This window comes from Corvus cornix, chromosome 3 (assembly GCF_000738735.6).
Source record: "Corvus cornix cornix isolate S_Up_H32 chromosome 3, ASM73873v5, whole genome shotgun sequence".
In the NCBI taxonomy this organism is placed as follows: domain Eukaryota; kingdom Metazoa; phylum Chordata; class Aves; order Passeriformes; family Corvidae; genus Corvus; species Corvus cornix.
In genome coordinates, this window is record NC_047056.1 from 52330098 (window position 1) to 52474276 (window position 144179).

At 42.3% G+C, this 144179-nt stretch overlaps 1 protein-coding gene across 5 annotated transcripts; it reads right to left on the bottom strand.

Moving 5' to 3' along the window:
- Positions 1 to 3216: 3216 nt before the first annotated feature.
- Positions 3217 to 109339, bottom strand: HIVEP2 (HIVEP zinc finger 2). Of its 5 annotated transcripts, none has more exons than XM_010399990.3 (10): positions 109234 to 109339; positions 79822 to 79883; positions 55932 to 56029; positions 29643 to 29687; positions 22752 to 28374; positions 21844 to 21998; positions 16586 to 16761; positions 13881 to 13982; positions 12427 to 13337; positions 4941 to 5759 (listed from the first exon to the last, which is right to left on the bottom strand). In XM_010399990.3, the coding sequence occupies exons 5-10, from the start codon at positions 28161 to 28163 to the stop codon at positions 4941 to 4943; spliced, it is 7575 nt and encodes a 2524-aa protein (XP_010398292.1). In that variant the 5' UTR covers positions 28164 to 28374; positions 29643 to 29687; positions 55932 to 56029; positions 79822 to 79883; positions 109234 to 109339. The 5 variants fall into 5 exon arrangements, with proteins under 5 accessions (XP_010398284.1, XP_010398292.1, XP_010398302.1 ...); XM_010400000.3 differs by lacking the exon at positions 109234 to 109339 and adding an exon at positions 89078 to 89226; XM_010399982.3 differs by lacking the exon at positions 79822 to 79883 and having other exon boundaries at positions 3217 to 5759.
- Positions 109340 to 144179: the final 34840 nt, after the last annotated feature.

Sequence of the window (144179 nt, forward strand, 5' to 3'; positions counted from 1 at the left end):
AATGAAAACTGTCTCCCACATTCCTGGTGCTATCAGTGGTTCCAAAGCCAGTTAAAAGCGGGCATATTAAAGATAGTTGCAAACACACGTGACAGATGTAGCATATGTAAAGACCCCAAGAATAATTGCAGAACAAGTCAAACCATCCAGCATTTTCCTCTTTAATTGACCTTACAGTAAGCATATGTTCTGGGTCTGTGTTTAGTGTGCGTAATCTGCATTTGAGAAAAGGGCACAGTAACATTGTCACTGTAATAAACTCAGTTAGTACACAGACTGCTGATTTTTTCATGTAGGCTTTTTAACTGAAAAAAAAAAAAACCACCAAAATAGTCACTAGACTAAAATATATGATGTGCTGTGCAGGTTTTGCATTGAATATCCTGGATTTACTTTAAGGACATTTTTTAGAGAATATTGATTGAGATTTTCAGGGGTGGCTAAATTGCTTAAAAGGATAACTCCCATTGACTTGTTCCACTGGACAATGAAATAAATCAATAAGGCTTGTTCTCCCTAAGCTATTTAGGGCAAAACCCAATAAAGGATTCATGCAATGTAACACCTAACTTTTGGTATTTGTTCCTCACTCTGAAGCCCAGAATTTTAAGTCTTGGCCTGACTCCATTGGACATAGGAGAGTCAGCCACCTCAGAAAGCAGCTGGATGCTAAGTAAGAAGCATGTTTGGAAACTGTGCTCTCCAAGCTGTCTAGAAGACTTCAGGCAAGGAGCTGCTTGAACTCAGTCCTTGTCCTTCTAAGTGTCTGTCACACCACTCTACTCACCAGCCTCCCAGGCAGCTCTGTTCCTGCTGAGCAGGACACATCCAAACAGCTCTTCCTCTTGGGGACAACAGGCTACTGTATTGATGACCCAATGTATCTTGAATATTTTGTTTCACAGTGACAGAACTTCAGCGGGAAAGAAGAAACTTCTACTTCTCATGGGGCACTTTAGGGCGCTCTCCTAGGAGACTGGAGATGTTGATCTAGCCAGTTTAAACATAGATTTGGTTTTGGGGGTTTTTTTAGATACCCAGAAATGGGGACAAAATCATTAAACTAATCTGTAAGAGGTGACAGCACTCGCCAAAAGTATAATTCAAGAGGGAAGCATATTTCATCATATGTCGGGTATTTTCAAAGACCCACTCAGTAGGGCAGGTCCCTTGGAGGATCTAGGGCAAGAAATACATACTTTCTGCTCTCCAGGTCAGTGTGGGAGTGGACGAGGCATGAAGCAGTTCCAAGAAGAGAAGTTCAACTCATGCCCAAAAGCAGGAAACAGCTTCAAACAAGGCGGGGCACCTTGTAAACTGAGGTGCCACTAGGGTTAAATGGGAGTTGACTGCAGCATTCCTGAATTGAAATTTTTGTACTTAAGTCCCTTGACTCCGTTTGGGTCTGTTATAACTAATGATGCCCTTTATTGGTGCTAATTATTATCTGCTGCTGGCAGTGTGTCCTGTAGTGGGGAAGTCCACATAGAAGTATTTAACCTGCAGTGGAGTTACTACCCTGAATCAGAATCTAAAGCTTCGTGAGAGGATTGTGCAGGCAGTTACATGAGACTGATACACCCTCTGTCTTGCTGACGCGAGTAAGTCCTGAAGTGACTCTGGTGACAGTATTCTGAGAGAAGGAAATAAAGAGAGCTTGCCAGAGCATCTGTATTTCCCTTGTACTTTACAGAAAAGACATATGGATCTTCATAGAAAATTATAACCTCCTTGAACAATATAATAGGCAATTATATTCCTGACATAGAATTTTTTTAGCACATTGCATATAAGGATCCTTGTTCGGTTCTGCAGTTTTCTGGATCACCCTGTTAAATCTCTTCTTTTCATCCCTTTTAAAAACACAGAACGTTTACATCAGGGAGCTCAGGGTTACACTTTTTGGTCCTAACAGACCTCCGTGCATCCATTGCCCTGAGTATTGTGGAGGAGCCCCCTCCCGTCACCCTCAGAGGGGCTGTCTCACACAGGCAACTCCGGTCTTGCCCGGAGACCAACATTCCCGGCAGGGAGCCATGCAGCTGCATTCCCGCAGCACGGAGGCTGAGCCCGTGGGCTCATCACAGCGGGGCACAAACAGCCCCACACAGTCATCTCCGCAGGCAGCTTGGAGGGCGCTGCACTGGGAAGAGTAGGCAGAGCACTCATGGAATTATTTGCCCCCCAGTCCCAGTTGCTGTGCTTGCTATGTTGATTCTGAAAATTGCTCATGCCTGGGAAAATTTTGTCAGACACGTTTGCCATTCCTCCCCCACACCCTTTCCAAAGCATGAAAAGTCACCATTGATGCCTAGGCTTTGTATAAGGATATGGTCTTTTTCAAAGCACTGTATACACATTAGCTCATTAAGAAAACACAATTAAGACTGTAAGCACCTGAAACCTCTTCAGCATTGCTCCATTGTAACCCAAAAATATCACATGCAATTTCAGTGATACTTGCTCACCGATTATAAAAAAAACATGCCCCAAGGCTGAGAAGGTGGATGGCAAATTGCAGCTGCAAATTAATTAAAATAATCAAACAAGCCAGAGGTAACTCCCACAGTAAGAGGTTGCTTACAAAGGCAATGTTAATAGAGCATTTACCATCAGGGGTTGCCTGGTTCCCTTTTAATGAAATATCTATGATTACCTGATTAGCTGATCATTGTGCACAGCATTTTGTTCTCAATACAGCCATGAAGCCCAGGAGGAGAGAGGCTTTTATCAGATGGAGCTTGTTTATTTAAAATGTATAATTGAGTCCTCCTTTTTTTTATGGAAGCATGATCCAACAGGCTGCTCATCTCCTACTACATATACTGCTTCTCCTCTCTCCAGTCTGAGATGAGCCAGTTTTCTGGCACATGCTTATCTTGGCAAGGTTATCACAATGATCTGGAATAAAGTCAGAACATTGCAATGGGTATGAGAAGCTAACCTTTAATGTTTAGAAGTGGTCATGGTTCATTATGGCATTACACTAGTTATATGCCATCATGCTAGAAGTACGACAATATGCCACCTGTGGCTCTCTCCCCACACAGTATTACTGGAGAAATAAACTGGTTTAGTTTGATAATATGTGAGAAAGCCAAAATATGGTCCACATTTTTCACTACCACTCACATTTTTAAGGGTGCTTCTTGTGCAGGATGCTGAACACCAATAAACTTGGAAAACTCGAAGAACATATGAAAACTAGACACCTCATGCATGTAACTGTATATTTATTTCTTTTTAAAGAACACTCCTTAGATGTATTTTCAATATACAAACTTGTTTTCACAGATTTATAATCCACTAAATAGCACAAAATATAATCCAGGTCGTTGGTTTCTTTCATCTGTGCGTATGCATGCGTGTGTTTGAGTGTGTGTGTGTGTGCGTGCGTGCGTGCACGCATGCTGCTGGTGGTAGTGGTAACCCACCACACGTGTTCAAACACAAGCCCGGGCTCCTCCTCCCTTCCCTCTGGAGCAAACCTTGCCCAGATGGAGACCCTACACTGGAAGACTGTGACTTTCTTGCCCGTGAAACCCATTTCAGAAGAGGCTGGGGTGGTGGTGCTCTCTGCCTCACCGGCAGGGCCACACACCTCTGTCCACAGGACAGGACAGAACAGGACAGAACGGGAGCCTCCCCCGAAGCTGACACAGGTATTGCAGTAGGGAGTGGCCAGCTGTGGAGTTCAAGTGCAAGGAAACACCTTTTTCTCCTCTTCAAACCCCTCTCTGACACATCAGAGCACTTCTTCATGCCTCTTGCTCTGCCCTCAGGAGCAGGGGACTGCCAGGCTCGGCAGGGCGCCGTGTGTGCAGCCAGCAGGCCAGCTCCTCGCCCAGCCCCATGCGGCCATAGGGGCCTTGCCACCCTGCTGCTGGAGGCCAGGGAGCGGGTCAGGACGCTGCTCGGCTCTGCCTCCCGGCAGTCAGCAGTGCCCCAGTCCCGCTCCGGGAAGCACCAGCATAGCAAATCTTGCCGGTCCCGGTGAGCTACACAGATGGCACCAGGGATGCACGTATTTACATGGGGTGGAATGTTTTCCCATAGCTTTTTAAGGAGTGTATAGATCAACATGTTCACATAAGACCAAATACTTTTAATATATTTATAACTGTTTTATAAAGCTTTGAAAAAACTCACAATAGCACATTGTTTTACTTTAATGCTTTACGGTACTATCAGTTTAAAATCACAATCAGCACTTAAGTTATAGTCAATCCGGCAAACAAGAGACAAAAAAAAATTACAAGAGTTAAGAACTGACTGATACATCTTTTATCTTTTTTTTTAACTAATGCATAAGTGCAGAATAAGATAAGATACTCTAGTTTAAATATCTTGTTTTACAATATACATTTTGTTCTAATTACGCAACAGTAAATCCCATGCTTCACATAGAAAAGCAATCCACAACATTAAGAAAAAAATTTACAATTTATGAAACAAAGTAAATAAATATTAGTATTACAGAATCAGAGCTGTACATAAAAGCTGTTCAGTTTTAATCATATAAAAATATGTTTTAGTGCAACCTCACATATATTGATGCTGTTCTGTTTTACATCATTTAGATCCAAGTGTCCAAAAAAGGAAAGAAATTACATTTATTACAAAGCAGATACACAAATTCTAAAATATGTACAAATTACTGCTAAAAAAATGCTTATAAGAATATAAGCAAAGTAAAGAAAAGGCACAAACATCTGTACAATTTAAAAGTACCAGACCCAATAAGAATTTCAAATTTAGTTTTGGTCAGGCTCATGATGACTTGTTACTTTATCTAATTCTTTTGATATAACAAAAGTATATATAATAGCAAACTACTGTAACTTAGAACAGGCATGCTGTAAAGTTGAATACTTTTTCTATCTCTAGAAAAAAAAAAAAGTGGGGTAAATGTATGGGTTAAAGTCTCCATGCATCTCAGATCAATGTGGCTTGCTCTTCTCAGATGACGGATCTTTCCTTTCCTGTGTGCTTGATGGGGGGTCGCTCCTGCTGTGAAAGCCCAGCTGCTGGACACCCACAAAGCTCTTGCTGTAAAAGGTGGGATGGGCTAGCGCAGTCTGTGATGTACCAAAACTGTCCTGTTCACCACCGTGCAAGTCCGGATGGGTGGCTGAGGCACAGGGCTGGCCCGGCTCAGATCCACTAAAGTGTTTAATGCTAAAATGTGCACTTTCTAAGGGTTTCTGGTGAGGCTCAGAAGGCCTCTGCAGCTGCTCCGCCCCGTGCAGAACGGCTTCTTCTGTGGCGATTCGCAGAGAGGCTATGGCTTTTGTACAAGTCTGTATGTTCTCCTCCTGCTCCCTCTCAGTAGCCACGACACTGTCCTCGGATGTGCTCTGCGCCAGCAACAGCAGCGGCGAGGAGGGGGCGCTGGGGGGAGCAGCGGGGTGCAAGCTGTGCGGAGAGGTACGTTTCTCATGGTGCTTAGAAATACTATACGATTCTTTTGTAAGGGTTTCCGCAGTTCCTCTTTGCTTCTCCTCAGAGAGCTCCCTCTGTAGGGCCAGAGTGGACGGAGAATGTAAACCTGAAAGGGCCACGGGGACTGAATGGACCATCTGGATACCCCCAATAGGCATCATGGGGATAGGTGCTCGGATCTGTTGCTGGGAGTGTAGTGGAAGATGACTGAAGACGTAGTCGCTCGGACCTTCGGGGAACAGACTAGACCTGCGGTGCTCCATGCCTCCTTTTTCTCCATATATGTTGAAGTAAGGTGCCTGAGACAACCCCCTTCTCTGTAAGCAAAAGCAAAAAAGAGATGTCAGTGCTGCTACTAGCAGAATTCTTGTCTGGCTGCCAAACCACCTATCTGCTTTCCTGTCTAACTCAACCTCCCATTCACGAAGCACCTTTCATCCAGATGGATCCCAAAGCATTTGGAAAACTCCACTAATTGCATATCCAAACAACCGAGGAGGTTCTGCTTAGCTCAGCCCTAGAGGGCTCATGCCTCTGAGGGGAAAGGCAGTGGCTAGTTAAGAGAGTTCAGCAACACAACGCAGCAATTTAGGTCAGGAAGTGGATGATATTATATTCAACTGAAACTTTGAACAGAATTTGGGGTAGATAGATTTTCATTCCTCAGGAGAAATTTACCCTCTCTTTTGGAAAACTATGCTGGTATTTGGACTTTGTTGCAGAGAAATACACATCTGAACATCCCCTGCTCACCACCACTGCTTGGCATAACAGGGAATATCTGACAGCATGTATGTATTTTCTGCCTTCTGAAAAATCTGCTCTTGAGCCCCAGAGAAGACACTTGCTCCCTGGGAGCTTTACCCAATCCTTGGTGAAAGCAGATGGGTATTTCCATGCAAGTTTAAGTGTCTCTCTGCAATAAAGACACAAATTTTTCTAGTCATTGAGACAATGGAGCACCCCTCTGGCTTATCTGCAGTGTAAACAATAAATAATAACAAAAGCACAGGCATCAGCTGTGAGCAAAAGTGATGATTCTGTCCCAGGGAGACTCGCCCACTCATAACGGGATGGAGAAGAATGGGGGATTTTGTGACGGCTAATAAAAGCCAATCTCGCAATATTGACATTTTCATTGCCTTCCCATTAGTTCTCGCCTTGGAAGAATGAATAGCTCCATCTCCACTCAGTATTAAATATGCCCTGGGCTTTTGGGTTCCTTTTTCTTTCATTCTTAAGTTTTAAAATTTGTTTGCTATCTGATGATTAAGTATCATTTACTGCTGACCAGAGGAGTAGTGATGACACAAGTACAGGATGACATTTTTATAATTATGTGTGGGATTTGGCCACACAACTCTCAGGGACTCTCATATGAAATTAAATGAATGAAAATGCTCATGTCTGCTCTGTAAATTGACCAAACACAGATCAATTGCCCCAGAGCTGTGGTGCTACCGCAGCCTTGGCGTGGCAGCCCGAGGACTGTGCTGCTAAATGCCAATGCATTGAAGTGGCAGCACTTCACTGCTGGGAAATCCTAGCTCTCAAGGCATTAAGCAACCTCTTGATCCCATCCCAGGGAGCTGGTTTAGGGGGCAATTAAAGATTCAGTTTCTGTGCTACCCAAGGGCTCAATCTCACTGTGCTCAGATGTTTTGTCCTGTTTAATATAAATCAATGTCGAGACACGAAAGGGTGACCCATAATCATCAGACTCGAACTTCAGAGATATTATTCAGAGACTAATCTATGTTGGGAATTTTCCTATTCAGAAAGTGAGACGCTTGAGTCTCATAAAAGAGAAACTGTCATAAGAAAGCACAGTGACAGCACATTATATTGCTGAATAGGGAAAACTTTACAAAATAAACTGCAATTGACAAGCCACAAGACAGTTCACCTACCCTGTCAGTCCTCCCTGTTGCTAACCTCACCTCTGCACAGCTGCTTGCCCCCTATTTTTTTTTCCATCTTTGGTCTGTCAACCAGTTTCTCAATCATATTGTGCTTTTGAATGTTTCCTACACCATGACATTTATCACTATTACATCTGATGTGAACTTGGGCTAAGAGAAATGGAGCAAAAAAAGAGTAGAACTCATCAAAGAACAAACCTAGTCACACACATATCTCTAACTGAGAAAGACACTGGCTTCATGTTTTACCCTGCCAGAGTTTCATAAGGGAATAGAGCAAGAGTCTGTCCTTGTCGGATAGAGGTGTCTAACATGACAGAAACTGCCATGTGCTTTAAGATTAGCAGCATCATCCAATATATGTCTCGTAGTCCCAATTTTAACATAGACAGTGACAGTGTGTGCATGTCACTGGATACCTTTCAAGCCTGGCTGGGCACATACTGGATTATTTTTCTCTAGCTCTGGTAGGTAAGTTTAGAAACAGATAATATAAATGGTTACAGTCACTAGTAACTGTTTCTTCCTCTTACCCTGCTTTTATTTCCTTTACCAATATCTAGCATTTTCATACCTACGAGCACACACACATATACATATTCATGGCAAAAGACTTTTTTCAACAAGCATCCTGAAAATCCAAAGACTTTATTCAGTTGACAGGGCAAGTATTAGATCACAGAGCACAGTGCAGGAAGTTACGGTATCTTTTTGCAGTGCAGTCAGAATGTGTTGCTGCCAGTGCCGCGAGATGAGCTCCTCTCTTTGTCAGGTGATGGGAATCCAGTTTGTTTCCCATTAATTCTCATTTGTTACAGTTTAGCATATTTCCCTTCAACTCCAGGTGACATATAATTTCCCGAGCAACAGTATTCTGTAGCAGCTTTTCACTAAATGCTTTGACCTGGTCACAAAGCTAGACTGCCACATCACACCCCTGAGCAAAGCTATATCCAGCTTCACAAGTCCCCCAGAATGCCTCAGGGATGAGATAGGGTTTACCCTGTATCTGGTACATCACCCAAATCAGGCTGTGGGAGATTAAGAGGAAGATCACATTTCAAAGCCAAGCACCCTTCACAGACATCCTCTGGGCAGCCTCAGACCACAGCTTGCAAAAAGATGTTGGGTGGAAAACAGTCTCTTTGATTACCATGTCACAACGTACTTCAGGTTTTTTAAAGTTAAAAACCAGACAACACTGAACTCTATAGTGAAATTCGGTAACAGAGCATATTACCAATGTGCTTTCTGAAAGGCATGATGTGTAGAAAAGTGACTATAACTCCATGTGGCCTTAGGTTTCAGGATCAACTCAATTTGCAGCCCTACAGAGAATGCACCACAGCAGCCCACATACACCAGTGAACCTATTTACAGTTTACCTGGAGTTCAGAAGTTTCTGGCTCTCTGTACAAGAAAGCATTTCACTCAAGATGATAAAGTTGTGAGTGTTTGGGAAGGGATTTAATATCTGTGTCTGGGATGATCAAAGGACCTTAAGTCCTATCAACTTTCAAGCAGTCGCAGAAGTGCCTAATTCCCTTCAGCCCTTCTGAATGTATCAAGACAGGCTTCAGACTTCAAAATGAATGAGATGAGAAACAAAATGGCAACACAAGCAAAATCCACTACTGCCTAGAAGCTAAAATAGTAGTGAGAGACGAGTCTGTACCACTCACAGCAAGATACCTTCTCAATTTCATTGTGTCTATCCTGGGACTGGAAGAAGAGACAAAGGTTCTGGTCTGCACTAGGAAGCAGCAGGGTGTACTAAGGGTTGGGACAAACAGGAACGGAGTGAAACTGTTTGTGCTGGATCCCATATTCACAATGCAAGTGTTGTGGGATTGGCAGGGAAGGTTGCTTCAGATTAGCCCTATGTTGTCTCTCTGGAGTCACTTGAATGGCCACTCACAGTTCAAGTGTATCCGGTGCCCTCCCGGTGCACATTTTTTCAGTTTAATTCCATCTGACAACAATCTAGGTCACTTACTCCAAGACTGATCTGAAAATGTGAGTCAAAGCACAAAAAATGTGACAACAGAGACATATGCCTGATCCAAACTAAAATGCTAAGAGAGATTCACTCAGGGTGAACAAATGAAGCCTTCCTATTCCTTCTCTTCCTCTCAGGACTGGCAGAAGGTGACTGGGAAGAAGAATCTGGGCCCTTTGATAATGGCATCAGCCTCCTCAGAAAGGAAAGAAACCTCTGGCATTGACAGAAGAGAAGATGCCAAATGAATTTAGAGAGCAGAAGGTATCTGGCTTTAATTTTAAAGACACCAATTTAACTTGTCAAAGCCAAGGGGGACCCAGCACACACTAGAGACTTAGGCTACTTTGGAGAGTGTATTCTGTTGCAAGAGTGTATCCTGTTGTTAACAGCCAAAGGAAAAAAAAGTGTGTATTTTTCTGTATTTTTATACAATCTAAAAAAATAGTTACTTTCACCATGCTCTTTTCCACTTCCTAAAGAAATAATTTCAATTGCTTTCTATATGGTGCTTTCAATGCCAGAGCTCTTTACAGGCCCTTTGCACAAGACGACCAAAGTGCATGGACATTCAACAGGAAGCAACAATGAAGGGCAAGTAGACCAGCACTGGCCAAAGAAACTAGAGCAAATACATCAATTTCAGTTAAGAAGAAAGACAACTGGCCTCTTCTGCGAACTGCAGGCACTAGAAGCACAAAACTGCCCTTATTCCTGCGAGGACTGGGAAGCCAATGCAGCTGTTAAAGTATTTTAAGGATTGTAAGCTGACATGGGCATCACCAATGCAGCTGCTAATGATGTTCTGGTTTGCTGGATTTCACTAGTCTAAAAGTGAAAAACAACCTTTATTTCTTTTTCTCCTCTGACAGCTTTAATTTATAGCAAGCTCAGGTGTTATTTGTCTTCCCATCCGCTGAGTATAATCACTTGTGTTTCACTTAAACTCCTCTACTGTTTGGCTAAAGTACATCTTCCAGAAAGGTATCAAGAGAGGAAGAATCCATCTTTCCTTCCTTGCAGTCACTTGTTGTGATGGGCAATCATCCTCACTTGTCATTTTTTCATTTAAGTTTGCCTGGGCTCTGCTTCCAGTGATGCCTCCTGTACTCAGGTTGTAGCGAGTCTACTGAGGTCTGGCCTTCTCTCTCAAAACACTCAGCATGCCACCAAGTTACTGATGCTTTCTGTAAGACAACTGATATTTTACATTGTGTTTTTCACTGCCACATGCCTGACTCTACCTCAGAAATAAGGTAAGCTTTAGAACTCCATCTGGCGTGGTGGACTTTTCAAAAGAAGGAGCTAGCAGTGCTAAGATAGTCCTTACAATGTGCTAAATGCCTTACTGGAAGGTCTGTGTAACAAACAAGGAAAATACTACAGCAAGAACTGTCAGATGGCCAAGGATGACTGTTAACATATGCTTTTGGTAGCATCATTATATATCCAAAATCTTTACTACAGGATGCCAGTGTGTCTCGTGGGACACGAGGGACCAGGGCACCCTGCACAATGTCAGCTGTAGAATCCCATATGATCCCATTCATTTGATACTAAGACATCATGACTGGTTAAACTGGTGACTCTTCACCCACTTGTGATTCCTCACTTAGTCAGTAAAACCGCTGGTGGGATTTGTATCCTCTCTCAGCTGTGCAGTGATCATTCCTGTGAGAGTGCAGCAGAGTTTCAGCATGCCCTTTCTCAGGGACCATCTAATCAGCCACCCCTCTCTTCTGCTCTTCTCAACAACTTACCAGGCCATGGGGCCATGTCTGAGACGTGGGAGAAGTACCTGTGCTGCCCTTTCCTATAATTATGGCCACTCACGTTGCAGCTTTCCCTTATACCCCTGAAATGCTGGGAAATCACTTTTGGATCTGCCAGGATGGCAGCATCTCAGCTCTTTTTGGTCCACTCCTGCTCCAGCCATCTTTGCCCAGGTGCATCCCTCACTTCATTCCTGGGAGCAGATAACACATCAGCCTGACTCTACAGAGAAAATCACACCAGAGCTCAGAAATGCTGACTGTATGAGCTCAGGGTTCAATTCTTCTCCTCCACAGAGGAACACCACAAAGAAGAGGCCAGCCAGGAGAAGAGCAGGGAGCAAGGAACTCTGAGGTAATCTGAGACTGCCACCCAGGTTGAACACACACACAGGCAGGCAGGGAGAGAGGGCAGCTACAACATCAACATGGCAAGGGAAGCATTGTAGATAAATAACTGAATTCACACATGGCAAGGCCATTCCTTACCTCTGAAGACATAATCTAGTTGTGGAGGGAGTGCTTTGTGAATGCTAGGGCTGGTCAAAAGTGCCAATCTGGCAGTTTCTGAGAGCTGATTTACCAAAAGGGAAGAGCACAGACAGCAGCTGTGCAAGTTTTGCATATTTCCACACAGACAGCTGCATCCCTGCCGGAACAGCCAGTTGTAACAGCACTTTCTGAGGGGCAGACAGCTGCCTGCTCCTCTCACACAATAATGTCCTTTAAATTCCATCCACAGATCCTGATTTCAATGTGCACTCTGCTTTTCCAAGAGGTTCTATTATCTTAGCATTTTTATTCCATTAAACAATACTCAGTGATGGGCACCATACCTCAGGTACAGGCCTTTAAGCCTTAAGCTTGGCTTGATCCCATTTGACAGTCTGGGAATTAGGAGATTTTTTACACTGCAGAAGCAAGCCTCACATACCATGTAAGCTCCCTCAACCATTTAAAAAATTATATATATATAATACATATAAAATAAATGCAATGAATATGGAGGCAGAAAATGCAAACCAGCCTAATTTCATTGAAATTAATGGGACTACTCAGGGTTGTACCAAGTGAAGATTTGCCCTTTAGGCTGACTCTAGTGCATCTAACTGAATCAGCATCCTGACTTGGTCCCTGTCTATTCCAAATTTCTTGCATTTGATCCAGGACTTCCCTCTAAGGCTCAAAGTTTATGCTGCCTTCCACAAAGCTGCAAAGATTTTTGAAATGCACAGATTTAATAAGAGTACTGGTATTGACAAAAGGAATGAAAATATTCTTTCATACTTACTGAGTGTCCCACTGGAATAGATTCAGACTGTAAATATTGACCCATGGACAATGCTGGATTATGGTACAAGCCCCTCCGGGGAGATGCCGCTCTAACGGAGGCCATGTATCTCCTCTCTCGCCTGGGAGACAAATCTCTTCGAACAGACACATCTTTCCCTGGTGACATTGGTCTCCTTGGCGATAGGTGACGTCTTGGTGACACGTCCCGTCTTGGTGATAACTCTCTCCTCAGCACAGCCTCCTTCCGTGGGGAAAGGTGCCTCATGGGTGAAATATCTCGGCGGGGTGACAGATGCCTTCTGGGTGACAAATCCCCTTTTGGCATTAAATACCTCTTTGGTGAGTTATCTCTGTAGGGTGAAGAATCGTAGCCAGGTGACGATTGTCGACTGGAAGGTGAGAGGTCCCTCGGAGAAGAACTGGGATCTAACGAAAGCGTGCAATCCTCATCCATGCAGCTGGGTATGTCCAATCTGTCTTTATCAGGCTCTGAATCTGTACTCTTACTCTGGAAAAACCTCTGGTATTCTGTCATTTGTGTGTCTTCACAGGAGTCACTTGGTGTTACCAGCTGAGTAACCTGAATGCTAGGTAAGGTGACCAAGTAACTGATGAGGGAAGTGTGTCCCACTGAAAGGGAGCCCTCGGGGGAAGCCCCCTGTGACGCCGAAGCCGAGTTCACTGAAAGGGAGGAGAATCGAGGGGGCTGCGGGCTGGTGCTTCTTGATCTGGTTTTTGGTGTCGAGTCTCCCTGAGTATCATCAAAATCATCCTCATCTTCATCATCATCATCATTGTCATCGCCATCCTCGCCATCCGATTCCTCCGCATCAGAAAACTGGTGCTCTGCTGACAGCCCTGCCAGGTTGCTGCTCTTCTCTGCCTCCTGCTGCATGTCCTCCATGTTTTCTGCAACAGCCACAGCAAGTCCAAATGGTGAGCACATACCCCGCCTCTCACGCCACATCCATTCCCCACCCAGCACACTCATTGCTGTCACTGGACGCTCTTCATCCGGGATGGCTGCATAAAGCCATTCCTCACTGATAAAACCATATTTTTTTCAAAATAATTCTTTAAAACTCTATACTTGAAAGGAAGTAGGAAAGCAAATTCATCCTATGCTACCTTCACTAAATGTTGCCATCTCTCACATCTTAAGTGGAAAGATTGGGAACCTCATACGAGACAGATGACAACAGGCCATACTTTTATTTCTAGCTCCTCTTCATGTAAAAAAATATTACTCAGACAACTGGATAGGATTTTTTTTTTTTAGTTCCTGTTTATTAAAAAGTTAACTCCCAATTAAAAAATGCCCCAAATACTCTTACTATATTTTCCCATGCCCATCACTGTGCTAAAGTGCAATGAGTCATTTGCAGACTCCATACTTTCCATACTTTAGTTGGAATGAGGCCATTATGACTGAATTAAATCATTTTGACATACCTGCTTCTTCAGTTTCAGCATCATCTACAGATGTCATTGATACTCCAAGCTCCAAGCATTTTTTCATGTGTGCTTTAGACTTCATATGTTTTGTCAGATTTCCTATGGATCAGAGATTAATGTAATTAACGCACAACAACAAAGATCACTGTTCAAGTAAGGTTTTGGTGTATCTTAACTCCATTATGCGGCAGATGATGAGTTTCAGCTTTAAAAAACACCACAACAGACACGGCTGACTCATCTAGACCATTGCCCTCAGAGCCTGTTTTAATGAGAGCGGGTTTTTATATCTTAAGAAAATAAAAAATTCAAATAAACTGAGGGCCTGAGAGGTACACAGGCATCTCTCCAATTTTCCACATGGCATTTAGGCACCCCTAAAAAACTCACTTTTGGATGTGATCTATTCCTGGACTCACTGTCCGTGATACATACAGACTGCCTAGACATCGAAGTAAGTCCACTTCAGAGCAGCCATCCAGGGCTCATGCTCCTATTTACATTGTGGCACCTTCAAGATAAGGGCTCTCCCATTTACTTCACACATAATTTTCAAATGCTCCATGTATTTGAAACACTTTGAAGCAAAAGTACCCCACAAAAAACAGACAGTTATGGGAGACTTCTCTATGCAAGTTTACCATCTAGCTGCAGTCTCTGAACTGAGAGGAGCTGTATTTACAGCACCCGCCTGGGATGTGGGAAATCCAGGTTCAGCTCCCAGATTTAGAGTACAGATCTAAGCCAGATACAGCAGAGATTTGAAAGCAAATCTCCTGTTCCCCTGAGGGAGCAATCTGACACTAGACTATTGACTTTCTGGAGTGCCTGTCTTGGTCTGTTTCTTCATAGATAAAAAAACTGGGTTGAGATTGGCCCCAAGAGACATTTCATGACAAAGAAACTTGAGCACAAAGCACAAGCTGGAGAATATCGCTCTAATCCATTTGCCACTTCAGTCTCATTTACAACACCCAAAAGGGAAAGCATGGCACAAGCAAACCCAACCCATGACCAAGACATGGTGTGTCTTAGCTCAAGGAAAGCCCTCTAGAAATGCATTTATGCTGCTTCCAGGACCCCAACCAGCATCTCCAGATGGTGTTGTGGCACATGCCATCTTGGGGCAGGAACACTGCACCCCTCTTCTGGATAGTGCAGGTGTGCTTAGAAACTCACAAGCCAGGCTCTTCTTCTCTGACTTTCAGTTCCAGCCAGTTCAAATAATTCCCTTCTCAGTAGGAGTTTCTTGTGCCTGTGCACTGCATGAAAAGGCTAACTTGGCCATTGATGCTTCCAGATGGCTAAGTACTCAGAAAAACTGAAAACCTAAGTACCTCTGAAAGTACTACTACTGCTCTCAGCAAAATACCAACAATAGTTATGAGGCTGACAACTGCTTATGATCAGTAATACACCAGTTAAACACTTCTTGTACTTCAAAGGCTAACTTAGTTTCTTCTTACTGATGCCCTTCTTGTACAATAGCAAACCACGTCCTTCATGTTTCTTCTCCTCTGTCAGAAATGCCAGCCTCAGCAAGCAATTTCACTTTTTTTTTTCCATGCCACCTCTTCCTCCTGGAATGTCCTCTCTGAACACAGCTGTAAAACCACAATACTGTCAAGTACTTCAAGTCCCTCCTCAAGACCCATTCCTACAGTAATGTCAAATGTAAGCAATGATACGAGAACAGCTCACCAGATGGTCTACTGGGACTACAAACAAGCAACTCCTTGTCTTTGTCTCTATATGCCCATGAAAGTTCTCATCTTAAATTAGGTTGATGGGTCTACTACCATCCATCAGCTATTCCCATCTTTGGCACAGGAAGAAGTGCTGGAGTCATGGAAACTATTACAATCCTCAATCCTCAAAACAGCCATGAAGCTGCACTGGGATCTTGGGAGAAAATTTCTTCAGCTTCCTTTCTCCCCATTTGAGTTAAGTTCACTGCACTGGGACCAGAATCCATTTCTTTTGTCTGCCAAAGGGAAGCTACGAAACTGAGAATGTAAGGCTCATTTGGGCTGTGCTACAAAGGAATGCTACCAAGGAGAGGATTTTTTTCTTTCGAGGAGATAGTTGCATCACAAATCTGAATTCCACAGAATATAATTATCTGTGGCCTCAGGGTGACAGATGGAAGCTTTTTTCTGTGCTGATAAATACATGTGAACAGAAGCTATCAGATCTCTATTCATAATTAATGCCACAGTGGATGGAGTGGCCCATCTTGGAGACATACATTATTTATAAACTTGAAACTGACCCACTATAGAGCCTGTGAAGGCATGTATTCCTCAGCAGCTGATGTTCTGCTTCTACATTATGTCATAAGAAGTGTAGTCTCCTGGTAGCATTTAAGTGTTGCTGCAATTAAAATTTGCACCACGTAACAATGTTAGCAGAGTATTATTTTTCAGGGTATTTCTTATGCTACTATATCTTCTCTGCAGACAGAAGGACCAGCCAAAAGCCTATAGGTCTTAATGAAGCTATCCAAGGAGTCTGAGCGTCTTACAAAATCCCTGGATCAAACAGAAGAGAACAAACTCTCTTATACAGTCCTGTATACATAAAAACACAACAATTTTATTCTGAAGAAAATTGGCAATGTCCTTGATTGCAATGGGCAATTGGATCCCAGAGGGCAAAACAGCTCCAGAAGTGGTAAGAGCTCAGCAAAAATGGTCAAGTACCTTTAGTTTTGAAGGCAAAATTGCACAACTTGCATACGTAAGGCCGGACATCAGTGTGAGTGCGGATATGTTTTTTGAGCATGCTTGGCTTTTTGCAGCGAATGCCACATTCTTCACAAATGTACTTTCCTCGGCCACGACCTCTGACATAGACATAATCCTCATTTGATTTATACCTGTTGGAAGAGAGCAAGTATTTAAGTCATACAGACTCTAGGTCTCGTACATGTACAAACATCACTTCTATGCATCTGATCCTCATCATCAAAGCAAACTCACAGAAGTCCAAAGGAACTACTGAATTCTCACTCTGGAACTCATAAAGTATTTGGCTTTCAGTGAATGTACTGGTCCCAGTGTATTTAAACAATATGAGACCAACAGGTTGCAGCATGAGAACAGTATAAACACCTTGTCAGGAAACCAATGAAAAACCATTCCTGTAGACACAACTCCAAATATAAGCCTGCAGGTTGGATTTATTTCAGCTCACTGTAGTCTCGTACAGCACAGACATTTACCAACCAGCATTGTTTTGCAGCACGGTTCATTTAACTATTTTAGTGCATTTATCCCTTGGGATCAGATAAATCACATCCTGGAAATGCCTGTTTCTTCCCATTAAGTATAAAGGGAACGCAGATGACGAGCAAGGATGTATGCATTTACATCACAGACGCCTGACATTCCCAAAGATAAATCGTTCCCTAAAGAGACACTGAGTTGAGTTCACTCAGGTATGTGATGCTTTAGAAATAAAAGGGTAAACGTCACACGTGGATACTTTGAAGAAAGCTATTATGGGAATTTTTCTTAGCACAGACATAAGCTTTCCATGCTATTTTTGCTGATCACATAGTGTGTGGTTAGAAAATAAGTAAGATATGAAAATCTATGTAAAGCTGTACATTGCCTTTATTATTGTGCTAAATTGTTAATACTGAAATCTAAAAGAGTCCAGGGAATCTACTCAGGCTGTTCTGAGGTTTGAAGACTGCTGGGCATTCCTTTGGGGAAGAATTCCATCATCATTCATCCAAAGTAAAATCCAGGAAGTGCAAGAACTGAGAAATAATATTTTTTCTGCCCTCTGTCCTCCATTGCCCTCTTCCTGAGCAGAACAAAGTATTTTCAGTCACTCTGTGGATGCACAGCCCACAAAATATCGTTGCTACTGACATTCAGTACTTCAAATAAAAAAGGGACTGTGTGAAAGATTCTGTTAATATGATGATAACTCTACAAGAAAAAAGTGGCAATTTTTGGGTTACAGAGCTGAAACATTTTTCAAGTGTGCTTTTCTTAGATGAACACTTTCGCATATGTTTAGCTATATCACGGGCAATACAAATACTGAAGTTAATACCTTAGAAAAACATAAAACAGTGTCCTGTTCTCAAGTCCATCTTCTTATCTATTAAACACATCAGCTCATCTTTCAAATGTGGATGCCTACATTCAGGTTTTTTCATCTAATTTTCAGCAAAGTTGTCCTTCTCCTATTTCTTTTATTGTCCCTGGCAGCATGGGCAAAACTGCCATAGTCTAATGTAATTTAATATTTACTGATCTCTCTAGCAGGTTTTCTGTACAACATTTCTGGGATCTTGCTTGTCTGGCTGCCCCATTTCCCAGGTTCTCCTTCATACACATGCCAATGACTGCTAGTCATTTCTCTATCCACTGCTTCATCAACTAACTCCAGGCTTTCTCCCACAGACAAAAAAAAAAAATGCCCATTATTATTTGAAATACTGCCATTTTATCTTCTCTTCATCTCTCTTTACAGTCTGATTTTGCTGGGATGGAGTCTACCATATCACCCCTGATTGATACTGGTAAGATAAATGCTGTGCTATTACATGTGCTTTTCTGTTGCTCCATCTCTGCTCTTCTTCTGCTTGACCTCATTCCACTGGCTTCTGTCACCTGTCAGATCCCATTGGACACAAAGACAATGATAATACATGTGTCTCTTCATCATTCATATAGATGGTTTTTGGCCACAACTGACCTTGACTCTTTAAGTATGCTTCATCATAACAATGACTGTAAGAGAAATGACACACACAAACTTGACATTTAAAGACGGGCTGGTGCAACAACTAAAAGACCAGAAGTCTGAGTCTATCGAGATTACCTTTAAGACCCCAGGAATATTAGATCTTACTGCTAACTTGTGCCTCTCTCAAAGCTTTGAGTAATTTCCCCCTTCCTACTATGTAACGTGCACATAAGGACTTCAGTCACTGCCTCTCTGAGTTTGACTTGGATAGGACTCTTGAGTTAAAAGGCATCAACAAGTCTCAGAGTCCTGCAATTTCTACCCACAATGTTATTTTATTTGGGTTTTTCAATTTGAGTCTATTACTGATAGATATAAAAGAACGAACATAGCAAACTGTGAATTCTTGCTGTCGGCTGACAGTGTCATTAAGCTAGGTGTCAGACAGGCAGGCATGCTTGTCCTGTCCCTCCTTTCTTTGCACACCATTAGTAACTAGCTGTACTGCAGCAAGTACTGAGCTTTAAATGACTGCTTTTCTTTGAGGAATACTGCTTCACATCCCATCAGTCACATCTGCAGTCACAGATGATGGAAAGCAGATTTTGTGACTTGGATAATTTCACTTGAATCAAGCCACTTGCCAGTGGTAATAATGCAGTGGTAAGTTTCTTCCTTCCAAACTCCCTCTGCTATGATGCTTACAAAATGCTCTTGATGGGCTTTATGCAGCAAGGTGGTGATGTGCTCTGACATCTGGTTATACTGGCTGATGGTTGGACTTGATGATCTTAGAGCTCTTTTCCAACCATAACAACTCTATGATTCTATGATCTACTTTTTGCCTCAATTCTGATTCTGTTCCTTCAGCTTCTCACTCATCCCCAGCCTCAGCTGGTTTTTGCCCAGCTGCCATACAAATGCCCCACCCCACTGGCACAAGGCAACTCCAGAGCTGCAGTTCCCTGCCAGGTGGACAGGTGTTCCCACAAACCAGAAGCGGACAACCACAGATCTTTCTCAGCTAATTACCTTCTTCACAGCTGTGAAACAAAAGCAATCACAAAGCCTAAGGAAACCCGTTCCCCATGACAACCGAAAACCAAATATCCTGCTGAAACAAGATATGACCATCCACGCTTGTCTGTCCAGGGGAGAAAATGTGACACGAAGACAACAGACATTAGCTATATCGTTCATTGCACTATGTGCTGAGAGGAGATGAAGATGTGCTTGAAGAAAGAACAACAAAATAGCTCAATAAACAGCCAAGAACAAGCAAGCACAGAAACCCACCCATGTCAAAAACTAGCTTTCAGAATTCATAAACAACAACTCGAAGAGAAGGACAAATTCAATAATGAGGACAGAAAGCAATGCAAGACATGACAATAATATCTACAGTATTACATTGATTTAATAAATAGGCAAGTGAATGTCTAGAATGGAAAGAACGAATCTATTCTTCCACAAATAATTCTTGTAAAATGCAAAATAAAGTTACGATGCATGAGTAAAGAGTGAACCTACTAACACTGCATCATCTCATTTGCTGTAGTTTTGCAGGTAACATGTTTCTAATGAGGAAGCCCCAGTCTATTGCACAGACTTTGTTCTCCCCACTCCAGAAATTAATGTGCACATCAAGGTTTCTTATATTTTGTTTCACTCAAAGGGTATCTAAACATAGCCAAATATTACTAGGAGACATTTCTAGGTGAAGTGTGAATTATATGATTTTACTCAAATAGTTTCATAAACCTTACTGGTGTACAGGAAAACTTAAGGAAGTGCAAGTAACACACAAAATTTCCTAAAGAAAGTACTAGATAGTAGAGGCTTTTTATAGAGTGATCTGCTGCAGCTCACACTCATCTGAATCCTCCTTTAAGTTGCTTTTCTTAACACACTTTTACTTTTCTGACCTCTCATCATGAAGCTTACATCAAGGTAGACTGTCTTCAGCTGGGTCATCCAAATTCAGAAACGCTACATAGTGGAAAGCAGGAAAATTTTATACTTCAAAGTGGGTGTGAGTTGAAGCAACAGCTCTTTAAATTTCTTGTAAACTTAGGCTCACTGCTGAATTTGGGTCACTCTTGTAAAGCCAGCCTACTGGCTCAGGTACTAGGACAAGGTACAACTACAGAGAACAGACGGGACAAGGGTGTCTGGGCCAGCACACCTATAAAAATCTCCAGAATAACTTTTTCAGTCTTTCAGGCAAGATGTAGGCTATACTCCTTCAGTGTTGCATACTACAGAGAAATGGTAATGGTAACTTCATGGAGACTATTCAATCTCAGACAAAAACATGAAGTCAGTGAAGGACAACTGTAATTTTAAAGGGAACAAACCGACAGGAGAAGGAAATGGATGTATGAATTTCTCACACCTCCCTCCTGACCTATTTAGTTACCCCAATAAAACAGTGCTGTGAGACCATCTGAATTTGGTAAGACTGAAAAACACATCTTGTTTAGCCACCTGACTATGCAGTACCAAAAACTGGCAAACTAATTGCATTGTGTCAGAATTCTGTAAAAGAAACAAAACAGTATCTTCCATTTTAGAGTGAACAGCAGAGACAAACAAGTGTCTATTTAATTTTCTTTTCTTAACAAATTTCGTAAGCCTCAAAACAATGTTAATTGGCTTTCCCCTCTTTGTTATTTGTTTCTGTTATCACTTGAGTGATAGATTGCCACAGTAAAATTAAACATTATTTTATCAACCATACATGACAGATCTATGGATTAGGCTTAGATGCCATAGATTTCACTGGCATCTTATGTTTTATCTCCAAAATCCAACCTCGGTAAATAATACAATATTACAAGAATAAGACTAAGCATGCCTGGTCAATCCGTTTAACTGAGTGGAAGTACACAGTGCCTAAAAATGGAAAGACATCCTCATGGAAGTCACTAAATACAAAGAAATGGTACAGAAAATATCAAAATGGTAACAGTTCATCCATTTCCCTATGACTTAAAGAATTAAAGTAACAATTTTGAGTGAGTGCTCTCACACAGAATGGAAACAATTGTCTTAATAGCAAAGTAGAGCCCAAAGTGAGTATACAGGTACACTGCAGTGCATTTTAAGACTGACACAAAAAAGAAGAGACTTGGGAGCTACAAGACATGGCAGGAATACAGGAGACTGTTCACATCCTAATTCATTCATACTCATTTTCAAATGTCTTTAAAATGACAGGCTGAGCTTGAAATTTCCAGTTATATTTTCTTACCCTCCTTCAAAGATTTTAATTCGTATCGGCTCAGTTTGTTTGGATGTAATGTCTTTATCTCCATGAATGTCTCCTTTTACTCTTTCTTTTATAATATTCCCCACTACTTTCTTTTCAAGCTTGCTGCCAAACAAGAAGAATGGCTCGTGTTTCATCTGTAGAACAAAGTCAAGGAAGGGTGTTACTGCTGGAGCACATAATAAACACACACTTCATTTCAAATACTTTTAACATACCAGGTCAAAACCAAACTCTCATTTTGGTGCAACTCTATACGGTGAATTAATCTGTCCCATTTAATTTGACAGAGAATAAGAGAGGAGGCAACACGGACAAATTTTTACGAGAGTCTTGACAGAAAAGACAATACTTATCTTTCCTCAGAAAAAAAAAAATCATGGAAAATAGATATGGAAAGCCTCATAAGGTAATTTATTGCCATTACAGAATTTTCCCTGGCACCATTAGCAAATGCTTAATCTGCGAGGAAGAGTCAGTATGTAAAAGACATTAAATGGATCTGAAGATCCTTACTCAATTTTAGCTTAATCTTTTCTTACAAATGCATGTGGATGTTTGTGTCTGACACTGTTTAAATCAGGAAAAACCAAGGGCAAAATAAAAGGAGATAATGTATCAGGCTCTGGCACACATGAAAGGAGGGCTTTAAAAGCCTCACTTTTTACATCTGATTTTGAAAATGGAGACAGAGAGAGAGACAGCAGAAGCAGCAGAGCTTGCAGAAGGATAAACTGAGTCTCAAAAGTTGTTTTGGGAAGATGTCACTGGCTGATTTCCCAATGGGGAATCTTTTAAAAAAAAAAATCATTTAACTTGGATTTTATAGTTACTAGAAATTTCTCATATAAACATATATGAATTTAATTTTATTAAAATTTCTTATTTACCTGAGCAAACTGCTTCCATGCACTTGATGATGTCAGTTTACCAGCTCCAGGTCTGTGCATAGCAGCCAGGGTGTAGATCTCCGTGGTGGTTTTTTGCTTGGACCTCAGAAGTGCTAAAGTGGTCTTTGTACTTAGCCCAGATGGGTTTGGGTTACATGAACTTATACACCATGAAGCATAAACAGAAGCTTTGAGGGTTGGTTGCTGAGTGTAATTAGGTTTTGTATAGTTTAAGAAACACCAGCTCACAGTAGTCGTAGTACGCAGACTTGGGAACTGAAGGATCTGATGAAAATCTGCTACATCTGTCAGGAGAATGGTTGAGGCTGTGACTTTCCCAACAGTATTAGATGACATCTGGACTAACATCCCAAGAGGCAATTTTTGATGTTTCAGTTGGTCTTCTGTCTGAATTTCTCCTGGTGGCAATGAAGACCTCTGTGGACTCATGCTCATATCTGAGGCTGTTTCATCCACATCCAGCTCTTCTGGTGAGTCTCTTCCTTCAGATGGGCCACTGGACTTCTGTCCCGGTGATGTGGAATCAAAACTGGAAAGTTTCTCTCTGCTCGGTGGGAATGCATCAGCTCCTGCCATGCTGACAGGGGGGAAATCTTGAGATGATGAGGATGACAGCGATGAAGAGGATGACATGGATGGCAGACTTTCTTTTGGCTCAGTAGCACAGCTCTGCCTTACTAGTTGAGGCTTCTGCATTCTTGGAAAATCTTTCTTTATATCTGAGTTAGTTAACTCAACTGCACTTAGTTCCTCAACTATCTGCCCATACATTTTTTCTTCTTTGACTCGTTTCTGCTGCTTGGTCTCCATGAAGAGCTCCAAGCTGCTGGCAGGGGAAAGCATTCTTTTGCTTCCTCCCAAGGTGGAAGCCATGTCAGAAGTAGAAGGCAAACACAAAGGAATTGGTGGCTCCAGTCCAAGTGGAAGTGTCTGCGGCACTTTCCATAAAGGATATTTTTCTAGTCCTCCATGATGACCCAACATCTGAGCAATGTTAAATCCAATTCCTTGCATGGTTGCATTAGTTGCCAATGTTCTTTGAGAAACTGTCTCATCAACTTTACAAATTACAATTGCAGGACTGTTGCTCTGTCCAAGGATCTGGGAAATGCTTGTGTACATGACACTACCATATGATGGCACATGGGTTTGAATCCTAACAGGAACAACTGTTCCTGGCAAAGGCTGTACAGATCCATCACTTGGAGAGTCAAAATCTGTCTGAAGATGCTGCTCAGATGAGGTATCTGTTGGTTTAATGCTATGGTCTGACTGGTACTTAGCAAGAGTATTTTTTGAATAGGGCCCAGATGTTCCTGAGTAATGCTGGTATGCTTGCTCTTTAGCATGCACATAATCAGCTGCTTTCTTTCCAATAAGCTCTGGTGCATGTTCCAGGTGATAACTTGGAGGAACGTCTGTTTGGAAAGGCTGTTTGATATAAGATTTCTGCAGCTGTTGTACAAATTGATGCTGGAAGTGCAGAGGTTCTGTGCAGGACTGCCACAAGATAGGTTGCTGAGATGGTGGTAAGTGAACCATGCAGACAGCTGGATAGGGGAACTGAAACAAGGTGCTATGAATAGGAGGAAATGGGACCTTTTCCTGATGTGCAAATAGCTGCTGCTGCTCTGATGGATGTTTGTTAGGAATATAAGGTGCTTGTTGGATTAAGGGAGTCCTTAACATTTCCGGGCTGTCTGCAACAAGAGCCTGTTGCTGGGCAAGGTGGGATGAGCTATTACTAAGCTGGGCACAAGAGCCAATAGCCTGTTTTCCAGAGTCATCTACCTGAATGGGCTGAAGTACAGAGGAAGGGGAGTGATGCCAGGCAAGCTGGGAAGAGCGAAGACCAACCTGTGAATGTTCCATCTGCTCCTGCTTTATACTTTGTTCTGTGCTCTGATCAGTCTGGGAAATCTCTGGAAAACCACTGAAGGAAGCTTGGCGAACCAAGAAGCATTTCTTTCTTTCTCGGGATGGAGACAATGCCACAGTAGGTGTTCCAGCTGAAGAGGCATGAGACAGGTTCCCATAGTCAAAGGATTTACTTCGGATCTCTGGGATTTCAGCAGCATGAGGACAGGGCATCTGTTCAGATGAGCAGCGTCTCATTTCCCTCTGATGGTGATGCCCAGGGACGGAAAGTGAGTAAGCACCTGCTGGAACTGTTAAAAACTCAGACTGTTTTCCAAATTCATCTTGTTTGGGAGGTGTGATGAACTTCACATTCTCTTCTCTTTCAAAGGACATTGAAAAACTCGAACTGTGAGACAAATTACTTTCTTGGCTAGGGCTACGAGAGAGGCTTGTACCTGTAGACTCAAAGCTAGATTCTCCAGAGGAGTGCTCCATGTCAGCCAGTCTTAAACGCTTCTTTTTGGGTGGTAGCTTTTCAGCTGGAAGTTGAGAAAGGGTTTCACTTCTCTGGGGCCACTGGAATTCTTCAGCAGGTCTCTCCTGCTCTTTACTCTGCACTTCTTTATCTTTTTCAGGCTTATCTGGCTCCTCTGTGACACGAATTTCAGGTACCTGTATGTTGTGCTGGCGAACCAACCTGGGTTGCATATGACATGGCTGAGGCTGCTGGGATGGGGATGGCTTACCGGTGTCAACATTTTCCATTTGTGGAGCTCGGTCTGGGCTCATCGGGGACTCACAGATCTCGCTCTCACATGTTTCAGATGGTGAATAGATCTTTTCCTGCTGACATGCAATATGTTCTGTAGATTCAGACCTTTCAAATGAGTTTGGCCTACTCAATGAATTTGTGTGCTGAATGACAGAGATGACATTTCCAGGGGGCCTTCTAACCAGTGATTCTGCAGTCTTTTCTTGCTCTGCAGTTAGGGTTGAGTCTTCCAGAGAAGCTGCTGGACTTCCAGACTGCAAGTAAGGCCTGCACATTTCAAAACGCTCCACATGGCAATGGGGAGCATTGTCCAAGCCTTGAAGGGCAAATCCACTTCTTGGCACTTCCTGAATTTGGGATTTGGGATCCAAGTCCAAAGGTTGAATTCCTCCAGGGGTGCCAGTTGTACTGCTGCAAATCATAGGACTGTCTTCCTCATCTCCAACACTCTCCTCTTTCCTGCGCTTCCTGTTTTCAAAAGTTGTTCCAAGCATGGATGGCACTGACTGAGATTGTCCAAGTGGATCAATAAAAAACTCTCCCCCCTTGTTCATCCCACCTAAGGATGGCGAGTCTCTGTAGTTCTGTTTCTGAGCTTCAAATTCTTCCCACTTTCTGTAGTGCTTTCCACTGGCATCATAGTCATAAAAGGTCTTGTCTCCTTTCTTCTCTTTCAAGGATGGTCCTTTGTCACCTGCTGTCTGTCTGCTGGAAGCAATAATGATATTTTTCCCTGGTCTTCCATGATAGTCTGAATCTGAGTGTCCTTCCTGCACAGATGGCAGTTCAAAGGCACCCTGCCTTCTCAACATCCTTTGGTGGGATATCCCCACTGTCCCAGGATAAAATACATCATCAGAGCCAGTCATCTTCTCATCAAATGAATGGCTTCCTCTCAGAGATGGGGGAATACTTAGGCTGTTTGCAGAAGAGGTTGGCATGGAGTTACTTCTGATAAGAGGAGAGGAATCTACTGGGGGCTCTAGAAGGACAGGCACATCACCCTGCTGATTGACTTGGTACAAGTTGGATTCACTTTTGATGGATGATGTGGTCTGGGATTGTCTACATTCTGTATTGCTGCCTGGATAAACTTGTGTAGATTGAATAGAGCTCAAATTACTGGAGTCAATGAGTTCCTCTTTATTTGGAGTCAGGTGAGAAATATGTTCCTCAAGCATCTTGATATCTAATCTGTTATTTAAAAGAGGTGATGGGTCTGTTTTGCCCTTTCTACCCATTAAACTGTGTTCCTGATTTGTTGTGGCTACAGTTAGTGCTGTCCTCTGATTAATCCTATAGAACTTCCCAAAAATTATCTCTTCGTAAGACTTTGCATTAGTATTTGGTGGGCTAATTTGCTGCTCAGCACTTTCTGAGCGGGAAAAATAGCCAGAGTCAGTGCTTCCTTTACTGTGGGGGCTCAGGAGGTTTAATGACTGTTCAGAATCTTGTCCTTTCTTCTCTGACAGTCTTAGTGCAAGTCGCTGTTTAACTGTATGAGAGTCATCAGACTTGGTACTTAAGGATGGGGTTTGCAACATATCAGAGCTAATATATGGTGAACTCTCACTCGGTAACTGGATCCCACTTTTAGGGATAATCAAAATGGGGACTTTCATCGGCCCCACCAAGGACTCGTCCATGGAGGAGTGAAAACCACTCCTGCTAGCAATGTCCAGTGGGAGCTGCGAGATGGGGCTCAGTTTGTCAGATGCTTCCACTAGGAGTGAGGTCTCCTCATCAGTGTCTGTGCTCTGCTCACCATCTGAATGAATTTCAGCTTCCACATCGATGTAACTGGCATCAAGGTCCAATTTAGAGACTGCTGACTCTGTGAAAGGTACCAATCCTGCCTTAATTGCATGGGCATGTGACTTCCGGTGTTTGTAAAGGTTGCTTTTTGTCTTGAAGGAGAAACCACAAGGAACACAAGGGTATGGTCGCTCACCAGTATGAGACCTAATATGCTTTTTAAGTACACTAGGTTTGGCACAGGCCCGATTACAGTAAGGACAAATATACTTGCCAGGCTTTTTGGGTTTGTGCTCTTTTTTGTGAGCATCTTCTGATTGTTCTAAAGATTTCTGCGAATATTGGCTGTATGCAGGGTTCAAACTTGAAATCTTCTTCCTGGAGAAACTTCCACTATGGCTATGCATATGAAAAGGAAACAAGTCCTCTGAGGCAACTGATTGCAAATGGCTAGGAAACTGCCATGGAGGGCCTTCCAAGCTCTGATGTGGCTTTATGTTGTGCAAGAAGCCTTGTGGCAACGAATGCTGTGGAAAGGAAAGTGAATGTTGACATGAGTAAGGGCTTGGACAATGCTGAGGATATTGCTTCTCTGTGACTTGCTGTGCAGCTTCACTTGATGATACCAGTTTCCCAGAACTAAAAAGTTGTGCTGATGCTGTGTTTCCTATTTGCTCGTGATCTATTTGTGGTTGCCGCTGTACTTCTTGACTGCCGAAAGTGCTCATCTTAATAACAGCTGAATGTTCTTGCCTCCATCTACTTGGTACTTTAGCAGTTTCTCCAGACCTTGAGGTAGCTTTTTGCCCTATAGCTGTGTCCCCAGAGTCCATTTTGTTACACAAGGTCTTAAGTGCTAGTTCACTTGAAAGCTGTGCAGACACATGAAGTGTGCCCAAAGCTGTGCTTTTTAAAGTTTTGTTGCTCCCATTTTTCCAGGGCTGTTGCAAGTTCACAGACTTTTCTTTCTCTTTGGAACTTTCCACGCAGTAGTCTATAGGCATTAGATTTGTGTCTGTACACTAATGAGAGTATTATACAGTTCTGTTCATGGCATGAACTCTCCTAAACAGTTTATTATACATTTGCAAAGACCTGTTATAGCATTTGGACATGTTCCATTGTTATTAAATAATGAGATGCAGAATGATCCAGAGATACTTATGATCTCCTAGAGCAAAGTTCTCTTCATCTCTTCCATGGTGACACAGCTATCTGTACAGAAATATAAAATAAAAAAAAAAAACAAACAAACCCACACACACCAGTTAGTACAGCCATACTAAACAACACTTTCAGTGCAGTCAGTTGCACTTCTATTTAGCCTTACATGGAAATTACTGAGGGACTTAAGCAAAGGTAACTACATTTCACAAAACTCTCTTTTGTGAGCAGACACAGTAAAGACTGGCTCCAGAGACTGCACACAAGCATAATCACTACCCAACAGCAGCTCTAGAATAGAAAATAGAGACCTACACTTTCCAAATTAAACAGTAGCTTTGGAAGGCTTTCAGGGGACAGTTTAAAGGCTTTGTATCAGAAAGTCCACCACATACTTTCAAAGCTCTTTCAGCAATCACTGCTGAAAATAGAAGCCTAACACTGTGGGTGGGAATTACCTTATCCAGTATTACTCACCTACAGCTCAGACATGCACTTTAGTCACCTGGCCTTCCTCTAAAGTCAAAGGAGGTTGATCAGAGAAGAAATCTTTCCATATCATGATAGGTGCTTCTGACACAGAGGCTGTCTATGCTCATGGCTCTCCACTATGGAGATGCTTGTTTCTCACAGTCCACTAGGCAGAGTTCCTTGGGGTATATACCAAATATTGCTAAAAAATTACTGAAGTGAGGTACTTCTTACCTTAGATCATCTAACTGTTTTTATAAGAAGGTGGTGTTCCCCATTCTAAGCTACTTTTAAACAGTTAAAAAAGAGACATCAAAGAGGCATTTCAAACACAGCACTACTGGTACTTTTCCCCAACTCCATCTTCCAATCACTACGTTAAATTTTAGTGAGAAAGTCTTGCTGGGAGTAAAGAATGTATTAGAGACTGTGTTTATGTGACTTTAGCATTTTAGATTTCACTGATGAAACAATTCCATCCAGGTCTACATGCATTTTTAATGCTTAAATGCAATAGGTTTCCACAGGTCTATTATGAAGACCAAAAGCTCAGAGGTATGATTTTCATAGAAAAGTACAGCATTTGAATTTGAAGCAGAATCTATGCTTTCTGTTTTCATACTATCCAAACACAGGACATTTTCTGGATGAAATAACGTGAATTATAAAGACAGTCATGATTTAACACTAGCAAGGAAAGAGGTAAAAAAATCAGTGTTAGAGATATTGGAATACTTTTCATTCCTACAGTGGAGAAACTGAATTTGGCTCATAGAAACAATAGCAAAGTGCAGGAAAACACACAGGTAATAGGCATCTACAATTTTTTTTCATTATAAAGTAATTACCTGCATCTTCTAAACATCTAATAGGCATGACTATCTTCAAACTTCCTGTGGGAAAAAAAATACAATTATAAGAAATTTTTGATATTAGGTATAGATGATGATGAAAATCTTCTATTCTTTACAGTAGAGGCCTGAAAATTTCATTTACCCATCCACTAGAAAATTTCATGTTGTATCTTGGAGGTCTGAGCAATTACATTTGAAGACTATAACCATGAACAGTTTTAAAGGACTTAGGTATCTAATGTGTAGATGAATAACAGCAAGTCTAAATTAATAAAGTCTCACCTTCCTGAATCAGTGAAAAGAGAGCTGCCAATGTACCTCTTCATTCCTATGCCTTTGTTAAGCCCAGATTATCCCTGAATCCTCTTGGCAAATCCCCTTTCAATGCCTCTCTCCAGCTAATACTTTTAGACTCCAGGCCTCTCATTAAATGTTTCAGGGACCAGCACCAACTCCTGGTCAGGGTGTCATCACTCAGGGACAAGAAAATGTAGTGAAACTGGAGTAGGTGTCCAAATTAGTTAACACTTGTGTGATACTGCTAAAGAATATATGGCTGCCTTCTCAAAGAAAAAACTTACAGAAGAAAATTACAGAATACATGACTAAAAGACTTTTGTGACTGCCATGATTTGCCACCTCTCTGACTGTCATTGCACTGCAGGCTACTCCGTATTGTTGAAAAGACCAGCTCGGAGAAGAGGGAGCCTGAACATCATCTCATTGCCTTAAGACCATTTCTCCCATCGAGGAAGGACTCTCAGTTTTCAACAAATCTTTCCTCAAAACCAGCTTTTTTGCCTTTGTTTCATTAAAACGGATATTTGCTCAATTGTGATAACAAAAGCAACAATGGCAGCATTTCTTATGGTTTTTATTTATGCCAAAAGTCAGAGCATCTCTAAAGAACAGATCTTTAGAAACAGCTGGAACACTGGTTTCAGAGTAGGGGATATAGACTATTGTAATGATCCTCAATTAGCAGCTGTCACAAAGAAGCTAGAGCACTCATGTTTTCTCCATTAAATGACACCAAAAAATGATTAAAAAAATAAAGTCTATAAAGGAAAAGAATCAACAAAAATTGAAAAATACTTTTTAATTCTTTGTAATTAATAACACTTTCCAAGAACAAATGGACATTAACAAAGCCTGATAACTTGACACAAATAGAATCACTACCATGCCACCTTTTATGAATTAATTATTTAGTAGTATAAATAATATATCAGTAGTTAGGCCAGCAATAACCGATGGAATGCTGGTTTAGTCAACTATTTTTAAATTTTAACTATAGAGAAATCCCCTGTAGTACAAAGTAACAGCAAGCTATCAAATGTAAACCAGAACATTTTAGGTCCTAATGCCATTCAACTTTGATGTGCTAATGGCTTTTTTAAATAACTCTTTTGTCTGATTCTCTAAAATAAAAAAGAAAAAATGCAATCCAGGTATAATTTTTTTTTTTTTTAAATTCCTAATCAACTTCCTCAAATAAAAAGTGTCAGTCCAAATGGAAAAAGAAGTCCTTGTGCACGAGGTACAATATACAGAAGTAGTTAAGACAGAGCAGCTCAGCAGGGGCTCACGAGGAAGTGGCAGGTAAGTGGCAACCACTTTCAGCAGCTGAGCTACACTGAATCGCAGGCCACTGATGAGGCCAATATACGAGCACACATGTAAAGGAAAATGTGTGGCTTGGGAGAAGGCAGAAACAGGGACAAGAGTGAACGTTCCTCACTGAAAGAGCATAAAGTTAGTATCCATCTTCAAAGAAAAATACTCTTCTCCTTATTAGGCAATTTTGCAAATGGTGAAGGAGAAATTTCTAGAAGATGGGAGTATCCTTTCTTTGCCATACTCCTTTTACTGAGAGTACCTTTATAGAAGTAATCTGCCAGTCACAGCAATGTGACAGCAATGGTTTTATTTCAGCAAAAAGATGATGCTAATATATATCCAAAACTTTTCTGTTCTGGACTGAGACCTCTGTTACAGAGTTAAAGCCACTCTGCAGTCCTGCAATTTCAGAACATTCTGTACAATTTTTTAACCTACACTATGAAACAGGTATAGACTAATTACAGAGATTATTGACGGTGTAAATTTGGCCAGAGCCACTCTCCTGGGGAAAATAAATCCCTTTCCAGAATGAACATAATCACTTCTGGTTTGGTTTGAGCTGCCATCCATCCTGTGTCAAAGACGTCTTTAATACTATTTCTCTTGTTCTTTTTCCCCTCCCTAATGGGAGACTGGCCTAACTGGAGAAATGTAAGACACTGTAAAGCTAGCTGGCATTCTGTCTGTTTTATCCAGTCAAGACTCTATCTAATCTGGCTGCATCCACAGCCAAAGGTATTAAACCAACAACAGACTTCCATTTTTCCAAGTGACTAACGTTTCTCCTTTAGAAAAAATTGTAAGTATACTTTTAAATATTGCTTTTCATCAAACAAATACTATTCGATAGACAGAAACTCTTTATATTTCAAGTACTACCTACTTAAAACCAAGGAACTAAGGATGATAAAAGTGCACAATTTTTTAATACCTTTGGCACGGCTCAGCTCTGCCGGAGTGAATAAGAGTAGCCCACCTACACAGATCAGAAGCTGTATGGGAGTTGCACAGAGCACATTGTTTGACAGGAGCTGCAAAGTCCTTCCTGGCTGGGGGCCAAGCCAGGTTTCCTGATAGGAATGTGGCTTGAGAGCCAGCTCCCCCAGTCACATTAGCTGTGCTATCTGCCTGCTTCAAAACAGGACATTTCACTTCTATGAAAACTTTGAACATGAGAAGATTATTTGGAAACCAGGAGCTGTATTTATGTCAGATGCACCTACTAAATCAAGATTTTCAAAACTTTGTAGAAAGGAACATTATCCTATTGCTCCTTTAACTAGGGTGCCTTTGTGAGCTGTATGCAGGGGATGTGTATCTGACTGACTGCAGAGCTCCAAGATTATTCCTGTTTTTTACTCTTTTTTTTTTTCAGACCATTAAAATGGTTACACTCAACAGCTTTAAAATAAAATTTGGCAAAATATTACTTTTACTGCTTCTCAATTTGTAGCTCATATTACAGTTCTTGCAAGTGAACAAATTGGAAGCTTATGTCTTCCAGGCTAAATCCTGAGTACACCATACAGAATAAATATTGACTCTAGAGTAAGGACTAAGGGTCAGATCCAGCCCTGTTTTAAATCTTTTCTCTCCAGCTCTGCCAGCACAAAGCCAGCCTAAAACCACAGTAACTGGCCCCTGAAGAATTTGTATTCTATAGGACAAGTGTTAGCACAGATAAACTGCAGTGGTTCCTATGAAATCCTTACATTCATGCACAGACCACTGCCAAGACCCTTATTAGGCAAGTCTAGTTTCTGTCTGGGATAAGCCCAGCAGCCTTACAAGAAAGGCCACCTCTGAGCTCTTCCTCACCTGCAACTGAGAAGAAAATTGCCTTGGCCTTTCAGGAAGAAAGACAGCACACTTTCAGCTTGCTGTCCTACGTCTCCCTCTGTCCTGCTAATGAGATTCCCCAAAGAACTGCTTGGTGTTGATATCCCAGTGAAAAAAAAAGACTGGGATTCCTAGTAAAACATGGATTTATAGCTTCTTCTACATAGGCAAGGTCATAGGTGGGCTAAATCTGAAGAACAGCTCTCAACCAGCATCCAGTGTGCACCTCTGAACTGAAAGATTTAACTGGCATGAAGATAGGTAAGCATTTGTTCATCCTTCTTTCCAAGGTTATATATTCATTCATGGGCTGAGGATTTTATGTAGCAACATAACAAAAAGAATGCAGTCCTTGGGGTGTATAGTTTTGGCATTTTACACAAATGAAAAAAAAAAGATGACCAACTGCAAGCTTTTTTATACTACTGGACATCACACTTGCTGTCATTGAATCGTACTAACTAAAAAGAAAAGGAAAAAGAAACAATTTAATTTCCCAGTTTAGCAAAAAGACATCCCATTCCTGACCAGAGAGATTCCCTTTGCATTTCCAACAGCCTCTGGTTAGGGGGCTAAGCTGACCATCTGACTGTGGTTTTGTACCTGTCTATTTGAACACCTCTAGGAATGACTGTAAATTCCTATGCCCACCACTGACACTTGGCAGTCTTGAATTGCTGGGGAACGGGAGGATGCCTGGGCTTTTGCTGTAGTTTGGCAGGAGTTGTAAGACATCATTTTGCACAAGCAATTCAAAGAAGGCAGCTCTTTTAAAACAGGTTAGATGTATTTATTTTAATCTACCACTTTCTGTCTTGTAACTGCTGTTGTTACCTCTTCACATTTGAAGACACTCCTCTAATTTGTTAATAAATTCCACCCCAGATGTTCTGCCTGCCCTCTGGACTTCAGTGCTTTATTGAATGTACTGCCACTCTTCAAAACCAGCCAGAGAACCACAGTTTTGGAAAAACCCTGAAATATTTAGAATAATACATATGGGTTTGGGGGGCTTTTTGTTGTTGGGGTTTTTTTTGTTGTGGTTTTTTTTTGGGGGGGGGGGCAGCTGAACTAATTATTACAATATACTTTTTAAAATGTCATTTAAAAGTACTATCCAATACAAACCCAAACACTGCTCAGCGAGTAAACACAGTACACAATGATCTAACAAACTGTACTAAGCTTACTTGAGGACAAGCTACAGGGCAGAATCTGTTCTACATTGCTATATCGTGCTCACAAGGATTCCCCAAGAAGCCAGAAACTGAGGGGACTCACTGAGAGGATCCAGTGACAGATACATCAAGGGCAGACTGAAGCCTCACTGTGACCAAACACCAGCTTCAGGCTTTTACTCTCATGAGTGCACACTTGTGTCCCTGGTAGTTGCTGGTTTCAAGGGGCAGATTCTGTGCATAAACTAGAAGTGGTATAAAACCTGGAATTTTGATTTGTGTAATTATTATTTCAGTGCTTGAACTAAATCTGGCTTATATTTTGAGAGCTGTTCTAGAATCTCAGCCACTGAGAATTGGCATCTAACACATCTTAGATAATTGTAGTAGTACTGAGTATTTCATTAATTTTATGCCTTTACCAAATTCACCTTAATCTTAATTAATTCAGATAATTCAAACTATTAGCTGAGACCATTATCACAGTATGTTGAAGAAAATAACTGGAATCTGTCTGCTTAAAAGCACACTGAAACCAACTAAAAAACCAATTAAATCATCAAATCTGTTGTATCCTAACACCTGATAACCTGAACCATAGGATCTTACACCTATTCAGACACTTCATATAAATGTCTGTGTGTACTTGCTGTGAAGAAGAGCAAGGCTCTGAATGTGACCCTACTGAGTCAGAGGTCAGGCACACACTAACAGTAAAATCAGGTATGAAACAAGAGCCTCTCATTTGACTTCAAGAAGCTTTGAACAGATACAAGACTTGACTCGGAGAGACTAAAAGGAGACAAATTATTCTGACAGCAAGGAGAGCCAAATTCTGCTCTACATTAACCTGGTATGAATCTGAGGCAATGAGTTGCAAATCCAAGGACATAATTCCAGATTTACTCCTCATAAAAACAGAGTCAGACCCCTTAGGTTTAGGCTTTTACATCCTACATGCTAAATATCTGAAGTTATTTTCCACAAGGTGAAAATAAACTAATCCAACACCTCTAAGATGTCTACAGAGAAAACTGTAACATATATTGCAAGGAATGTTCAATTACACAGTAGTAAAAAAACATGGGCGATTTTCATTAAGAGATGCTGGTTTGTATCATAAATGCTTTGAGTACAGCTGCAGCAAAACACTCAGTTTTTGCTACATTAAGTATCTCAAATATAATTTTAAACTGCTGCTCTCTGTAGAAAAATAGTACCAACCAAAAACCTTAACTTCAAATTGAGTGCATTTTAGGAAGCCATAGAAGAAGTCTAGAGCAGAAATGCTTTAACACTGACCTTTTAACTACAATGACAAGGATTGCTCACTGAAAAGTAGATCACTATTTCCTGTTTCAGCATCATACACAATGTACACATTACTACCAGATGGAAAAAAATGTATAAAAAAAGCTTTAACGTTGCCAAAGACCAGTTGAACACTTATTTCCACAGGATGAGTATTAGAAGAAAAAAAAAAAAAAAAGAGAAAAAAACTGTGCAGGCACCAAATTAATCTTAAACACTTCCTTTATAGGTAGGAATTTGAAAACAAATCACAATTCTTCTCCTTGAACTGAACAAAACCCTGCTATCAAAGAGATGCCAAAACAGCCAACAAGTCAAACAAACTTGTCAATCAATTAGCAGTTAATTGATCCCTCTGATCCCACTGCTTTTAATGGATCGGGTAAATATTTTGTTTCTGGTTGCCTAATCTTGCTGTGCACTTCAAGAGTCTGACAGAGCATGTCAGATAACGCAAAATCTACCTGTTCTGTCTGACTGCCTTCTGACATGGACATCCTGAATCTGTCTCTATACAAGAGCAAAGGATTGGGATTATTCAGATACGAAACTAAACAAGAAAACTCAAGAACTATGTAAACTGCTAATCATTTCACACTGGTACTTATTTCCTTGGGGAACAAGTTAAAAAACGTAAAGAGTTTAATAAAATACCAATCATTTCCCACGTGGACCTTAAAATGTAATGGCAGAGCAATGGCAGATCTGACAGGCAGTACTCCCAGTACTATTAAAATTTCAGAAGGCAGTGGTTTTGCCCTGCCCACCCACTCCATCCACCCCCCTCATTTTCCTTTGAACTGTAGTACACAGTGACTTATGAGAGTGAGAACAGCTCCCATGCAGAGAACTGCCAGAAACTGATGCCCATCACTAAGGACCTCTTTAAACACCATTTTGACGGCTGAAACAAGGTTTATATGATGCCTAATCCCATTGGTGCTATCTGCAGAAGAATGAGTGTCTCTCAAAGGTGAACTAAGTAGTAAGCAACAGTATTTACTAAATACACATTAGCAAGGCATAGGAGTATCCAAATCAGTGCCTAGATACAAATGAGCTCTTAAGTCTTGGGCTACTCTCTATCACCAGAAACTCAACTTTGTCTCACTTTCTTCTGAGCCACAGCAGTTGAACATAAGGATACTGTGCCAAACCATAGAAGTGTCAAATAGTTTCCAATGACTGTTTGTAGAATTACTTTTCTTTGCACACCTGCCATTTAGAAAAGGAGTTTTGGCCCTGCCCAAAAAGGGCTAAAAACCTCTGAAAAGCAAAGGCTCAGACACTAATCAATGATGCTATGTGATGCCACTGGGATTGCAATGAAAGTTTTGCATTTGGAAGAACTGGTGAAAACTACTGAGATTAAAGAATTTTTTCTCAATTCAGCACAAAGAAATGTGTTAATCAGAAAGGGAAATTTCACACCTAATAAAGGACAGATTAAGTAAACTATGAATTTAGCAGCACTTGGAAAGGATGAAGTGTATGCAAAGACCAAGATTCCCATGCGGATGTGGTTTGGAGTCATTTGTAGACTTGTAAAACATCACCTACAGTAAGAAGGGTAAGAACATTTTCACTGGAGAGTTCAAACTGTTAAAGTTTTCAGATATAAGAATTTTCCTAACTGAAAGACATGCAAAGGCTGAAATGCCTCATCATTTTCACACAAGAACTGCAAACAGGCAGCCACTGGGGAGAACACAGCTGTACCAGTAAATCCCTGTTAGGATATCATTCAACTTTCCCCCAAGTTTTCCCAGGAAAAAAACACAACAAAATTTGTGTAAATATAGCAACATTTTTAGGTACAAAGTAATTATTCTTTTCATGCTAAAAGGAAATAGGAGAAAAACATCAGGCCTTTGCCTAGCATTTTCACCTCAGAGGGAAAATACAACTTAATTTTCTGGGAAGTGAAGTTAAAAAGTTACACAGCCCTAATTATGCAACTGCGGCAGATTTTGCGAACAGCCATGCCTCCTTTCACACCGTGTCAGAAGAAACCACTTTCATTTCACATGAAAATATCAGTATCTTTCAAACACCACTTTGAATGAGCAAATGCACTGCCTCCGACTGAAACCCTCGCCCTTGGAAGAATTACATAGGAAGACATTTACAGCATCTGAGCTTGCATTTGTTTTTCTCTCACACAAATTATTATACAAGCGTATTTTAAAACCTGTCACTGTTTACTAAGCTCTGTGGTCATCACATGTCAAAACAAAACCACACACATGCTAAACATCAGCAGCATGTTCCTACTATTTTTTTTCCACTTTTTGCCCCCAAATGGGTCTTCACAGCAGTTTTATTTCAATCCATCCTGAATACTTTGTAAGAGTTCAGCTGAGATCAGCTATTAAGCCTCAAATTCTAAATATCGCACAGATGTCACAACAGTCACTACTCAGCAGCAAAATCTTTCATTTTGACTAATGACTCAATACAGGCATTTTGGTGTAGTAAATCCAGTCACTGAGCATCACCTAAAGATTCTGATCACTATAGTGGTAATGTAGGATACATTAATTAGACTGCATATTTAAGAATGCTGCTTTCTTTACAACCCTTAGGATGGCTAGCAGAGGAAAAAAAGAAAAAAAAACTCTTTAAAATTATTCTGGCCATATTTTACAGTACTTTTTTCTTTTTTACTGTATGAAGCATTGAAAGTCAGTATGTATAATATTCAATTGCATCAGAACACCTCCTAAAATTTCAGCAAAATATGCATATGCTTTTTGCTGCATTTTGTAGGTATACATGAAATTTTACTCTTTGCACTTAAGTTTCTTTCTACAAAACACAAATCAACTGTGTTTATAACATTACCATCACTCTCCCAAGCAAACACTTCTGAAGAGATGAAGATCTGCCAAAATGCCTGAAACCACATTTAAAATCTCTGTTATTCCAGATCAAGTTGATATTTAAGGGACAAACCAAGCTGATAGCTAAGTTACAGATTCTCAACAAGCACAACACAATAAAACCCAAAAGAGTTTTCGGGAAAGACACTGTTCAGGTTTCATGACGACTTTTTATCAGACAAGGTCAGACTAGGGTGCATCACCACAGCACCTTAAAGATTCATATATGTATCTCACATACCACTAACTTTTGAAACTGCTCCAAGGAAATGGGCAATATGAAACCATTGAACACCAAATTACTCCTATCCATGTAAAGTTGAAGTAAGGCAGCAAAGAATCCTAATTTCAGCCACCAGGCAAGAGCTCAGCAGGCTCTTAAGAGGACATTCTCAGGACTGATGGTCCATCAAAAGGGAAAGCAACTGCCATTCAGCTTTAAAAAACTCCAGACAACTTCATACAGGGTTCTCCTTCCCCTGCATCCTGCCTGGCTCACTCCACCAAGTTTAGTTTTTCTTTCCATTATCAGAAGTGAAATCACCTAACAGTCTGGCCCAAAAGTTTCCTGGGTGCTTGTGATACACCAAGGACATTTGTACACAACAAACAAAAGAAAGCATCACCAACATGCAACCCAATGTTTTGAGTTGGAAGGGACCTTTAAAGATGAAGTTCAACTCCCAAACATCCCCGTGTCTAGCTGTCAACATTCCCTTTATAGACAGGGAAATGATCACATAGAGTATATGCACAAGCATGCAGGGCTTCATGTTTGCTAAGCTAAACTTGAACTAATAATTACAAAATGTTCCTTGGGATAGCTCCTAATAATCTGAAATGCTGCATTGCAAACCAAAACCACATGGGTTATTTTCCTTGAGACTACAGTGTGATGTTTTAGCACTCAGAAAAGCTAAGATAAATAATCGACTTAATCGACTTGCTTATTCAATTGAACTCTTCCCCCTACTTCTGCCTTCCTCCCCCACCGACAGGGTTTGAGGACACCCTGTTCACCCGGAGATGGTGAATCACTACAAGCCAGCAGGCCCACTCGGTTCCTCAAAAGACACAAAAGGTGTAAAAATAGCTCCTACTAATGAAGCAAGTACAGCGTCAGCAGCCAGATGAGCGTGGGTGATCTGATAAGGGTCTGTTGTTGCAAAGGGCAAATTATTAACAGAATGCTTCTCCCTCTCTCTCTTTTTTATTAAGCTTTGTTCTTCCTTTGCTGAAACCAGCCCTCTGCAATGCCTGATAAATGACACCTGACAAGGCCGGCTGTAATTGCCAGTTTCATACCACCACAGGAAGTGGTGCCTCACTACGAGCTGAAAGTACAGTGGAGGTGTCACTAAAAAAAAAAACCAAATAAAGAGAGGCACAAATAAAGCCTAAAAATAGCCAGGACTACCCACTGAGTATGACTGTGTGGGTATATTTAGTCTGTCTAACACCAACTTTTCTTATTAAAAACACAATCTTACCTTTATGCAAAACAGCTTCCTGTTTCTTGAGAAACTTGAGAATACAAGGGGGGTAAAAGTCAGATTTTGAAATCTTCCCCTTTTCACTGACATTATGACAAGAGTAAAGGTGAAAAGACCAGGCAGATCTTCCACGTGGCTTTTGCATCCTGACATCCCGTAACAAATAGCTGGAAGCTTTCTGTTATGACATCCTAATAAACAGCCCATTGGACTACGGGAATAGGTTCAGAGGCAAAACCAGAGTGGTACCAGCAAACTCTGGGGAGCAGCAGGAGGCGAAGGCAGGGCGCAGATCCCGTGCCGTGGAGGCGGCTGTGCCCGGCCAACGGCAGCACTGGGGCCTGGGGGCAGTGGGACACAGCAGCTCTCTCACAGCCTGGTTCTGCATGTCGGCCCTTCCCTGCATGAAGGAGCTGCCAGGAAGGGAAACATTACTTACTCCCATTTCAGGCTGCAGCCGAAGAGTCGCCCCTTGGGCAAGAACAGGAGGGCTTGGCCTACTGCCGGTGCTGGCCAGGCTTGGCTGGGCTGCCACACGGACCATCCCACTGCTCATCCTGACAGGAGCCCTGAGCCTCCCGTGGGTTTGACTGCAACAGGACAAGCCACAGCTGTGCTCAGCTGAGGTGCTCAGATACGTTCAGCCAAGTCTCCTTCCAGGGCAACTCTGTGCTCCTGCAGGCCATGTGCTTCGCTTCTTGCTTCCCAAAGGGAAGGCGGGGACGGTCCCCACAACCCCCTTCAGAACATCTGCTACTATTTAAAGCCTGTGGCTGCAATACCACTACTGGAAGCCACACTCATGCCAAATTCCTAGTGCTGTCTAGTGCCCTGCTGTCTAGTGCTGTGCTAGGAAATGGTCTCTCCCACAATTTTGCTTTTTCTATTTGATATCATGACTCGATTGGCTGACGCACACAAGAGGGGTTTGTTTCATCATTATGCAGCCTTCCTGTGTGGCTCCAAATACTGCTCATCAGTTCTGCTGGGGCCAGGGCTAAACAAAAACACACAGGTTTTTACTTTTCTCTCATTTACAACAGGGAAAAACGCCCACTGTAACATATTGCCAACTTCACATGCAAGATTCAATCCAAATGATTATTCTGACATTACAATTTTTATTTTCCTCTGATTTTAACATTAAACAAAAAGTAATTGAAGTTAATAGGATTAAATTTTTAACATTAACTCCAGGGGGAAATTGAGACCATGTTCTTTTCTTGATATGCTGTGATTAATTCCCATTGATGCAAGAGCACTCTTTGTGCAGCATCATGGTTTTGTCTTTTCATTCTGTGCCTTAGTGGTAAATTTAATAATCACTGATTTTTTTACCAGAATAGATAAACATGATGATGCAAGACAAATCAGTTGATGATACTATTCTTCAGACAATTTAATTTTCATCTGAAATGAAGAATAAATGTTATTATATTAGAGGAAATATGGATGTCAAAATAATTATTAGTAGGCTTAAATACCGAAGACCATATTCTGGCAGTACATTTCCATAAAGTTAATAGGAGACAGGACCACATAGCCTCAACCACCTTGGGGATCTTAAGTTATAAAGTTAAAAGCACAGCGATCACAACCTCAGCCTATCCCCCCACTGAGATTTGGAGCAGAAATTCTGTTTAAGCAACAGTAATACATTACCTATCTTTTTAAGATTGCACCTACTTAAAGAAAGATGTACAAAGGAGAAGTTTAAACTAAGAAAACTGCAGAAAAGTGCATTAGAAAAATGAAAAATTATCTTCACTGTACACTTAAGAAAATATAACACTTACTATTACATTCCAAAATTCCAGTATTTTCCAAAATTCTGTAGAACAGACTGAAATCTTAAAATCAGGGAATGAAGTCTTCTTTTTTGGTAAGTTCCTGCTATAGGCTTTCTCCTTTGGCCAGTGTTTAAATTATGGGTGTTGGAACCTCATTGTCTCAAATGTAGAATCATGGAATCATTTAGATTGGAAAAGACCTTTAATATCATTGAGCCCAGCCATTCACTTAACACTGCCAAGTCCACCACTAAATCATGTCCCAGAGTGCCACATCTACAAGACTTTTACATACCTCCAGGGATGGTGACTCCACCACTTCCCTGAGCAGCCTGTTGCACTGCCTGACTAACCTCTCTATGAAGAAAGTTTTCCTAATACCCAAACTAAATCTTCCCTGGTGCAACTTAAGGCCATTTCATCTTGTCCTAAAATAAGTCCCTAACTCATGCCTTCACAAACACATGGCACAGATGGGGTGGGAGGCCAGATGTAGTGGTGTCCTGCACCTCAGATGGGACAACAGTTCCACAGTGGCATTTCCCACAAAATGAAAGCCTACAGTTGGTTAAAGCACCTCACCCCACCATGGGCAAATGGAGGCAGCGGGCACCAGCACAGGACAGCAGGGGAAGCTGCTACAGGGGAGAGCTACAGGAGGCAGTAAGAAAATACGGCATTAAGTAAAGAGAGTCTGCACTATCTCACATCTTCCTACATCCTGCCGCAGGCTGCTTTTCCTGCCACAGCCTTCTCCCTCCCGCCCCTGCGTGGTGTCATTTTCCCCAGTGTGCACTCCCCTCCCACTCACCAACTCATAAGGCACACCGTGATTTATGTCACCTCTCCAATCTGGCCCAGCGTCTCTGAGGTGCAAGCATGGATGCAGTCTACAAAAGGTTAGGATTAATGCTTTAGTGGCAATTGCAGCAGGCAAGTGGCTCAGCTCATAATGCAATTTTGTCCTCAGGAAGACCTGTAGGAGGTGGGAGCAGGTTGCCACGGGCCCGGTACCTGCTGTGCACTGACATATGTCCTCATTGCTGGGCAAAAGGGCACATCCAATTAGGTGTCTTTTATTATTAACGTTCTGCTGCTTCATCTGTTGATCATGTATCCTCCTCTCGGCCCCTCTGCACCCCAGCTTGTGTAACACACCGACATCTGCGGAGACACTGCTCTACCTGGGAAAGCTCAAGTGGAAATCTGGTGGTGGAGATCAGGAATCTTCCTTTTGTAGACACAAGCAAGGGGTGGAACAGACAACAAGTTGAACAAGACCACTGGAACTAGGACCCTCAAGCTAAGAAGATGAGAAATACGAGGTATCTGCCCTGCTGGCAGTAATAATTACAATGTATTATTAACAAAACTCAGGTTTCATCATTAACTTGACTCGGGTTTCAAGAGCTGATCTCACCCTAACAATCCTCCAAATTACGTCCAGCCTTTCCTTCAGAGTGGAACCAGTACCAGCAAGAAAGTCTGCTGGTAACTGTTACACTGAAAAGAAAGCCAGGGTAAAAATGAGCTGTAAATACTACAATCAAACAGGTGCAAAAAATTACAGACATTTTAAGTTGCCCAAACTCAGGGCCACCTCACCGCTTGGATCTGATCCTGCCAGAAAGATAGAGACTGTAACTTCAAAGCAGCTGAGAGGAAAGGGCTCACTGTCAGCACGTGCTGCATATGGCACAGCAGACCTGACCCTCCTTCTGCAAAGGATTGACTCCACTCCCCTCAAAGATGTCAGTCAAGTCAGAGCTTCTCTCTCGGATCTCAAAACTTGAGAAAGGCCACCTACGTGTTTGCTATAATGAAGTAGCCAACTGTCTCAGTCACAACCCAACTCCTGCCACAAAAAAACGATGCTTGATTTTGTTCCTCTCCCAAGCTCATTAGAGGAATGAAGACCTTCAAAAGCTTTTTCTCAACCCCTAAGTGTGAGATAAAAATGCCATTTTAATTGTGGATTGGTGAGGTCTGCTTGAGTAAAATAAACCAAATTGCTCAGATGCAACTGTGTAACAGGGAGCCTAATTGCTTTGCTAGCATCAACAAAGAGCTGCTGGTTCATTAGAGCAAGCTGGAGTAGCTGCTGTTTGCATCTTCACAAGCTGGGAGTATTTGATTGTAAAATCGCTATGGATGTTTGATCCAAAATTCAGCCCCTGATTTCTGATCAGTAAAACTTAAAAGCAAAAAGCCATCACTCTGATATTTTTCTTCACAACTTTCTTCAGGGTAGCAATTCATTTTTCTCCTTGATCTGTTCAAGGATGTCAAATCTAATCATAAGATAGGATATGAACTTTTATATTTTGTATAAACTGCTTAGAGAAAGAACGGAACTGATGTGAACCAAATTGCAGTTTCACATGACAGCTGGAAGATGTTGGCACTTAGGCGGCTATCCTGCAGTCTGACTGCAACAGGACCTTGCCAGAAAGAGCAAAGGGCAGAGGAAGGCCAGGAAAAGGCCAGTGGAGGTCAAAAGCACCCAAATTTCCTGCTGACTGGTCAGAGCAGGTTTGGACAGCAGGCAACCAGGCAGATGGCAGAGGAAGCATACTTCCATCTTATCCAACAGGGAAATAATTCACTGAATCACACTAAAAGGGGAATGTGGCAGTTAGTGCTGTCAAAATGTCCAGGAGTATCCTCTGCCTGGGGCAGTTCTACACCCCTTTTGGGAGACCACACTGCTCTGCTTCGGTTTGTCTGTCCACCCCCTCCTCATCATAAAGCTCAGATAAACTACAGCCTTGCTTTATGCTTTAGGTAGCTCTTTTTCCATCACAACCATCTTTAGACTTAAAACTTTCTGAATGGAAAACACAAATGTAATCTCAGGCAGATAACTGCCTCAGCAAGTCTATTGAGAACACATTATTTTCTCCAACTCGAATTCCACATGTGAATACATCTACATATGGGCTCAGACATATCTGCATAAGGAGGTCCATTTGCCTGACTGTTTACTAATGAACGCTTGGCAGTCAGAAGGACACCAGAAGTGCATCCAGTTTTTCTTCATTTTTTAAAGAAAAGGTTGTTTACACCTCTAGGAACAAAGCATTGATGAAGTTGCTCATAAAATGCACCACCCATGGATTCAAATCTGAATCTTTTCTTTTTTCCCCTTTTTATGCAGTCTGAACCAGCTTGTGAGAAAGTTAATAGAAATATTCCACCAGTGAAATGGAAAGTGGATCAAACCAGTACAACATAAGCCTTAAATAAAGTGGAAAACTCCACATGGGGTGCTCTCAGGAAAATCACTCAAATGCAGAACTACCCATTGTGCTGAGGGCTCAGGTAGGTCAGCCCTTTGCATGCTCTGCTTTTCACTCAAGGTGCTCATCCGGAGTGGAAACCAAAACCTTCTTTTCTCACAGGTCATGAATTAAGTAACTACAGCTGGTTTCCCGGATCTCTTACCTGCTGCTAGAAATCTCACATAGAAATAATAAAAGTCCTAATAGAGTAAATTATTTCTAGAGGTATCTTTTTAATCACAGACTGCTGTAAGATACCTCTTCTCCAGTAGCAGTGAGTCCAGGAAGCACAGAGCATCTGCCAGCATTAAAAGGAGAGCACATCTAAAACCACAGCTCCAAGTTGTCAAAATGCTGCTTGTTACAGGAATTTCATCCATGATAACACTCAGCTAGAGCAGTCCAGGTAATAACAGCAATAACAAACAACAAGGAGAAAGTTACAGGCACGCTAATATAAATGGGGCAGCATTGCTCGCAGATATTTTTAAGTCCCAGTAGTGTTGATCCACCCATGAGCAGGTCTGGATTCACAGAAAAGGAAAGAATAAGTGGATGACTACCCCACAGGAAGTTTCTATTTTAAAAAGTGCCTGCCTTGACTGAAAATCAAGATAACACCTCTGAAATTCCCACCTGTTGAATACATTCTGTTTCCTCCTTGGTTCTCTTTTTCTCTCTACAGTGAACTGAGCTGCTCTAAAATTATTTTTCTGTGATTTTCACCAAAAGTAGATATGGAAGAAACTGTGGACAAGCACTGAGGGCATTAAGCCCACGAGAGACTTACCCTTTGTTCCCCTTGAGAAATCGATACAGTGCCAGCTTGAGTGGACTCTGAATCCAAGTTTTAACTAGACAGAAGGTGAAATCAGCTGAACCTACCTCTTGCTCAAATACTATTCTTCCCTTAGTATCCCACCGTTCTCCAGAAAAAATGGTCTTCTGACCTGTTGGTCGCCTGTTGGTGACCATTTATGCAGGCACAGGATCCAAACTCTGTCCCACTGTGTCCTCACCATCTGCATGTTGTCTACCTCTCTATCAAGAGCCTCCAACAAAAGCTTCCTATAATAGAATTGTCCTGACTCACAGGTAGGGGAGGAGGGAAGCTGACCTCGCTGCAGCATCAAGAGTCTCTGACGCATTCTGGGAGGCTGTGGTTTCAGGTCTGAAAGAATTCAGCCTTGTTTTCAACTAGATTTTATACAATTAACTTCCAAAATATCACCCTATAGCTCCATGTCCATTTGAAACTTGATATTGTTTAGTGGTTCAGCTTAGCACTATTCAGGGCTTTAGCCGTGCGCTTGGCGAATTAGCAGCACTCACCAGCAGAAGAGAGTTTCTCAGAAACGCAGCCACCCAGGCTCCTGACTGGCTCCACCTCTTGTCCGCCCACTCCCAGTTTCAGACATTTCACATTCCAAAACTGGAAGTGTCTATGCAACATAAGGTCACATTATTGCACAACATGCTCTTTTCCTTCTAAGAGCCACTGCATCTTCAAAAGTACATCAACTCTAACAGCAAGAGAGCTGTTTACAGTGAATTTCTATCTGAGTGGGAGTATTTTCTCCATGAATCTTATAACAAGGACGTGACGTGTATGACTCTTCCCTACATTTGGTAAAATTGTTACTGAGATGGCATTTATTCAATACTTCCACATCAGCATGCCTTCCCCTTTAAGCTGCCTTTTGAGAAATTGAGAATTCATTTTTACACTTCCTTAAAGTATTTCTGTGCTGGATAATTTTAGGACACACTAAACAGAACAACTTCTGCATATCTTATATTTAGTACCAAGGTCTTTGCAATGCAGCCATGAAATACAACTGATTGTCACCAATGTAGGTTTTGTCAATCGTTTTTTTCTTGCCAAACAGTGTGAATAATTGCTGTGATCATTCCTCCAGTTAGTCTTCAAATTCTAACATGTGAATGAGAACTCCAGTTCCAATTATACTTGAAGAAAACCTTCCATTTTAGCATAGGGGACTACAAGTGAAGTGGGCTTTACTGTTTTTCCCAATGGACAACACACAGGAGGAAACAGTGGAGATACATTGTGTTATCTTTGAAACTGTGCTCAGCTTTTTGGTACAATTAAGTCTTTGCTATTAGCACAGAAGGCCTATTAGGTGTTTCCTTGAATGCCAGTGACTTAAGTCAGTATCACCTAAACACAACTGTTGACATATTTAAATAAAGAATTAATGACCAGTCCTTATGTGTCCCTTCTTCTTTCTACTCAGATCTGTTACCTTTGTCTTCAGCACCACTGGGGCGGCTAAGCAGTGGGGAAGCAGAAGGGTTTGGGGCTGGGAGGGTTCCCAGCACCATCTGGTAAGAATGGGGATGCTGGCAGGATTAATGACTAAGGCAGCTCTAAAAAATCCTTCCTGATTTCATAGGGTCAAGCAAGTTCTCCACAAGCTGTCAGTCCTATCCTCCCAGAAGGAAGAAGGTTCAGATCAAGCATTCAGAAATCTAATTCAGGCTACCCAGTGAAAATTATGAGGGTCAGAACAAACCAGTGACAGAGTAAGGGGGAATGGGAACTCAAAAGAATCCTGTGAGAGGGGTAGAACAAGGGACAGAGGAGGATGCATCAGATGTGCTGGCACCATGCTCTGCTGTAGGTAAAGGTAGCCCAGGATTTTCACTCTGAGTCATTTGTTTGCAAGATATGATTGAGAGTCAACTGCCCTTCATCCAGTGGAAGAGACACCTAAAATGGAGCTAATGGCTTAAAGTTACTTAGCTCCTGGTCAGTCTGTAAGCAAGTAAAAGGTTAGATTGTAATATTTAACCACAACTCCCGTGCCTTTCTGAGAAGCCCAGGGGAAGCTGCCTGAAGGAAAGTCAGACACTGGCCATGCTGCTTCCTGTGTGCACCAGGTGAAAAAACTTGCACCTGCCTTCAGCCTCACGTTGATAGTGAGCTTCCTCTGGTGCAGCAGCTGTCACACAGCCCACTTTCTGGTACAGCCCATTTCCTCCTGAGGGAAATTTCCCTCAGGGACAACAGGGGCTAGTACTCTGTGCGTGCCATCAGTCATGACCACCAAAACTGCCAGCTGGTCACCGTGCAATATAACCAAAGTTTTAGTGCTGTGACTAGAACTTGCTCCATGTGTCAATGAGAACAGCAAGAAGAACTGATGAGAGATAGCAAGACAGAGAAAAAGATTGATAGAAGTCTGAAGGCACAGTACCATAAGGAGAACTCAGAACCTACTACAAATATTGGTATTATTCAAACAGTTGGTTTAAAAAGTAAAAGTTAATGTTCACCCATGAGAGGTCACTGTGTGATACGATGAACACCTTGGTGTCAGCAGCATTCCTCTCCCCTCCCATATGCTCAGCACCAGGTGTCCAGTCACCCACAGTAATGTCTCAGCTATTACCCAGCTCCCCTCGGTAGGGGCTGTCAGGCCAGGCATTAAAACAAGATGAGTGGAAGTCCTTCACCTTGATTGTGTAATCTTAGTCAATTTTACAATGACTTTAACATACTTTTTATTCCCCATTAATCTCAAATGGAGTCCAACAGTTTTACAACCCCCATAGACATCTTAAATAACCTGTATAATACACACAAAATTTTGGGAAACTGAGTTTAAACAGCAAATATATAAGCTCACAAATGGACAAGGCTTCTCTGGTTCCCCAGGGTTTGTATTGTCTCTATTGTAGAACCTGTTTCACTTTGACATTGCTTTTTCAGTAGTTAGTAATCTTTTTCACACAAGTGACTACAACACAGTGTGGGACATGAAGACTGTCAAGGTGATCTGCCCACAGGAACTTCTTAAGCATAAAATTCTTGTACTGCCATTCATCATGAGATGAGAGACATAATAGGCAGATGCAACTTAATGGCAGCTGAAACCATTTTAGCTCAGATCAGCTAATCAAAGGTCTTCTTCATGGAGTAAAGTGACTTAAAGGGAAGTATTTCATTTGGAGATTTCCATGGGAAAACAAAAAAATAAAAATAGCAATATGGAAATTTTCCAGTGGAAAACTTGTTCTTGTGGAAATTCCGCTTTCAATTGACAAATTGTTTTTATGGGAAATTCCTAAGCAGCTGTAGGCACAGCCCTCATGCTGAGAAGTTTAAAAGCAGCTCATGTTTGACCCAGCACCCTCAGATTTCCCACATCAGATAAACTACAAAAGCAAAGCCCTCATCTTTCCCTTACTCCCAAGCACACCCTGCAGCACACAGCAATCTCACTGCAGGCATGAAGTATACTGGCTGCAGTGGCAGCATGCACGTGGTTACAGGTGGGGTGCTTGAAGGATTCATCTTTTAATGTCCCAAATCAAGACTAACTAGAGGCTCTTATATGAGCTGTCTCAAATGCTCTGATAACTCTGATACTGGTAAAGCTGTCACTGACTCCAGCAACAGGTTTACCAGCACTAGGGATTGCAGGCTCGGGAGAATCTTAAATGAAGCTTCTCACAGTGGACTGCATCAGGGAGAGAAAACTTGGGGCTGACTTTTATGTGCTTATGTGAATGGATATAACTCTATCATTATTAATTGTTTTACACTGGCTTAAACCTGTCAATAAGAACTACACACTCTACAGCTACCATTACAGAGAGCAACAAAAACATTTTTAGTGAGTTTGCTAAGGGTCTTCTAAATTTGCAGGAGGAACATTGAGTAAATGTCTCCTTTACAGAGCAATATTAGGAAAGCATACACCATTCATTATAGTGCATCTTCTATCCACCACTTCAGCATGAATCATCATACTGTGTAAACAGGCTAGTAATCGTGTTTATGGTAGGGCTCAAAGTATCTCAGAAAATCAGAGGAAGAAAAAAGCTATTACAGGAAGCAGGCTTGTACAAAACCTCGCAGTCCAGAAAGGTACTAGAAAGGTACTGAGCACCTAAATCATTTACCTAAACATTTGCAGTGATTTACAATGTTTCTGTACCAGACCTGGACATTTCACACTAATGCATTTTTAACACAAAATAAAATTTAGAACCCTCTGAGTAAAAAAGTTAATTCTACTGACTGTATAGGACTGGTCTTCACAATTTATTCTCAAGAGTGAAACTGTCTCTTTCCCAACTACCTTCTGTCCCATACAGCCTATTCAAGTGCAGAGAGGATCCAGCATACCCCCAACTGAGTTGGGCCGGAGGAGCTCACGCACAATGGAGCTTTGGCAGGATCAGGAGCCCCAAGGTGCCATTGGAGGCGGCTGTCAGCAGCTGGCTGCCTGCCAGGGGCTGCAGGCCACAAGGTGAAGGAGTGGGCAACAGCCACTGCTCAGCTGCTACAGTGACCTTCAGCTATGCTGCTCTGCAACAGGAATGCACCCCCTGGCCATGCTCGTGTTTCCACACACTTCTTGGCTATCTGCAACACCACATACACACGCATGACACTGAGTTCAAACACACAGCCCCTGTCTGTACTGCACACGAGGCCAGTGAGTTCCCCTCTAGCTCTACTGCTGCTCCACACCCAGGCAGCACAGCAACCAGATGTGCTCACCAAGGCATGCTGCACGGCTGCGACAACCAGACAGGCTGAGGTCAAATTGCAAGTAACTTGAATTTCAGAGATGAGCAAAAAAATCTTCTGTCTCTCCACCTGAAGGAATTAGTCTTTTCTGACATCACGGTAATAAAATTGCAATAAAAACCTTATTAATGCAAGCTTTGTGACTGAAGTGACAAGAAGGGCATTTATTTTCAGAGCCAGACACTCAAAGGAATACCCCACATGGTAGATAGTGTAAGTATCCTGTATTTCCAGTATATAACAGAGCTACTTCTACTACACTGAAGCACATGTGATAAGGGAAGAGGGCCTGGGCCCTTCTCCATATTCTCTGCATACCTGTTACTATCACACAGCTGCTCTCAAGTCTACAGTTTCCTGTGCAGTACAAACTGCATACCACTTCCCCTACGGAAAAAAAAAGGCCTTGCTTGTTCTTAATTGACGATGGAAATACTGTCATATTTTCCACTAGCCAAGCTTGAAACCATTACTGAACGAACCTTCATTAATTTTTCCACAACATTTTGCAGAAATGTCAGGAAACAGCTGCACCAGAATGATTAACTGTCCTTATCACTAGGGCTTCATTGGCCAACTTCAAATTATATAGGTTTTCTTCTTTCAAAACTCTACATTTAGTGAATTTTTTTGTTATTCTTTAGTTGACTGTTTCAGTACAATACTTTCTCTTCAAAAATACCTGATTGCACAGGTTCAGTAGCAGACAGACATTTTATGACCAGTGAAAGAATTTGTATAGTTTGGAGCTGAATACTTCTAGGAAAAGATTGCTTCCTGCAGATTGCTCAGCTGTGTCTTTCTTGGATCAAATTCAATGAAATTCACAACTTGCAGTCAGATTGTATTTGCCAGTCAGGCTGAATTCATTACACTGACATAAACTTCTCTTGCTGCATTTTCTTACTCCTTTCTTTTCCTCTCCTTGTCTTTTCCTTGTCCCTTCTCTCTCCCCACACTCTCTTTCTCACCTCTTCTTTGAGCTATACCATGTGTCAAAACTTATCATACAATGCCCTGTACATTTTCTGGCAAAAACAAGTGGAACAGTACACATCACCATCCCAAACATGCAAAGGCTGAGATGCTAGAAGGCTTAGTACCAAATCAAAGTGCAGCCATCTGGAAGTAACTGCTAGTGTGGATCTGAGCTTCCCAACTGGCTGAAACTTTGCAGTCTCAGAACTTTTTAGCGAAGTGTCAGTGAGCAAGAGACTCCACTCACACAGATTTGCACAGGGCACTGGACTGTAATTTTTCAAAAATGCAAATTCTTCAAATTTTGATAAGAACACAGCAAGGTTCATAGGATTGCTTTTAAAGACTGACGTAGTATAGTGTCTTGCTTATATTTTGAAATAATTCAGGGTTACTACAGCATGGTATGTAACAATAATTCTGCATATATGTCACTGGCAGATTTAAAATTGCAATTGTTCACTCATGTCTTAATTGAAGCTGTAAGCCTTGAATCTATAACCTTAAGATATTTTTAGACAGAGGGAAATACAGATGCAAATCGGTATATACATGTCTTGGAAGTTACGTAAAATTAATGCCATCAAATGAGGGGTTCAGTGGTTCAGTGTTCGTGCTGTTATGACCCCCTACCCCCAGCAAAAAGTAGGTTACTTGCAGAATTATAAAGAAATGAAACATATAGTGGTTTATCCAGGTATTATAAAGAATCCTTCCTGCTGCCCGTATTCCAAGACTATTTGTATGTCTTGCTTTTTAGAAGTGTCTCTTGCACAGCAGTGTGCATTGCAGCACACCATCCCCACACAGCTCTGCTCAGAGAGAGCCAGCCAGTGATGCCCTCACCCCGTGCTGGGTCAACTCCTGAACTCCTGCACTGCCTTCAGCAGGTATATGGACACCTGGGAGCCCCTGGGCCAGGATGCCTAACACAGGATGGTGGCCTTGTTATTTAATCGGTGCAGTGCTGGCTATGAAAAAAAACAGCTCTGTTTTTAAATTACTCTACCAAGATATCTGCTTAGATGGCAGAAATTGCAGTACACTATATTCTGCTTAAAATACGCATGAATATATATGGGTTCTATTTACAAGATATGAAATACTGCCAAAAGTACGCAGGTCTTTTGAGGATTTGGTCTTATAATACACAACGCCAAATTTCTCCTTCACGATATCCTTATCTGTCTCTGCTCTAGTTTGAAAGCAGTAGCTCGCGGTGCCAGAGGATTTCAAGGACCGTGTCCTTCCAATAGGCGGGATGTCAGTGCACTGCCATCTGCGGCTGCACGGGCCACATATTCTGCGTGGGGGAAAATGAAGTTGCTAGATTTCATTAAACAAGCGCTGATTTTTATGGCTTTCGGGGCTGGTTTTGTTTTTTTTGGGGGGGGGGGGGTGGGGACACTGAAATAAACAGAAGACAAACTGCGCCTCCCCGCAGGCGCAGCCCGCCGCCAGCAGAAGGGTGCCGGAGCTGCCCGAGGGGACGAGGGCTGGCAGGCGGCAGCTGCGCCAGGCGCGGGCTTTTCCTTCCCCATCCCGCCCGCCCCCGCCGGAGCCGCCGCAGCCGCCGCAGCGCCGGAGCCGCCGCGCCCGCTGCCCCGCCAGCGCGGCCCTTCGTGCCCGGCAGCTGTGAGGCTGCAGAGCGTAGTGCCCATTTCTGCCTCCTCTGGACGTTCTCGTGTCTCATTCCGCCACCCCCCCGCCCCGCCACGGGCTGTCAGGGAACTGACGAATGGATCTGCTGTCCAGCCACCCTGCTCGGCCGCCTCCGGGACGTGAAAGAAGAAACGTGGTTTGCCTCTCTCTGGCTACTAGCAGGACCAGAAGCAAGTGCTCTCACTTCCCCGAGTTTGCACATCTTGAGCTCAAACCTACAGGAAGATTCACCCTCCTTCTATTCACACTGTCAGCAATGAGCAGCAGGATCTAGGGGCAATGTCACAGCAAAATCAGAGAACTTGAACTTGCTTCACCCTTTGCATAGTCATTTATATTTGGGCAAAGTGGGTAACAGCTCCTTTAGCACTACAGTAGTGGCATTTTATGCTCGCTCGGCATTCACTTTACCCAGGTATAAATAGCAAAAGGTTTCAGGCAGTAGAGAACCAGGACCAGTATCTTCAAAGGATTCTCAGACAGAATAAAACAGCTAGTCCTCCACACCACAGCTTGTGCAATCTTGCTCAGCTGCAGGAAACATTCCCTGAAGGACGGTTGGGACTGCTAGTTTGGCAGTATTGCATGCTCTGGTCCTTGGAGGAAATGTGCCACACCATTCCTAGTGGTGGAATCAGACTGCAAGCTTTCACCTGTAAAGTGGGCAGTAATAGGGTTCCATTTCTTAATGGGAGCCTTTTACCAGCTCGCACAGCATATTTACTACCCTACCAGTATTAAGCGCTTGCTTTAATATCCTTAGCACACAAGGTAATGGTACATATCATCATAGTTACAATAACACTGGTTAGAACTACGTTAATTGAGAGCAACTACTCTAAAATTCAATTGTTCCAAACAAAAAGTGAAGTGTGCCATTACTCGGCTGACACATTATCGTGGAGAGTTCTCAGTGTACAAGAGCCACAGCAGTAAGGGCCCAATGCACACAAGTGCCGTTGAGTTACACGCTAACAAAACCTGAAAAATGTATGCTAAAACTCCATTTCAGAGGATGGCCGCCATACTCTTGTGTACCAAAGTTCTCAGTTTTCCACTTAAACCCTTCCTGGTGAGTCAGGACATGGCCAGGTTTCCATACCGCAGCAGTGTTCCATTACTGCTCCTTATAAATTTCACACGCTGTTAATGCTTTCCAAACTGGCAACAGAGCTCAGGGGTGCATGAGGACAGTTTATTTTCCTGCTGAACTTTAAACAGAAATTCCACAGGACCTCTGGCGGGGGTAACAGCCCTGCTGACAGCCATCAGTTCACACCCTCTCACCCACCCAGCTTTGATCCCAGGCTGCGCGGAAGCATCTCAGTTGCCCCAGAGACTGCAGAGGGGAAAGAGAACAACGCAGATATCCACAACTTCCATTGCAGGGACCTCGAGAGGGATCCATAAGAAGAGATGTCCTATATAGCACCATCCTGGACTGCAGAATATTTGGGATAAGTTCCAGGGTTGTGCAAAGTTCAAGGGATTGTCCTTCTCAATTTAACCCCTTCTTTCACTGAATTCATAGATAGAATAAAACATAGGTCCAAGACTGTTTCTGAAATATAGGTCTAACACATAATTCTGAAAAATCTGGTGGGGCTACCTCAAAATATGTTCTGTGTTTTCTTTGAACACCTTCTCCTGTGCTCATAATATCACATGAGAATCTCCAGTGTCTTCCTTATATACCTAGCTCCTATGGCTGAAAATAAATATTGGATAATAGTAATAAAAAAAAAGAAAGTCAGTGAGAGAGATCAAACCCTTAGGTTTCTTAAAGGTTTCTTAACCTTTCACTCTTTCAAGCTAGTCTTATTAAATTCTAAGGGCTAACAATTCTCTGACCATCAAGGATGTGCCTGTACAGAGAAGATGAGAGAAGAGGAGCTTCTCAGTGCTTCAGGTCTCCTACAGCAACAAAAGTAACTGTGTGTACTGCAGACAGGCATCGTTTTTGAGACTGTCAGTGTGAAAACTGACCAACTTGTGACTACCAACCCAAATAAACATGGAGCTGCAATCAGTAGCTGAAAATTGACCTTTTCTTGACAAGATAAATTGTCTTCTGAACTATCTGATGCCACAGTAAGACCTCTGTTGGGGATCCACTAACTTTAAGCTATCTTGGGTTTTATTGCGTACAACAACATCAGCATTTTCATAACTGCAGATTCAATGTGCCCAAGTGTTCAAGACCCAGAGGAAAAATTAAACCTTGAACAGTATTGTCCATGGTGCACTTGAAATGGAAAGACTGTCAAGCAGAAATCACCAACTTATATTTTAAGACGAAGTAAATAAAAATCCCCAGACATTTCAGATATAAAAACCTCACCCACGATATCTTCTTATATTTTTACAAGCACAGTTTTCTGTTTGTTTAGTTCAAGAAGTGGGCTCCCTGGATACTTGATACAAGAACTGTGTAAGAGAAGGGAAAGTGGCAAACCAAGTATGTGGACAAAGTAACATCACTTCCAAATGAATAAAAACCTGCCCCAAAAGAGAAATGTCTCTGATTTCAGCGAGAGTGGCATTCAGTTGTAACAAAAGGACACTTAATCAGAATATAAATGTGGGTGACTTCCACATGAAGCCTTTTGAGAATGAAAAACTATGCTCTCAGACCCCGTCCCTCAGCTCACACAAAAACGCCCTTCCTTCACTCTCCTACCTGGCTGCTGCCATCAAAGGTGCAAGTGAGTAATGGTTCCAGTCAAAGCAATTTGGTTCACCACTCCAGCAAATATGGCTGTTGACTCTCTCTTCCACCTGTTTGGAAAACAAATATTCAAGATTTGTGATCAATTCAGCCTGCTGTTTGATTTTATAACCTAACTGACATTATGGTGTTGGCTACATCAATACACGTAAGAACTTCAGAGATTCAGTCACAGTCCTTCTTGCTACCTTCAGAGCAATGTGGCACCAGCAATCAGTAGCTCTCCTGTGGTTTCCAACTCGCTGTGGCCTAGAATACGCATCAACTAATATATGTCAAAGTGAAAACAACAGACATACAAGGCCACTAGGTACATACAATGATGTATTTTCAAACATGATTTATACAAAAAGCAGCCTAAACACAAAGCATGAAGTGTCTTTGTAGTCTCTTTACATTTACACCTTGTCATTCCAAGTGTTCTGCCTAATTTCTGTCTAATTTTGAAAATATCATGCCCAAATCCTAACTTAAGAGTACATATTTTTTAATTAAATGCAAATACTTTCCTGTTATTGAACCAGAGCGACATGATGTCTTTCATCCTGCTTCTTTCCCGTTTTAGCACTGTGCTTTAAAAGTGAGATCATCTCTAGGAATTCCCTTTTCCATATGATGCTAGTGTGTTTTAGAAAATAGGTTATTAGCCTACACAGTGAAAAACAGTCATAATCCTTACATCTCTCTTTACATGTGATGGCACTCTGGGAAAGACCACAAAGAAAGTGCTCTCTGCATACAAAAGTCCTGCTGTAGGCATGTTGCAGGAGTGTATGTGCATCCGAGGCACAGAGCACCAGGAGATTTGTTCATTAATGTGTTAGACACGCTAGACAGCCACAGGCTGCCCTGTTTACACCTGCAGGGAGTGGGTTATCAAATACCCTTAACTGGGGCATACAGACAAGGCACCAGGAATTGGAGACTCACATCTAATTTGTACACAGTGGAGCTGACTGAAAACGCCCACTTTGTTAATACTGAGGCAACAAACCTTCAGTGAGCTCCTAGAGACAACATACTCCAATGGGCCTGGCTGTTCTGGTTTTGTGAAGACTGGTGTGAACACACAGACAACCAGAGCATGCATTTTGCTCAGGGCACTTCCTTTCAGGCTTCCCTGCGTCCTTGAATGCCCACATATGAGATTCCAGGTGATGTGACAGGGATAGGCAACAAGTGTGAGCATCCCAGGTGGATGTGCCCTGCACAGGGAGAAGCACCCTAGGGGTGCACAGGGTCCCAGCAAGAAGAGCAGCTCATGTTGCCCTTTCTCCTGCTCTTTTGCCCTGGCTGTGTCACTGGGCCCTGGCTGACTACCATCTCAGGTGATCAGGTCACCACAGCAGAAGAAGGTATGTGCTCTTCAAGGGTTTACACAAGTCATGGCAGAGGAGCATGCCAGAGAACTTGGACAGGAGAATCTCAAACTTAGCACACCGAACTTGCAGATTTGTGCCTGTGGCCTGACCATACCATACCCTGAATCCAACAGCAAGCTTCCCTCTGCTTCCAGTGAGTGCAACGGCTGCCCACACTGCCCATTACAGAGGGAAAGCCTGTCCTCTGTGGGGTAGGTGACACATGGCACTTCCACTGCTAGCAGAGCACAAATGTGAGCTGGTGGAAACAGGGTGCCAAAAGCCAAAAGGTAAAGCAGGCCTGGAACCAGCTGGCAATAGAATGGATATGCTTATGCTTTTTTTCCCTGCAGTGTTTGCTACCAGCAACAGAAACAAATAGCAAATGATAATGTGTTACTGACCAGCAATGTCAACAGCAGTCTATACAAGCATCTGAGTATATAAAATAACATATGCTCTGGCTGCAGCCCCTGGCGCTTTATCACACCAACCTACAGCTTTCTAGGAAATGATCTGGGTGTGAAGCCAGGAACCACTTTTGAACCTTTGAACAGATAGGGCCCAATATGGTTTTAATCTGTTGGTGAAACCTTGGCATGGCTCTACTCAAGGGCAAAACTCTGCATTCAGCAGGGCCAGCATTTCAATTGCTAATTTTACAATTGACCTGAAAAATGCCCCAGCGAAAAAAGCAAAGCAAAGCAATAAAGAAGGCGTGAGTCCTTATTCTCCCATCCTTCAGTAGGACCTAGGGGTGCTCTGGATTGTAGCATCCTCTCCCTGGTGTGGCATGGATACCTTCCAGCCCTAAAGCAGATCGCTCTGTGCTTCCATAGGTCTAACTGGTTTTAGTGATGGCTACACTTGCACAGTTATTTTTCACTAATATGCATCATGAACTTGTTTATCCAATCTGCAAGCTAAAGACAAGGGTCTTTATTCTCATTTGCACTCAATCCTCTCTGTAGCACCCTGGCAGAAGCAGAGGAGACTTTAATAAAAAGAGAATAAAGCCATAAGTGAAAGACATCATTTATGGAACAAAATCACACTTCTGCTGCTCCAGCTTCATAGAGAGTGTTTAAATTGAATCCACGAGGAACACTATATTCCATTTTCCTCTCCTTTATTTTAGCTCAAAACTGATGGGATCCAATATCTTCCCTCTTGCTCTGGTAATCTCACTGTCTTCAACATGGTGCCTCAAAGAACACTCTAGCCTCTGATCCATTCAGGGCAGGCTGGATCAGTTTCTGATTTTCTAGAAGCTTCATCATTACTTACAAGGAGGCAAAATATTATCCAAAGTGAGACCTGGTTAAGGACAGTAGGGTTTTGTCCTGGCAGTACTAGTGCATCTCCTTACTAACCTACATCTCACAGCAGCACTGGTTCTAGCAAACAGGACGTGGTCTGAAGGAACAGCCAACCTGCAGAGTCTCTAACAAGCCCAGACAATGCATGTGTCATCAAACAGGATTTTGCTGCCTACGTAAAGCTCCCAGAGTTATTGTTTTGATAGTAAAACCAGGAACTTCTAATTTGTTTTTATCACTGCATCAGTAAAAATTTGAGCAATCCTTTGTTCCTTCGCAGCAGCAAAGGAGCATGCCTCCAGTGCCTGCCCACCAAAGACAGATAGCAATGCAACCACCACTGCTGAGCATTTTCTAGTATTTCTGGTTTTTCTAGAATTGCTAGCTCTCTTCTTAAAACTAACAAATGATTGGAGAAACGGAAATGACCTCAAGTTGCATCAGAGGAGGTTTAGATTGGATATAGGAAAAACTTCTTTATGGAAAGAGCTGTTGAGCATTGAACAGGGTGCCCAGGGCAGTGGTTGAGTCACCATCCCTGGAAGCATCTAAAAGACATGCAGATGTGGCACTTGGGGACAAGGCCTGGTTGTGGACTTGGCAGTGCTGGTTTAACAGCTGGACTTCCAACCTGAATGATTCTGTGATTCTATTTGGTCATACCTGGTCATGACTCTCCTAATCTTCTGCAGTTGTTTGCCAGCCATTGGGACTATGAACAGACAAGCTCATCAGAAGGGAAATGAGAGTATGAAAATCACAGCATGTCTCACTGCTTGGAAGAGTTTTTTTCAATTTGAACTTTGTATCTCAGACTCTCAGGGAATAGCCTTTTACACGGGACCTGGAAACACAGGCAGAAGTGCTCTGATAATGACTCTTACACCATCTGCTTTTGGAACACTGCTAGCAGCCTTGGCAACCTCTGTAATCATTTTCTAGTCGTAAAACTACACCTTCAGTGGTGAAACAAAAATGTAACAGAGACAGCAGCATCATTTGACCATAAGAATTAATTAATTTCATGGATCAAGAATAAAAACTTTGCTTTATATTACTTCTTATATATTTGTTAAAGTGACACTGTAAGGTCAGTTGAGGGTAGGGGGTTGACAGGGAAATTCCTGTGCACCTTCCAAAGCAAAAAAAGTCAGAAATCTCACGTGTATTTTAATCAGAAACTAAAATTTTAGGAAAGCAACTGGATAATATTTTACTGCTAATTATTCAAAGATTCTGAAATAGTACAGTAAACAGGTGAAATTGCTTCAAGAGTACAAAGGGCAAATAAAGCCATGCCTGTGTTACTCCTTAACTGGCTGGCAGCAGATAGCATTCCAGCACAGACTGTATGTAACTTACCATGGTTTGGGAATTTACCTAAAGCCTCACTTTGACCAGGTCTGTAAGGTACCCTTAAACTGCAGCAAGATTCCAGGATTATACAGAATAATTTGTACTAAAGAAGAGCCAGGCAATATGGGTAGAAAAATGTGCACACTTCTGCAGTGCATCAACAAACAACTTGAATTCATGGCTGGTAACCCAGAACAGTGGGGCTATATGCATATCTCCCACTCCAAACCATCTTGCATGAGTTCTCTCTTTATAGATGTTTTCTTACTTAATGCAATCAATTGACCATAAAAGCTTTTGTACTGTAATATGTTAGAGTGTGAAGCCAGTCCGTGTGGATTTTCTAATATTTTAATTTTTTAATTTTCCAATTTTTCTCTTTGTACTCCTTTTCTCCTTCTCAGACACAGACGGTCCATAGAACTCTGTGAATTATCGTCTGTAATGGGAGAAATAAGAAGTCTAAAATTTGCTTGATTGCAGCTATGATGCATTAAGCTTCAGGCATCAATCTCAATCGCAGCACTTTTTCTCCAAATGGGCAATATTTTACAGTTATCGCTCTCTAAACAAAACACAATTTATTATACACACAATTTGATAGCTACGGCAGCTAAGACTAGAAGCAAAAAAGTATTCTGACATGAGGAAGGTAAAAGCAATGTCATACTTTAAATTGACTTCATATAATCAATGCCAGAAGACAATCATCTGTGAAATGATGTTCATGCCATGATCAAATGCAATCATACCATATGCAATTGAATTTGGAAAAAGTGGAAGAAAATTATTCCCATTAGTTTACTGGTATTCTTAATGTGTTCACACAAATCATCTTTGAACAGATGAATTAAAATACTTAAAGCAACTCTACCTTTGCCCTCTTAATTCCAGGTCATTTTGACAGCTCCTGATACTGCAGAAATATGTTTTCTATAATCAGTTTGATGAAATTAATGGATCAAATCTTGAACTACTTCCAAAGTAAAAGGTATATAATTTAGTTTTTGAATCAAATGTCTCTACGCTGTAAACATTTTTGTCTTCATTACTAAAACAGCAAGAGATTTGAAGCCTGCTTTATTTTTCAGTATATATGCTTTTTTGTTTTCCACGATTTTCTCAATAGGAGTGTGATAGCCCATTTAAATTTGGTTTATAGACAGCTTTTCTTCATTTTGGTATCCTGCTAACACCATGTTGCAGATCTCAATGCAAAGAGCACCAAGAAATCTTTGTAGAATTTCAGTTTGTTCAAATTTGTACATGCATAAATTTATGTGCGTACATATGTGTTTATATACATAAATATATGTATAAATCCATATGTGTATAGTATACATATTATATAAATAAAAATAGACTTATTTACTAATGCATGTGTGTTACTGGAGGTGGTTTTATTGCCTCTCAGGCTCTGCAACACAAACAAAATTTAACTAAAAGGAACATCTCCTGTGAACTCTGTTTACTTTACACATAGGTGATTCACTTTATTAAAACCAGGAACATAATTTCTTCTTGGGAGCCTCTCTACGTTATCTCCTCTATCTTCAGAGCCCAATCTGCACAGGAGCTTATTTTGCTGCCACCACTGGAACTATGATTTTGGGTTACTTTTTTTCACTTCAGCCAGGAGCTAAATTAGCAAGAGTACATCCCCCTAAGTATAGGTCCATAACCTCACTGCAAATAATGGTTTAGACACTGCCAGCTGAGACCAGCACCCTCACTAACCAGGCTTGATGCTTTTAGACAATGGTCAAGCTGACAATTGACACAGTGTCCTCAAACACACATTGCTCAACCCATTTGCCTAGCCTCCTGCTGCCAAGAGGGCTGTTTGTGCAGGCAGCTGGCAGGAAGATGGGAGTACATCTGGCGATCCTCCTAGAGTGGGCAGGGAAAATGAAAACACCAGATCTCAGCCAAGCCCAAGATAGGATTCTAGGTAAAGCTCATGCTCTATGGGATCCAAACAGACTTTGGCAAAATCATCACGAGGAACCTCCCACACGGAGTGGGCCTTGGCTTCCATTCTCTCTTTGAAATTACTACCCTGCTATGACACCCATGTATTGGGGAAAACCAATACAGCAAGGTGCACAATGAAGAAATTGAGGCAGAGACACTAAGTGGCCATTAAGGCCACTAAGCAGGCACCTTGCAATATGGAAGATATCCCACTAGACCATGGCAATTACTTGAGCTGTCAAAACTATCTCCATCTCCATGGAAAGGCCATTGCAAGATCAAGCCCATGGCAGAGTAACAGCAGAGTAGTGCTGGACAATCTCAGCAGTAGGTGACAGCTAACTTGTCCCTGAAAAGCTGGACTAGTCAGCCATGCAGGATACCAGGAGGGAAGTGGGATGCCTGTGAGCAACAGAAATTTGTCAGCAGGGAAAATAATCTAAGGATTTAGGGTCTGTTTGCAGAGTTTTGGTTGTTACCTGCAAAATCTAAGCCAAGGTTCCCTATAACATAAAACTAACAGCTCAGTGAGTCTGGTGTTAATTAAAAGTATAGACTTCACTCAAGGCACTCTGAATTTAGACCAGATAAGCTGAGATCAGTCTCGGACGGTTGCAGAGACAGCTTGTACAGCACAGGATTACACAACTGTTGCTGCAGGTTGGCAGTCCCAGTGTAACACCACCACTGGCAGCTGATCATTTGTCTTGAAAATCTGAACAGGCCACCAAACCATCTCTGAGCACACACTTTTATAGCACTTCTGCTGGACCTCATGTGACCTCTTCACAGGGAAACAAGCGCTCTATCTCACTACCCCTTGTTACTGCCACATCTAGAGAAAGACTGTTTAAAGTGTCCTCCCTCCCAGTCCCTCCATGCCTTAAGACTACCAAGAGAAAGGCAGCAGTGAAGTCTTTGGTCCTTCTCAGGTCCTCAGGCAAGATCCCTCTGCACTGATGTCACTGTGCTCTTGGTGTGTGCTCAGCAAGTCAGTAATTTGTCATGAGCGTGGGCCCTATCCATACATGGCAGGCTGGAGGAGGAATGACCTCAAACTCCACTTCTAATCCAGGGGGCGTTGCCAAAGCACAGTGTTTGAGTTTGATGCATGAAGCGCAGAGATATTTTCAGCTACTGAATCACACTTTTGGCTCCACAGCTAACTTGAACCCCTCCTTGTTTGCAATTTTTTGTGTTCTGTGATCACCATTGACTCTCAGAAAAAGAAAATTAGGTGGTGTTTTAAAGAAAAAAACCCTACATAATCATAAATTTGAAGATTATTTTGAAAAATCAATTTTATTTGAATAACTTCTATTTTATTCTCATGCATGTGTGCAGGAGTGGTGTTAAACAAATTACTAATAGATTATGGTGCATCACCAATGTCTGGCTTCTTTATTTCAGGTTCTAAATATATGCTATTAAATGCTGCCAGTGAATGTTTTCTAATGATTTTTGTGTCCAACACAAGAATGAAACAGTTTGAAAAACAAGGCGGCGCAACAGCAGATAGCTTGGGCATAGCTACACAAGTGGTCTTAGCTATATATTCCTATAGCTGAAGCAAAAATATTTTGCTTAACTTGTCCCATGAAACTATACTCATTTGACCACAACTCACAACTATAATTTGAAACTGGCAGTAATGAAAAAGCAAAACCTCATTTTACAATACAAAGGGCATAAGACTTAATTGGCTTATCCTTCCCATTACAACCACATCACCTCTCTGCCACTGCAGCCTGAGCCTACTCTCACTGATTTGGGAGGAAAGCCCCAGCAGAGAAATTATGCAACCTCATTCACAGCTAAGCAAGTCATTTAAGCATATGCTTAATTCCATCTCTAATCAGTAAAGTCAATTCAGTAAAGCAAAGCATGTGCTCAAGTCAAAAGTGAATATGTAGTGTGCACCTTTTCGAATATGGGTTTTTCACAGAGTGAGGATGTTGCTCAAAACTTCCCTTGATTTCCTTTGGAACTCATCAGGCTGGGAGAAGGTAGAATTCAGCTGTTAATCGAACTGTCACTCATGCATGTAAAGCACTAGTCTTTTTAACTCATCCATAGATCAGTTAAGCAAAAACAAATTTTAAAAAAAGCCACGGGACACATCCTTGGAGTGGACACAGATAGATATATATATATAGATATATACACACATACTACCCATGAATTGCAGGGATCACATAGGCAGGAGTCAATACAAAAAAATGACGTAAGAAGGTACCATAGGAAATTCTGTACATCCAGAATTGCTGATGAGCCTCACTGAGCCTTTTCATGGAGGGAATCGGGAGCTTTTCTTATCTACTGGAAGAAGAGTGAAAAATAATGGGCATTTCGACTCTTCATTTACATTTCTCTCATGGGGGAACGAGGAAAGAGTGGGGATAATAAACACACTACTTTGATAAGGAATGTGGCTCTTCCCCTGATGGACTGAAGTAACAGGACAGCCTCTAACATCATCTGAAACCTATTCTTTTCCTTTAAATTACCTTTAGTCTTAGCAAGCAACATTAATCTAACAGAGACAACTTCCAGCCGAGCACAGATCCCCAGGAGCATTCCTCGACTGCAGACAAGTGGGAAAGGAAAAGCCTCTTGCAAAGAGCAGGGCTGGAACTAGTCATGGGGAATTTATGCCCAGCAGCAGGCTGCACCATTTGCCTGCCTCTGCCCTTCGCCCCAGTAGAAGGAGCCTTATCTACCTTTGCAGATATCAGAATCAATTACAAACACCATGGGGCTGCCCTAAATTATGCTCTGCTGCCGGAGGCTGCTTTCTGCCAAGCTCCCAAGCAAGTTCCCATAGATAAAGGCTGTGGGGAATGTGGGAAGGGAGCACTGAGGGCCAGGCTCTACCTGTTCTTCAGCTCCTCCAGCTGCTGTCAATGCACTGACTTGTTCTCTGTTTGAGATCGCAATCTGTCCCTGCCCCAAAGGTGCTGCCAACTGTGGAGTATAAATGTTTTCAGAAATTAAACAACTCCAGAAAAACACACATTATGCAAACATCTTCTCTCTTCCCAGATGACACAACATGGAGCACCAAGCACAAACAAAAATGGACCAAACAAAGCACAAAGGTGTTGTGGAAAAACACTCAATTTAGTGAAGGGCTTCTCTGCTCTCTTTACAGCCATTAGGACAGTGATAATGCTGAACTGGCTGGTCAGCCACAAAAATTGGATAAATTGAGACACGGAAGAGACAATTGAAAGCAAGGAGACAAACAGCAAAAATAAGTGAGACAACAGATGGAAAGCAGAAATGCAAAATCTAAACTGCAGCTGTAATTCTGCTGGTAACAGTCACATTTAAGAGTAGTTCAGTTTGCTTTCCAGTTTTGGAGAGGAAAAGAGTTTTCTTATTAAAAAACCCCAGCTTGTTAGCTGAACTGCTGTGGGTTTTCCCCAGATATTTTGTGGGACAGGAAAATTATTTTTCTCCAAGCCTAGGAATGAAGAAACACTTCTAAGAAAGGGCAAAATTCTGACAACCCTCTGGTGTTGTCCTAGTACTGTTGGGAGGGGAGAGGAAGGTCACATCAATAAAATCTATAGCCACAAGTGAAAAAGCTGTGTTTTAGCTGCTGCTGGCCAGGGCTCAGTCCCTGGCACTGTTCAGAGCTCTCCCATGGTAGCACAACTTCCTTAGTCTTTCTCCTTTACTAGCATGACTGTTACAATTAGGCAGGAAAAGGGTAGTTATTGTTGTAGCAATGTTTTTGTAGGTTTATTTGGCAGCTTTTCTAGCAGGATTTTAGTATAGTTTTGATAACATGCAAGTATGGGAAAGAAGGATTTCCACATTGGCCAAAGAAATAGTTGTGGCAAGACTACCTATTTTTAACATGGTTTATTCCTAGCACTATTTCAGACACAGTATTTTCTCTCCCATCTGTTGACACAGTTGTTTTGTTTCTCTAAAGACATAGTTGTCTGTCTCTTGGAGAAAAAAACGAACACCAACCATGAATAGTTGCAGAGAAAAACATGAGACCAAAACCCAATCAAACAGTGATCTGGTCAAAAGGTAACGCTGGCAAAGCTTTGTGACTGAAATGTTGAGCAATTCTTCAGATGCCTCTTAAAATTTACATCAAGTATTTTAAGTGTGACTGTGAATCTTTAAAATTCAGATCTGGTATACTCAACAACTAACTAAGACGGTTTATTGATCTAAAGAGTCTGACTGCAAAGCTGCTCTCGGAGCAATCTACCAGTCTGTTCAGGAGGAATGCAGACACAGAGTAAGGTGCAAATACTTTCTTTAATAAAGGAAGGAAAATGTAATGAGAGCACCAAGGGGAAAAACATAAACCCCAAAGGCTGATAAAAATTAAACTGGTAAAACAGGACAAAACATTAAGCAATCTTTCTAACACTTGGGTTGCCAGGCTGTTTTCTCTGATTTTAATGATAATTTTTTTTGCCTTGTTGGACTGCTGGAGTTCATGGTTATGATCTCCCAGGCAATCTGAAAACCTTATCTCCTCTCAAAGGCATTTCAGGCAGCTTGAGAGTTTGTAGGTGGAAGCAAATAAAACTGAAGCATGGCTAAGGTAGGACCTCTGCAGATCACTAAAGCACCTCTGTTCTTGTAGGAGAGCCTATTTGCTGGAAAAGCTGCAATATGAAAACCTGATATATTAAAGGTCAAGACTCCAATACAGAGCAGACTCATCTGTATTGTGTTTTAATTTCTTTTCATGGCGAGAGGTGCCAAGGGTTCTGAAGAGGTGACAGAAAGATAAATCATGCATGATAAACTGGAACAGAAGACAAGGCTGTATTCAGAATAGGATAGCTCTGCTGGTGCAGCTGTCCTAGCACACTGTACTGACAGCGTTCCCAGCACAGCCTTCATTCGTACCGGCAAAATCATGTTATTTGCTGGCACAGCTTTTTCCTGAGGTCCCTATTCCCTCATCCAACACACTAAAACTGTTTCAGTAAAAGTAAAGGTTTGTTCTAAGTGTATCCACAGTGAGAGCTTTTGTGTGTGTCAGAGATCAAGTCACGGATCATGCCTCTTTACACCTTTGACCAAGACAGTAGAGACATCAAAAATCTGTAAAATAGGCATGTTCTTCATTTGACTGGAGAAAGAAGTCCTTTGTAAAGACTTCAATACTGGCTTCTGCTCCTGCTGGGAATCTTACCTTCTCATGTGCTTTTGCAGAAATGCAGAGATAAAATATCTCACCACACATGCCCTTATCATAAAGATTTTGGTATTTCCACAAGCAAAAGAAGTTTCCAGGACTCCTATGAGTGACCCCAGCTCCTGCTCCACCCCTGTTCTGTAGAAGGCTCACCCACCTGGCCCTGCCCACACCAGCAAGGCTGAGCCTGGGCTAAGCACCCTTACCCAGAGCCACAGAAAGGGGGAAGCAGACAGTGGGCTTGGTGCTGCTGCCTGCTGCAGGCACAGCTTTCTCCCAGGATGGAGAAGGGAGGACCATGATGTACAGCGACACGGGGGAAAATTATGCCAAATCAAGTGCCTGGTACTATGTGGGCAGTTTAAGAAAACAACCAAATTCACCAAAATGATGAAAACCACAACTCATTTAAGATGTATTTTAAAAATAATTTTATTAGAAAGCTTTCAGGAGCCGTGTGAAAAGTTATTTTCCAGGTGTCCTACATGGTATGACCTACTGATCCCAATCATTTAACTGATTTAAGATTTTAAGACTGTTGTCTGTGATTTTCATAAGTGAATGGGCAGTGACTTCAACATGCCTTTGAAGAAATTAGGACCAGCAAAGGATATTCATACTTGGTTTACATATTCATATTCTGGCAGCATATTCATACATGGTTTTCAGCCTGTTAAAAGGTCTTACCTGCTTACCTCCCTTTGGTTTGACAATGTCTACAGCTGTGGTCACTGGCCACCCAGTATTACCTAATTTTTTTACAAAACATACAGTACCTATTTCTGGAAGGCTGGACTTACTCCAGGCTACTGTGGTTTCCATAGACAAGAAGCTTGAAGGTTTGGGATTAAAACAGCGGGAGGTTGAGAAGAAAATTGAGGACCTGGAAATAACAACTGATAGTCCTGACGCAATCATCGCTGAGAACGCTGCAGCTCTGAAAATGTAATCAACAGCCTGGAGAATAACCTCAGATAAAACACTAGGCTTTGGAGGCCAGTGGAAAGCTCCTGCAAGGACAGTTACAAGACAGGTTCTGGTACACTTTTCCATATAAGTTTCAAGAATTTCTCCTCAGCATCATGTAGGAAAACATGATATAAAAGCTTGTAGCTATCCAAGCTACCCCAGCACGTCTCATTTAAAGGAAAACTGTTGTTAGCTAAGAGCTACGACAGCACATCTTCCTCTAGCTATGGAAGCTGAAGGTCCTTCTGTCCCCACTTGTTCCATGCTGGCTGAAGGCTCACATTTCCTGCCTCATTCAGTGTGAGCCCTCCACTGACCTTCAGCCAAAGCCAACCCAGACAGCTTTGCCTGGAGTAAGAAACAGCACTTCCGACAAGTAGGATGGTGGGGTAGGCATCTCCAGTCTGTAAGCAATGATGATCCATGGGCAGAGGGTCTTCTTTAACCTGTGCAGTCCCTTGCAACTCCTGTCCACTATGTGAGATCTGAAGCATAGATGAACAGTTATAAAAAAGCCAAGACGGGAAGTTTAACTTGCTGTATCACTGAAGTATTAGCTGAAGAAATAAGCTTACCAGACATGCTACTGAATTTAAAGCATTAAGTAAAGATTATCTATGATGTGGTACTTGAGAGAAGATTCATTACTTCAGAGCAGACACACAGGCTTTATCCTGAATTTTCAGAGCTCATGAATGTTTTTGTCGACAAAGTACCCCCCTTGAATATCCTTTTGTGATAGTCATGACAAGAAACGCAGAATAAAATACAGATTCCAAATAGTGTACTAACCCAATCCCTCTCTAAATTGCCTTTTTTTTTTTTTTTACTATACACAGAAGACTCATTAAAAAGCAATATATTCTAAAGAAAAAAAATATTGACCTTTGAAACACAAATGATAATGCAGGTGAGCAGAGCCTCCACTAAATTTGATGCCTGTGTTCCAAAAGCCAGGTGCCAGCTCAAATGAATACCACAACACTAAATGGCAGAAAGAGACTGGCTGACTGAAAGAGACTGGCAGGGATTAGCTAAACCTGGTTTCTGAGGATGTTTCATATTAATATACAGTATCTTTGAGGCCTGGTTTCCCCAGGAACCAGACAAATGGAAAAACAGGTTTTTAGGCTACTTTTGCTTTCTGTGCTGCATTCAGCTGAGCTTTGGTGCAGCTGCAAGCAAAAGACTAAGGAGTGTAAGGTGGCAATTTCACCAAGACTTGTCCCCTTAAACCCTCAAGGTTTAATTTTATATTAGGGCTCCTGCTCAAAAATTAGTAAAACCAGAAGCCTGGTGAGAGGCCACTCTGACTGTAGAAGCTCCAACCAAGGAAAAACTGCCCTAGTAAAGGAGACAAGAAAAGTGCACGGGACTTAAAAATGCTTTTGGTAACAGACTCAACACATTAGGCCCAAAAAAGTTTCTACCAGGAAAATATAATGCCACTACAAAGAAACATAAGAAATAAAGCTAAAGGCTTCTCATGAAGAATAAAAGACACAATAAACCATAGTGATCACTCAGAAACTCAGATACAATGAATGGTTAAGAAAAGTGATAAAGTAAGAAAAAAAGGACAAAACAGATCCCTACTGAGTTCTACATCTCCAAAGAATTATTCTAATTCCCACTTGAGTGTTTTCAAAGATTAAAACCATCAATTCTGATTCAGGAAGTTACAACAGATATATTAAAATTCAGTCAATTATGTCCCAAACCACTATTGCACTGTTCTAGAACCTTTGAGATCACCAGAAACTGCTTACATGATAAAAGAGCAAGCACTCAAAGAAAAGAAGCTATGTTTTTCTGTCAGGACTACTTCATGGGAGACAAGAAGAATTATGAGATCCCAGGAAGAGTCTCCAGGCAGAGCGTGCTGAACCTTGCATGACCTTAGGACGGGTAAAGCACTTCTCACTGCTTCTCTAAGGATTGCTTACTAATACACCAATCCTACAGCAGTTTCGACGTGATTAAAAGAGGATAATGGAGTCAGAATTAACTTTGCTGGGGCTACTCCATTTCTTCCATTCTGACAAGTCAAAGAAATTCTTAACTTGAACTGCAGATGTAGGTTTTGGCACCTATGTTCCAATGCTTTTCATACCATTTCATTACAGCTAGTCCTGGCAACGAACAATGAAGTCCTCAGTGGGTTTGCAGATGATCACAGCAACATGATCAGAAAACTTGCGTCCAAATATCGTAAAAGTCAATGGAACTTGGATTGAGACCAAAGAGTAATGCTCTTCCCTGCTAGGGGTGATTAGCTATACATCATGTTGCTTCTGTGGATGAAAGCGAATCTTTGCCCACGCACCAATTTTAATTACTTAACAATAGAGCCTGCTTTTGAACAATGTAGTGTGTTTTCTTTCATGAAAGAAAACACAACCTGGCACAGAGAAAACATGTCTTCGATTAAAAATTCCACTGACTACAGTCACTATGAGTAAGACTCTCACACTATTACCTAAGCGTATGCACATACATATGTACACACACATGCACCAGCTTCCTGATCTAGAGGTCTTCTAAACCCTTCCCTGGGAACCCGCACCACGACAGACATTTGTAGCAGGAGAGATGTCGTTCACGTGGTCATGGGGACACAGATTGTATCTCACCTCCCATGTGAGATTATTCTCTAAAATTTTATACATTTCCTATCTTTAAAATATGGAGACATTTCCGTGAAAAAAAAAGAGCATAATTTTAAGGAAGAAAACAAAATGTTTTAAGTACAGCCTAAATATTTATAAGATATTTTATTTTTAACACCGATTTCCAGAGATTATCCATAAACACAAACACACTACTGAATTTATGTAATAATTATCTGGCATGTTACATCTGCAATAAATGCAAAGTAATATTGGTCATATTTCTATCTTACATGCTGTTCTTAGTGCAGAGGGCTTTTTTGCCAATAGGGCTGTAATAATTCACATACCAACTGGAAGAACAAGTCAATCTGACAAGAGTTGGATCTGAAGAAAATAAAAATCACAGAAACATTTGGGATGGAAGCCACCTCTAAACAGGTCATCCTAGGTCACCTATAATAGTCACTTAGCTAGTCGAGGCATGACTGACTCCACACTCTCCCGTGGCAGTTTGCTCCACTGACCTAAATGTTGCATAGTAGTAACCCCTTTCCAATATCGAACTGTCTAGCAAAGTACTCCCTGCTGTAGCTTAACCACAGTATTTCCCCCCCACTTTTCTCTTCAGCAACATATGAAAATATCTTGCCCTGCTCATTCCAGCCCTTGCAGATACATATGTGCACCTAAAGCTCTCGCTTAGGCTCTCTCCAAACCCAATGTACCTAGATTTCTCCTCTCAAATACACTTTCAGCTTGACTTTGAGGTTTTCCATCTTCCTGAAGAGTCCTGTGAATTGAGGTTGCCCTTTGGCTCTTTGATTTTGTGGGCTGAAGAGGATTTTAAATATTTGCACCAAGTCTAGTCAGGAATTTAATTTATGAGGCTTGAAGTTACAAATATGTCCTTGCACAACTCCCTGCTTTATAGTGGCATTTGTTCTTTCAAATTTAATATTGTTCTCCCAAGAGATACCTCAAGAAAATCCCACATACAAGATCAATACTTACATTAATGAGATAGCTGGAATTTAATACCGCTCTTCTTCAGGATATTCCCTGTAATTCCAGAGAAGTTCCACTCAAACACGAACAAAGAGTGTTACCTCCCTGCATAAACTTATGTCACCTCCATTAGGGATTGCTCATAGTGAAGCCACATCAGCACCAAGATTACCTGAACACTAACACAGAACATCTGGAGGCTGTTGAGGCCACACTAAATTCCAGTAGCAGAAACACAAAAGCTACTTCTGATATGCCTGGTCTGAAATCATGACCCATATACTTTGATTTTTAAGTAACACCCTTCACCTGATATATGTGACACACCTGTGCTCCCAGCACAGAGGAGGTCCAGGAGCACAGGAGAAGCTGGTGGCCTCCTCATGCTTACAGAGAGAGTCTTTGGCTGAGCTGCCTGGAGTCACACACTGTGTGGGCAAGGCATGTGCCACCAAACATCCACCTGTCCCAGCCCTGCCAATGCCTACCACAGATCCCTCTGAGTGATGTCTGAGCAACCCATAAAGACAGACTGGGGTGGTCAAGTTCTCCATCTGTGACAGAACATCTGTGCTGGTTTTGATACCTGAGAAAAGGCAGTTTCCACAACTGTGGATTTAAAATACAGTATTCATTTGGTGTATCATTGTGTATCACAATATCTGGGACTTAAAATCAAATGCCTGTAACATAAAACAGGTCCATGCTCCCAGTGAAAACACATCCCTAAAGAAAGTGCTAAAGACACATGAAGAGAACACTTATTTTCCTCTGTTTAGACACGAAGATTGGCAAAACGTATCTGAATGGCTCTGCTCCACTGTTACTTCAAAGGGCCACAGTGTATGACTCATCCAACTTGTTTTCAGAATCAATATATGGAAGGTTTGGGTTTCTTAGTTTTTCACTGTTTCAACAAAGAGAGGACACCACTGCTGGGACTGCCTTTGCCTAACGCCAGCATGAGAAGCTGAAAACAGATTACAAGAGCATGGCATGAGCAATTTCTGTATTAAAGAGAGAGCTGTAAAGTCTGATACAAACAGACAAGCATTAGGTTTTCCAACATGCAGCTCAGAAGACAGGCTTATTGACCATAAAATGAATTATATAACCCAACTAGTATTATGTCATCTGAGATGCTGGTTGGGCCACTACCTTTGATATATATGAGATATATATAATATATATAATATGTATAATTATTTTCCCCAGACAACTGTCAGGTTTCGTTCCTTATATAACACTGCTGCAGTGCCAACCTAAAGCATAATGACTGTGCTCATTATAGGGTTATTATGAGTTCTGAGATGAAGAGCTGTCAATAATTAAATTTTCTCCATATAAGGTAAAACACTGTCTTTGTTGCAAAGGGAATCCCAGTTTTATCTGTTTGAAACATTAATTACAGTAATAAACAGGTTAAGAGCAGTAAGCACAGGTCTCCCTCCAGCAAGACATGCAAGCCTGTATCTCAGGGGGTGTGCAGGAAAAGGAAAAGGGATGCTGCAATCTCAGCTGCTGGATCTGGCCTTAGTGTACAGTCTTCTTCATCTTGTACTAAAGAAGGTGGTACAAAATCCTGCAGTGCTTATGGCCAAACAGACTCAATGGCTTTTTTATAAAACATATAATACCGACACGCAGTAAATTTTCTTGATAGTTCAGTCTAGCCTCTTTTTTTTTTGTCATTTTTGCTGTCAATTCAGTGCAGCCTATTAAAGACTGTGAAAAGAAATGGCCTTCAGCAGGGATTTCTATTCCAATCACACAATCTCAATTTCTTTCAGAAAAAGAGCTACTGAACTGGTTCTTCACTTTTCAGATAAGTCAGGTTCAACTTTCAGATGCTGCCCTCATGTTGTGATTAGGTTTTGCCAATGACTTCCTATTTAATATACTGCAAGATAAACTGATACCTGTGCAGTTAGGTTCCAAATGTGTTAAATCAATTTGATAATGACAGGGCAAGCAGGTAAGTTGCTAACTCCTTCCTGTCCATTTATATTGTAGTGGGATTTTTGGTCATCTTTTCTTTTAAAGACCTGTGATCTAAAGGTCTTTTAAAGGCCCCATCTCTAGTGAACCAGCTTTTGTTGCTACAAGTTCTTGTAGTAAAAAAGCATAGGTGTTCCTTTCCAAGGATTCCACTGTATCCCTTACCATCAATATCCAATTGAGTTGCAAAGTATACTTTGGATTCTGTCAAAACCCTTACTGGGGCTTGTCCTGGTTTGTTACTGATGTTTGCTTGCATTGGTGTTCCCAAGAACCAGCTAGGCTTTGGTCACTGCAGGCTGATGGATCAGCAGGAGATCATGGACCACTGCAGTGCTCCCAGCAGCTGCCCTGCCTGCTCAGTCTCTCTCTCCCCTAAAGCCTGTGGTCTGCTTCAGTGCAGCCAGGGCTCAGGGCCTGGGCTGATGGATCAGACCCCCCTGCTATCTAAAAGAGAAGTTTCAATGACTAATGTTCAGGTGTAAAGGTCACTGAGGCTGAAATGAAAATCCTGGAAACAACATGGAATTCAGGCAAGTTTATTTTAGTGTGTGTGTTACCAGAGTTTTGAATTTTTAACAAACTAGGAAAAGAGAAGAAATCCTAACTTTAGGACTTCTGCTCCATCCAGTTCATGGATCAATCAGACACAGTGAGACAGCCCTGTCTCACAAGCTCACTAATATAATGCACTTCCATTTCTTGGGCTCCAGCCCACAGTCTGCACCTTGCAGCGCCTCCTCCTGACCCCAGTCCCGCAGGCTGAGCCAGCATCTCATACCCTCCACTGTTGGACAAGGGACATGGATTTGCAGCTGGAGGTGAGAGAACAGTTGCAAAGAAAAGTGCAAACCTTGTCATGCCCATGCTGTCTCTACATATCCCTGCCCTCTCCTAATGCCACTCACAGCCTGCCCTTTTGGGCTCAGCCCCTACCTCCAGTGGCCCCCAAACCCTTTTTCTGGGACCAGCACAGGCTCCACTCCCCGCCTGAGATGCTGAGGAGTAACGACCTCGAGTCTGCTCCTGCACAATCCATCCCAAACCATAACTCTAAATGTATCTTCCAATTCTGCTCATGTATTTATAGGCCCCTGCATGGGGACAAATTATGCTTTCAAAAATATTACAGGAAAATGCTGCAAGTGATTGTCATAAAAAAACCCCCATCATAATTTCATTAAAAATTAACAAAAAGAAAGCATTAGTGTTGTCCTGCCAGCTGGGGGTTGGGGGGTGTCTCACATTATTAAATTGAGAAGGCCAGCAATGGAAAGCCTTTTTAGATTGGTGTTTCCATTCCTTCCTCTTTTGCTTGGTTCAAAAGTCCTGCATAATTAATACTGTAGTACTTAATAAATGCTTATGAACCTACTACCTCTCTGCTTTTTCCATTTAATTAGGTGATTGACTTCAGGCATACTATAAATTATAATGACAATTTAATTACTTTTTTAATGTGCACACTTAAAAGATTTATAAACAGGAATAGGGTAATACAGTGCACTCAAAATTAGAAATACCATGAACTGGAGAACAGCACAAAGTAATGACATCTAAAGTACCTCCTCAGTGACTGAGCAGCTGCAGTGACTGGGAGGTAGAGTATTTAAAGTGGCTGGTACAACTACAGAGAATTGTATATTTCTATCCAAATGCCCATGTACACCTCTTGTAACTTTTCCTTCGCTGCATTTGCGCATCTCACTTGACTTCATGGCAGAAACATAAAGGAATTCCAAGGACAAGTCAGGCTGTGGACTACAATGTCTCTTAGGTAAAGCATTCACAAGAAGTGGAAGACCCTTTCTCTTCTTTTAAACAAATCATAAAACTTCTGCATCACTTCCTCATAATACAGTCACTGTTAAAATTTGCAGGGGGCCAAAATCTCCTACAATATTCCAGCTGGCACAGGCAAACTGCCAAAGGCGATGGATTTCATCATCTCATGAACAGACCCTTCCTAGTCAGAAGGCAGAAATGCCTGAGAATATTTCACAGCATCAGCACCACATCCAACAACAATCCAAGTTAACTCTTCTGATACTGTTGTTATGCCACCTAGGACTCATTCCCCTGCCACTTACAGGAACATAAAAGCTAAGAGGATTGCATATATAACACAGCAAGTAAGAATCACATCCTTCAAACTAGTGCTCAAAGAAAGTACATTTGCCAAACTAAAAATTATCTTTTTAAATTTAAATAGTTTAAGGTAATAAAAGAAGAGTTAACCTACTTAGTTAGCCTACCTAAATGTGCAGACATTTCCAAGCCTTGGTTGGTCATTGAAAACAAAGAAAGCTCTATTTTCTACAAGTTACCTGTCACCTGTCAACAGAGAGAGATGACAGCATTTGGTTTAAATCACACAGTATGGTACATTGGTGAAAATTTCTCATGTAAAAAAGTCATTAAAATTTGGGCTAGAGAAGATGCTTTCCATCTGGGAGCTGAATCTGGTTTGGTGTGACTATTCCTGTCTGTTAATTTAGCAGTACAAAGTATAACTCTACATTCTTAGCATACTTACTGGGGATGCTGGCATCTCTGTAACCAGAACTGCTTACAGAGAGGGAAAAAAAAGACTGGGCAATTCACAGTGTGCTAGAAAAATTACAGGCAATTCCACGTTTTAAGCATCATCTATCAACAGTGTTGAATAGTCAAAATGGGAATAAATTTAAATGCATTGCCAAGGCAAATGCTGTGATAATTGTATCTGGTTTTCCTTTCTAATATAGAAAAAAATCCCAGACGCTCATCTCATTTGCGCCCAGTGAAGCTGAGTGGAAAGCGGATCAATCCCACAGCTTCACCATGTGCCTGCCTGTCCACTTTGGCCAGCACAGAGCAGGACCAGAAGAGGTATAGGTAAAAGAAAAAACACCAGGAGGCTGAGCAGCGTGGTGAATCACAGGGAGCCGCTTTGTCTGCAGCTTCCGTTCTCTGCGGAACTGTGCAGGGCTGAAACAATGGCTCTCCTATGGAGCTGCATCTCATCTACCTCATCTACAGCCAGTGATGAATGATGGGTCAAGAGGGCAGCAGACTTTGGGTGCACAACCCTTAAATACTTTATCAAAGATGGCAAAAGGCCATGTGCTTCAATAATACAGCAAATACTTCCTTTTGCTGTATAGCAGACAAATTCCTTCCTCTCTGCTGGCTCAGTCTGAAGCTTTTGGTTCACAGCTCAGAGCATGTGCAAGTTCTATATTCGCAAAACATACACGTAAAAAAGCTTCAGTTTTATTCCTGAGACCATTCAACTGTAAACATTCTCACAGAAATGAAAAGTCAGCCCTATCTGTGCTGAAATCCTATGCTTTCATAAATATGTAATTCTAGGGATTTTTAGAGTTTATAGACAATAACAGAAGGAATATTTTGCTCATTTTAAAAAGTGAAACTGAATAGTAAGAATTGAAAAAAATTCTAAAACTGTAACTCATCCAAACTTTTCATACTGGGGTTTCCTGAAAGAAAAACATACTGATTTGATAGAAATGAAAAGTTCCATAAAATATAGGACTTTTGTCCCCTGTTTAAATAAAGATTAATGAAAATAATAGGCCTTGTGATATAACAAGATACTTCAATACTAACAGTTTGACAGTATTGTGCTACTCAGAGAATTACAATTTAACAAGACATACAAGATGAGTTGGAATACCTTCATGACATAAAAATATCTTTATGCAAAATAAAACTGAAGCAACATTTAAAATGGTCTGAAGTAAAATGTCTTACTGCTTAAGAGTTGTCAAGCGTTTGTCCCAGTACCTCTTTAGAGAAGAGGTAAAGTATTTCAGAACCTTCTGCCATCTAAATTTTCTTTCGACCACTTTTGTCTTCTGTTCCCCCTTAGCTGTTTCTTTGTCTTTTTATTCCTCTAGGTATCTTTAAAACTTGATCTAACTGCTCTGAATTTGACAACAAAACTTAATGTTCTAAGAGGACAGAAAGCTGTGGGCTCATGTTTGGTTTCTAAAGGAAGTGGCAGAAAGCAGTCTTGGAAAAAAACTCCAAATCAGCTGTGATCATTTCAGCTCCCTTACGAAAAACATCAGCAACAGAAGAAGTCCAGTTGGGATCCCACCCACCCAGCACCGAGGTAACCCTGTAATTTTGGGTCATCGTTTAATGGCACCAACACTTAATACTGGATCATAACTTCCCCATTTTGGTGGCTTTGAGAAGTTGATTGACACCAAAATGCTGATGTGAGCAGTGTGAGGCACCAGCAGTGCCACGTGGGCAGTGAGGCAGCAAGCTGTGCCATCCCACCGCCCACCCTGCAGTGACACGGGAAACCTGCTCCTTTTGCCTCCAGACACGTTAGGGCAGAAGAAATGCGTGTTTTCCCTCCCAAAGATCTCTCATCATTTTACACTACAGCAATGGATTTGCACAATTTTGATCAAATCTCACCGTAGATTTTGAATTTAAACACTCCAGAACTGAGAAAAACAAATGGTTCTTATGCTCAGAAAATGGACGGTCTTGGAGTGGAGGTATCTCAACTTCCTTATAGCCCTGTTGAACAGATTACAAGCAGGCCTGTCATCTCTACTTCAGTCAAGTGTAAATTTCAGATTAAAAAAATAAGTGATTTTAATTGATAGCCATAATGTGTACTGAAAAGCTTCTAAAGCAATAATAGCTTTTACAGAACCACTGCTGTCCAGAAAGCAAATCAGCACATAAGTAACTCACCCTCTGAGTATTTTCATTCTTTTTTGAGAGTGTGAAACTAAGATTGGCATCAAACTGCATCACTTTTTTAATGCATTTTCCATCCAAACTGAGAGGCACTTGAGGAGCAACAGTGATGTCCCAGAGAAAAACATATTCAGTGTAACTTTTCTGCTACACCCACCTTCACTTCATGGCCCAGCACTCTGCTCCCTTTTATTCATCCAGGTGAGGAGAAGCTGACAGCTGGGGGAGGGAAGAGATTGGGAGCCATATGGAGCTACAGTCAATTTTTGGTATGAATTTGTGAATAGATACAAAAGAGATAAATGCTGGCATGCATAAATTCATATTTTATCAATACCTATTTTGGTACTCACTGTCAGAGTAATTTATTCCAAAAAAGGCTTTTAAAAACGAACACTAGTTTAAAGAAAATTCTAATCCTGACTTATTTCTTGCCACAGCAAATCCAGGATCCCGACGGCATGAAGCAGGAGGCAGAAGCCCACTCAGTAGGGTTTACCTCACAATGCCAAAAGGGAAAGTGGTGCAAATAACCAAGAACCCAAGAGAGAGATTGTTCAGGTCACTGCTCAGGACAAGCTCCCTGGGAATAGAGCTGCTCAAGCAGGGGTGGGCAATCAGCCTTGGCACAAGGAAGCATTGAGGGTCCATGTCCCAGCTGCTCACACAGAGGGCAAGGAGAGCTGACTGTTTTGCATGCAGCATCTTGTAATAATGAAGGTTTTCAAAAGTACAAGATTCACTAGATTGGCTGCCTGTAATTGCTGCACCCACAACTGTTCAGTTTCACTTCTCAGACTTATTCAAATAATCCAGCCCCCATGGGCCTGCAAACCTGAGCTGCAAGTCTGAATGTGGAAGGGGATTTATTAAAAGACTGCTGGTGCATCTGACCATGACAGAATGCTAAAAAAATGAAAAAGTAATGAAACACACAGAACATTTCTGAGTCCCAGATTATGTTTGGCCTGGATCCAGTGGCCACGTTTGATTTCCACTGACTTCCCTATTACAGACTGTTATCTCCCCAAACTTTGATCTAAGGCCACTGCAAGAGCAGAGAGCAGCAGAGCAAAAGTATCTGTGAGACTCACTTATTCCATTAGTCAGAAATCAAAAATCAAAAGAGCCACTTGAAACACTAACAAAATGCAAAAACTCATCACTTCCTTCCAGAGAAGGGCAAAAGACCTTATTTGTAATTGTTGATTAGAACACGTGCCATGGCAGAAAATTTCTGGACTCCATTCCCAGCCCTTAAATAGTTCTGTGGCTGGACTTGAGCAAATGGTTTGAATTCTCTATGCTTTTTCAAAATTGTAATAAAAAACACATACCCACCTCACAGAATAGAGGCTTCATCAATGTTCCTAACTCACTCTCAGCTTCTTAAGTAGACAGTCCTGCAAAAGTGCAGAGTACCATTACTTAGATTTGGTTTGCTTTAAAAAAATTTAATCCTGTCTATTACTTGGTTGGGGGTTTTTTATTATTATTTTCCAGGTAGGAACAATTTTGGATGCAAAATCAGAGTCTCTGCCTGGAGACTGGCCTCAGGCTTCTGCCTCATGCGTATGTGTACATCATATTCCTACATCTTCCACAAAAGAGAAGGTGAGTCTGTGAATAAGGTCAGTAGGACACAAGCCAAGCAATGTACACCTAAATCTGAATGCAGAACAAACAAAAAAAGTGGGTATTTTTAAGAACAAAACTCTTTCCTAAGAATTTGGTTTCTTCATGGTCACACTGTCTGGGTGCAATGTGTAAAAAGTGGCTTTCTGAGGCACCGTGGTGTCTTCTGAATCACTGCCATTACCCAAGAAGACCCCAGGAAGTGGTTTGGATGAGAAGCTGGACCCAACTTGCATAGGTATCAGCTGATCTCAGAGTACACATAGCACAAAACCCTAACAATATGGACACTGTAAAACTAGGAATAACCTTATCTCCTGCAGTTTGGGAAACCATTTCTAACCCAGTGACTACAGAGCTTAGGAACAAGTCAAACAGTTAATTATTCACTATGCTTCCTAATTAATCTCCATTTCAGGCCAAATCTTTGTATGCCCATAAAAACATTAAGATCTCCAGTGAGGGAAACAACAGCATGAGCTTTTGGACCTCCTTCTGCAAAGCAATTCATTTTTCCATAAACAGTTACTATTAAGCAAGGACAAAGCAACAAACCAGACAGCCATCTGTGTAAACCAATTTAAAAGGATGGTGACCTCATAAAACATTTCAAACTAATGCTCTCCTTTTAACTTCTCCCACCCCGTCCTGCCCCAGAAGATGCTGGGTTTGAGCAGGTCCTCGGGTGAGCACGGTGCTTTCGCTTTAGGGAAAGCTGGTACTTTAAAACCAGAGTGATTTCAAACCCGTGAAAAGAGCATGGCAATGAAAATACCTCGGCATATATGGAAGCAGGATAACCTTAGCGGCTGCCCACGCTCCCAGAGGGTGTTGCCACAAAGGTCTGTGCTATGTTTGCCAGCTGAGCTTCCTAGAGGTATGAGGTCAAGCGAGCACAAAGGTTCAGGCCACTGATGGTAACGCAATCCCTGCTGAACTGTGTTCTTTCTTACGACCCAGAGAGAAGCCAGAACAAGCACAGATGGCAACCACATTAGAAAAGAGGACAAACTTGATAGCCTTAGAGCAAAACTTATGAATCCACATACAGCACAGCTATGCGGTGTGCACCCAAGATGGCAACAGCATCCCCAGCTCATTCTGCCCACTTAGATTTGAATCGAATGAAGAAGCTTCAGGCAAAATATGTGAAATAAAAGTAGAACACCTACAAAGAAGTGCAAGTAATAAACAAGGACATGTTGTGCATGTCTTGCACAAGGTGACTTGCAGAACTGCCCTTTATTCCATTTACTGAAGTCAGTCAGAGCCACACAAGAGCTGAGAGCAGAGTGCATCAGATGGTGGTGACATCAGACCATTGGTAGCAGAACAGAAGGAAGTGCACAAACTCATTTACAAGGGCATGTGGACTACAAGCATTCCAGTATCAAAGAAGGTAACTGAAAGAAATGTATATTCTGTATATTCTCTTCACATTTCCAAGCATCTGAACAACGTAACAGTATATAAATTGTATTTAAAGTGGTGGAAGGAAGCATTTGCTTTTCCATGATATAAAGATGATGTTTCTAATCCACCTAGTGCAGACACGGTAAAAATTACCTCCCACAATGCCAAGGCTTGTTACACGGACTCTTTCTTCTTTAGCCTGCATTTTCATAGAGTCATTACTTTACTGTTCCCCTGCCACAGCGCCTGATGTTTGTGTGCCTGGTATTTGTGTTTGCTTTAAAGTCATGGCTGTGAGGTGAAGGTAACTTGCCCTTCTGACCCAGCGCGTAATTGTACAAGTGTTTGCGCAGTAATAACCCATTGTACACATAAAGTGACATTTCTCTAATTGGCATTTGCTGAACACAAGGGCACCCTCTGCAAATACAGTGGCTTTTTTATTGGCAACCTCTTTAATTATTTCACTTTTCCTAACACAGAATCTCCTTTCTGTCATTAGAGAAGAACAAACCATTCCTCACCACAGCCACAGTAATACTATATATTTCTTAATACGTATTACTGAATACTACTAAAGATTAGCCTTAAAAGACAGAGCAGTATTAACAGCTGTCCTGGGAATTTGTTCCAGAAAAGGGAATACTTCTGACCTTTGAGCCCATGTTTCAGTGCCTTTTTGAGATGCTTCAGAACAAAAGTTCAAGCGGCGTCTCCTTTCAGTTTGTCTCACGTTGTTGCGTGTAAAAGTGAGGACAGAAATTCAAGAGAAGCCCGGCTGGTGCTGCTTTCCCTTGCCTTCAGTTCCGCTGTGTCAGCTGATGCTGGCACATGCAGCATATTTCTCTGCTTCCTTTGGTTTTGTCTTTCCTTGGTTGCTGCTTTGAGGTCCTACCCACCCATCTCCACTGCTCTCCTGTCACTGCCATGTTACGTAAAAACTCAGAAATGGCTTAGGAAACATTTAAATCTGCGCTATCTTGGCAAGCAGCTAATCCTTGAAGCAAATGCTACTTACACAACAGAGTGCCTGTGTTTCCTACCCTGTCGTGGAGATGTCATGCCTCATCTCCTAAGGCTGGAAGGAATGCACAACGCTTCATAAAATAGCTCTGACTTTCCATTTCTACTATATAAGCATCTTGTTATCTGTTTTTATAGGGAGGGAAAATGGGAAAGGGAATTCCTGGAAGAGATTACAATTGTCAAACTAGCTTTTGATATCTTTTAAACAGCTGGAGCGTCAATTTTTTGGCGGCACTGTCGAAAGTCTATGAGGGCTTCCTGACTGAAGTGGAGGAATTAGTACATTTAGTTCAACTACAAGCTGTACTTTTTAAAAAATCCATATGAAAACAGACTCATTATTCATTTTTCTGTTAATATGTGGTTTTGCCCTGCAGTTTCAGTAATATTTTTTGTAAAACCTGGCAGTCTCAAAAAAGAACTGTAACTTAGAGCTAATGTTTTAATAAACTCTTGTTTACACTACAGTCAAACCAGAACAAACAAAATAAAGCTACAAATGACGTTTTTATAGGAAGTCAAGAAAGAGATTCATGTGTCTGAATATTTTAGTTACAGTGTGGTAGGCACGACAATTATTTCCTGTAAAGCCAAATTGTAGCTTTAAAGAACTGGAAGAAGGCTACCATGGGAATAGAGCATGGATATGACTCGAGCCTCTAAAGAGCAGCTGGATAAAAATACCTTACAATTTAATGCAAAAATCTCATCAAGTATTCTGAGCATTTTACAATGGAGCAATGGCAAGATATGGCTATGAGAAACCTGTCTGGAATCTTCAAAACACAACCATGCTGGATTACTGCAAATGCCTCCCTCTGTGGGGTAAAACTAAAAAAAATTTCATGAAGAAGGTTTGCAGTGAGATAGGCAAGAAAATGACCTTTTTTTGAAAGTGATCATAGAATCCCAGAAATTAGATCAAAAAAGGAAATTACCAAAGTCTATTAGATCATATTGTATCCAAGTAAGAAAAATCTATGTAGTATATTTTTCAGCATTTTGTCCAGGTCAGCATTTTGTCTTTTGAGTTGTTCAAACTAATCAGCTCCTCTAGTTTCCATCAAGGGAACGGACTTTCACCACAGTTATTTTTTTCCTACAAGTTAAACTAATACTCCTTTTTGCATTTTGATACTTCATAGCTCTTTGAGACAGTTATTCCCTTCTAGGTGATCTTGGCTCTGATACCACTGTGGTATCTAATTTAATAGCAATCGAGGTATAAAATGCTAAACTAAAAAGAGCAGCTGACCTTCTGATTTGCAGCCTTGCTCCCTCTGTAACCAGCGGCAAGCTTCTGCTTGCATGAGACCTGAGCTCATGGTCAAGAGTCAAGAGGGTTGAAAATCACTATCTCACTTCTAAAGACAGGCTGTATTTCATCAATGCATGGCTCTGAGCTTTATGGAGGATGGAGAGCTAAGAGCAAAGGAGCCTCAAAAGGCTCCTATTTTCTTTAGTCAATGTGATGCTCCATGTTTTGGTTAGACTGAGAAAATTTGGTTACTATCACTTTTCCCTGCATATTAGTGAAACGGGGTTCAATGAGTTTTCTGTTTCTTAGTTGTAATAATCCCATTTCTTTTTCATTCCCAAATTACAGTCTTCCAGATGAGGATATCTGGCTGGCCTTTGTAAGCAGAAACAGAATTCCTTGGAGGTGGGAAAGGAGTTTCACACTGCAGATTGTTATCCTACCTCCCAGGCAAAGGACAGAAGATGTCATGACCTCATGGACTGACTTTGTAACTCCTCTGTCCCTGAACAAAGATGGTCCCAAGCAGCACACAGAGAAATCCCCAAACATTCATTCCCTTCACAGCCCAAAAGGATAAACAAGTGTACAAAAAGAAAAGACAGTCCATCCTTGAGGATGCTGGAATAAGTTTATGAAAACAAAATGACTACCTGGTAAGGAATTTAATTTTTTAACTTTGTTGTTATTATTTTTAACTAGGAGGGTAGCAACTGGCAATTGTACTTGAGAAAGACTGGATGAGTTTTTGGAAAACTCATCAACGCTAAAGGCCTGCCTGCAGAGGGACAATGTCATGTCATGAAACTACAGACACTTGGCACAGTCCTCAGCAATCCTGAATAAGTACCTTGTGTCCTTGTGCTATTAGCTATTGCAGTATCATGAAAATCCTTCACAACAGTGCCATTTTTGAAGTGAGGCTGTACTGTCAGGTGTCCTGACATTATCAAGGCTCCTGGGGGTGCCACTGTGTGGCATCTCTTTCTTGCCTCCTTTACAGCAAGTTTCCAAACCAGGATGTGCAAAAGGCCAGGATGTGCTTCAGAAAAAATTTAACTTGTTTTAGGAGGAAGCTTCTTCCCTCACTGTCTCCTTGGAGTACAGGATCTCTTTCCCCAGGATAACCCTGTCCCTTACCCACTCCTGTTCCAGTATTCATGCCTGGCTTTGCATCTGAGAACAGGAGGCTGGTAGGGAGTGCTGGTGGCAGCAAGCAGATGGACAGGGATGCTGGGCTGAGTCACTGGCAGCTCACCACTTGTTGAGCTGTTTGAGGTCCTGCAGGAAAAATGCTCACTTTGTGGCACTAAAGAGAAATACTGCTAAGAGCAAAAATCACTACAAGAACTACTGCTCCGTGTAGATACAGGAAACAAGACAGGAGACGAGGAAAAGACTTTGCCACAGTTTACAGGAGTTGGTGCCAGACTACTGACATAAAGGAGGTACCCTCCTGTCTGCCATAGTACACAGCCTTCACCTGCAGTATGTTCCTTTTCTCTTCTTCCCCACGTGCCAACAAATGGGTGGATTTCATTCAAATTAACTGCTTGATGCCAGGGCAACATCTATAAATCTATAAACTTACTGACAGCCTAGTCCTGGATCTCCAACAACCTTATGAAAGTTGCTGGCCACTTGCAGGAAGGACTGAGATGATGACGAAAGGTCTCAGGACCAAGGTCATCAGGCACAGAACACACAGGAAGTGCTGAAGTGTATCTGACTCCATTCACTCACATTACTGTATACAGTAACATCAAAAAGATGGAAGGCTCTTCATTCATTGTATCAATTGGATTTAAGAAATTATATTCACAAAAATGAAATAACTTTTTTCACTGTTCCAACTTTTTTTTACACTGTGCTTTTCTTGTATTATTTCACTGCATTATTTTTCTTCCTCTTCACTTTTGTTACTCTGATCACTACAAATATGAGCAATGTTTATGAGTAACTCCTTATTTTTCCCTACAGCAAAGTAATGCCTAAATGACGTGATTATTATTTCTTCCACGATACCTGAAGGAACAAAACCCAAAGCAAACCAATGAAACTAAGCTCTTCCTCCAGGCTCTCCCTCACACAAGCTGACCAAAACTGCAGTTTCCAAGTACCTGGGAATTGGTTCAGTGGCTTCAACTGGACTTTATGGAAACACAAAGATCACCTTGAGAGATCAAGTATTTGTAACTATAATAGACGATTTTGAACTAAAACAAACAAAATATACCATGTCCCCTGAAAATGTCAAATAACTACTCTGCCTCATATTTCAGACTATTTTTTACAACGTATAGCCAGCTCACAGTAATAACATATATTTACTTGTGTTTATGATTTCATTAATGACTGTGCAGCACTGCCTGCTCCGCACAGTCACTCTTGAAACAAAATAGTGCTGTCAAAACAGTGGGCCATGGCGAGGTGAGCTTTCTAATTTTTTTGCTCTTCTTTCTATCTCAGAGCACCTCTTTACTCTCAGAGTATTTAAGCACTGAGAGTACTTTGTGTAAAAATGACACAAAACTATTAAATACCAATTCATTGTTATGACCCTCAACAAATACCCATCACTACAGCAGCTGTACAGAGTGTACAGTCATAGATTTAACAGGTGGGAAGGGTGGAAGAGAAAAGAATTGTATTTAATATTTAAAAAGATTTCAGAATGAAGCCCCCTGATACTCCTGTGTCAGATTCAGCCTCTGTTTTCACCTCCCATATATGGTAATTACAATCCTGTGCCCACTGGGAACTAGTTGCACATTGAAACACCAATACGCTTCACTGGAGGAGGGAGAGGTTTGCTGATGGAGATACTACAAGATGCTGCAGTGAATACTTCGACTTTCGTTGAATATGCAGTATCCCTGGCTCCAACACCTAATTATTTTAACTAAACAGAGGAATATCTGGTTAGGCACTGTGCAGGGTGACTTTCCAGATTTTAAAGGTGACCACTGAATAAGTGAAGGCTCTTCTGGAAAAACAAGGTTTTAGTACTTCGGTTATCATTCCTCAATTCAAGCTGTGCCAGCAGAACTTGGTGCCTGCACTTAGTCACTGAAGGCAACAGGGTGTAGGCATACAGACCCAGGCATCCATAGGGTGTGACTTCACTGCAGGGTCAGCACCTAAATTAAGTTTGTCCCCAACGCGACATCTCTGTCACAGCACACAGGGAGGTACCTACACACCCTGCCACATGCCAGTTTGGATTCCATCCCTCTGCCTTGGCCTCAGTGCCAAGCATCAGGAAACAGCAGGCAACTTGCCAACATTTTTTCTTAGAAAACGGCAACCCTTTCTGGAAATGTTCTCCAGTTTCTGCAGAGTCTTTCTGGAAAGGTGGTAATGCTGAGCTTTTGCACAAACACTGTAAATGAAAGCTACCCTAAAATACTATCACTACCCAAAACATGACACCCCTAAAAATGAGGGCAAATGAGGTTAATATTAGCCAAAAATATTACTGTGTAGCCAGGCATTTTGATTCCTAGAAAGCTGAGGTAAATGACACATATAGTAGCATCAACCAGTTAGCAAACTTTACATTTTCAAAGCACACACCACGAAAATCCACTGATTTTTAATGTAAATGACTCAAGATTCATCAAACATTTTTGTGCTCAACCTTTTACAGATTTTGAATTATATAACCAGTTTGCCATGAATCTCAAAGTCTTATTGAAGTGACAGAAAAAAAAAGAAACCCAAAAATAAAGGAAGAGTAAAATCACAGCTCGATGAAGACCTTTCCACTCCCTCATCTCCCTCTCATGATTTTCCAAGCCTCTTTTTAATTGCTGCTTCTCTTCCTACTACTTCTGCCAAATGCAATTCTTAACCAGCACTCAGCTAGCTAGCCAGAGCAGATGAGGAAATTCACTTCAGACCCAGTGCATGTGTTCGAGCAGGCACCTGTCTGAAAGGAGCAGAAAGGTACACACAGCCCATATTGCTCAGAGTGAGGGCATCCACACCACGACAGTGCACACCTGTAAGCACTGTGTCAACAAAGGCACAGCCAGCGGTTAACTGGCTTCTGCAGGAAGCCTGGTTTCATTCATTAACTACGACCTCTGGGCTAGTACATGCGGAGGAGGGAACATACAGGCGAGTTCAAACAAAGCTCCTGTTTTCCCTCTGAAACTTTTCAAGTCTCAAAATCTCACACAAAACCCAAACCGCTGTCACCTGAATGAAAAGCAATAGTAGGCACTCGAATAAGTAAGACCCGCGTGAGAGTTTGCAAGCCCAGCCTGTGCGGAAGGCCACCTGCCAACAGGAAGAAGTGGTAAGAAGGAATTTGGATCCAGCTGCTATCCTCCCTCAGCCAAACAATGCCGCGTGATAAACAGCATTAAGGATTTTTTTTTTTTTTTTTTTTTTAAATCCTCAATCACACTGGGAGCATCTATATCTGTCATTTTTACTCCGTGGTTACCAGGAGAAGGGCTTGAGAGATTTCTGTGCACAAGTTCACAGAGAGCCAATCTGCTTCCTATCATAGCTTCATCAAAAGGATTGAGACAGGAAGAACAGGAGGGAAAGAAGAAGAAATGACAAAGCGCCTCACCGTAGGGCTGACTCAAGCTGCTGAATTCATCACAGGTAACACAGAAAATCTTGTAGCTGTCTTGCAGCCCCATTTCGCATGTCAGCTTCTGACAGAAAGGCAGAATGGACACAGAAAGAGGAGATAACTCAGTATCTGCAGTCCTTATTTCCTTAATATGAAGTACTGAACACCAGGAAATGAACTACGACTGTGCGCTCAGTGGGTCACTGTGGCAGGTGCAACTTCACCTTAAGACCACGTAGCCTACTGCACCTTCAGATTTAGCCCAGGCAGCACCTGGGTGAAGCATGTCAATAAATCCACTCGCTGCTGATGGTAATAAAAAGGGTTAAAAACCAACCAGACTGCAGCTGAAAATTCCACAGCCTTTCCCTCCACAGAGCTGCAAACTGCGTGTCTCCCTGGGATGAAATGAACGGACCAACTGCCCTAAAGATCAGCCAGCTAAAGACATTGAAACGCCAGAGCCACCGGCGGACACGGATGGCTGGAGAGCTCGGGGAGCTGGAGCATCACGGCCGCTCGGCGATCCTCCGGCGCGGCCACTTCCCGGCGTCCGGGGACGCGCAACTCGCGGCTACGCGTCGGCGCCGGATTCACCGCCTTGCAGCCGAGGAACCCCCCTCTCCTTCCTCCCCGCCTCAGCCCCCGGTGAACACCCAGGATCTGGGTACTACCTGCGTTTATCAGCAGAGCCATCCCGTGTCTTCAGTCATTCAAGGAATTTAACAGCCTGGAAATTCCTGTTGTCCATTATTTGAGGTCACAGATAAAAGCTAAACAGCAGCCGTGACTCCCATCAATCATAAGTCACTCACTGATAGAGCGTATGGTAGGAGACCTACTGATGTAAGCTAGTCACCAGAGAAAATACCCACTGATGACGCATATCCAGGCACAAAAATAGTTACAGGGCCCCCAAAGGGATTATTCAACAGCCTACATTTAGATATTCCTTCAAGAGACCCGCAGTCGATTTGCTGCTATTAGATGGCTGGGGAACATTGAAGTTTAAGTTTCCTCAGCAGACATAACCACAAATAGCTGGTTTAAATAAGCTACTGCAATTACAAGCTGTTTTGTAAATTTTAACACTGCATTATAGCGATTAAGTCTAAACAGAACCACTGGCTAAAAAATGCTGTACAGCCTTCGCTCTCAATATTTACCAATTCCTCCTGCATATTAGCCAGCAATGAAAAGAACAATTTAAAATTAATTCACAGATGTTTAAACTAAGTCCCTTGTGCTACCCTAGAGCAATGTTTTTGAATCTTAAAAAACCAAAACAATATATGCAAAATGGTATGGGACATTTTGGTGCTGCTTAAATGCTATCTGGATCAACTTTTGCCTTAATTTTTATCCTTCTTTGGTATTTGTCTCTCTACTACACAAAAAGAAAAATACCCAAATAGTTAATCTTTCTTGCACAAATCAAAACCATGTAAAGGTAAGTTATTGCAACATGCAAAACCATGTACCGTGCACTCACTTTGAGCAGGGGCTAGAAAGAGGATCCCTAGAAATCCCTTCCAGCCTAAATTATTCCGCAATTCTCTGCAACTGGATTTTTTGGCATTAAAACCATAATCCTCTAAATTAACCAATCAGCTGGTAATCCTACAATACTCCTGCCCCCTTCAACAGTTTCAGGATCCTTTTCATGCCCAGACAGCAACAAAACTTACTAGGATATAGCTGAGCCTACTAACACCACTGAGCACGAAACACTGACTGTGCATTTCTGGCAATATTAAAACCTTTATTTTTTTAGAAGATCAGATTTTAACATCCAAACCCTCTTTTTAGAAGCAATATTGGTGCTTAGGAGTCTAAACTGTAATGACTTTTTACTGCACATTTAGAATCTAAATACAGGAAAATATTTTATGGCTCTGATGCCTATTTCATTGACATAGTTTTGGAAAGCATTACCTAGCCAAACAAACACTCAAGGATTTATAGTGCTTACCCTGTAAAGCAGGAGAAAGAATTGTCCCAGGCTATGAACTTCTACCTCACTTTCTTCATCTGTGATAACATTATTAAAAATAACACCAAAAATTATTTTTAGCACAACTGTTTCGTAGAGCCCTCATGTTTCTCTCATGCATCCATATGCTGCCAGTCCACATGGCCTAATTTAACAGCCCTAAGAAGAAATATTGGTGCCCTCTAGCTGATTTTCCTTACCAATTTCCTGCAGACACTGAGCAGCAGTCTCTTTTCTCCTGACATTCCTGGGTCTTTCACTGGTGCCCCCAAAATGCAATGTCCTGGAATAAAACAAGCCACTTCCTACAGAAGATACAGGAATCAAAACACTCAAATCCCCTAGGGCTCTCAACTGTGGGAGCTCTTAAAATAGCGTAAGTGCCATGAAAAATAGGAGAGGTGCTCAATACCACCTTACCAAGAACTGCTGAAGCACCCAAATATACTTTGTAGTAAGTCTGCAAATTCCATGGGAAAATACAACCTACAATTTTGCATGAAACACCAGAAGCCCCTTACCCGTTCAGAAATAGTGCAATTCCCCCTTCATCAGGAGCCTTTAAAATGCTTATAAGCTGTTAATTATGTTCTGCCACACATTCTGAAGTTAAGTCAGTGATGGATCAGACGATTTCACGGCTCAGAGCCCAGGATCTCCCTTTTGCCATGACACAAGCCTCAGCAAGCAGGAAGAGCTGTCCTCTCCTTTCACTCTGATGTCTGTCAAAGGGACGGACTCCCTATTCCATCCTCCACGTTCCCATTCCCTCTCACTCCAGCCCTTCTCCTGGAGGCTGCATCGGGTACCACTGAGGCACAGGGCCACATCACATGGCTATGGCAGGGACACAGCTGGAGCATGCCTTCAAAGCTAGGAAAGCCAGGAGGTGGGGATGCTGACACACATTTTGGGCACCATCTCCAGCGTGACAGGTGAGGTCAACGAAACAGTGTCCAAATCCCAAACAGGAGACCTCTCCTGGCTGGAGGAAAACCCCCACTGACAAAGAGCAGTCCCAGGAAATGCTGACCCTGTGGTGGCAGACAGGTGCCTGGCAGCTCCCAGAACAGCTCTTTGGCACCTTTGAGTGAGTGCATCTGCTCTAAGCCACACCAGTGGCCACTGGCTGCCCAAAGGATGCAAGAGAATGGGAGGCTGTGTGGAAAGCAGGGTTAAAGCTCTGATCTTTTCCTCTTTTTCCAGCTAAAAGAGGCAGAGGTTAGCTGGAGCTGGCTGTTTCTCTGCATTTAATTAAAGACATAAACCTCTGTGGACAACTCTGGATGGCCCTATTAACCATTACTCAAATTAAACATAGAACAGAGATCAGGATCTGAAGCTCAAAATAAATACTGTGAAACAGACTAACTTTTAGGGTTGCATTCATAATCCTCAAAAGGTCTGTTTAAACCTGGACTGGGAAAAAGGAAGCCGCAGCATATACTGCATATTTCTGCGTTTGAACAGCAATTTTCAAGCAGAAACTGCTCAAATGTTTGGGAGGCATCAGGCTGATCCTGCAACTTCCAGCTGTCTTTGGAAAGTTAACTTCCCATGTGCCATCTGCCCGTTGGGAGACAGAATGTGTTAATCACAGCAGCCAGGCATTTTGGAAGGGTCCTAGGGCTCCATTTCTCTAGCACCTTACTACAACATTCCAGCTAATGTTCCTTTCACACACATCTCCAGGAAAAGGATGCTACAGACTCAGTCAATACTCACTAAGCAGTTGTAATCCAAATCTCTACATCAATTAAAAGACAAAGGGCTTATTTGAACACAGAACTGTCAAAACCCTTTGCTCGCATAAAACAGGCATTTTAGTCCATTTGGAAAGTGAAATCTTTGGCACAGTTCATTTTTCTGCTTGCCTTTTTTTTTTTCAACCAGCTGTCGGTTCTGCCACTTCTCACATGGGAGACCTAGAACAAGGCTGGTTTGTGCAACTTCTTTTCTGGAAGGCAACAGACTTTTCAAAAGCCTGACTTCTTGCAACAGAGAAGAACCCAGCAAACCTTGCAGAGGATAGGTACAGATGTGGTAATGTAACAGATGGGCAGTGAAGGTGGTATCTGTGGGATAAAAGGAGATATGGTGGAAAAACTAAGATCTGGCAGGAGCAGCTTTTGCTGTTTCCAGTAGCAAAAATGTGTTGCTTTTCAATACAGAGAAAATATAACGAAAACAGGACAGGTAAAGGACAGAACAGGGATCATGGTTACAGTGCTAACTAAGTATACCCATCTAAGTAAGTATTAAAGAGTGCAGAGATGTTCTATTACAAAACAACTTCATGATAGTTTTAAAAATGCTGTATTTGAAGTAGGAAGCTCATGAATTCTCTCTTACTGGCCCAGGAGCATCCAATTTGGAATATACATTAATGTAGTGTAGGAACATTGTTTATGAAAAGTAAAGAGACTATGAGATTTCCAAACAGACAGTAGGAGAACAACTTACATTAACAAATTATTATTTGAAATTTCTACAATTTTTGAAACAAGGGGCAATATTAGAAAATGTTGGCTCACTGAGGATGGGATAGTATGGAGCATTTAGTCAGCATATCATACAACATTAGATAAACCAGGACACTGATGTCAGAAATACAAATATAGTTCATGCTATTCTCAGTCTGCCTGCACATCAGTGTCTTAGGGCCTTTCTCTAACTGCTAGCATTGGCAAAACAGGTAATATTGATCATAACTGAAAAACAAAATTAAAATATTATAGAAGCACAGGCTTCTAAGACTACATATTGATTTTTCTCTATTTGGAAGCAGGACTCTGATACATCCCCTTGCATTCAAACACCCCTGAAGAAATCTGAGTAACAATGGATGATGGTGGTGGGACTTGTGCTTATTTTAGATATATAACACAAAAATAAACACTTTTATTTATGGAAATAAGTATACTTGAAGTTACATTTCAAATTAACACTACCTATGATATAGTCTAAACTGGATACATTTGGTAGCATAGTTAACAGTAAATTAGTTTATGTCAAAGCTCTAAAGTAAATCACACCATAAAACTAAAGAAAGCTATTGCCTGAGCACCTGAAACCAGATTTTCTTGAAATAAGAAACTAGCATGTGATAGCAATAGCCTTGTCTGTGTACAACTCTATTCCAAGATAATAACTAAAATACTTTAAGATCTAGTCTTTTCCAAAATTCCTTTGAAGTGTTTCTAGAATATGGTGATGAAAAATAATAGCAGTCTCAGTGGTCTGTACACATTGTATGTATGGCACTTGACTTGAAGGGACCAAATAAAGTTAATCATCAAAACATGACAGATTTATTCTATACATTATTCTACAGTGACTGCACTGGTGGATAAGGAAAGAGAAACTGATGGCATTATCTTGACTTCTTTAAGGTCTCTGATACAGTCTCACACAACATCTCTGTCTCTCTACATTGAGGAGATAAGGATTTGATGGCTGGGCCATTCAATAGATAGGGAACTGGCTGGATGGCCATGGCCAGAGAGTTGCAGTCAACCTCTCAATGTCCAAATGGATCTGTATCAAGTGGCGTTCCTCGTGGAACCTTATTGGGACTGATTCTGTTCAACACCTTAGTTAATGACACAGTGGAATTGAGTGCACCCTTAGCAAGTTTGCGGGTGACACTGAGCCCAGCGGTGCAATTGATACACTTGGTGGACAGGATGCCATCTCTAGGGACCTTAACAGGCTTGAGAAGTGGGCCAGTGTGAACCTCATTAAATTCAACATGGCCAAGGCCAAGGACCTGCACATGGGTCGGGGCAACCCCCAGTATCAGGACAGACAGGGGGTGAATGGATTAAGGCAGCCCCATGGAGGACTTGGGGGTATTGTGTGGTGGGTTGACTTGACAGGACACTAGGTGCCCACCACAGCTGCTCTGTTGCTCCCTTCCTCAAATGGACACGGGAGAGAAAACACAACAAAAGAGAAAAGGATGGGGGAGATCACTCATCAGTTGCCATTACACAAATAGACAAAATAGACTTGATGGGGCAAATAAGTTTAATTTCTTGCCAAAAAAGTTGGCGTAGAACAATGAGAAATAAAACCAAACCTTAAAAAAATTTCCCCTCACCCTTCCCTTCTTGCCAAGCTTAACTTCACTCCAGACTTTCTCTACCTCCTCTCTGCCAGCAGTGTAGGGGGATGTGGAATGGAGAATGGAGTTGTATTCAGACACATTGTCTCTGCTGCTTCTTCCTCCTCAAGGGGAGCACTCCTCACACTCATTTCCCTGCTCCCATGTGGGGTCCCCCCCACAGGAGAGAGCACAGGCTTCCCATGGGATCACAGCCTCTTTCAGGTATCCCCATGCTCCAGTGTGGGGTCCTCCACAGGCTGCAGGTGGATCTCTGCTCCACCCCGGACCTCCATGGGCTGCAGGGGCACAGCTGCCTCACCATGGTCTGCACCGCGGGCTGCAGGGGACTCTCCGTTCCAGTATCTGGAGCACATCCTGCCCCTGCTTATTCACTGGCCTTGGTGTCTGCAGGGCTGTTGCTCTCACAGGTTCTCACCCTGCTCTTCTCTGGATGCAATTGCTGCTGCGCAGCAACTTCTTTTCCTTCTTAAATCTGTTATTCCAGAGGTGCCACCTCTGTTGCTGATGGGCCCAGCCTTGTCCAGCAGCATGTCCACCTTGGAGCCAGCTGCCATTGGCTCCATTGAACATAGGGGAAGCTTCTGGAAGCTTTTCACAGAAGCCACAACTGTAGTTCCCTCCTACCAAAACCTTGCTATACCAATCCAATACATATTGGTAGATGAAAAATTAGATATGACCCAGTAATGTGCACTTGAAGCACAGAAAGCCAACTGCATCTTGGGCTGCATCAAAAGCAGTGTGGCCAGCAGGTCAAGGGATGTGATTCTGCCCCTTTACTGGGCTCCTGCAAGACCCCACCTGGATACCATACACAGCTCTGGTAACAACCACAAGTCAAACACAGATCTGTTGGAGTGGATCCAGAAAGAGCCACAAAGATGATCAGAGGGCTGGAGCACCTCTCCTGTGAAGCCAGGCTGCGAGAGCTGGGGGTATTCAGCCTGGAGAAGAAAGAGAAAGCTTTGGGGAGACCTTGTAACAGCCTTCTAGTACCTACAGGGGTCCTGTAAGAGAGGGATTTCTTACCAGGGCCTGTAGTGATAGGACAAGGGGCAACGGTTTTGAACTGGAAGAGGGTAGATTAGATTTAAAGAAGAAATCCTTTATTATGAGAATGGTGAAGCACCCGAATAGCTTTCCCAGAGAAGATGTGGATGCCCTATCCCTGGAGGTGTTCAAGGCCAGATTGGATGGGGGTCTGAGCAATCTGGTTTAGTGGAAGGTGCCCCTGCCCACGACAGGGTGGGGAACTTGATAATCTTTATAGGTCCCTTCCAACCCAGACCATTCCGTGACTGTAATTCCAGTGCACAGAACTAGGAGTACCTCAAAGATACTGTAAAGCAAAAATAAAAACAGTGACTGCAAAGAGACTATTCTGAAATGACATTCATTTCAGTTTGATGGTTGATCACAAATCAGTAAAAACAGTCTTCATCCACAGGTACGGCCAATAAAAAATTAATTCAGAATGTACACCCATTTCTAACTCCATCTGGAAAGGGAAACACACAGAGAGCGACTAGGGGTCACCAAAACTGGGGAGTGGAAAAGGGCAGCATAGGAAACTCCACTGTCTTCACTTTCTCCATCCCTGAGCACTGTGATAATGTAACATCGTATTTAAGTGTTAACAACCTCACAAGTACATGATCTGACCTGCCCTTGAGGATGAAGTTTCATGCTTCAGTGAGGTCAGTCCAGTGGCGAGCTGCCACCCAAGAGGGGAGGATGCCACTTTGCTTCTTCCTCTCAATGCCAGCTGTGTGCTTCTGCCAGCTCAGCAGTTTGCCTGTGACCATGGGGAGCCAATCCAAAGTGCTCACCCATCAGAAATCCCTGGCTGCCCAACAGCTCACTGCCTGCCCAGCTGCCCAAACCAGCCCAGTGTGGGCTGAAGCAACTGGCTGCATAGGACAGGCAGCAAGAGCAGCCCCTCTGAGACATAAAAGCACAGCCAGGACAGTGGGAAACCTTTCCTCAATCTCCAACCACCTGCCCACTTGCTTCCAGCTTTGGCAGCACTGGAGATTCCTGGCCAAGGAAAAGAAAAGCTGACCTCTCAAAGTTGAGAGGTGCTTCAGACATTGATGCCAACAGCTTCAGCAGGGACCATCACAGAGCCAGCAAGGTCTTGAAGGAACTGCAGGGGGAAGAAAGGAGAATGTACAAACCAACCTATGTAAAGGAGATAGCCCCAGCTTGGCTGCAGCCTCCTGGCTGGTCCCCACCCCCAATGCCAAAAGGGGAGATCACCCCAGAAGGTGTATTTAGCTCTATGTTGATTTGCTTATTAGGCCCATTAAAAACCAAGTGTGTCTGATGTTTCAGAAATGCCCATTTGTGATATTTTTCAAAACCTTTGTCCATTTTTTTCCCTTTGTGGCAAACTGAACAGCTTAAATCCATGAGTATTTTCCTATAAAAGAGGTGGTTTCTTTTCCTCTTGCAAGGTTTTTTCCTGTTGCTCAACAACCAAGGAAAGAACGCAAGGATCAAACTCATAAAGCATTCTTAAAAATCCGATTTATTGAAAAAAGTACAATTACCAAATCACATTGCTTCATCTTTCATATTTGTTACACAACACAGAAAAAAATCGCATAAAGACTCTTCAGGGATTTCTCCTCAAACGACAGTTTCACTTGTTAGTTATACCCAAATTCCTCTCTTCCTGGACTCCCTCAAACCACCAGCTCTTATCTCTTATCTCTGGAATATGTTAAATTACAGAAAAAGCATTATCTTGCCAACTTGGCATAAGAAGAGGGGGGTTCCTCTCCTTGCTCTTATGGGAATGCCTACTGAAATGAAAGTTTTTGGGTTGCTCCAGCTTACGCACTGATAAATTTGACTCTTCTCTTACTGACAATCTCCTCTTCCTATGAAAAGTTCAACAGTTCAGTTAGCAACAATGTGATGTCTTAGCTTGCTGCACAAGCCTCTGGGTGATTTAATCAAGAAATTAGATTTCTACAATGTATGGCAGTACACTCACCACAGTCAGTACTATGAACTGTGCTAATTAACAAAAATGCCAACATACAATTATTTATTATATTAATTAATGAAAGTATATATAAGCAGCCTATCTGTAAGAAGTTAGATGCAATCTCTAACAGACTTCCTGCTGCTGTGCTGCCAGTTTCTCAGTGCAACTGCGGCCATTCTTAATTAAATAAATAATTTACCCTGGAAGATTTCATTGAGTGCCAGACACAAGCACCAGGGCTGGGTGAAAATAAATCACTGCCGGCAGCATGCCAGTACTCGTTCCTAGAATCTATGGAAAACGGCTATTTCCCTACAGCAAACATTTTGCATAACCATTCTGCACAGTTTCATTCATCTCTGCAATAGCATGATAGAAAAACCCCCTCCATTTCTATGTATGTTGAGACAGTACCTCTTGTCCTTTTGATTTCATTCTCCTCATATTTGGCTGGATTTTTGCATCAGTTGTGCGGCTTCGTGTACAGAATCATCTTTTCAAAAATTTATTTCTTTACGGTTAAAGTCTTCCTCAATATCACCTCTCAGTATGATGCTGACCCAAATCCATCCCTTAAAGTCACCATGTTACTGCTCTGAGTCTGTAACAAACCCCTGCTTTAACTTCCACCATACTGCTCTCAAACTCAAATTACTTCCTTCTCTACCAACATCCTCTTATCAGTACACATAAACCCTGCTTTTAGTGTTTAACATTTACTGTGCTACACTGCTATTTAAGCATTTTCATAACCACAGAAAAAATTAGGAAAATTCCCACTTTGTACTGGGATGTCAATCTATTTTAAAACCTATTGCAAGATACCGCAACAAGTAGTATGGTGTGACTTCAATACCTGACAGCAGTGTAAACATCAGCAAGTTTTCCTGGGTAATCACAGGCATTTCAATTATCTGGATACTTTCTCAGCAGCCTGACTTACCGTATGGTCAATGACTTTCGATGCGCTAGTGATTTTAGAAAACCTATACGGGAAAAAGAGTCCTTGGTTGCTCCTTCATAGAAAACTTCTCCTCACATTTTTGTGGTGAATTGATTTTTCCTGTTCACAAGAGTTCAGGCATTCTGGGGGCCTGTGCCTACCACTGCCTGCCCCATGCACCAGATCCAAAAGGTGAGCTCCTGGTCTCTCTGCCAGGTCAGGTTTCAGTTGCTGTTTCTCAGTCTTCCAAAGAATTTGCTTTTTCTTACAAAGTTTGGCAGTCATCATGTGACACTTCTAATACAAAAAAAACCACCGGCATTTCAAGAAAAAGCCAACCACCTTGAGGGGGCCACGCCCCTGAGGAAACAAGGAAGGGAACACATTCTTCTCTGCATACAATTTACCCTAAGGCACATAACCTCCCAAGTGCCTCCAGTGTTTCACAGCTCTCAAAACTCTGCTTGACCACCTACCCACTTTTTGGCCAAGTGGCTGACCCAGAAAAGCAGCAGAGAAGCAGCAGCCACTGCAGGGAGGAAGAAGCAAGGACAGCTTGCAAAGCAGCACCGTGTGGGAAGGAGCCACTCGCTGGGCACAAAGAGGGTCGGCTACGGCTTGCCCTGGAATGAGCAATGCAACGGGGATTGGACCACAGAGGTCATGAGAAGAAAGGATAGGGAAGAAAGAGCACACCAAGGGAAAGAGCTTTCTACTTCTACTGCAGTTAACTCCCCTAAATTTCTTCCCTCCTCCTGGTTCCCCAATTTCCAAAAATAACCTATACAAAGGCAAAAACTGCAGCAGCAGGGAGCCTTAAAAGAGCTGCAGTCAGAAAATACAAAAAGGTGGCAAGAGAATTTATTTAAAAGAAAAAAGCCTGAGAAAAAAAGACACATTCTTTTCGGAAAAGAACAGTGACATCTTTTAGTGTGAAGCCATTTCAGCAGGGATGTAGGTCAATAGCTGAAACCAGCACCTGTGGGGTCTCAGGTCCTGGGGGGCTGCTGTGGACAGCCATAGCAGCAAAGCAGCCAGGGGGGCCTGGGGGTTGTTTGGCCTCTCCCCAGCAGACTGGAGAAGGCGTGGGCTGGTCTTGGTCCCTCCTGCCCTCACATGCTGCAGCTCAGCAAATGGTTCCTCTTTAGGCAGCCACACATTTCATGTTTCTGGTATCAGAAGATGCTTGACATTTTCCCTTAAAAGTAAAGGCACCTTAATGTGGAAAACATCTCTTAATGACTAAGAGAGTCAACAGCAAATATTTGCACCCAAAGAATTCAGTTCCTCCCACATCAAAGCAACCTCCTAGAAAACGGATTATAAACAAATTAACAAACAACTAGTGTGCCTATCAAAAATAATTGTTTTGCTGATGGCAACGAATTAAAGACTCAGAGGGCCTGAAACAAACACTGAGGGTTAAATTTGATTCCTATTTGCTTGGACACCAAGGTGAGAGAAGGGAAAAAAACTCCTCCTGTTGTGTAGAAATGGCTGTCCTGTTCACATGGCGTCTGTGGGAAGGATGGTTTTCCTCTAAGAACTGAGAAGTAAATTCAGGTACAGGTTGAGAGATTTGGGGTTACACAAACATCAGCCATCATAATTTTCACATCAAACTGGCTTTGATTTCAGGTGTATTACAGCACTCCAAGGCAACATGAAATTTTTTTGTCTCTGCATTTCAGCTCTGATCAAAATAAGCAAGTATCAGCACATCTCTGCATCACTACAGTGAGATACAGGAATGTCTCTACTCACGCCACCAAAAGCAGCAAGACCACGCTCACTGTCAAAAGGTCTGTTTTCACCAACATCTCCTTCTTGTGCCTTTTCACCACTTGCTTTCTCTATAGTAGGAAAAATTATTAAGGTTTCCAGGTCTCTCCTGTCCCCATGCTTTTAACATGAAATACTACCACACACTGCAGAGTATCTCAGAGATGAGTGCCCAAAGAACTCTTCCTCTTCTTGTACAACAAACCCACTGTTTTGAATGCACATTTCTCCACCTCTGCAGACATTTGTTACCTTCTTGCATTTCAGTAATGACATTCTAAAAAGTCTGGGGAAAACTGGTAGCTGGCTCTGAGGAGGAATTCTAGACTGATGCCCCAAGATCAGCCATGGTGTTGCATGGCCACTGTGGCAGCAAGCCAGGGTGTAAGCCTCAGCCTGGCAGCAACATACACAAGGTGGTCGACAAGTCTTGGTGGGAAAAGGGCCACAGAGAACACACACTGGTACCACTGCCCACAAAACAAACTATTTCAGAGAAAGGATGTTTTTCACCTTGGTGGTTCTGGAGAAAAGTGTAAAAATATAAAGCAAATACAGTCTAAGTGTTTAGAAAAGAAGCAGCAGAAATGGCAGAAGTTATTTGGAGGTTTGGAGCTTCAGATAGGGTTTTAATCTCATAATTTCTGATCTCTTTCTTCCCTTTTGTGCTTAAATAACCATTTTCAAATGACACAGATAGCGATACCAATGACTTGTTCCACAACAACCTTCTTCAGCCTCCTATCATGATGGAACTCACCACAATCTGAGAAAACATCCCCTGGCAAGTGATGGCACTAAGTGGGCCAAGCCATGCCTCCTTCAGAGAAGCAGCAAAGCTGTTGAGAGAGCAGCATTTTTAGGAGTGAAGTTTAGGAGAGTGGGAAGAAGACAGCTTCACACAGCCTTAGCTGCTTTTCCCAGAAGAGCAGAGATTGAGAAGGAAAAACACCACAAGCCTCTCATCTTCTCTGGCTTGCCACAAAACAGGGGTGTATTTTTCAGCAGGATCCTGTGAGTCTGACACCAAACTTAGCTCAACTGACATGAAATGTTAATGTTTAGGAACAAGGTAGGTGGAGAGGAGGAGGAAAGAAGACATTCATTATTTGATGCAGAATTCATTCAAAAGCTTCTTTTTCACAGCCAGAACTGAAATTTCCATTCAGCTCTTTATTTCTGGTAGCCTAGATAGCTTGAACAACTGGAAGAGGGATCTAGAGGAAGCCCTTATCCCTGGTTTGCATGGCAACAGCCCTTCCTCAGATACCTTCAGAGAGAAGAAGGCACATTTTTATGACTGTCAGTCTTCAGATGCAGGATGAGCAATTTTCTTTGGGGATATTCCTACTGGCTTTAGGCTTCCAGACACAGTGCACAGAAAAGATTTGCCTCCAACCACCCATTCTGGTGCCTGCATCAGCCTCCCAACATGGCCCTACTGCTCCTCACCAGCCTCCAAAACCTCCACATGAAGGTCACAAGTTCTTGATGCTACAAACTTAGCAACTACTATTTAAATAAAATAGGCTGCACAATGGTACGAAATTCATCCATGTATTTTATGTATTTTCTCCTCTTCATGTCAATCTGAATTCTCCTCCCTCCGGTGTCTTCTCCCACTTTGTGCACTTTAATTTTCTCGCTCTCTTTTTTGTTTGGTTTGGTTTTGTCTACATTACACCTGAAAACCAGGTTTTCCCTCACAGGCACCAGAGGAACATCTCTTTGCTGCACTCTTCCCAGCCCCCTGTTTTTTCTCTGATCACCCTTCTGCCTTTGCTCTGTTTCCTCACTCTTCCCATCCTTGATTCCTCTCCTCCTTTTCTTCTTTCTTTGATGTTCCTCTTGGTGCTTTCTCTTCATCCTTCCTGGCAAGCTGACTGAGGTATTCCCCTGGGAAGGTGCTGACAAATAGTAGCTGGGCTGTTCGGAGGGTTATATCAGGCAGGGACACCTACAAGGGAATCCTTCACCTCTCTTGCTACATTGTTGGTTGGAGAGGTTCCTCCTCTTCATTTAGGGTTGCATACCCAGTTCCTTTGTCAAAACTCAGGAAAATGAAGGTGTGACACAATTTGGGAAGCATATGCTAGTATTTAGTGAGCTACTTCTGCTTCCTTGTTTTGGGGGGCTGTGCAGAAATCAGAAGCCACAACAACAACAGCGAAACTGGGAGAATGTCAAGTGCAGCATCAGCAAGGGACCTGGTCTTACCAGTGCTGCTCTGCCTAAGAAAGAGAACATTTAAAAATGACAGCTTCTTACTTTGCAGCTCTACTGCCTGGAGGGTGAAATCCAGCCCTTTGTGGAATGCCAAGACAGGATCATTTCAATGCTATTTATTCCCCTAGAAAAGATTTACCCACATTGCACTGGTCTCCTGAAGAGGGTGAAATTTCCTCCAAACAGAATCTCAAAGACAAGGTTCCCACTGCAATGGAAGCAAGGCTTGTTTTTAAGAAAAAATACATTCCTGCTGCTATTTAACAACAAACAAACAAAAACCCCAAACCAAAACAAATTTAAAAAAAAAAAGGAGAAAAAGGATACAGATTAAAAGAGAGATGAATTTTATTCCTCCTCTCCTCTTGCACAGCGTAACTGCAGTTCAAAGTTGGTGAACTGCTCTCTTGTTGCACAGCAACTTCCAACTGCAGAGCTGTATTTTTCCCCGTTAGACAGAGAAACCTTGCTGAAATCTATAGGGTAGATCCACTGGTATGTTCTGGCTGCTTTGCCTGTTTTAGCAATACAGAGCAGCTGTAAATCCAGTTTAACTTGCCACTTGTCAGCTTTACCATGCCAGATTAGCACTGCTGTTAGCCTCACAAATACCAACATCTGGAGGTTCTCCTACTGCACAGTCTGACTTTAAACCTTGCAAATCTGCAATTCACCCACCCATCAGCACAGCTGGCAGGATCAGCCTGAGGTAGTTCTTCACCCTGAGCAAAATATATTTATCACAATCCCCCATCCTACATTCTTGCAGTCAACCAAGCAGATCAAACAAAATTCCCATAATGATCAGCTCTCAGTTATTCCCTGGCCGATTGCCCAGTTGTTCTGGAGGGTGACTCCTGACCCTCTGGGAGCAGGTGCCTTTCTAGTGCAGGTCTGTGAATCCAAGTCAGCTGGGAAAACAAAATACACTGTTTCCTTGTACTTTTATATTTCTTTGGATGTCAGGAAACAGAGCTTGTTTCCTGCTCCTCAGCCAGCGGAGGTAGGGGAAACTGGAAGTAGATGTAGAGAAAGGCAGAAAGAGGGCAGATCAAAAGGATCAAGGAAAATAATAAAAATAAAAAAACCACCAAACAAACAAAAACCAACCAACCACCCACTGCTTCACTTTGCTCTGTAAAGCACTACATCTTGGAAACAATATGCCATTCCACCCCCATCCCAAGTCTTTCTCTCTACAGATATACCACTGTCTCAGGGATTAATATTATTTTCTGGCAACATTCAAGTGCTGCTGCACTTACAGTCTTATAAAAAACCCTCAGAAAAACAGCCTCTTTATTTACTTTTTGCCTGAGAAAAATGTATGTAAAAAAGAATCAGAGAGAATTGGTGGGGGGAGCAGGTGTATTCATGTCAGCTTTGATTTTCTAAGAACAAAGGCTTTACTTTATACATAAATAAGTCAACAGGAAAAATTTTGGTGCATTTTATTTTTGCCCAGCTCCGTCCCAACCCCTCACTCTGAATGCATTAATACATACACCTTCAGCACAGTCAGGCCTTCATGTTGCCATGGAACTGAAACCTTTGCAGTTTGGATGGCGACGTACGCCAGGAAGCATACTGTTCTTACACTTCCTATAACAGAAGCAGAATCACTGCATAGCATTAACTCCTTTAGTATTTACGGCATTCAGTGTCTTTCTTGCCTGCTCGTCTTCACACAGAGTTTGCTTTTTCTATCTTGCCACATGCAAATGAAACACACTTGACACAGCTATTCTCGTCTTCATGTACTCAATAGCTCACACACTGAGCACAGTACAGAAGGTCCACAGGACTATGGTCTTTCCCTCTTTAATAGGAGACTGCTTTCACGCATGCAGCAGCTGAAATGAGGCCTGCAGAAAGCATAAATGTATGAGATAGATGTGGATACAGAAAAGGATTATCTTTCAAGGTAGCATTTAAGCAGACTTTTGAAACCTAGTAAACATATTTATTGCTAATGCTCTTGACACTGCTGAATATTCTTTTGTACCCATTTGTCCGGACAAACAAATTACACTGCAGTAGGTACCATATCTTTCGATACCTTTCTTTCATAACTTAGGCTGGCAGGATATCAGTGGTGAGCACAGCTTTGGGCACTTCAGTTAAAAAAAAAAAAAGTCAGTACAGTTGTGTCATCCTAAAGATTCAGCCTACAGTGATTATCTTCAGCAGATCTGAGCCTTTTGCCAAAGCTTCTGAAAATGCCTGTACACGAATTGCAAATATAAAGATTTTTATATTCAAAGCAAAAGCAGAGTACAAAAATATCCAAGTTCTTTATTTAAAAAATTACCATAGTAAATAAACAAACAAACAAACAGCCATTCGTGTACGTAAACATAGGATCTGTACCTGCAGAAACAACTGAAAGCCAATCCATGTTGTGAAGCCAGCTTGAGGCTTTTTTTGTCCCAAGTTAAATATTTGCATAGTATTAAGCTTAAAATTAAAGCGTTTGCTGAAGAAACTTGCTGACTTGTGTGTATGGAAAAACAAGAGGGAATTTACTGTCCCTGCACACTGGGGCAGATTCTTGGGATGCCTTCTCCTTCCCATGAATTCCTGGACAGCAGAGAGACAGACAGACTACCGACCGGGGAATTCCCCTCTTGGTTTCCGGAGCATTTTGTGCACAGGCTGGACAGAGAGGCAATAACCCAGGTAGTGACTTTATGAAGGCAGCATTTGTTGCCTTGGTGCCTGCCCCTCGACCACCTGGTAACACTCCTTCCTTTTAGTGTTGTCCCCAGCTCAGAAAAGCCCCATTCACCCAGCACCTCTACCCGTGCAGGTTTGACTGGTCCCTGTGCCGCTCCCAGCCCCCCCATTCCTGGTGGCTGGGCCAGCAAGCTGCCTGCTGGCAGGCTCCGGCCACTCTCTGCCCCAGGGATGTGGGCTGGGGGCTGAGCACAGAGGGGCCTTCTGAGGCTGGGTTGGCCCCTGGTGCCCACTTGCCAAAATAAGACACAAAATCACTGCTGTCTCTGTGTCTCTGTTTGGGCCAGAGCAAGGCAGCTGATCCCCTGTCCCCAGGTGCTAGGGGATGCACACGAGCCCCTGTGAGTGCCTGTGCTTTCGGGTTCCCTCTTCTGCCCTCCACAGAGGGCAGAGCCATGCTGGCAGCATAAGCTCCCTCGCCTCCTTCCATCATCAGCAAGCATCTGACAGTTGCACGTCCCCATCGCAGTGTCCATTACCTCGAGTTTACGTAAGGCTCTCGCCACCAGTTTTCTAGTTACAGGAAAATGTATATTGTGCCGTGATGAAAGGCCAGTGCAATGTCAAGAGCAGTAAAAGGACTCCAGGGGCTGATTAGAGTCAAAAAGGAAAGGATTTATGATGGTTAATAAAGTTAAATCTGCCAGAGCCCTGCTTACTCTTTCCAACTGCAGGTAACTAGATCTTAAAAGGAAAAATTATTAAGGTGTTGTAAGTTATTACCATCCCGTCTGAAAGAAAACCTATGTTTTGCTGTGAAGCACCTGGCCAGGAGAGAGTCAGGCTCACTGTGGCACCTACGCTGACCCCAAGGAAGAGAGGAAAAGGAGACACATCACATGCAACCCTGTGCCTTGGGTTAGCAACAAGGGCCTCAGTACCAACCATGTATGTCACCTGAACAATCCCCAGTGGGTCCACACGACACCTGTGACCCCAGCTGGCAGCTGGGACAGGGCTAGGCCTTCCACAGACCATGGAGCACCATGCTGCACCTCAGCGACAGGCATGGGCAGACAGGGAAGAAAAGCCTCCCCCTTCTGTTGGCACTGCACATCCACAAGGGAAAAGGACAAAGCAAAGAGGAAGCTCTTGCCTCTCCCAGTCTGGTGCCACATAGGCACCTTCTGCTGAAGAGTGCAATCTACCTGGATAACATAAGACTGCTCTGGAACTTGACTTACATTCTTTAAAATCTAATGTGCCTAAAAGTTAACACAATTTTATGAGACACTGGAACAGGTTTCCCAGAGCAGCTGTGGATGCCCCATCCCTGGAAGTGTTCCAGGCCAAGCTGGATGGTGCTCTGAGCAACCTGGTCTAGTGGAAAGTGTTCCTGCCCATGGCAGGGGTGTTGGAACTAGATGATCTTTAAAAGTCCTTTCCAACCCAAGCTATTCTATGATTCTAAGAAGTTAAGGATACATTGAAATAACAACACTGAGAGAAGGCAAAGCAAAGTAGACAGCCAAAGTTTAAAAAAACTATTGGAAATCTTCTGTCCATATCTAAATTACATGCACTTTATTGGATCTCAAGTTTTCATTTTTCTACTGCTTAATAATCACAAATATGTTATATATACCCTTTCTATTTTGTCATTCTTTCACTATATTACATCAAATTTAATTTCCTGTGGAAGTGTGCAATCTTTTCAGCTGTCACTGTCTCAGAAGCTTTCCCGTAATAAGCAGAGCCTCATCCTCTGGCAGGTCGATCTTTTATGAGCTGTGGTCCTGCAGATTAGTTTACTGAAATGTTTGCAATGCTATATGAGAACCAGCAAAAGAGGAGAACCAAAATAACACCCAAAATAAAAAATAAACATGAAAACCTTCACTTCTTTCTGACTCCTGTGGTCACCAGTCAAAGGAAATTTCACTTTGATTTGGGTAGATGGCAAACCCGTGAAGGTTATTGCCGCATATCAGAGGCTTCATGAGATGGAAGACACAGCTTCCCTTGCCCTACAGCTCATTAGAAGTACAGCTGTGAGATGGCTGCTTGCTCTTTGTGCTGGGAACACTGAGATCTGCAAGTGGTCACCACTCTGACAGCTGCCTCTCCCCACCACCTGCCCTTGGCACTCCAAGAGGTCCCCTGCACTGGCAGAAAGCTACATTCCACCAGAAAAGTGAAACTGTCAACCAAGACGCATTCACGCTTTTCATGATGAGATACCTGTGATGGCAGGAAGACAGACTAGCTGGTCTGCTGGGTCCTTTCCAGACCTCTGCCCCTGCCGGACATGAAACTCATCTTCTTCAAACCAGCTTTCCATTACCAATGCTTACACACACACACCAAAACAAATTATTAACAAAAACATGTACCAACAAATAATTCTGGATGTTTAAAAATTAATCAACTCAGAAGAAACATGAGCAGCAGAATGATTATTCCTGTATCCCTCCTGAAAAGGTGCTTAGATATGGACGACAGATGAGATATCTGAACAAATACAAACAGTCTGCAAAGGGTCATGTTAATGGTGTTTGGCCAGCAGAGATTACTGAGGGTGGTGGCTACAAAGGCATGCTGGAAGCCCTGCCAGCAGAAGCAGGTGCAATGCTCTCTCACTTCAGAAGCTCTGGGAGCTTCTCTTTGAACTTGTCCAGCCAGATGTGGAAACCTTTACCATCCAACACACAGGCTACCCAAGTTGTGAACTGCTCTCCCAAAACACACTGCATTGATCAACAAAGCAAGAGCTTTCTCTTCCTGCTCTCTGTAAGACTTCTACCTTGCTTTCCCTCTCTCACTGCTGTAGCAGAAGATCATCCATATTTCTGACAAACATTGCCTTCAAAATTACATATAAAAATACAGTGCATTAAACCCAGATATATACTTTCAGAGAGAACAGTCATCTCTCCTTATCACTTATAACAAGCATTTCACTAATTGAGTCCTCTTCTGGTTATTTTGTCTATCCATTTCCTTGTAATTCTGTTTTACATTTGTATCTTTAATACTTAATCTCTAAGAAATGTCAAATGTTAAAAAAAAAAAAAAAATCCAAGCAGGGAACATTACTTTAACAGAAGTCTCAGGTGTTACATGCAGCGCAATTCCACACCCATCAGCATGAAGAAACTTTTTTCTGCCAGCTTTGGTGGGAGTTGCATTGGGCCATAAATCAGATGAAGATGTTCCATGCCAACAGCTACATGGTGTGCTATGAACTGCTTTAGAACCTAAAACAACAATGTAATCACTCTCATAAAACCATTTTGCCATAGTCTTACAGAACTTGAGTGTGTTAACAATTTCAAGCCGGAATTGTAAAAAAGAAAAACATGCCAGCTATCAGTGACCTTAGATTTTTTGCCTTATAGGCCAGAAATTGAATAGCCTCCCTTTACCAGATGTGGATCTCAGTCTCCATTTCCTTATACAGGGTGAGGAAAACAGGCTCAAATATGAATTTACTTCCTATTGAAATCTTGGCCAAAGATGGTGGGTGATGTAAAGATAAACATCAAGGGAATAACTGCCATCATCTGGCTGAGTTTGGTAAAATGGAGTTAATTTACACTTCTTTAGGGATTCACTGGTGTGTGAAATTAATCTAATTTAGACTGACCAGAAATTGAAAATGGAATGAAGAAAGCAAACAATTGAAGACCTTTCCTAAATGCAAAAAAAGTACTGCTGTAAGTGCAGCAATACAGTTAAAACACAGAACCCTTCACGCTACTGCTTACTACTCCCTCCTTCTTGAGGGAGAGAATAAACATCTGTATATCTACATATCATCACTGTACCAGTATAACCTCATCCAAAGGAAACATCAGTAGAATGCTTCTACCAATATCTGTGAACAAAAACCTGTTCAAGTTAAATCAGTTCACCATTCTGCATACAGAGCAGGCCTAGCAGATAAACATCTCCTGGAACAGCTCCATGTAACTGGTTGTACATGTGGCTTAACGTGTACTTCAATGACTTTTAGCACCTTCTTGTTATTGTTTCTGTGTTGTTCCAACAAGGAATGGTTAATGTAAGATGCAGACGTTCACATACCATGTACTTGTGAATAACTGGTTCCCAGAGATGTGGCAGTGATAACATTGTCATCATAGGAGTCAAAGGAGCTCACTGTAGATCACATGTCAGGAGAGGGTCCCACCTGAAAATATAACAAATCCAGATACTAAGTTCATCATATTCAGAGGTTTACAGCAAGCTCTGCCAATATGTTTGTGCATTTCACACATTCATCCTGTGCATTAACAGGGTCTGAGCTCTTTCCAGGCTCACAGAAAACATTTTGCCATTCACAATGGCAAGCAAAACTTCCCTGCTGTAGCCAAACTGTTTTGGCCCACTGCTCCAGACCAGATTCCAGGCATACTATCAAAGCAATGAAAACTAGTTTTCAATGTTAAAGCAGGTGGTGTTACTGTCTGGTGGACAGATATAGAATTTCAGATTTCCTATTTGTCAGGTCCTTGAAAAGGATGCAGTTCTTTTCACCAGTGCACCAATGCATTGGCAGTTTGGCTTTACCTTTCCTTTTCTTTTTCCCGTAACATTGTCAACTGATGGTTTGGAAGAAGACGCACCACTGGAGCTCTCTTGCAATCTATTTTTTTGAGATCAAGGGATTGTAGGAAAGCATTTATTTCCTACTGGTGACTACAATTTCCTTATTTATAATAATTTGCCTTTTTAAAATTACCTGATGGGTGAGTCTGTTTTTAAATATTTTGGCAGGTAACCAATGCAGATATGGAAAATGAGCTTGTATTAGCAGCGTTATCTGCATTGACAAGACACACTGCAGCAAACAAACTATCCAATTTTTTAATCAAGCCTCCCCAAACAGAAGCTGATCTTCCTTCTACTCTACAAGCTGCATCTTATCCTAGGGTAAGTGGTTTTCAAGAAGAAAATCAAATTTCAAAAGCAAAATTTTTCTCAACCCATTGAAGGCTTAAAAAGAATCTTCCTTCCCAGAGAAATCATTTGTGACATACCCCACACAGAAGGAGAAACATGGACAACTGCCTTCAACAGAAAAGTACAGTAAGACATGCAACACATTCTTTTTCTGCTTGCAGATTTATTTTGAGTCATTTAATTAATCTGTCCCCAGTCACTGCACCTAATCATTTGCCTTGCAAACTACCAGGACTTTTCAGGTGAATAATTAATTTAAACCTTTTTTTTTTTTTTCCTTGATGTCTGTTAACAGTACTGCTAGAAAATGAAAACTCTCATGAATACTTTCATTTTGAAGTCCTAAATCACCATATGAATTTAAAAGAAAGACCACCAGATAGCTACATCATGAACAGAAATATACAGCATACATGGAACCAAGCGTCTATCATCTCTAGTGAATCAGTTCAAACCTAACTCAAGTTGCTAACTGTCACCAGCTACCATTGGCTTCTTGCTCTTCAGTATCCTGTAGGAAATCCGTTTGTAATTCTCCATTTGATTCTCTTTTGCTCATATTTCTTCACTGAGTCTTTATCCTCTTCCTTGGCCAGGTCCAGATTTTCAAGGCCACAAGTCATGCCTCATTTCAGAGCTTGCTGCCTCTCTGCTCACAGTTGAGATGGAGGGATCTCAGAGGCCATATAGAGAAAAGCCAAAACTGCTCAAAACAAACCACTTCTAGTGGATCCAGAGGCTCTGACGAGCAACAGGTAAGAACTGATGTAATTACTCATGACCCTGACAACTTTCAAGATCTTTTACAAAGATCTATCAGAGGCCTCCTAGTTCCTTACCTGTGGTGAGAAACAAACACCAAAGTCCCAAAACTACACTTAAAAATTTCAAGTCCTAGAAGAGCCTCTTCAAGGCAAAAGCAAAGTCTTTCTAGGTGAAGCAGAAGCATGGAAGCTGTTGCGAAATGAAATAGAAATGGAAATTATATGGGAGGTATTTAAGTACGTGGTTCTAGCAATTACGGAAATAGTTAGTGTTGACAGAAATCCATTGGGGACCCAGCACTTAAAATCTCAGTGGGAGAAAGACTGGGAACTAAACATACAAATCAATATAGTCTCTACAGAAAGAGAGACTAGTAAGAAAATAAATACAGTTCTTGTCCAAACTGTTTATTTTCTATAGCTAGACAGTGATAATCTCTAGTGCTATCAATTAAAACCTTCATTTTCACAAGCAATGTTTTAAGGAAATGCAGTATTAGGCACAGTTAGAAAAATTAATGGAAGCTGAAGTTAAATTTTTGCTTCCAACTTAATTCCACATACGTGTGCCATCACCTCCTAAAGCTGAGTCTACAGGTCTTAGGACTACCCTAAAACTGCATTTATACATACTAAACTACAGATAAATTACCCTCTTGCCTCCAAGCACTCCTTTCTTACAAGGAAGTACAGCACTGAAGAAGCAAATATGTGATCTTTTGTATTAAAAATATTCATATCAATGCACACAGTGTGCTCACACCAACAGAGCTACAGAGGCCTAACAAGCACAGGTATTTAGAAAATCCCTATAAAACCACTGCTGTGCTCTAGGACTTACCAGGGGTTTAGCAATTCTTTCTCCACCTGCTCATTTAAATAATGAACAAGGACTTTAGAAATAGACAAAGCAGCTAAACCAAATGCTTACATTGGTTATATACAAGCATTGAACAGTTTACTAAACTCGGGTCAGGAGGTATCAATACTCAAAAACTCTCCACATACATATAATAGGTTTTATTATGAATTTCATTAAAAACTACAGCTTCTAATTAAAAAAAATATATACCTCTTAATAGGCTTTCAGAAAAGTAGAGTTTAAAATTAAATTTAAAATGTAATTAATGATCTGAAAAAAGCTTTTCTGTCCTTTCCTCTCAATAAACTTAAGTCTCAAGTATTACTTTCCTGGCACCTGTTTTCTATTTTACAGCTTCAGCAGGATTTCAGTAAAAGTGAGAAAGTTGGTATTTAGTTCTCTCTGCCATCAGAAGCTGCATTACAGACACAACTGCTGTATGCTTTACTATGCAACACAAAAAATGGATGAATGAATGAAGTGACAGTAAAATATATCAGACTGACATCCACACAGACTGAAGCCCTCTTCTCCACGCAGAAGAGGCATGGTGCTTGACAATGACACAGGCTTTTCCCCAGACCATGTCTCCACATACACTGCAGCTGCACTCTGGGAGGAAAACAGGAGCAGTAGTTTCTCAGTAACTGGGAATTACACTGCTGATAGCGACTATTCAGTTCTGCCTTTGTAATGTCTGAACACAAACAGGTCAACAAGTGGGAGGGCAAGTGGGAAGAGAATGAGAGAAAGGAAATGCAGCTGCAAACAGGGGGTAAGCTGCAGCGGGGGTTCCACGGTGATGCACAATAATCTGCTGCCCAATGGCATGGGGGAATTTAGAAACCGGAAATTGGAGGCACTCCCTGGCACAAAGCTGCACAAAAGGAGTGAGGGACGTGCCAGAGCCGTACAAAAAATAAAGCATGAAAATCTCCAGACAAACTATTTTTTCTTTGACTTTCTTTGATAACATGCAGAGATTGCCTCTAAAACTTAAAAACACTTGTTAGACTGTCCCTGGCATAATATATTCCACCAGCACTACTTTATTAATCACGTATATTGTTCTTTGTCATTTTGTCACTCTATGACTTGCTTTGCGTTTTCTCTCTTTCAGATGAATCCTTTTTTCTTTCTTTTAATTCTGCCCCTTATTTTCATGAATGTTTGTAATAAAAAAATATATTAATAGTGACAGACAGTAAACATTACCGGAGGCTGTTGCACTCGGACTGTGACTTGGACTGTGATGTGGATGATCATCCAGAGGTGGGTATATGAGCTCAGAGTTAGAAGGTCACTCCAATGACCATCCCTCCACAGATCAACACTTTTGAAAAACAACCTCTAAAATCAAGATCTAGCACCAGGAGAATTTCACAGTAATTCCTATTTCTATTCCAGCCATAGTAATGAAACTCATTTCAGAGAACAAAAGTCATTAAACAGAGGATGTTGTCAAATATGACAGAAGATGCTGGGGATATAAAAGCACAGGAGCAAACATCCCATTCCCTAACATCCCAAGTACTGATGAGAGACATGCAGAAAAAGACAGCCAGAGCCAGTCTAGAGAAGCACAAAGAGATTTGATCACTAATCAGAGACAGAAACCCGTCTGAAAGTCACAACTGTCTCTGCAGACTCTGAAAGACAGAATTAAATTGGCTTAGTACTATATTCAAAAATGAATTTAATTAGCTGACATTAAGCAGGATAAGTTTGTGGTACCATGTTGCTCTGACAAGCTGTCTCCAGAAGGGTAAGTGGAAGGTAAAATCTTATTTTTCAGGATGAGATTACGGCCATGCACTGAGACAGAAGGTAATGGCATGTCTGCTGAGGGCAGCTGAAACTTGGTGCTGGACATTTCATCTCGCACTATAAAAGGATGGTATGTCATAGACGAGCCAGAAGTGCAAGTTTCAGATTCTGCACATTTATTCATGTGGCTGTGCAGCTTCATCTCCTTCTGCTGTTGCCACTTACATGAAGAAGAGAGCCTTGGTGTATAACCTCTGCCAGGACCTTTTTCTCCAGTTTTCTCCAGTCAGAGCTGCCCCCTGGAAAGGCTACAATACCCTAGGTGCAATTCATTTATTTTTGTTTATAAGAGAGCATGTTGGTCCTTGGTTGGAAGAATGAGGTCTGTGCAGAAGGTAGTTTCTGTGCTAACTGGGCAGGCTGACACATCTGTCGGCTGCTGCACATCTGTTGTGTGTTTTATGGGGTCACCCACAGCACCCCTGCCCTGCTCTACCAAGACTTCTCTACATGGACTACAACCTGCACATCACACTGCAGCCTGCAAGCAGAGTGGCGGTGTTTGGCAGTGAATAAAAGTAAACAAACTATGACAAAAATCTAGCAGCAGATAGTGACGAATGAAGAATCAATGGTAAAACGCATGCTCAATCCAAATTGTTTCCCCAAGGAACACTTGGAGGAAATGGAATAACACATTTCAAAGGAAAAGTCCCATGCATATGGGACATAACAAGCCTTGCCTTCTCATGCCTCCTTGTATTGATAAATTTAGTTCTGGAGAAAGGCATCTCACTGTCAGTGCTAGAAATTCTGCTTATTTTCAAAGCAGGCACACGCATCCCAGTGTGTGACCATGAAAGCTACAGTTCACATCACTCATACAAATATCTCAGCTCTGTCACACCAGAACCAAGCCAGATTTACCAGGCAAGGCAAGTCGGAGGAGCTTCATCCATCCCATTAGCAAGTCATTAAGAAGGTGTTCTTCCATCACCTGACAAAACTGCACAGCGATATGAGATTTTAATTTAGGCTGGCACTGCCCTTCTTCCTCCCGCAACTCCTCTCACCAGGACTGTATTTAGGCTGTGTGACCTTGTGTGGCAGCTCACACAGATTTTAAGTGCGAGCACAACACACCGCATGCCCTTCTCTGGCACCACATTAATCACCCTACTTTAATGACTTCTGCTGATAAACCACCCTGTGTACCCAGCCATCCTCCCCAGCGGCTGCATCTACAGCAATAAACTAAACATGCCCTTTCCCCATACCCTGCCACCGTGTCATTCACCAGTACAAAAAAAGCCACTAAGAATCCCAGCTGGCAGTCAGGGGTGAAAACCCCAGTTTTACTAGCCATTTGAGAGGTGACCCTGAATTTCTCCGTGTTCTTTTCATACAGAAGAATCCTATTTCTTTTCAGCTACAGTCAGAACCGCAGATAGAAGATACCACTTATTAATGGGAAGTATCTACACCACCCATTGCTCTACGTAACTACAGATCAGAACTACCTTCAACTAAACAAACATAGCTACAGGGAACATATGATTTTGTAGTATTATTTCTTAATTATTTCACTCTCTTCCAGGAAACTCAAGTCCACAGCTGAGCATGAATAAAGACACAAGATCTTTATGATAAGGAAAGCAAAACAATGGCCTGACATGACCTAACGAAAGCACAGGATACTAATCCCCCAGGGTAGAAATCTCCTTATTCCAAAACTTCCTTTCAAGTGTTTTGAATATGTTACTAAACAAAGAAACAAGACATTCACTTTTGCAAGGCGGTAACATTTTTTAAAATAGTGGCATCCGACATTATTCCATAAATCATCCACAAAATCAATGTGCTTTATGTCAGATGGGATCTTTAAACTTAAGGATGAAACAAGTTCAGGTCTGAATCGCAACGCAAAGACAGATGTAATAAACTAAATATGTCAAAAGCTTCAGCAGAAAAAGGGTTGCTGAAGGTTTAACACGGAGCGAAAGGCACACAGATTGACCTCTGTGATGCTAAGTGATGTATGGTGCTGGGAGTGCTACCAAGTCATAGGACTTGAGAAACAGACTGAGCTCTTAGCTGCCAGTGATTTCTTATCTGACCATGGAGGGCATCTCACAATCTGTCTCCATCTTTAATCCCTGTGACAACATTTTTTTCCTCTCCTCATCTGTCAGATATTTACATTGTAGATTCAGTGAGTTTGAAGATGTAAAAACAGGGAAGCCTACATCCTTACAGAAGCCTTTAGATCTTACCACATGGTAAAATGTTATAACTGTGTGATATAAGTGATTTTTTTATTACTATGACTATTATTTTCCATTTTCACATAGCTTCCTATCCAGAAAGCATTCTCAAAGGAATTAATTCGGCCTTCCTCCCAAGATCTCTTTTTCCGTGTTTCCTATGTAAAAAAATTTTTTTCCTTGTTGCCTACTTGTTTCCTACGTAAAAAATGCCCCTGCAATCACAAACTGTGGGCAATGTCATGCCTGTGTCTGTCCATCTTCTCCTAATAACTTCTCTAAAGACATTCAACAAAGAAATAGCAGTCTCAAAATTACTCAGTTGCTAGAAGTTCCTTCCAATTCCAACTTATGCTTAGACAAGAGAGAGATGGTCAGTGTTCATGTTAAGGGAAAAATCTTCCATGTTGAGTCAAAGAGAACGCAGAATTTGCATATAAAACAGATGTACTGAGATGCAAAACTGGGTCAAAAGCTGAAGCTCACAACTACAGGTGCACCCATATGGCTAAATAAAAGTGGGAAAGGAAGCAAGTTCATGCACTGGAGCACACTGCTCCGTAACTTGCCCTCAGCATGTTTTTGGACTACCCCAACCTCCTCTTCACAAGACAAGCCCACTGCAGGAGGGTTGCCTGAGCACCAAGGATGTGACCTAGGCATTGTGACCGGGCTGTCAGCTCAAGGGCCAGACCTTTGCCTCATTCTACACAGCAGCTCAAACACAGCCAGGGCCCGCCTTCAAAAGACAGGCACTAACAGGAAGCTGAGGTTTATGATTTCTGCTGCATACTGAAAAATCGGAGGCATTTCCTTAGTGCATCTGGCGGGTGCAGTACTGAAGGAGCAGAAACCAGAGGTGTGGGAAGGTTCTCTAACACATACACATAGAGCATTGCCTCACAGCAATGCCTCGACGACCTTCTGTCCGGCCACACAGGCCTATGGCCCGGCTACCCAACCATCGTGAATGGACAGTTTGTATCTGAGGTCTGCAAATCACTGGGAAAAACCTACAAAGCTCCCATCACCTGAGGGTGTCCCATGGAGTTTTCTAGAGAGGACACAGTGCAGCATTGGAAAAATCCTGAAGCTCTGAGTTAGAAGATACTGCTTTAAAAATGGTGAGAGAAAAGCCTGGGAGGTGTTGCAGAAGAAAATACACATACACACACCCCTGAGTACTCATTACTGTTGCAAAGACAAACTTCCAAACCCAAAATAATACAATACTGTCTCTCTCTTTCTGTCACAATTGGCTGTTTCAGCAAAATGTAACAACAAAATGAAAATAAACACCACTGATTAACTTCACTGCTGTCCTCTTGAAAAGCAGTCTGCCAATAATTACATTCATGCTACAGCCACTGCAACACAGGAAAGTTGGATCAGCAGCAGGTGAATTATAAAATTATAACCAGCAGCACTGAAATTATAATCTTATTTTGCTTTAAAAACTAAAAAAATAATAATTTTTAAAGGCTGTATTTTGTTATGCATATTTGTGTCATGAATTATATCAAAATGTAGATGTTGATGATACTTCAAATATACTGTGTAATGAAAAATATGATGAAACAACTTTTGAAGTAATTTATTACTCATTTCCATACTTGATAAGAAAACAAATATTATACTTATTTATTTTATGCTATCAAAAGCATCATATTTTGAAAGCAGTCATTTCTTTCCACTACCAGTTTGTAGCATCCTGCTTCCATCTCTGCAGTTTAGGTAACTCAAGAGTTTCATCTGCTGGTTTAAGGGAAAAGATTTGAGTAGCTACAAGTAAGTGCAACTACAAGAAATGGCTTGTAGTTGAAAGACAGATGACAGCAGGATGGAACACATAACCAGAATATTTTAGAAGTCTAAAATTTTTCTTCCTATTGATATAATATGGACAACAGATGGGTTTTTAAATGCAGCTCTCGATACAACTTTGCATGTGAGAAGGAAAATAATTTGGAGTTCACGGGAACAGGAGCAGATTGTTCTGTGAATCCAGTTGGTGTCATTCTACACCCTTAAATTCTCCTGCAAAACACTGTAAGCAGAACAGCAGGAGTCCCAAAATTCCCCACGCTGGCTCCAGCTCAATAAGCCATTTCTATTCACAAAGTATATTACCGTATACTTAACTTCAGAAGAATGTGTAGGACCCAGTGATTTCACTATGACTTAGGAATCTGCCTGAAATTAAAGTTTCTCTTAGGGGTTTTGCTAATCAAGCGCCAGATTTATCTGGCAGATATTTGTGCTGCATTTCTCTCATGCCTTGGCTGCTGACTGCACCTTAGTTAGGCTATTTTTCCTCTTAAGTAAAGGAGATAGAACTGGACTCCAAAGCCACATGTAGCCTGACTTTTGCAGTGACTTCTATGTTTAATACCATGAATACCATGAGCAGAGGTGCCCATAGTAAATGGTACAGCTATTGGTCGCTCTGAGAATGGTCACTTAAAAACAGACACAAACAAACAAACTAAAATTAAGGCTCAAACCCTGCAGCCCCTACTGGCTCCCCATGGATCAATGGCAGAATACAGCATCTGTCTACAGGACATCTCTGTAAGATAAGGAAGCGGAACCGACATAAAGAGAACACTGGACAACAGTGATATTGCTGTGCATCACTCATATTTATGAATATAACTCACATGAAAATCAGTGTAAGGTGGTGTGACTCTTGCCCCAAACTCATGAACTATGTAGCAGAACCAGGAATTGAAGCTGTGGGTACTGATTCCCCACCCAGCCTGCTAGTCACTAGACCGTACTTCCTTAGGTAGAGAATTACAGTAAATACATCAAATCAGCTGTGTACTGCTGAGCTTGTGTGATCACGTCACAGACAGGAAAATGCCACCATAAACTTAAAGGTCTACTCCATGCATGTGATGTCATTTCTAGTTCTGATGCAAAGCATTGAAATTCCAAGTGCAAACACACGTATTTAAAGCGGTTTTTCAGATGGAATAAAATATACATTGAAGCAGTGAGCATTATTCTAGTTTTCAGAGTATCTTTGCAAAATGGTTATAAAAAAACAGTCGTTACCATTTTGAATCTACTAGAGTGACACATCAGCAGAAGCAAAATATTTTCTTTCTCACTAATGCAACCAGGCACCTTACTGCACGCAGTATGCCAGGAAAACGGACTTGCTGCAGAAGGAATTGAACTGGCACAAGCACAACAGAAAGGATTTTAATCTACAAGCACTACACCGTGGAAGGCAACTGCACAAGGAAGCATGCTCCATGCAGATAAACCAACTCTTTCATGATGCACTCAAAAAAACAACTGTATTCACAAAGTAAACCTTGCTACAAACATCTCTGAAGTTTGGGGAGGTTCAAAACCAGAGCCTGCCAAGGTAAAGAAAGACAGCACACATATTTTTGCAGGGTGAAACCCGTTCTCTGCAATAGAGAAAGGTGTTATATTGGTGCTTTGAAAGAAACACGCACCATGGCAACACCACTACGGTGCTGAACTCGCCTTGGTGAGACTGCTGGTGCAATCAACACAATCCCATGGCCAGCCTTGTCTACAACTGAACAAAAGCTTTTGCTTCTCATCCCCACGAACAGTGGAACCATCGTGACTCGTGATCTGCCTCTCCCAAAGCAGTGACAGGTTCACATGGGACTGGCTGAGGAGCAGCAGGACTGCAACAAGCACAATCACAGGAACCAGGCAAATGCACTCAAATCCATTCCTGTGACAAGGAGCTAAGACCGCACACGCACTCAGGTTACATATTATACAAATTTCAGTATTACCTAGGGTCCAATTTTACACACACAGCAGCTCCAGGGAGGTAGTGTTGCAGCAACAAAATGTGGAAAAAGGGTGGCCTTTGCATGACTCCAGACACCCTACCCAGGCACGCAGTACAACCAGAATTAAGAGAAAATAAGCCTGCAATAATGAGAAGGTTTGTTTAAAACTCTCCCGTCTTAATGTATTCTTTATTTGTATCAGTCTTACTGTAAATTTGTTTTGAGGTTTTTTTAAATGCTTCAATCTGCTAAGAAAAGTCTTCTTGCAGATGGACTGGTAATGAAATACAAATAGAATGCTTAATACGAAAAATGTAATGCGCAGCGTATTTTTTTCCTTTACTTATTTCATCTTAATTTGCACCTGGTCATTTTCATGCTGAGCATCTCATTTGGTTAAATAATTAGTGTAAATTAAATTTCACCTTTTTTTAACAGGCAAAAATGGTGAAACTGAGTTGGTAATTGTTTCAAGTTTTGCCACAATATGGGAACAACTTGATAACCTGACAACACTTAAGTGTTTGAATGAATAAGAAACACAAAAGCAAGAAAAATGAAACTGTGTACAGCAACTTGCAGGGCAAAAAATCCCTCTGTGCAGAGCCTTATGACCTGGAGTAGTAACCTCTGAAGATCTATTCAAAGACCTCAGGATGTGAGAGTTTACACCTAAGCAAGCTGCTGCCTGCTCATGCACAGAGATACACCCCCTCCTTGTTCATGCATCAATGACACTTGTGGCAACCAACTTTTATCCATCCAGCAGCCACGTGCTTACCCTACTCTGCTCACTTACAGATTTCAACAGAAATTGCACCAGAATCAAGGCCAGTCCAAACCTCCCACAGCACATGGTGAACGATCCTCGCTCCCCGCGGGCACTGATCCATGGGCCATGCTCATCTGCCATGGCACCATCCTGTGCCTGCACAGCCCAGCTCACCCGCCAGCTCATCCCCCAGCTCACCCCTGGTTGCCCCTCAGTGCCAGCAGGCACAGGCTCTCACCTGACAAGATAAGGCAGCAGGAAGCCACAACAAGCCCCTCAGCAGCCATGCTCATCTCATCGACTCTACCAAAACACGGGTGGAAACTCCCATGGGTCCCATGATGCTCCCTCTGGCCCTCCTGGCTTTACAAGTCTTGGTTCTTAACAAAGCCACAAGGAGTTCTCATCCAAAAGAGTATGGGAAACTCAAGTAAAGTACACTCAAGTAAAGGACACTTGAACCCTCCTAAGTAACCACAACAGAAAAGTGCACAAACAAAAATTTCAATAATTTTATACAATGTCCCTGTAAAGTGTTCATCTGCATCAAGTAAATCATGGAGCTGCAAAAGGACATAACTATTGGTCAGACAAAACTCACTACGGAGTCAGAAGTAATAACTATTGGAGTTGATAGAAACAGAAAGCATTTGATGAACTCTAATTTTGGTTTTTATCATGCAGGTTCAGGAAAACATCTTTCTCCACCTACAAGGTCTTGGTGTCCTCATGTGCCGCTATTTAAATTCCCAGCTCTAAGCTTCTGCTGCTGTAACAGTAAAGTGACTACACAAAACTAAGTCAATTCAGTACAATAAACAAAAGTTCTCCAGAAGGCTGAAATTTAAGTTTTCATGAAAAAGCAAGTTTCTTCTGAAGGCTGTTACACTGACGGTCCAAGAGAAATCCTGCATTTGTTTGGAAAATAAGGACATACCAAGAGCAACATGGTCCACTTCCCTATAGCACTTTTTCGACATCCCTTGGCCATGACCTGAATGGCCTCCTGTGTGAGAAAACACTTATTTCCGTCTGTGCTTGTTCATCCCCTCGTCTCTGTGCTGAGGTTATCAGCACGGGTGCTGGCTACAGCAGCAGCTTACAGAGGCAACTGCTTGTCACTGTAACATCTCAGCTGTCACCTGTACCAAGGCGCCATCAGCCACTGTGCTCATATGCACACATGGCAGTGTAGAAGACCATTAATATCAGCACTCATTTTTGACCATCTGTTGTTAATAACAATAAAGTTTAAAAATACAGGACTTTATAACCCTGTGCCACAGTTTACAGCTGTTTCATTTATAGATAAGACAAAGGAAAAATACAGATTTATTTGGTCAAAATGAGAGGGAGCAGGACAGTTTGAAGGGAAATTCAGGAGCGCTAAACCAGTCCTTTCCAAAATAGTCATTATTCCTACTCCTTACCCAAAAACCTGTTATTCTTGCACCTTTATTTCCTGACAGTACTACTATTTAATATTTGTACCCATACCTTTAAAGTAAAAAGTCAGCCCAGGCTTAAGAATTCAGCCTGACTGTGAAGATCAAGCCTAAGTAACAGCAGAGAAAATTGTCAAGGAAACATTATTAAAGGAAAAATTAACTTAAAATCAACTGCTTTTATTCTAATGCATTCATATAATCACTTTCCATAAACTGGTCATAAAATCTCTTGAGACAGAGGACTGTTGTGTTGCACACATGGCTAATGATACTACAAGGGCATATTAAAAAAAGGAAGGAAAAAGATTTATATAACACTTTACGGGGCAATCACAGCTCATCAAGTTATTTTCTTTTACATGTGTAATCAGGCCCATTTAAGGGAATTTTCCCATTTATTATCCCAGAGGAAAATGAAGGCAGGGGGTTGGAGTGGGGGGAATTTGGCATCCATGTATACAAAACCCTCCAAGAACTGCTCATGCCTGAGCAAATTCACTCTTCCATCTGTTAAACATTCCCATCCCAAGACTTTGTTTCAAGACACATCCTCCTAATGAATAGCTGGACCTTGTCTGTACAGCTGGGAGTACCAACACACAGCATTTCATCACAAAACCCGGTCATATCCTATTCCGCAAAAGATTGAGTGCCGTTATTTCTTTTCCTATCTTGCTTTTTCCTGCTCACAAGCGTCTCGCCAGGCATGATTCATGTTACATAACTCCAGCTTGTTAAAAACAACAGTTATGTAGCTAGGTAGTACAAAAGATTAATGAGGTAAAGCCAGAAGTTGCTTATTACAGAACCCAGACAAAAGCTGCTCCTTAAATAATATGCCTATGCAACATTAAACAAATGAATAAGCCACTGCACCAGCACTGTTTACATTCAAAGTTAATTAAATCTTTCAAATTCAGGATACCATACTCTTGACTACTCAGTGTCTCTTCTCATGCCACAATATGCAAACTCCCTAGTTCACATGTATTTTATTTTTTTAAAAGTGACCCACTCCCCCCGCAATCATTAGAGAATAACAGTTGAATACTGAATCAGTCAATTTCACTCACAAAAATGCTATATTGCTTTAATGTTCTGGATGACTATGCTGAGATAAAATCCTCCTCCCTGAGTCAGCTGCAAAATGCTTGTGTTTTGCAAATAACCATTTTTACTCATATCCCTGCTTTGGTTATGAAGTGTAAAAGCAGCAGCCAGAGAGGGTTAAACAGGCTTCCTGTCAATGCTCTGCAAGAAGCCAGCTTCTGTACTGCAGCAAGGCAAAGAAATCTGTTCAGGCCCTGTATATTCAGCATTATACAGCACTATTGGGACCATATTCCAGGATCCTTCAATGCCCACCTGACAGTGTGTCCTCTACATTAAGGTAGTGATATGGTCTCCCCAAGGTAAATCATCACCTGACCATCCTGGTCTTTGCAGCTCAGCTGTGTCCAGTGACATGCTCCGTGGAGCAAGGTATTGCCACATAACTATATTCTCTTCTCAGTCACTTCTCCAGGAGGAAAAAAAAAAAGAAGAAGAACAAAAAAGAAAATAACAAAGCTCATACTTCTGGCATCACCACCACAGCAGAGCAATAGGGAGGCAACTGGCTGCCCTGGGGAGGAGGCAGCAGCAGTGGGGGCCTGTGCAAGCACCAGCTGGCTGCCGAGCCCAGACCTGAAACTAGGTCTCAGCCCACTCGACTGCAGGGGAAGGGAGGGAAAAAAAAAAAAAGGCAGCAGCACTTTCTCAGAGCAGGAAGAAGGGGAGGCCACGAGCGTTTCCTGTTGTGCAGCTGAAACAAGCAAAGACGTCATTACACTTACGCTCCCTCAGGGTGTCAGCAGATTGAGGGCCAAAGTTCAGTCATTCCCAATGCACTGCAAGGAGGTAGGTTTTGGAGAAACCAGCAGTGGCTTTATTGCTAACAGTGTTCTCTGCACTTGCATAGCAAAACAGCTAAGCAGCGTGTTACCAAGCTCAGCTGCAAGTATCGTATGTGACTAGAAACAATATTTGCTCAGGAGCCGTGCTGCTCTTGTTTTTCTTGTACAGCTTGTGCAAGAATATTACTGCAATATAGAAGTAGAATAAAATATTATTACAATATCAAAATGCACTAAGCTTTTTCTGCAGCCCATACTCCTGCAAGCATCTGGAAATCGAGCCTTACATTGCTTTGGATCCCATGAAGTAAAACATGTTTTGTAAATGCATCAGAGGCACAACTCGTGGGTAAAACTCCAGGATTCCTTTGTCAGATATGGCTGACAACCTGGCAGAGTGAACAGAGATGCTCCTTTTCAAATTTGCCTCCGTCTTTCTGAAGCAGGTAAGGTCCCAGCTTAAGGAAAAGGGTGAGGATGCAGGAGTTGGGTAATGGCACATGGATGTCCAACATTTGGCAACTGATTGTCACCTAGGCTGTCCATCTAAACGTAAGAAGATCAGTATAGCTGGCAAGCACAGAGGGAATCTGGAATGCAGTCCTACCCACCATTACTACCTTCTTAAGTTAAACATTAGAAAGACTTTTTAAATTGAAAGTGTTGTCAAGAATCCAAATGAGACCATTCGGGAGGTTTCAGAATCTCCACCCACCACTGGAAGCTTTAAAGTGCACTCTGAACAACCACCTGTAGGAAATGCTTTGGTTATAGCTGATCATCTACTGGGGCAGAGGGATGCACAGGCTTACAGTACACTCTCATTCATGAGACACACTCTAGACCCATTTTTGATAGTCTCTGAACAACATGTTAAAACACAATGATAAATACAGTCATTCCACAATAAGCACGTCCCAGCATACACTGAACATGACAGATTGGGTAGCAGTGCTCCACTTGATAGAAGATATTTTTCAAATAGAGGTACTTAACAAACCCCAGTGAAAAAGGTTACAAGGAGTTTGGAAAATGCTCTTCTGAATTCTCTTCTCATACTACCATCACTGGCTGAAGAGACTATTTTTGCCTTATTTCTGCAATAACCACCCTGTGGTCACACCGGGAACTGAAGCCAGTCTTTCAGCCCTAGTAATTCAGCGTAACAGAGCTGAAACTAGGGAATCACCAGACTGTATCTTGGATATATTGTATCTTTCATGGAATATAAATAGTGTCACTAGCTAACCAAAACTGCTTGTTTTACTAAAAGAAGGTCAAATATAGTATTTTAATTACTTATAAACTAAACATTTTGGATATACTTTCAAAAACATTATTCTACAAAGCTACGAGCTGGTTTGGTTATTTTTTACCCTTTCATTTAGAGGTAAATTTTTCAAAGATAACTTATCTCTAGGATTCACTGCCCAGGTAGCACGATAAAACCTCTATTGCTTCTTGTTCTGACATTAGCTTGAAGACTGTAACCTGAAGGTTGTAAACCTTGGACTAATAATCAAGACTCTTTTCAATATAAAAAAAATAAGGAGACAATTAGTCTTTGGTGTTGACAATGATTTGCAGTACACAGGCATTAACTGCAGCAAAGACAGTTTGGATTGGCTCAATCAGAGTAGCGTGGTCAGAATCTGGCCCTTAAAACTGTGGTTGCTGTAACAGAATCCAGCCCATATTATACAAAGCAATGGGTGCAAGTACTGACATTCTCCTGAGAGAAGGAAAAAAGGGCTGACACCTTCAAAAGTACTGTAAGAAAGCTTCCACTGTGCACAGCATCCTAAACAACACATAAAAGAGCCATTCGACTGTCTGAAATATGACCACTTGGTACCGCACTCACTCAGAATAAACTTGGCCAACTATTTTTAGACCCATATCCAAGAATGAAGGAAATGCACCAACAATTTGTACTTCTGACCATACTGAGACAACTGGCGCATGGCACAGCAGCAGCACAGGGCCAGGCTGTGTAACCACCAGGCACCGCCGTGCCGTATCACAACAGGCATTTCCCACACGTCTATGGCTGCCTGTGGCAACACAGTGTCTGCTAAAGAACACAGAATATAACAAGCAACAGCAGTGGGGTCACACACCCATCCACATCCTGAGAGTTAATTTTCATGTAATTACATCTTACTGTTCCATTTGTTGACAAAAATATTAAGCCATCCCTGCCATGGTTTGAGGTGAGAAAGTGCAATATGGTCTCTGCAATATCCAAATACAACCCTAATATTTTTAAAAGAACTGCAGCTGTTGTGCTGGGTTTTATTCACTAAAAATTTGAAACTTAAAGAGACAGAAGCAAACTGTGACCTGGTCTCATTGACAATGCCCTTGCTACGCTGATGAAAACACGTGCCTTTCCACTCCAAAACAGATATTGGTTGTGGTAGGTACAAATACATATGGAAAACAACCCTTAAAGTTGGCTACTTACAAAATATCTAACACCTTTACTGATCCCCACAAACTCAGTTACACTTTTACCCTTTACAACCCATCCGTGCAATACTTTTGACAAAGCCACTACAGTGTGGGGTATTCAAATTATGTTCAAGGTTTTTATAATTCTTTCACTTCCACTTGAAGAGAAGTGCAAGTGGAAAAGCCACTATCTTGAAATTTTTTGTTGTTGAATCGTCACATCACTAAGGGAATTCTCTCAAATGATCCTACAAGCAGATAACTAAAATATCCTGCACCAAAGGCAAACAAAGATGACAAAATCCAAGCTGCCAAAACACCTGATAGAAGGTCATTATTTATCTTCAAAATCTGTGTGGCAAAAAACATAAGGGGTGGGGGGGGATGGACAACTTGTTTTTCAATGTGAACTTGGTGGTCAGCCTAAATACAGCAGTACACAGAATGCAGGAGGAGAGCCTGCCCATTGCTGAAGGGCACGATCCAACCACCAGTGCAGTGGCAGCAATTAGAAATTCCCAAAGTATTCCCCATCATTTTGTCTTCTCATTTACTGCACTCAGCTGCCCTGTGCCATGGTCTCCTGCCCCAGGAGGACACTGCCACCAGCACTGGTCTCTCATGCCAGGTACCTAAGGGGGTCCTCAGGCACAGGGACGAGCAGCCTCCCATCCAGAAGCTACAGGGAAAATTCCACATTGCCAAGAGTAATGTTCTCATGATACAGTAAGGATTGGGTTTAGGATGAAAACACTAAACTTGAAATGGGATGATCCCATGCGGTGCAGATGTGTGTGAGTGTCCGCAGAGACGTAGTGTGGGAGTGTATATGCGTCTGTGGCGTGTCTGTATGTATTTATATACATACACTTGGGCACGTATGAGTGTATAGATACAAAATAATAGAGACATCTAGATGTATAATAATATATATTCACATTAGCGGTTAATAAATAAAAGTGATTTGGCTAAGTGGTACCAAAACCCTGTGATTATAACTATCTTTTGTAAGTAATGGCTTATGGAGATTCTTTAGGGAAAACACATTAAGTACTGGAAGTTAAGTAAGGGAAAAGGGAACCCTTATTTTGTGGCTTCCTCAAGTATTTATATTTTATTTCAAATGTCTAATCAAGACAAAGCAGATCTGAAACCCATGTATAAGAACTTGAAGTTTTCAACAATAGGTAACCTAATTTCTAGAAACCAAAAGCAATTGCTAAAATACTTATTTAAACTGCTTTCATGGAAACAAAGAGAAAACACTTTAAAAATGTTAAAAATATTAAATCAACTTGACTGCTCCTGTACCTCATGAATTCAACAAGATCCTAGGCAACAATAATATTTAGAATAAATATTTTTCTTATGGGAATAGCATTTTCACTCAAATTGACCAGATGATATCAATTAAAAAAACAAAGATTAGATACAGAAAACACATCTACTGACTTAAAAACTAAACCTACTTCAATGAGAACAAAGCTTATTTAAGAAGATAATGACTTTTTCTTTTAAAGATCCTCTTACTTTTAAGGGAAAAATGCTTTTTTCCCTTTGCAGTATTTTGAACTAATTTCAATCCAAATGATGAAAATCTGTTCACTAAAACTTCAGAGGGCACACTCTACTCAGTGTAAAATACTGCACTCACACACAAATATAATGTTGAATATATCCAAGGCAAATCCAGTACTGATTCCAAGTTAGCACTTGCCCTATATGCACACCTTAAAAAAAAGAAAGGAAGATGAAGAGCGACATAAATAAATACAAACCAGTGATACAAAAATACAGTAACTTTCTACGCAATACACCATCTGTTCCTCCAGAAAAGCATGCTGCATCAAGCCACAGGGGCTACAGCTATGAAAAGCCCCTGTAGAAGAGCCAAGTTCTGTAATGAGCAGTTTCAGAAGCTGTGGAAAACTGTACCAGCCACCACAGTAAGGAGGCAGCCTGTGACACGCTCAGTGGGAATTGCTGTCCCCCCAGGCTGTGGGCTGGGGTTACCCGAGAAGCCACAACGTCCTCAGAGAGATCCCCAAATCTTGCAAACCCGGGGTCAGAGGTTTACAGCATACCAGGAAAGCTGGGCCACACTGCAGAGCAAGTACTAGTTGTTAGAGGATGTGGTGTTTTGCCATGACTTTTTACGGGAAAGTTTTGTCTCCAGAGTTACAGACACAGTAGACTGGATTTCCCCGACTACACCACAGACCACACCTCCACTCCTGCTGCTCCCTTCTCTTGTACTGTGGATCTAGGATCGGAAGACAGAAGTAGTTTCCACAACATGGGAATAGGCACCCTGGTACGCCTGCTGCCCCTGAGGCACATGAAAAGTAGGAGCTGCTGCTGCACGCCAGATGCTTGCTCACCGTTTTGTGCCTTACAGCAAATGAAGTGAGCGTCTTCCAGCCACTTGGGCACAGAGGCAGATCCAGATCAAAGAAGTACTAAGGGGTGCTCTGTTATGGTTAAGAAGGCCAAGCAAGGTGTGCAGCCCTCTCCTTCCAGCTGGCAAAGTCTCAGGTACTCAGGATTATGTAGTAAGAATTTCCTTCTGCCGCTTCTATTGTTATTCATTACGTGCGTGATAAACTCAGGCTTTAGGGCGGGGTCTGAGTTTGGTAAACCATGCTTGTAAAGTATTTGCTTGTGTTCCCCATCACCATCCCCAGAACAAATGACGGAATCGCAGAACCCTGGGCAATTAGGAGACCATACCTGGACTGGAGGGAATTCATGAGCCAACACATTATCACAGCTCTCATTAATAAAATAATAAACTCTGCAATTATAGTGGGTTGTACACATACCTTAGGGTATGCAATAAGGCACAAATTTAGAAATGGAGTATTTCCAACAACCAACAACTTAAACAGGCAAGGATCCTTATCAAACAATTAGGTTACTCAAGAACTACTCCAATAACTGGCCCTTTTTGCCCAGGGTTATGCATTCTAGAATCACGTCATAAGCTTTCGTTGAACTAGGCTTTTTCCTCTTCTTTTTTTATTTTGTTTGTACTATTTAAAAAAAAAAAAAAAAAAAGCGCTCATCTCTCCTCGAATCCACCCATCGGATGAGTTGCAAGATTTTTTTTTTTAAATTACATCCAAAAATGGGGAAGTACAAAGAAAAACTCCATTATCAGGGATAACCCAATTCAGTTTGCCACTACTGGGCTACAGATGGAGAAGTAGATACATAGGACAGGTAGATTACACCAGAAGGAAACATCCCAGCAGAACCATGCAAACCTTTTGTAAATATTGTTTTATCTTTCTTTTTATGCTGAACTATACTGGAAACAGAAAAAAAAAACAAACAAAAACCTGGGAAATTATGCCACTTGAAATAAGCAGGCATCAGACCTCATTAAAAAAAATAAAAAAGGACATCATACACAAACTGAAATTAAATGCAAGTTTCTCACATCTTAGTAATTCCAAAACCAAATAATGGGATTTCACATTTCACAGCATACAGGACAAGTAAGATACAGCCCTGCCTCCAAGCAAGTTCCTTTTTCAGCTGGGTTATAACTACAAATAATAACAAAAAAAAAAGCTAAAACCACAGCTCTAAGCCACTGTCAGTTGCAACACTTGCACCCAACACTTCATATCCTTTATATTCAAATCACAATGAAAGCACCTTGGGGTACATAATGTATCTTTTTTTTTTTTTTCTCCTAAATTACCTTATACCATCTGGCAATGTAAAGATCATTTCTGTTGAGAATGCCTTTTGTTGTAGGTCTTCTCTGCCTGAAGTATCCAGAGGCTGTTTCCATGTAGACAGTTTTTTCCAACATGCTCACCTATATTCAGTGAAAAGCAAACCTCGCATGCTGAAGATTTCCATTTATAGGCTGAGACAGTCATGAGGAGCACTATTTCAGCAGTGCAAGTCCTATCTACAGCTGATGGCAAAATCCTGGCCTCATGAAAAAAAAAGAAAAAAAATCAAAATCAATAACAACTTCCCATTCTGCACTTTTATTGGTCAGGACACGATCCAAAATGACAGAATTTTCATTATATTCACAAGAGACAAGGCAGTTCACACGGTGTCATAAGCTGTGCCGGGCACAGTTAGGTGTCATCTTCTCAGATGTGGGGCACTGATTAGAAAACTGTGAGATGAGGGCAAGATGGTTTTTTGTTGGCTCCAGAGAAAGTGAAGGTCCAGCAATGAGATCCGTGTTGGCACCATGCAAGTGCCTTTTAGGATAGCTTTCGTTTCCATCATCTATTTGCACAGGTAGTCTGCTCATGGATTGACTTTTCTGGTCCTTTCCCTACAACCATGAGAGCTGGCAGCACTAGTTCAGCCGTAGTGTGGAGGTGGGCGTCCCACCAGCGGAGCAAGGCTCAGTGAGCACCATGCACAAGGGGAATGTCAGGCACCATCGATGATGACAGGGTGTCAGGAATGACCCTTTCACCTTCTGAGCAGACTGAGAGTGATGTGACTATGTCCTTCTGAAACAGGAGGATGTAAAAGGAATTCAAAGTGCTTCAGCTTAAAGGCAAACATCTTCATGGTCCAACAAGATGTGACCTTGGCTGAGTCAGTCACAGGCAGCTAAATGGGCCATGCTCACTTACTGATCCTGCTGCATCCTCCTAGCAGCAGAGCACCAGGAACAGTGGATAACATTTTAGAAAGATACCCTGGGCAGATTCGGATACACGCTCACCAAAGGGAGACCACAGCAGTTCATCACTGAGAACTAATAAGATTTTTACCTATTCAACAAAATGTGGCTGTGTATATGCATCTATATAGACACCTGTGAAATAAATGCTAACGGTCACACATAAATAATTCAAACAAATGTATTTATTTAAAATATTTTCTTTGATAGTTAAACAAACAGAAGTTGAACCTACATGGAATCTAGGACAAATCTTCCTCCCAGTGACAAACAACCCAGACCTCCAACCATGGGCTCTCATGAAATTATTCCAGGTATATTGTACTATGAAGGCGACAGAACATGACTAAAGGTAAAAGCTACAATCACATGTATGCACATAAGTCTAGATGTATATACTTAAAACATGCATTCTTAAATATTTCTTCACACAATATGGCAAACCCCCTCCATTCTCTGTGGTAATATGTTCATTTTTATGGGAAAGCATCAAAGCAGGAGCCAAAAAAATGCATTTTTGGCAGAGATAAAAGGACAGGTATAATCCCATCACCTGCATCTGACACATCATTGTCTGAATTAGGCAATGAAACTGAAACACCACTCTCTGTTTTCTAGTGCATGAATCTGTAAATTGCCATCAAAGACAAACGTATTTATTACACTTTTGGCTCGCCAGACAACCCACTTGACTGAGAAAGAGAGAGTTAAAACTAGTTTCATTTATTCCCCTGGTTGCTAGTTAAGTGGGTCAAACTATTGACCAGGATGAAATGATACTGCAAATAAATTAAATCAAAACTGTGCATAAGCAAATATAAAAATAAATACCTTCAAGCACTGAGCAAGATAAGAAGCATCATATTCTGTGTGCAAGCTATCTGTGGAGATGTCAAAGTTAGAGGATGTTACCACTGTATCCTTGAATGTACCTTCTGTAGAATCTTAGTTACTCATCAACACATGCTTGTATGACTTGAGATTGGGATTCTAAAGAATGTATTACTAAAATTCTGTAGGTTGGAGACAACATTAGAGGGAGACTTGATCTGAGAAAAATAACTTCCTGTAGGCAATTATAATCCACTGTCAGTCACATTCAAACCTCCCCTACTTATCTTATTGATCTTCCCTTCTAAGCTTCATCCTCAACCAGCATACAACCAAATTTGTGTATTTAACATCCCAGTTTTCTTCTTTAATTAATAAGGTAGTGACTGAGAAAGAAAATTTAAAGGTTTCTCTCATATTCACTCAATTTGTGAAAAATATACTGCACTGAATTTTTGGAGAGGTGCGCATAAAGGAACTCCATCGTCCCATGTGTCCTTCTCTTTCCTGCCGTGCAGAGGCTCATCTAGGGAGCAAGGGAATGAAAGTCAGGGTACATCTACTGCAAGCTACTTCACTGGTCCTACAGAACAATGAGCAAAGACCCCAGACACACCACTATAAAGCATCACACAGAGGACACAGACCAAAACTAAAGCAAAGGTTCTTCCTGTACTCTCATCTTTTCCAAGTGAATGTGCCCTCCCATCATGGAGGGTTCAGGTTTATCAACCTTGGATGAGGAAATCTGTACAACCCAGAAGCAAAACAAGCATTTCTGAAGTGACATGTAAACACATTTTGTGCTTGCTCCAAAAGAAAAATTTGGAAGACCCGATATGCTTCCATTCCCTTCTCCATTACTTCCTCGCCTCTCCTTCAAGCCTGTTCATAAAGGTAAGATACAGAGTGATTACATTTTTTCCAAGAGGATATCACTAATTTAATAGAATCACTGAAAGCAGAGAAAATGAATGTACTGTACGCCATCCTTTTGCCTCCCAACATGTCACAGACCAAAGTCCTGTCAGACCAAAGAAAGGTGCTGTCATACTACTGTATATCAGTTCCAATTTACGACCTTCCTTGTTTAGAAAAAAATAGCTGATTCAAAATTGTCCTACTAATTACTCCAAATCATGTAGTAGTTTTACTAATGCGTGGCTGACTATGACGTTCTTCACTAATAATTAACATTACTCATTACAATGAATTAGGTCAAAGATGAGCACAATTTGTGTATTTAATTAGTAATTAAGTAAATCAGAGATTAAAAATATATGACATATCAAATACGACAGATATCTTACTGGACCAACTTCACTGTCCTCTTGATCCCAACATTTTCCACCATACCAACCAACTGCAGAGGTAGCAACACTGTACTTGGTATCACTCTAGCTCTAAAACAAATACCTTTCTGTCAGTTTGTATTTCACTAACAGCATTTCCTCTTAAGCGTATTATACAAACAACTCCTACCCTTACACTTATCACAAATTTCTTCAGATGTATCAGTAACATCTTGCTAAGCCTGTATCAAAATTCAACTGTACCTCACAAATTAAATACATGCAGCTTATGCATTATTTAAGCCTTAAGAAATCAAATATTCTAGCCAAGCAGCATGGTGAAAATATTCACTAACTTTTAAAGGGATTTTGCTACTATTGCAGGACCAAGCACAAAATAATGGAACAGACTGCAAGTTTTATTTTACACGAATTTACTAAGAATGTTGGAAGAAATTATACTCACATAGCTTTGCAGAGATTTTAAAGCAAAATCTCTTTACTCAAAGAGCCTAGTATCACAGCCTCACCTGGTGATCAAAACAATTATCATATCAAGACAGCATCAAGATGTCCAACTTTATAGTCTCATAGTTGATAGTTTAATCCTATTTTTACCAAACTGTAGAAACTTCTATTGACTTACACAGGACAGGGAATTTGGCTGTAGGAGTCTATGAATGTCCTGACAAAGAGAAATGCCTTTTTCACTAAAGAACTATTTTACCTCAGACAAATGCACTTAAAAGGCTTTTCATAGGCAGCTTCAGAAATTGCATCCATAAATATAACTGATTTTAAAGGGGGAAAAGTCAAAATCGGTCCATCTCTATTGTTACAGAAGACCATGAATTGCACTCGATTTTCTTTTCTAAAACATTAACAAAATAGTTTTAGAAATCGAACTCTCAAGATGAATCAGAGTTTCACAGGTGTCACACAGGACTCAGCTGTGCAGAGGTGTCAGTGAACCACGGGCCTGCGCTACACTCTAGGGCGTCTCCTTTTCATTGCTAATGCTTGTGTGGAAAGAAGGAAAATCACATCCAGTCCTCACAAAAATTGACAACAGCTAAGAGCAAATAAAGGCACTATTTTTCAGCCAACTGAACTACTTATTTTAGCTGTCTTTGAAAGACAAGAAATGTAAAACTCCACATACTTCTAGAACTTTTGTAAGCAGACTACACTCAAAATGAACTACACTAACCTATGAAGACTGGTAATAGATGCCAGCAACTTAAGTTTCTGTTGAATACTGACTTTGGTCTAAACTAAATAGTTTTTGCTCTAACTAAATAGTGTCATGTCTTGTTGTCAAGGAAGGATAACCTCAGTTATTATTTCATACTATTCTTTCTTGACACACTACACATGTTTTGTTTTAATGCAAGCCACAAACACGAAATACATAAATACAGAGATTGGGACATTTATCTTATTTAAACAAACAAAAACACCAATATGCAAGAAAACCCCACTGTCTAATAAGACTAATTTTGATAATCCTGATCCTGTGCCATTAGATTTTTTAAACTTAGAGCTCCTTTCTGCCTAAGCACAGATATTGCACTATGGAAAAACTGCTCAATAAATAATATTGTTTCAACAAAATTCTCTGATGTTATATCATATCTTACACTGTGCAGTTAGAATTTTCTTTCAGCTTTTTACACTTCTTTAGCAATACTAGTCTCTGTTGCCACAAAAGTCTAAACCTCACCATAAATTACAGAAAACAACTTGGGATTTTTCTGCTTCATTTTTTACGATTATTTTCTTACGAAGAGGGTCAAACTCTACTTCACTGCATTACTTTTAAAATGTCACCTGACACTGTAATTTCAATTCCCGTTGGCTCCTCTAGTTTTCACTTTTCTATTAAACTGAACTATACATGCAAATTACCTAACTGCTTTTCTTTGTATGGAATTTCCAATAAACTACTACCTGAAAAAGAAACTTTCTGTAGCAGTCAAATCTTGAATTTCTCCTGTATGACACAACAGCAGTTAAGCCATGCCTTTCAAAAAATAATGTACATCCTTTTTCTCTCCTTTCTTCCAACTTACACAAATGAAGTATTTTAGCCAGAGCTTCAGCAGTTTATTACAACTTACCTAAGTTGCAATTAAGTGAACTTATACGTTTAAGAACAGAAGTATTCTTTACTATTCTTTTTTAGGTGTGCATGATCAAATTTCTTGTATATGAGTTGCATTTTTCAGACTCTTTAAGTGTATTAGGGCAGAACTATCAACTAATAGAAAAAAACAAATCAAGAAAATAATTTTCTTTAAAAATTGAGGTGCAACAAAACAAACCAATGTGTATATGAGGTGGCCATAAACTCATTACCCACTACATTATTACATTACTTGTGGTTTCCATGGCACATTTAGAAAGAACTTTTCTGCTGAGACCAAGTTTACGCTGACAGCGATAGAACATGCATAAACAAACGCAGAAGAAAGGGATATTATCACTATACAAACTGGTCATATCAGTATAACCATGTACCAGGGGAATTTACATCAGATAATTAAATCCGTATTTGTGCACTGTATTACTTCAAGAAAACCACCCAAGTGGTACATTTTTGGGTAGGTATGCCCTGAGACTCCCATCCAGAGAAAGTGGAGTGGAGGGAAAAAAGCATGCAAAGGTTTTTGCTTATCCAAGTAAAAGGCGATATCCAGGTTCAAAAAACAGTAAAAGAGACACATCCAGGGCAGAAAAAGGAAATATGGAAACACAAGCAATATTGTGACCAAAACCAGTAGGGTCCACACTCCGCTGCTGTTACCCTGGCACGCAGAGAACAGAGTGACCATTTTGCAGATATACAGAATGAGCCTGAAAGACGAGTGAAAACAAGTCCCCAGAATCCACAATACTTCTTCCAAGCAAGAAGAAGCTCTTATGTTTAGATCATACCAATGATGGCGAGAATTTAACCACAAGACAATAAAAAAAGGCAAGAGATTCCTGACAGACAAAATTGCATGTGGCACATGAATGTCTTCTTCTTATTCTACATGGGGGATTTTGAAACACTGTATAAGATTGTTGCCCCTACTCATATCCTCTCACTCCTTTTCCACGCTCATACCTTCGCGAGAGAGATTCCTCGGGGACAAACCCTCCTACTACAAATGAGTAGGGAGGGTAAAGCCAATTGTTTAATCTATGAACAAAGCAGAATAGTGAAGTAAGATGTTCATGGTACCTCCCACTTGCTGTTTCAATAAAAAGAAAAAAAAATTTTAAAAACCCTAGATGTTTCCAGACATTAACATATTCTTTAATTTCTCTAATGATTTCTTAAGGTCCAAATAGGGGCTTGCTACTTGGTTGTCACGGAAAAACTTCTAATATTTCTATTTACAGTAGATTTTTTCTCTCAGGCTGTCAGACCACCACTTTCACAAGTCCTAATTCCACTAGAGAATGAAAAATATGGCCCGAATGAACTGCTTTTTAACATTTCCTGCTGAAATAGGGGAGTTGTTGCAAGGTCCTATAAAAACTGTTTAAGCAGCCAAAAGAGAAACAAGGAAACAAGAGAAACAAAGCTGCTATTTCCTATCAGAATGCCACAACCAGCTTGAAACTTCCATTGTTCTATGAAAATTCTGTGCTACTTTATTTAAATGCAGCATCCCAAACTACTCATTAAATTTGTGAAATATACTATTGTCCATTTTCAATCTAGCTTTCACTTCCCCTTGCTGTTTCTTCACTTCTTTAGCAACTGCTAGATATTCTCTTGAAGGGAAAACAAACAAAAAAACCAACCAACCAACCCCCAAAATCACCCAACCAAGCAAAAAAACCTCCAACAAACAAATAGTTAAACTACAGGAGAAAGCCAAATAACTTTAAAAATATTAAATCTGTAACATATTACTTCAGACATGCTGTTTAAGAAAACTGAAGAAAAAAATAACCTGCCTCTTTAAAAAAAAAGAACTTTTAAAGCAGTCCTCATAACTTATCAGACCTTTTTCAAATAGTATTTTCAAATAATAAAAGTATGCAGCCTCTGCACTCAACAGTCCTGTTCAACTCCCAGAAGTATTAGCAATTAACTCTTTCTGAAGCCTTTAACCCATAAGATTAATAATAATTATGCACTCCTCCTGCTTGGAGGACCAATAATTTAAAACCACACGCTGTCTGAGATAAAATGGATAGAACATTTTCTCTTTACCCTGTGTGAAGACCATTGACACGAAGAACCAACTTTTCATGGGCTTGATTTATGATGGGACCTAAGACAGAGGAAGCCAGTACTCAGCTCTGGCAATTTACCTGCAATTCTTAGGCAGAATCAACTACAAGAAAGTAGTACTTGCTGGAGCTGCACTTACAGAGTTGGATAGATAACTATCAATATAACCAACCACAGCTTATTACAAACCCCATCACACTCAAATTTGAAAGATGGCGTGCCATATTTCATAATCCAAGTCACATTACTGTGACTTATACCTTAGTATGACTTGTATACTCTACAGGAATACTCTTAAATAGCAAGCATTCTTCTCTTTGATGGGTATTGCAGCATTTCACAAAGCAAACCACTTCTGCCAGGCACACAGCTCCTATATTCCCACTGCCTTACCCAATACGGTTAAATTACAAAAGCAGTAACAGTAACCACCCCTGCTGCTGACAAAAAATGATGAGCAGAGGGACATACAAAATGGTACTCATTACTTTCACTTCTGTTTAAATCCAATTCACCTTGCTTCTTTTAAAAACAAGCACCTAAACAGATGAATAAGCAAAGAAGTTTGGCAAAATGCTCAACAATAAATGTCCTGCTTTAAAAACGTTCAGCTTAGTTACAAACATGTGGACCGGGGTCATAAATTTGCTCACACAACTGAGTACAGCCAATGGTATTAGAAATAGTTAAAAGTCAAAAAAGAATAGCCTTGTAGGGTGCCACCACATAAACTAAACATGATATACTGCCAAACACTCAAGTAGACACATGTACCATTATTCAGCAAGGACCACATGAATGCATATGGCTCTCTGTTTTGTCTTCATAGTAACAAGAAGGTTTGTAAACAGATCTCACATATGAGGCAATCTAGTCACTTGAGAATCTAAAAATCTGCCTTTATAAAGAAGCATTCTGCGCTGTTGCCACACAATTGGACTTAGATACACAATTAAAAGTCCTCTACGTTTGTGCTTTGGGACAAGTGCTGCTCGATTTTATTCTAATCCATAGCAGTGAGGTTTTAACAAGTCACCTCAGTCAGGATGTATAGAACTGCTATGCCCAACAGCCATTAGAAAATAACATCAACACAACAGACTACAATGCATTAAAAATGTGGATTGTTCGATCAACAAAAGTAATGACATACTGACTTCGTACTGTATCACTGCTGCCTTTGCAGCTTTGCTGAAAGCCACAGTAATCTTAAACACATCCACAGATGCCAGCAGTAACTTCTTAAAACTCACATGAAAAAACCTCTCAGCCTATTCTACAATACTTAACTTTTTGAAAAGTGAGACAAAGAAAAAAAAAATAATGAAGAAAGTTTCAGATAATCCATACCTGAAGTTTCAGAAATATCTCCTGAGTGGAAGGATCAGGAAAGATTTAACATCTAAGTGTAAATAAATATAACCCCCAGGTTACACTGCATCTATCTAAATATATCCACGTGCTGCAAATCTAACAGGCAGAGACTCTCCTATCTTTGAAAAACAGATGCACTTTTTCAGCATGTCTGCATATCATCTTCACTATCAAAATACTGAGGATTCCACACTGTGTCCTGACAACCTGAGGATCAAATTCCTCTGGTAGTCAGTGGTAATCCACAACAACAACAGAATTTAAAACTGGACCCACTGAATTTGTACCTCATTAGACCAGTAGTTCTTTTAATCTACTAATTACTCTAATTACCCGGTGTCCCCAGAACTCCTGATGATGACCGGAGCCCCCTTGCGCTGGGAGCTGCACGAACACACGCCTCACCCGCAGCTCCGGGAAGCAGAGAAACACAGACCTAGCCAGCAATGTTTCTCTTTTGCCACCCTGACCACTTTGTTTACTTCTTTCGTAATAATTCTCAGTATAAATTCATTAGAAGAAAAAAAATAAAGAAAAAGTAACACCCTTGACTAAACATAAAATGTTTAGTGCCCCCTCTATTATTTAAGAATGTACAAACCCAGACAGGTTTAATATTAAAACAGGCTTCACTTTAAAATGAGACAAGGGAAACTATTTAGCTAAATATTTCTGCTGAAACTCGTTAGCATTTCGATTACTTTAACTTTAAAAAGTATTTAAAAATTATTCCCTAAAAAAACCCGACTCTTTAGTGTTTGAGCAGAAGTTTCATTTCTGCAACTATCATATAAAAAAACCTAAAAAAAAAAAAAAAGAAGTTTGACCATTAGTGCCAACTAATAAGAAAAACAGAACCCTTTTCCGGGAAATTAAGCTCTGAAGAGGTTTATCGTTGTCCCGGGGCGAGCCCCGGCCGCCTGCCCACGGAGACAAGACGTGCTTGCCGGCGGCCGGCCGGGACCCCGGGCCAGGCGTGCTGGAGCGGCGGGGCCTCCCGCCGGCTTCCCCACCCGTGGGCCGGAGCTCCTGGGGACACCCACCACCGGGAGCAGGGACATCATCACCCTCCGTCCCCTCCGCCTCGGGCTCCCTCTCACGAGGGGAAGGCCGTGCAGCGCCAGCCCCCGGCAGGAAGGTCGGGGCGGGCTGCGGGGCATGACCCGGGATAACCCGGGGCTTTCCCCCGCCTCCCCCGCGCCACTTGACCCCGACGGCGGGGACGCGGCGGGGCAGCCCGCCGTCCCTCGGCGCGGAGCCGGCGTGCGGTGGTGTATCCTATGCGACAGGCGCGGACATACCGCTTACATAATCCCCGCCGGCCGCACACGTACCCCGCATTACATAAGGGATCGTGCCCCCGCCGGCCCCCGCGGCAGCCCCGCCGGCGGGCGGGGGGACCGAGGGAGGGAGAGAGGGAGGGACCCGGCGGCGGCCCCGGCCGAGCCCCTCGTTAACCCCCTTCCTGTGGCGTTTACACGTCATGGAACATTCCCGGAACGGGCCAACGTCCCACCCACTTCAGGGAACAGTCACCGCGGCGCAGCGCGCACACGCACTCTCGCACACGCACCCCGGCGCGGTGCCGGGTGTCCCCGCACACACACGCACGCCCCCCGTGTCCGGCACCCCCGCGGGGACGCGCTGGCAGCCGGGGCACATCCCCTCCCTCCCTCTCTCCGCTCCCTCCAGCGCCCTGCCCGCCGCCGCGCAGGGTGGCCCCGGGCGCCCCCCCTGCCTTGGTGCCCCCCCATCCGATCCCGGGGCGCCGGAGGCCGCGGTGAGAGCCCCGTCGGGTCGGCCCCCCCGAGGGCGCCTCTCCCCGGCGGTGACCATGCCCATTCCCCGCCGCAGGAGGGGATTACGCAAGGCAGCCTTCTCCTCATCTGCATACACTTACAAGCCGGGTATTCCCCACATTTCCTAACGGCGTGTCACCGACAAAGGCCTGTCCCCGCCGTGTCCCCCTCCTGCGCCGGCTCAGCGGGAAGGGCCGCCGGCCGTGGTGCCCGGGGGACGGTGCCGGTGCCTGCCAGCGCCCGGAGCCGCGGCCACAGAGGTGACTTACCGGTCCGGCGGTTTTACAGCCCCGCCGGCTTCCCCCGCCGGCGCCCTCCCGCCGCCTTGCCCTCCATTTACCCCTGCAGCACCGGGCGGCACTCGGAGCGCCGGCCACGGACTCTCCCGCTCAGCCGAGCGCCCTGCCTGCCGCGGCCCGACCCCAGCCCCGCGGCGTCCCGCACCCGAGCCCCGCCGCCCCGGCGCGGCTGTCAGCTGGTGCCGGTGACAGGGGACGAGCGGCGGGCAGGGAGGAGGGGGCTGCCCGCAGCAGCCAGTGCTGCTCACCTGGGAAGTCACCGAGGAGGAAGGAGGGAAGCCCTCCCGGTGCCCTTGTTGTTGTTGTTGCTGCTGCTGCTGATCCCGCCGGGCGCTCGTGTTGCTCCTTTGCTAAGGGCTCGCCCGGAGTGAGGCGGCTCGCGGTGCTTCTTTATATATAAAGACAGACAGAGATATTCCAGCGGCCAAGGGGCGCCCGCTTCACGCGTTTATCTTAAGGCAGGTCATTCCTCTCCCTCTTTTTGGAAAGGCTCATCACCATCTCCCTGACAGTGGCGGAGGGGCTGGTGTTGCACGGGGGAGAGGCGGAGGCCCGGGAGCCGCAGCCCGCCCTGGCCGCGGCGGGAGGGAGCGCTCCGCGCTGCAGGCGGCTCCGCCGGGCTATTCCTGGCACCACTTCCCAGAACAGAAGTTACAGGGCGGCGAGCGCGGAGCGAGCGCGGGGAGCGCGCCGCCCGTGACGTCACCGGGTCCCCCCGCGCGGCGGCGGGAGCGCTCCCGGGCGCGGTGCTGGGCGCTGCCCGCCCTGGGAGCCTGTGCTGGGTGGGAGCCGCGGGAGCTCCGCGCGGGGAGGGCACGCACCGAGGAGGCAGGGCCTCGCAGGGCGAAGCCGCGGCCTCTCCCCGCCGGCGGAGATCGCCGCTCCCCTCCCCCTCCCCGCCGAGGGAACTCCCAGGAGAGCCAGTCCCGGCTTGCCGTGCGCAAGCCGTCCTCCCGGCCTGAGAATTTCCTCCGAGGACGCGGGATCCTCCTGCCCTCTCCCCTCCCTCCGCTTCCTTTCTCTCCTTCCCCTGGGCCCTCCGCCCCCTCGCTCTCGCCTAGCCAAGATCACGTTATCTGTCACGGAGAACAATACACCGCCGGGGCTTCCCGTGCCGGCCGCCGGCCCCGGCTTCACAGCCGGGTCTCCCCCGGGCGGGGACCACCCCGACCCTCGCTCACCCCTCAGCACGTAGCCCCGGAGGAGGGGGCGCGCATCAGGCCGGCCCGGCGGGTCCGGAGGGCAGAGGGAGCCCGCCCCGGGCTGTGCCGCAGACACACGCATTTATTACAACACCCGCTCGCCGCCAGCGCCGCGGCCGAGCGGAGCGAAGCGCCGGCCCCAGGAGCGGCCCGCGCCGCCGGGAGGGCGGGCGGGGGACACGGGGACCGCCGCGCCGCGTAACGGGACTCGCATCCCCCCGCCGCCGCTCCCGGGGCCGCCCGCGGCCAATGGGGGCCCGCAGCGCCCGGCGGCGGCGGGGCGGGGTTCGGCCAGGCCGGTGCCGGGCCGCTCTCCCGCAGCAGCGCCTGGCCCTGGGGCAGAGGCGCTGCAAGGGGAATACCCTCCCGGCCGGGCGAGGCGGTGCTCGTGCTTCCTGGGAACTTCCCACAGCCCTTCCGCGGTGGTCGGGAACCCGCCACCGGTTTTCGGAACCTTCGCCGAAGCAGCCCCCGGCCCTGGTCCCGCACCGACACGTGCCCCGGGTCCTGACGCTGACACTGGCTTTGAGTTAGTTAAGTCTGAGTGCGGTTCCGGCGAACAGCGTATTTGTAATCCTGAGATTTGCCACGGCTGCTCGGAGAGTGAAGCTCAACCAGCTGGTTCCCTCTCCCCGTCGCTCCGGCAGCGGGGGGTCCCTTGCCTGGCCTCGGCTGGCTTGGCTTTGCCGTGGCACCGGTGCCCGCTGTGGTTCTGACAGCAGGTCTTCACTTACTTTTCAGAGCAAATTTTCTTTTGGGGAAGCCATTCAGCTGCGTTTACAGACTACCGTAAGTTGATTCGAAGTGATGCCAACTCGCAGCACCGTCACGGTGACATGGGAAGTCATACTGGCATCTGAGAAAATTCTTTTGACTGCAGTCAAGAAAAAAATCAGCCTCGTGGATGAAAAGGAAAAAAAATTATACATAAATCCTGAAAGCAGTGGTTCTTATGGTAGATGCCAGGGTAAACAAAACCATTATTTCATAATTTTAGTAGCTAAGAATTTTAAGTTGTTCCTGCATCTTTTAGGGACTAATAACAATTCAGTGCTCAGAGCTGGAAATACAGGGACATAGAAGGGCATAGAATCTATAAATAAAAATCTTGTCATCCTACTGTGGTCCTTGGGCCCTGTTGACTGCTGATCTCTGAGTCAGATTCATAGTGCTTCATTTTCCTCAATCCAGGAGGTGCTGGAGAGTCTTGGGATTTCTTGGGGTTTCCCTCAAGTGATATGGGCACAAGATCATGTGACCATAATTTCATAATAAATTATGACTTCTTTTACAAAAAAAAGCTTGCTGCTACAAGAATGCTCAATAGTAAGAGGGCTGAACAAAGGGTTTTTTCTCCTTGTTAGGTCCATGAGCATCCCTGTTTTCCTGAGTTTGGTGTAAGTGATACTGTCATTCCTAACACCAAGTATTGTTTCACTGGAATTATTCTGTCTGAACAGACGTATTTGGACTTGTGATCTCTATTTGATGTCATGTCAGAATAAGTCAATAGGAGATGGGAGTGCTTAGGATTTGTTTCAAATTGAGGTTTTCCCATCCTGCTGTTTTCTACAACAGCAGCGTTTATCTCTGCCCCCAAATGATGGCTGCCAGTATCTTCCTGTCTGGGACGCTGCAGACTCCTGACCAGCACCCTTGACTTCTTTGTGTATACTCAGCATTGTCACCCTCTCTCCTCCCTCTCGCAAGACTTCAGAAGTTCCTTTTTACTGTCACAGACACCAGCCCACAGAAGGTATTGCAACAAGGTTCAGTGTTCAAAATAGGAGTTTATTTACATTCATTCACAAAGCAAAATAAAAAAATGTTTCTCCATAATGCCTTTCAAAATAAGGGTCTTCTTCCAATTATGATGGTTGTCTCAAGAAGCTATACTGTGTGTGCTTTCCCACATTCTCTCAGTATCACATTGTCTGAGCCACAGCCATTTCCTTTCACTGTGGTTCTACAAGGTATGTGCTGGAGCTCCAACTCTTCGGAGCTTTGGTGTTCCCAGGGAAGAGAGTGAAGCTACACCCGTGCTCAGAGACCCTGACTGTTGTACAAAATTTGTTTGGCTCAAGCCTCAGAGCAGGTTTTGACAAGCTGCACAACTTACAGCTGCAAGGGTACTTGGAGGAGACCTCCCCAGCCAAAGAGATGAGGAGGTCTTCACATGGTTCCTTCAGCCCTCTCCCCCTTTGTGCACAGTTGTAGGGGAATGGGTGTAACTGAGTACAGACTAAACCTTCATCCCCAACCGATGTCCCTTCCCACAGGGAGCATGAGGCAGAAGCACTGTCCCACAGAGGACTGAAGCTGGGACGCTGGGGTAGTTTTTCTTCCCAAACTC

Coding starts and splice junctions, on each gene's coding strand:
- HIVEP2 (XM_010399982.3), bottom strand. CDS start 28,163: ATGCCTATAGACTACTGCGTGGAAAGTTCCAAAGAGAAAGAAAAGTCT. Junction 16,762..21,843: donor ATTAAAATCTTTGAAGGAGG/GTAAGAAAATAT, acceptor CTCTTCCAACAG/GTATAAATCAAATGAGGATT. Junction 13,338..13,880: donor TGCTGAAACTGAAGAAGCAG/GTATGTCAAAAT, acceptor TGGCTGTTGCAG/AAAACATGGAGGACATGCAG.